Source organism: Staurois parvus, unplaced genomic scaffold (genome assembly GCF_062004578.1).
Source record: "Staurois parvus isolate SC_StPar_1 unplaced genomic scaffold, SC_StPar_1.0 ptg000639l, whole genome shotgun sequence".
Taxonomy (NCBI): Eukaryota; Metazoa; Chordata; class Amphibia; order Anura; family Ranidae; genus Staurois; species Staurois parvus.
The window spans coordinates 1,870,131-2,014,309 of NW_028318435.1; the positions used below are offsets into that span (position 1 = coordinate 1,870,131).

General features: G+C 42.8%; 1 protein-coding gene across 5 annotated transcripts; it reads right to left on the reverse strand.

Annotated features, from left to right (window-relative positions):
• Window positions 1-29,684: 29,684 nt before the first annotated feature.
• On the reverse strand, window positions 29,685-105,468 carry IL15 (interleukin 15). Of its 5 annotated transcripts, XM_089693877.1 has the most exons (9): window positions 105,206-105,468; window positions 101,633-101,688; window positions 81,861-82,028; window positions 79,867-79,945; window positions 77,412-77,441; window positions 73,125-73,166; window positions 60,537-60,689; window positions 55,258-55,378; window positions 29,685-30,826 (listed from the first exon to the last, which is right to left on the reverse strand). In XM_089693877.1, exons 3-8 carry the CDS (start codon window positions 81,905-81,907, stop codon window positions 55,280-55,282), a joined length of 450 nt encoding a protein of 149 aa, XP_089550003.1. In that variant the 5' UTR covers window positions 81,908-82,028; window positions 101,633-101,688; window positions 105,206-105,468; the 3' UTR covers window positions 29,685-30,826; window positions 55,258-55,279. The 5 variants fall into 5 exon arrangements, with proteins under 5 accessions (XP_089550003.1, XP_089550002.1, XP_089550001.1 ...); XM_089693876.1 differs by lacking the exon at window positions 29,685-30,826 and having other exon boundaries at window positions 48,631-55,378; window positions 101,638-101,688; window positions 105,206-105,463; XM_089693875.1 differs by lacking the exon at window positions 29,685-30,826 and having other exon boundaries at window positions 48,631-55,378; window positions 105,206-105,463.
• Between the last annotated feature and the right edge of the window lie 38,711 nt (window positions 105,469-144,179).

The following is a 144,179-nucleotide window of genomic DNA, read 5'->3' on the forward strand; positions in this document are numbered from 1 at the left end:
GTATATATCCACCAAAAACAACAATAATAAATTCACATGAATATAAAACAATTAGAAATACTGTGCAAAATTCAGCAAAGTGCCTTCTGGTAATGTCCTGAGTGTGACAAAACGCAGATGGAATGTGACTTCTGGTACCACATCAGTTCATCTAATTGGAGCACACACTGGCTCTGTAGTGGATCAGAGCATCCCCTCTTCCTTCCTTTGTATTGGCAGGTCATTCCAGGTATCAGGAAAGGCACAATATTTGTGAGTGGATATATTTAAGTATTTTTTAGGATTTCATAAATATTGGTGATACACTATGATGTTTTCCAAGGTTCCTTTCTCCTGAGTTTCCTGTGGGTGTGTGGATTTATAGTCCCTGGATGGTGACACCATACATGAGAGCAACAGTTTAAAGCTTTGATGACCCACCGTAGTGTACACTCAGGGGGTCAACTTTGGCAGGTGAGTGAAAATCCTGGTGGGGGCACAAATGGTGAATTGCTGTAGAGGAGTTTCATATGCACAAAATAACTTTCATTTAAAGGCATTATCACTTACACTATATTGCCAAAAGTATTGGGACACCTGCCTTCACACGCACATGAACCTTAATGGCATCCCAGTCTTAGTCCTTAAGGTTCAATATTGAGTTGGCCCACCCCCTGCAGCTACAACAGCTTCAACTCTGGGAAGGCTGTCAACAAGGTTTAGGAGTGTGTCTATGGGAATGCTTGTCCTTTCTTCCAGAAGCGCATTTGTGAGGTCAGTCAGTGATGTCGGATGAGAAGGTCTGGCTCGCAGTCTCCGCTATAATTCATCCCAACTGTGTTCTGTCGGGTTGAGGTCAGAACTCTGTGCAGGTCAGTCAAGTTCCTCCACCCCAAAGTTGTTCATCCATGTCTTTATGGACCTTGCTTTGTACACTGATGTGCCGTCATATTGGAACAGGAAGGGGCCATCCTCAAACTCTTCCCACAAAGTTGGGAGTATGAAATTGTCCAAAATGTCTTGGTATGCTGATGCTTTAAGAGTTCCCTTTACTGGAACTAAGGGGCCAAGCCCAACCCCTGAACAACAACCCCCCACCATAATCCCCCCTCCACCAAACTTTACACTTGGCACGATGCAGTCAGGCAAGTAGTGTTCCCCTGGCAACTGCCTAACCCAGACACATCCATTGGATTGTCAGACAGAGAAGCGTGATTCGTCACTCCAGAGAGCATGTCTCCACTGCTCTAGAGTCCAGTGGTGGCATGCTTTACACCACTGCATCTGATGCTTTGCACAGCACTTGGTGATGTAAGGCTTGGATGTAGCGGCCATTGAAATGCATTCCATGAAGCTCTCTACACACTGTTGTAGTGCTAATCTGAAGGCCACATGAAGTGTGTAGGTCTTTAGTTATTGGCTTTGCAGACAGTTCGCAACTTCTGCGCACTGTGCGCTTCAGCATGCGCTGACCCTGCTCTGTCATTTTATGTGGCCTTCCATTTCGTGGCTGAGTTGCTGTTGTTCCCAGTTGCTTCCACTTTGTTATAATACCAGTAACAGTTGACCGTGGAATTTTAGTAGTAAGGAAATTTGACGGAGGGACTTTTTGCACAGGAGGCAACCTATCACCCTACCGCACTTGAATTCACTGAGCTCCTGAGAGCAACCCATTCTTTCACAAATGTTTGTAGAAGCAGTCTGCATGTCTAAGTGCTTGAGTTTATACACCTGTGGCCATGGAGGTGATTCGAACACCTGAATCCAATGATTTGGGGGGGGAGTCCCAATGCCTTTGGCAATATAGTTTATGTAGCTGAAGCACGCAGGCACCTTTGCACATTCTCACTTTTTGGCTGAACTATTTATACACTTTAATGTTTTTTGTATGCACTTTGCTGATTACTACATGGTATTTATAATTGTTTTATAGTCATGAGATTTATGATTGTTGTTTTTGGTGGATATAAAAAATGTTTTCAGTCTATTTATTCTTTTTCATTATAGCTTTTTTCACTATAATTTTGATAGGCTAAGCACAGCTCTCACACATAATAATTCACTTACTATAAAGGTATATGGGATCATAAACCTTTTAAGAGCAGCAACGACCCGGAAAAATATTACTCACCTTTGCGCGAGTGACATTCACTATTTTTGGATTAATTAGCCGCTAGGGTTGCTTTTACTGTGTAGAGCTTTGCTGGCAGGAAAAAACCTATACTGGGGTTATGGCTGATAGCTGCAGCCATAACCCCGATATAACTGCTTGAAGTCAATCAAGTACATGTACGTGATTTGGCGGCAAGTGGTTAAAGCAGACCCTCACTTTAAAATTAAACTTTGCTGCAGTCTAATCCTCCCCCATCCACAATCAAAAATGTTTTTCATGGCTGACCCACCGCCTGCCTCATCCCTGCCTAGGCAAGAATGCCATAAGTTCTCCTGTAAACTGTATTTGAGCATTCACCAGATATGATGATAGCAGGTCAGTACTGGTCTTCTGCATAATGCTATGTGTAGGCAGCATTAGCATTTGGCAAATAACATAAGTTAAATAAGTGTATATACAGTATTATTATTATTATTATACAGGACTTATATTGCACCGACAGTTTGCTCAGTGCTTTACATTAGTACAGTGTAAGCATCTGCTTCAATTTGGTATGAAAGCAATAACTGTGTTGCAGTATCAGTTATTGCTTTAGAATGACACAGTCCTGTATTGTAGACTGCGTTTGTCCTAGAGATTGGAGAGCTCACAGGCCCTTTAATTTGTTACTACAGCAAAATGTGATGCACAGCATGTCAGGTCTTAGAGGAGTTGATTGCTATTTGTACTGTTACATTTTAAAATATACTTCGGACTGGAATAGGTGTCCTGTAGACACTTCTCTTCCAGTCTGAAACATTCAAGTGGCAGTTATAATTGTAGACTGATGATATACGAGGAGTATTTAAACATATCTTTGACTGCAGCACAAAATCTGGTAAATTATGGACCCATTTCTAATGATAAAATAAAGGTAGCTTCAATTGTCAAGGGAAATACATTAATCCTGGGTGTGCACACTAATCATTTTTATTTCCAGTTATGTTGAAGGGGATTCAATCATCTGAACATAAACACAACAGCAAAGCCTGAAAGTATTATCTATCAGCTTTCTTGCTGCAGGTTTATTGGTTAAGATTTCACTCTTTTACAAGTTTTAATTACTCAGGAGGGTAAATGCAATTTGCAGATTTTCCCTGATGAGTCTCATAATGAAATCATAATATATTTAGCAAGTGAATAATAAATATAAATGATCAATTATAGCAGTGAGTTTGTCTTTACTTACTTTACTTTATGCTGATTACAGTTCATGTATTATTTCAGGACTTGTGGACACTAGGGATGAGTAAACGGAGCAAAGTTCAGTTAAGTGGACATTTGGCAAACCTGACGGGAAGTCAGGTCTGAACATTTTTTAATTTGTAACCTTTTGTTAAAATAGTGAATGGGTAGCTGGCCACTGCCATGGGGGACATTTATCGATGCCTAAACAAAAATTCCATTCAGATGGAAGAGGGTCTTTTATTGCTGCCTATAGGGCAACATGGGAAATATACAAATCTTTTAAAGAACATGACTGGGGATGCCTTAAATCTGCACATGAAGTTACAAAATAGTTTGAGTTAACCCTTTAAAATTTAAATAAAAAATTAAAAATATAGTATGGAGTTCCCCTTAAAATTTATTCCAGACCTTCATCGAATCATGCAGCCTACACATCTATTAAAGGGAGGGCCAGAAGTATGCTCTCTCATGCCAAACCATACCAGGCCACGTTTCTTTCAATGTTGGAAGGCTAACTTGCAAGGGGGGCAGCAAAACCCCCCATCCCCATCATATGTCCATGTTGATGTGACATGGGGCTCATCCCCAAAACCTGTCCCAAAGAATGTGAGAGTTTATGGGGGAAGCATAAGTAGATTAGGTGGTGTAGTGCTAATACCATGTGATACTTGACATAAAAAAATCAATAAAGGACTTAATATTAAATGGGTGAATACATAAATTATGTGAATAAATATATAGGTGTACAGTGGTGCACCTAATGTGTAGCCCAAAAACATGCCATCAAGAATGTGACTAAGTATAAGTGATAGTGAAACAAATATTAACCAAATATAAATACATGTGATCATAAATGAACAATATTCATAAATCATATAGCAGAAAGTCCCAAACGTATAACTGTGATGAATCAATCTTTGACCGTGAAAATTAATATGTGCTCAAGTGCGTCAGACCATCTGTCACCATCTAGCGTGCACGCTTACCTCCAATCGTTGACCCTCAAGGAATCCTAAGGCATAACAAATAACCAGTTAGTCCCAGGTGGGATGAATTTCACTCTCTGGATGGACACAGGATCAGCTTCCACACAGCCCATGGTTAGTCAACCATTACAATGGTAAGGCACCTTTACAAAACTCCTCCACTCTCCCAATGGCTCATAAATCAGAGAAAAAGCCACCATAGTGTAATAAAGTAAAGTTACCATACACAAATGCCAAAGACCTACTCACACATTAAAATTGGGTCATAGACCCACCAGGCATGCATTGTATAACCCTCAGTTAGGGTGCTTGCATAGGGAGTCCAAAGATGGCTGTCATCCATGCGTAATTGTGTCACCACGTTCTTGTCTAATATGTTGCGTCACGATAACACGTGACTTCTCCAGTCTGGGGGGGGGGGGCTTATCAGAATCTGGAAGCCCCCTTTAGACTAAGGGGCTCTCGTATAAAAAATAAACAATGTCCTGTGATGCATGCTGACTGGATAGCCTGCAAAGGAGGACAGCAAGCACATGGTCCCCCCATCCTGAACTATACCAAGGCATTTGCCTGTCAACACTGGGAGACTACCTTACAAGAAGGAAAGTGGCAAAAGCTTCTTCCTCGTAAGGCACCTTGTCCCCATGTTGAGGGACTTATTGAACTGAGGGTGTCAAAATTTGTCACCCAGTGTCATCAGAAGAAACAACAGCAGTATAGCAAGGAAATGTTTTATTTCAGTGTGATACATGTTTAGTTGATTAAAGCTGGCCATACTATAGTAGACTTTTGTTCAAAAATGTTCATTTTTGGAACGCTCATTGGATTTTTGTATTGGTGTATAACAGTGAATGTGGTTTTCATTATGGAAAAATCATATACAGTATATTGTAATGTGCACGTTGTAGGCACAAAGGAAACCTGTGATTCCATCCAAGTAGCATGTCTTGACAAAATTTTAAGGAACTTCAAATTAAATTAGTTGATGGCAAGATTTAATGTTCTTACAAAGGTTTTGTCAGAAACTCTGTATGTATGTTCTACTGGTGTATGTCCAGCTTAACACTGTATAAAGAATTTATTGGAATGTATTTGGTTATTGTGATTTCTCCTAGGTTTTCCATCTCTGAGCATGCATTTAAAATTTTTAATTCACAGCATGGAATATGCTGAAATGTAATATTACAGGTATCACCTTTCAGGAATCATAAATATATCAGAAAACAGTATGTTAAAAAGGACATAGAGAAATGAAAAATCCTTCCTTTTCTTTTTATATAGCATCTAAGTAACCATCCCAATCAGTTAACACGCCCTGAACATTTCTCCCAGGCCTTCTTGAGCTACACATGATCTTTCTATTGGGGACGACTGGGGTTATACATCACCTGGTGGTTTCTAACCTCTCCAATTTTAGCTTTTCCACACTCTAAACAAAACTAATAACAAATCAACTAGGTAGGCTTTAACTTTACAATTTACATATCTGGGTTATTGCTCATAAAATATGTGTTACAAAATTATTTGCAAAAAAAAACTTGCAATATATTTGTATTATTTTATATACATGATTGAAAAATGCAGGCTTGTTTGCAGATAAGGCCCACATGCTGGCTGGGTCCACTGCTAATGGGATAGTTGTTGCTTTGGCCCAAGGCAGAAATTCTGCGCCCTCGCCTCCCACTGCATTAAGTAGCTGTTTGTCCACAGAGAAGCAGAAATTCCTGTACCAAAGGTTATTGAACACCAACTAGCGTGCTAAAGACATACAGTTAGCAGCACTTACAAATATGGCAGGCTCCTATATAGACCATTGTTTCACCTAGAAACAAGGTCTGTACTGTAAGTATGAACAAATCAGAATATTATTCTCTTTTTTTCATAGTTTAATATGATTTTCAGGATGTCGTCTTTAATCTTCACCAAGTCATTTAATGGCTGGTGTAGTGATATTGGTATCAAGGTATTACTTGGCAGCTGGAGGGTTTGGCTGGGTTATGTTCTCTCCTCCCCTTCCCTTCTGCCAATTTGTGGAGCAGGCCTAGTGTGGATACATAGGGGTTGATTTATTAAAACTGGAGAGTGCAAAAGCTGGTGCAGCTGTGCATGGTAGCCAATCAGCTTCTAGCTTCAGCCTGTTCAATTAAGCTTTGACAAAAAAAAAACAGGAAGCTGATTGGTTTCTATGCAGAGCTGCCCCAGATTTTGCCCTCTCTGGTTTTAATAAAACATGATGTGTCATGAAAAAGTGAGGATAGATGCTCAGCCAGGAATCTACCACTGCACATTTTACTTGGAGACAGTGAAGAGCTAAAGGCTCTCCCATGACTCACCTTAATGCTGCTATGTATTTTTATGTTAATGACAGGAAATATACCAGTTGAAACTGACGTAGTGCTGCTAATGGCATGTAAAATTCTTTTTTTTGTTTTTGATTGTGAAAGGAATTCAGTTTTTTTCTATCTGTGTCCATCTGGGAAATTTCCCTTTACACCCTGTCCCAGAGACACAGCAGCCGTAAGAGGAGATCTTTTAAAAGAAAGGGGATATCCCTTCCCAGACAGCTGTCACCACAACATGGCTCCCTGTAATGCCTATGAAACGTGTTGGCCTTGGACCCTTTGTTTCTTGGGTAATTTTTACAATAAAGCACTGTTGTGCAAATGCCAGGGGCATGAGAAGTGACTGATGTAATTTCTTTAGCCAAAGGAACAGAGTCACAAGTTATTCTGCTGGGAGCAAGATAAAAACTTATTTATGGAATGGATCATGTTTATGACATCTAATAACCTCACATTAGGAGATAAAAACCTGTTTAAGGACAAGTTAGAAATCCTTAAGTCTGGGGGAGATGAAAAGAGGTTTTGGGGTAGATAAGAAGCAAATGTGTGACTTTTCAGATAACAAATATGGTGGTTGAACATGACTGTTATCCTCGCAGAACCCTTCTGCTAGCCCCTCCTGTAGTGGGTGTGGCACCGCCCACTATTGGACAGCTTCCAGAAAAAGGGTTTATAAGGCGGAGGTCCAGACAAGACCAGTAGAAGCTCCCCTAGTGGCCAGAGGACGCTCTGATGCTGGGATTTTTACCAAGGCTATATGGGCTCATCAACTGGTCACGCCTATGGCTTCTTCGTGACCCCCTGGGCAGTTTGGTTCCGATGGGATTTGTTCCTCCCAGCTTCCACATATCTTGTAATGTATTAATTCTATGCTGTGACGCTGTCAAATTATGTGTTTATTTCATGCTGTAAGGCTGACATTATTATTGGTGTGTGTTATTATGCAGATTGTCATGAATTATTATTATTATTATTATTATTATTATACAGGATTTATATAGCGCCAACAGTTTGCTCAGCGCTTTACATTATAACGGGAGACAATACAGCAACAATACAGTTCAATACAAGAGGGATAGGAGGATGAATATAAGATATATCCTCCTGTGTGCCGTGTGATAATAAAAGTGGAGGTTTTGACAGTGCAAGAATATTGCAGTTGGATTCATTATTTCTTGGAGTGCCGGGTGAATGCTATGATGTGCCAGGGCAGGTATTCATTGGGTAGTTGGTCTTTCACAATGCGTAGAATATGTAATGGTTTAAATGCTGATTAAAAGTACCTGCACGACTGCATGTTGATTGTGTGCATGTACAGTGGGGCAAAAAAGTATTTAGTCACCCACCAATTGTGCACGTTCTCCCACTTAAAAAGATGAGAGAGGCCTGTAATTGGCATCATAGGTAGCCCCAAAACATCACTGCTCTAGAGGAGATCTGCATGGAGGAATGGGCCAACATACCAGCAACAGTGTGTGCCAAACTTGTGAAGACTTACAGGAAAAGTTTGACCTCCTGTCATTGCCAACAAAGGATATATAACAAAGTATTGAGATGAACTTTTGATATTGACCAAATACTTATTTTCCACCATAAATTGCAAATAAATTCTTTCCAAATCAGCCAATGTGATTGTCTGGATGTTTTTTCTCATTTTGTCTCTCATAGTTGAGGTCTACCTATGATGCCAATTACAGGCCTCTGTCATCTTTTTAAGTGGAGAACTTGCACAATTGGTGGCTGACTAAATACTTTTTTGCCCCACTGTATTTGACTTGTTTTTAGTAATTGCACCCAGCATCACTATTACACTCCCCATTAGAGAAATTCTACTTTCCTCCTGTTCATTTTATCTGACACACCATTATCTGTACCTAAGATAATAATTTTGAAGAAGTGGCCTCCTGAGGGAAAAAATCTGCACACTCAAACTGCTTGTAATCTACAGACACATTTATAGGAGTAGTGGTTAAAAGTCCAAATTACGAATGTGCTCAGTCCGTTCAACTCTACTGAACTCTAAGAATGGTTTGGCTCACAATTTTCAAACATAGAACAGTTGAGTTAATAATTTATCTGTTAGTAGAGTATCCTGTTGGTTTTTCTAGCTGTGAATCTTCAGTATAAATAGAATATGTTTGGAGCTGTATCTGGACAGCAAAAATTACTGTTTCCATACTTAATTGTGCAGGGCAAATTAAACGACATTGTTTTGTTCTTATATTTTTTCTTAGTTTTTCCTAAATGTTTTTAAATGTTTTTTTTTGCATGCTAGTCTCATATAGAAAACCAATAGGTTATTAAAGTTACAAAAATTCTCGTACGGCGGAATACAACTTCAGAAGTGATGTAATGTATTCTATTGTATTGTAATGTATTCTTTTGTTTCTGAACATGCATGGTCTTGGTCTTCTGATTTTTTTGGGATGAATACTGTAAACGAAAATCTTTCATTCTGGCTATGTATGAGAAAAATGTTTGTGTTTGTCCCTTTGGATAAATTTGCATGAACTGTCGTGATCGGCTCTCAAAAGCTGTGTACCAATGATCATATTATCGTCCGATCACTTGGAAAGCAGTATTTTTCATCCAATTTTTGTGATGCAGTTTATTGCGGTGTGGTGTTTATATGAAAGACATTGACCTATAGTGTACCACAAAGCACAGGTGTGAGCCATCTGCATGTTGTGATGCACTGGAAAATAGGTCCAGGTGTGTTAAATAGTACACTGTGGTGCATTGGTAGCCCAGTTATGGGCAGATCTACTGTAATGCAATTCAACATTCAGCAAAACACACGATAATGTGCCCATGAAAATGCTTAAGCCTGAATTTGGCTAAAGCATTGACATGATGTCATGGATGACATGATCTAGAAAAACAGTGCAGCGCTAAGAAATTACATATAAATTAAAAAGGAAAAATGAATGTGTAATATAATCAATAATAATAATAGATCAATTCATCAAATTAAATAAAATAAATTAAATAGTGATATATCTTATAAGTGAATAAAGCGCTATGTTAGGCGCCAAAAAATAAACGTGATATTGTGTACAGTCTTTTAACGAAAAAAGAAAAAAGAGTGTTCATAAATTAGTGGAGGCTTGACATGATCAGGTCAGCATATAGTGCTCCAGAAAGTCCTAATGCACTTGTGACATCCAATAGTGTGACATAATCCATGCGAAAGACTGTAAGAAATGCGCACTCACCAGATGCACATAATTAATGCGCAATATGCTGAATAAGAATCTGTAGGAAACCCCCTTTATATGGATCTGCCAGACAGCATGGAACCAGGATCCCTCCTCTGGACACAAGCTTCCTCTGCTGCCATGATGTTGCAAGATGTCATGGTAAAATGATTGCCATAAAAACTAATCCTGAGCTGGCATGTTTTACAAGGCTGCATCCCCCAAATCTGCAGTTCTCTTTTCTCAAACACAAAACCTAATTTGAGACTACTGAGGGGAATCTATCAAAATCGAAGCAACTAGAATCTGGAGCAGCTGTTTATGGCCACCAACCAGCTTCCAGCTTTCATTTTCAAACCTTAACTGACCAAGCGCGAAGATAGGAGATGATTGGTTGCCCTGCACGGCTGCTCCAGATTCCATCTGCTCCATTTTTGATAAATTCTCCTGACTATGTTTAGATGATTGATCGGAGCTTTCCCCTCCACTTGTACATGAAAGACTTTGCCCCCACAGCTGCAAATTGGTATGCCCAATTACCAATTTTCCCCAATAAATGTTCTGGGAAGTTGGAAAGTTCAAGGATTTATCACTCAGAATCTCTCTTACTGGGGTAGTACAGGAGAGTAAATGAGCGATTTGTTGATAGGAGCAACAAATCCGTTCATCCCATTCCTTGACAGATGTGGTCCACCAGTAAGCTGGCATCCATGACAAGCTTTTTTGGGCTTTTACTGTTCAGAAACTTGGGTGGCACCTATAGCAAGACTTTTTATTCCACACTGTGCATTATAAAATAAAACCAGTATAGTATATTTATGCCTCATATTGAAATGTGTGTGTTTTGTTTAATATTCTCTTTTAAAACATACATGCACATATTTTCAATATTTTTTCTCAAGCTATAATTATATTTGCCATTATCAGACACAAAAGTCTGTAAGCATGTTGTGTTCAATTTTACTCACAGCAGCTCTTTCTGTATACCACTGTTCATACAACTGTTCTGTAGATAAGACACAGTCACCCCCTATGTGAAATGGTAAACATATTAAGTATCCACAACACCCCACCACAAATGACTTACCCTTTTTGGCTTATTAGAAAGAGAATCTTTTAACAGGAAATCCAAATCTGTTTGCGGCAGATGGCGATAATGTGAAGAAAAATTAACTAATGGATTAAGAAAATAATAATGGTTTTATTTACATCTTGTCTCCTGCTGAAAAGACAAGTATAATTAAAAACAAATACAGTTTCCATTATTGCTAAGTCACCCATTCATCAGCAAAGACAAACAGCTGTGCATATTACAAAATACATTATTTTTGTTTTTACTTATTGCCAGCTCTAAAGGTAAATGAGCCATTAACAAACCTTGGAACACTATGAGCATTTATCGAAATAGTAATAATTATTATAGCAAACTGTTAAAATGGAAATAAGAACATATCTATAACAATAAAAAAAACTATAACAGATTAGGTGCAATACAATAAAAAGTAAAACTTTTAAAGTAGTATTTATATAGGTATGTAAATAAAAACAAAATCGTAATAGTAGGCACATGAGGGTTAGCGTCATAACTTTGATATAATGCTGACTTTTCAGTTGGACGCATGAACACATTCAGCAACATAGCAAGACATAGATGGTGTAATGTGTCCATTGATCCTAGATCTTTGATTACAAACAGACAAAATTGAGGGTAATGTGGATGCTGAGGGTCATCCAAAAACAAAGCCATCAATCTGATTTGTCTGTTAAATCTTTACAAGTCTTAACACAAAGTAAAAGCATTCATTTTTTTATTTAGGGTAAAAGTTCAGTCCCTTGTTAAACACAGATTTTTTGCATATAGTCATACTTACAGAGTAAATGGCGGTGGCCACCCATTTTTGGTAAACCTGGCATGCTGTGTTCCACAGCTTTAAAAAGAAGGAATTATGTATCATGCCTACAGTGCACAAGAACCCCTGCCAGGACCATTTATGAGGGGATAGACTCTGTAAGCTCTGAACACACTTTATTTTATATCAGAGACATCTTTGACTTTATGGAGAAAAGTAAGACCCTTTCAGTGCCCACAGTGCCACATGGGATATGGGGAGTCTATATATCTCTATAGATCATACTATAGGTATTTATACATGTCAACAATTGCTAAGGGAATCTACATAACTTACTTTACCACAAATTTATTTTTGACTGCTCTTTTACACCTTACATTACATTAAGGAATACTTTTTTTTATCTTCAAAGACAAATATTTTCTTCAGCACAGAGAGATGGCAATGGACTCCTATATCTCTTCCCATACACCAGTGCATAATGAATTTTGCATGTGAATTAATTGTTTAAGGAATGTTGCATGTGTTGATACCACTATATTGATGATATCTTTTCCGTATGGAAGAGTCAACATAGAGTCACTATACAGTTTTCATTGATACCTAAATGAAATGGTCCTTGGTCTAAAATTCAATATGACCAACAGTGTAGATTTGCTCAGAGTAGCTGCAGACTCTTATTGTGTGTTGCTAATTTATAACTAGTAGGTGAACATGGGTGGGGCAATTAACATCTAATGAGCAAAGTTGAAAATTCTCCAGTACTCCACAGTTTTGATATTCAGTTTGGCAAGAACCTAGTGGTGCCAGCACATAACCACATATTTCTTCCCAATTGCCAGAAACAGTGCTTATATATGCAAAACACGGCCCATAAAGTCAGTGCTTTGGTCAGTGAGGATGCACATCACATTAAATAGTAAAGTGTGTGTGAGGGAAAAGGGACACATGGTCAGAAATATACAAGTGGGGGTACTTCTGCCTTCATTAATTTGCCACCAATTTAGATCATTTCTGACAATGACAAGCAACCTTCTTAGGAGGGCCAGTGCCTCAATGGTTACTATATTTACAGAGTTAGTCAGTGCCCCCTGTGTTTGTGTATGCTTCCAAACACATTTATGGAATACAATCCAGAGTTACACTAGTATGTTAATTAGGGTCTAAAGGAGCCATATAGTGTGGCACAAATTGATATGTAGGTTGTGCTGTCAAGGGCAATATAAAGTACCACACCTCCTATATATAGCCAGGTGCCAGCTATATCATTAAGCCATTCCAGGATATTTACAGATGGGGCTATGATTAATCCTGTTCCTCTTAGTGCCCAGTGTGACGGACGCGGCGTCAGACCCCCAGCCCTTCTCACCAACTCGCGACCGAAGGACTAGCCAACCTAAAATCGCGCTGTCACATGCGTAACAATACCACGCTCAGCTGCACAAAGATTTTCCAGCTCACTGGACCACAATCTATGTGCCGCAGCCTGAGAGTGATTGTTACTGGGTCAGGTTCATTACGCAATTAACCCTTCACACTGCCACCACCGCCTTTTTGTACAGAGAAGGAGGAAACTCGCCAATCTTAGCATTAACACTATGATGTTTGAATGAGCATCTGTATACACATTGTCACCGCAGGCAAATGTATGCAGAAGTTTAAAACACACAGTAGCGCTCTTCAGAGACAGGGATTTTTAGTTTGCATTAAAGAGCTTTAGAAACAGTTCAACACTTTTCAGAAAATAGGATTTATTACTAAAAAGGTCAAAATGGTGCAATAAAAATATTTACAGAAAAAGATGTTGCCAATATATATATATAAATTCATAGAGCAATACCACAACAGAGAGATAACAGAAAGAAGTTTAGAGAGGTAGAATACTTGCCATCAGCCTTGGTTTAAGCAGATGACGGTCCTGAACAAAAGGGTACCGTTCTCCCAAGTTGGTTCCTGATGTTAAAAAGGGAGAATTCTTCAACTTACTTCTCCAAGTCTGACAACCTCTTTTCTAGGAACTCAGCAGGGTGTCTCCTTAAAGCAGAGAACCAATCGCCACATTTGGGGAGGGAACTCAGGCTATGACCAAATCCCTCACAAGTTATACCATGGTCAATAACCTTCCCTAGTACATGTAGCAGCCTAGCCACTAGTAGATTAATATGCAGAATGATATCCTGAACGTCCAGACATCAAATATGCCATATCTTACTATTTCAGCTAGAACTATATGGCTTTCTACTCTCTTGTAGACTTTAACTAGGGGTGTAAGGTATCAGGTGACTTGTATTAAAGTGACCTCTCAGAATATATGCTTTGTTTCATTGTAAGTATTTCCTATCTTAAGATATGAAATTGTATGGAAAAGTGGTTTTAAATGGGATGTATGTTTTACTGCTATCTCGGAATGTCTTTCAAGTCCAGTGAAGGACTGGTTTATAGCTTTACGATCATCTCCAAGCAAGAGTCTCACAGATATACTGGGCCCAGGCTAATTGGGGTTTATAACCATGAAGCTATCCAGCTGTGCCTGATGGCTTGTGAACTCAGCATACACACAGACCACATTCCTGAGGGAGGGGGATTGGAGGGAGAGAGAATGTTACAAGATGGAGGATTTTTCGCAAGATGGATGACTGCATCCATCTCTGTACGTACAATTGCTACACCCAGTACTGGGACCTCTATATTACTTCCTTTTAGCAGAGTGGATTCAGTTCTTCTGACAGCAGAGAATCCCAGTATCTGTAGTCCTATAGCCAATGCATCTTGTATTCCTGAATGCTGATTGAACTACAACTACCAGAAAGCTGACAAATGAGAACAGAGACAGATTTCTTGCCTACTGCTGCGGGACTCTGCACATCAGTTTAGGACAGTGGTGGTGCCGATCGCCACACCAGGATCACATCAGCGTCTCTGCATCGGGACTGTTACTGTCCAGTCTTCACACAGATCTATGCTTGCTGTGCTGACAGGCCATCAGGTGGCAACTCTGCACATCCATGCAAACAGCCAAGAGCCTGTGCAAGAACTCTTGTTCTTAGGAGGCCATGTTATCCATGGGATTGGTGAATGGGCGGATTCCCAACCTCTTTCTGTCTTCACTCTAGAGACACTGCATGCAGACACCTTTACACCTAAGTTACCAGGAGGCCTTTGCTTTGAGCAGTGCTACAGCTTATCTGTTTAAGTTCATTGAATTGCCAGTATTTACTAATACTTATGGGATGCACCATTGCTAGCAGAAGACAGCAGATATCACCATATCAGGAACTTTAAACATCGCAGGACTCAAGTTCTAATCTCTAGTTAAAGAGAGCTCTTCTCTTATAAGGCTATCGTAATCCTGCCGCCATCTTGCTAGCAGAGTGTCTTGTATCTGGTATCCCAGAGGGCCTTTCTCTCCCTTCCTTCCTATATGCAAACATTAAGGCGATATGAGGTGCATCTTGAACCATATATTCAACAATTGTTTTGGACATTTTGGTACTGATAATTTTCCTATTCTTTTCCTGATGAAGCTTGAGAAGTGAAACGCATTGAGACTTCTGTGAAAATTAAACAAATGTAACCCCCGTATTAAGTGATACACACTTTGTATAAAGAAAGGGGGGGGGGGGGAGTAACCACCTCTTTGGCAGTCTCCTGAAAGAAGGTGATTATTGGTAGCATGTTTGTAATTTACCTTGATAGATCTGTACATTTTTTAAGTTTATATGATTAAATGTAATATTTTATCTCTTAGACTTTGTGAAAGTAGTTATAAGTATCTTTAAAGCCCCACCAAACCTTTCTTCTGGGTATTTGTAGTTGCATACTGTGTGACAGTTGTATTACAATAGAAAGTAATATACTTTGGAGCAGGGGCTAATATGAATTGCTCTATTAATTCTCAATCTCTAATGTTCTGTGAAATATGTTGGTGTTGCACAAATGAATTAAATTACTAAATGTATGCACAGCTCAGTGTTTTTGTATCTCCCACTTGCTTTCACCCATAGTTTGTATCAGCTGTATACACTTTTTTTCAATAAATTATGCAGCACTGGATGACCAAATATCTCTACATGGAAGATAATTTTACTGTAGCAGTTTCTTATTCTAAGAGCATTCCTTTAGGTTTGTTGCTTTTCACACTTTGAATATACTGTAGTTCCACAGAATCATGTTTAAATGCACATTTGAAACCTGACCCTGGAGATTCTGCTTTTTCAAAGTAACAATAAGTTATTTTTAATTTAGCAATCAAATTCATATAAATACTTCAGAGAAACGTATTGATGTTCCCAATGTAGCAAACACAGATGGTAAGCAAGCTGATCTTATGGTGTAAGTCAAACAATCAGAAAACAAACAAGTCAAGCCGATTGTCAGAGGATTGTGCTGGAATAATCAAGCTGTCAAAATATCTTTCACACAAGTTTGGTTACTTGCTTTGCACAAAAAAGTTCTGAAAAGTGCGGCATGGCTAGTAAAATAAGCTTTCAGAGGACTGCTGCAGACACTGTTAAAGTTTAGGAGTTAGAAGAGAATACAGCCCACATACAGGCAGATTGTTCTGTCCTCACTACGTTTCCCCGTTTGTAACTCGACCTGCAGCTAAGCCACACTGGATGTATTCTTGAAGCCTTATTAACAAAACAGGATGGGTGAAACTATTAGGAAAAACAGATGAGAAATACTTACAACCAATGTAAGAACATACAGATAACACAATGGATAGTTAGGCTACAGATGGCAGAAAGTTCAAGCCTACCAGCGATGCTCCTTTAGAGGATGCAAAAAGATGAAAGTCTTATTTCAACGTGTGCTTTAATAGCTGGTTCCTTCTCTGAGTGTCTAAAATAGAGTCTGAGCTTCCAAGAAGCATCTCCTTCCTTTCTCTAAGAATTATGGGAAGTTTATTAACTCTTAAATCTTTATCTGATCATTCTCTAGTTTCTGTAAAACGGTAAATTTATTACCGACTGTATCTAGTGGCTGAATATTGCAGGTTGAATTTTTTCTTGCTGGTGTCAGAACACAGATCATTTAAAAATGATTAAAAATCAATTTAAAACATGCAAAAAATGTTGTAGTCTTTAAAAAGGGGCATCCTGTAAGGATCACTGCCAGGGCACCTTGTACTATCCTCAAACAGGTAGCAAAGAATCCTGCAGGAATGTTTTTTGCTGCATAATATCTGTGTTCATAAACACACCAGAGCACCCTAAACTTGTGAAGCATGTAAAGTAGTGAATTTAATAGCTGAAAACACTGTCAATTGTAAGTTAAAGTAAAGGCTTACCTGTTGCCAAAATCATAATTCCTGAGAATGTGGGCAAAGTAGGGGTGGAGTGGTTGACAAGGCCAATAGCGGGTGTGGCAAAATTGTGCTAGCAGTGGCGTTACCTGTATACAGATTGCAGATGTCTAAAGTATGTACATAGTTCAGGGGGCTGGGGTGGGGAACATACATAGTGCAGGCTTTAGGTGTGTTACCTACAGAATGTGGGGTCAGGAGTGACTAATGCACAAAGTGCAAGGGCCAGTTGTATGTAACGTACATGCAACATACTGTAGGTATGCATTGCATACACATACATGCGACATGCTATTTAACCACTTGCTAACCGTGCTATAGCCAAATGATGACTACAGCGCGGTTGTTCAGTTCTGGGAGAGCGTCATATGACGTCTTCTCAGAACGCATGCACACATCACTCCCATACTTAAAAAGCCTTCGCTGGACCCCACCAACCTGAACAACTTAAGACCCATCTTCCTGCTCCCGTTAACCACTAAACTCTAAGAATGCTTAGTCTTAAAAGGAACTGTACTAATGATGTCCAATATAAAGCTGAATCTATTCAACTTTATAATAGATTTAGAGAAAGGGGATATTCACATAGGACTCTGAGAAGAGCAAGACGTAGAGCTTCATATAAAACAAGAAATGAATTAATCTCTAATTCTAAAATTAAAATGAATGACAATCCTCAAAACCAACCAGTAAGATTTATAACTAAATTTGGACAGCAATGGAATGAGGTTAGAAAGACCCTGGACTCCCACTGGCATTTATTAACTCAAAATCTGGGAATAGCACAAATAGTGGGAGATAATCCACATATGGTAGCAAAAAGAGCTCAAAATTTGAATGATATTCTGGTGCAATCATAATTTCAAAGAATTCCTCAAACAAACTGGCTAAACAAACAAACTCGTATAACCGGGATGTTTCCCTCTGGACATTGTCAAGTTTGCCCGTTTGTACATAAGACCAACCAATTTTGCAATACAGATGAATCCCAGAAATTTAAAATAAAGAATTTTATCAACTGTTCTAGCAATAAGATAATCTATATGATAGAATGCCCTTGTAAAAAGAAATATATAGGGAAAACGAAGAGGACCCTGAGAACTAGAATTGGTGAACATCTGAGAGATATTAGGAATGAAAATAAATATAGAAATAATAAAGAGAGAGAAAATCCACTTGCCCAACACTTTAAAGAAGTACATGGGGGAAAAATTGAGGGCCTAAAGGTCAAAGGAATTTTCCAACTAAATATTTCAGCTAGACGAGGAGACTTTGATAAAGTTCTCCTCCAAAAGGAAAAATATTGGATATATTCTCTTAATACACTAGTCCCCTATGGACTAAATACTGAACTCAACTTTAAAGTATTCTTGAACTGAGTTGGAGAGCCACTTTAATATTGAATGTATATCCACATTGCCATTGGGGTTAGAAAATCGTTGATATAAGTATGTTTTTGTAAAAGTGATCCTCTTTTCTGATAAATAAAGGCCCCTCCATAATGTCACCATAGAGTATACATTTTTTGCATAAGTTTTTATTTTAGATGTAATGATGCTTTTTCAACACAAGAGGGCGACATATACAACGTTATATGTAGTTGGGGCACTATATAAGGCAATGGAATAACAGTCCCCTCCCAGTTCTGACGAAGTCTGCGGTGATTGGCGGACGAAGCGCGTCAACGTGATGACATCATTACGCTCGGCGTCTCCATAGGACGCGGTGCCCACGAGGAAGGAAGAAGCGGTTTGCTTCAGCTCCACATTTGAAAGGCAGGAGACATTGAAATCACGATGAATACACCATCATAAGCAGCCCGCACATGATGATCTTGAGACACAGCATACTTCCACCGGTGGCAAGTTATTAGCCGTATAGTATATTGAGGCTTGAACCCTAACCTGTATATGAGGTATACCTTTACACCTCTAAAAAACCTGTGTTTATTTTTACCTCAGAATTGGGGGAATTTTTTGAACTCATTGCAGTAATACGTATTTAATACGCTACATATGTCCTGTTGCATGTGAAAATAGTCTCACATATCCATTAGGATTACATTGCCTCCTCATCATTTGAGCAATTTTTGGAAACCCAGTTTTGGGTATATATTTCACAGTATATTTAGACTGAGCTATATCAGTCTGGACTATATACATTTACCACCTGGCTTCCCACCCCTGCATTCACTTTTTTCATCAAGACCTGATCGTACTTCAAGTGGATTAAGTCCTCTTGATCTTCCATATGGTAATATTTAGTTTTTTTACCTTTATTTATTTTTATTCAGGTATATGCTTTTTGTCATTGATGTTTCACATTTATACACCTCTTTAGAGTCATCTATTAATATGGATACACTTTCATTTGGGGTGGTTACCCAGGAAGGCCATATATCCATCCTTCAATGATGGTCAAGCTTTTGAGAAGGTATTGATTTAAATATACACCAGTTTTGTGTTTGCTGGGCTGATCCATTCGCCCAGTATATTTACCCTATTGTAGTTCCACCTACTATGATCTCTCTTTTTGGTTTTTCCATTTTAGGAAGTCATTCTACTTATTGTGATTATTACCATAATGGTTTTTGAAGAATGATCTCCCTATGCTGATTTTCTATGGAAAATATGGAAAATTCTTTGATCTAGTGGTTAGGAACACCATTGCCTTATGTGGATCCTCAAACTGCCGAACAACTACTTTATTTGGAGACGCCGAATGTTTTTAAGTGATTTTATTATTACTTGTTTACCAAATCCATGTCTAACCTCTATATGATCCATGTGATCGAATAAAGTTTTTTGAATAACAATATTACTCCGCTTGGATTTTGAAGTAACCACTTTTGTTTAAGCAGCACTGCATCTGTCATACTGCTCTTATTTGTTAGTCTACAATCGCCTGAGCTCCTACCTCACTGACAACAACCTTCTTGACCCTCTACAGTCTGGCTTTCGCTCACTACACTCCACTGAAACTGTCCTACTAAAACTCACTAATGATCTACTAACTGCTAAAACCAATGGCCACTACTCCATACTGTTACTACTTGACCTCTCTGCAGCTTTTGATACGGTTGACCATCCCCTCCTCCTCAAAAAACTCCATTCTCTTGGCCTCCGAGACTCTGCTCTCTCCTGGTTCTCCTCCTACCTATCGCAGCGCTCCTTCAGTGGTACCTATAACTCTGGCTCCTCCACTCCCTGTTTCTGTAGGGATCCCTGAAGGGTCTGTCCTTGGACCCCTATTCTTCTCCATCTACACCTCCTCCCTTGGTCACTTGATAAACTCCCATGTCTTTAAGTACCATCTCTATGCTGATGACACACAAATCTATCTTTCTACTCCTCACCTCACCCCTTCAGTCTCCTCTCGCATTACTAACCTACTAAGTGACATATCAGCATGGATGTCACTGCACTTCCTCAAACTTAGCCTTTCCAAAACTGAGCTCTTAGTATTCCCTCCAGCCCGTGCCCCCTCCTCTCACTTCTCCATCAAGATCAATAACACAACCATCAGTCCCTCCCCTCATGCCAGGGTACAAGGTGTAATCCTAGACTCCCATCTGTCCTTTAAGCCCCAAATCCAATCACTGTCCAAATCTTGTAGACTTCACCTCTGCAACATCTCCAAGATACGCCCATTCCTAACCTCGGAAACCACTAAGCAACTTATTCTCTCGCCTTGACTATTGTAACTCCCTCCTCATTGGCCTACCTCATCGCAGGCTATTCCCTCTTCAGTCTATCATGAATGCTGCTGCCAGACTTATCCACCTTACTAACCGTTCTGTATCTGCCACCCCTCTCTGCCAATCCCTCCACTGGCTTCCAATTGCCCAATGGATAAAATTCGAAACATTAACAATAACATATAAAGCCATTTATAACTCTGCCCCAAATTACATCACCAATCTTGTTTCCAAATATCACCCAAATCGTACTCTCCACTCCTCGCAGGACCTCTTGCTCTCTAGCTCCCTTGTCTCCTCTTCCCATGCTCGTCTCCAGGACTTCTCCAGAGCTTCCCCCATCCTTTTGGAACTCTCTACCCCAATTTATCAGACTATCGCCTACTCTGCTCACTTTTAGGCGATCTCTGAAAACCTCTCTCTTCAGGGAAGCCTATCCTGCCCTCAGCTAATAATAGAATCTTCTAGTCCTCCTACCAGTCCATCCCCCACAGTTACTACCTTTTGTACCACTAGCCCCTCCCTCTTACATTGTAAGCTCCAAGGAGCAGGGCCCTCCTATCCCTCTTGTATTGAACTGTATTGTTGCTGTATTGTCTCCCATTAGATTGTAAAGCGCTGAGCAAACTGTTGGCGCTATATAAATCCTGTATAATAATAATAATAAAAATAATAAGTGGTGCACACCCGGCGATCTTCATGATCACTGTGTCCTATGGACACAGCTGATCATGTGATGAGTTAAAAGGCCAATCACAGCGGCCTTTTACCAGAATGACACAGCAAATGACGGAGTAAATACAGTTGCCGGTTATCGGCAGCACTTTCCTCACGATGTGACAGCATGTGGAAAGTACTACCGATAACCGGCAAATGTGACAGAACAAATCAGCACTGATCAGTGCCCAGTAGTGCCACCCAGCAGTGCCACCCACCAGTGCCCAGCAGTGTCACCCACTAGTGCCCATCAGTGCCACCCATCAGTGCTGTACAAGCAGTTGCGCCCATCAGTAACGCTAGTTAGTGCTGTCAGTCAATGCCGCCTGTCAGTGTAGCCCAACAGTGCCGCCTATGAGTGACCATCATTGCTGCATATTAGTGCAGCATCATCAGTGCCTCCTCATCAATGCCCACCAGTGCCACCTCATCAGTGCCACCTCATCAGTGCCACCTCATTAGTGCAGCCTATCAGTGCCTATCAGTGCTGCCTATCCGTGCCACGCATCAATGCCCATCAATGCTGCCTATCAGTGAAGCCTCATCAATGCACATCAGTGAAGGAGAAAAATTACCTATTATCTATTTTATAATAAAAACAAATTGTTTTTATTTTTTGCTCTTGTTTTGTTTATAGTGGAAAAAATAAAACACCCAGTGGCAATTAAATACCACCAAAATAAAGCTCTATGCGTGTGAAAAAAATGATAAAAATTTCATATGGGTACAGTGTTGCATGACTTCACAATTGTCATTCAAAGTGCGACAGCGCTGAAAGCTGAAAATTGGCCTGGGCAGGAAGGGGGTAAAGGTGCCCGATAGGCAAGTGGTTAAATCCTGCCTAGCAGTGCTGACACAATAAACAGTATCAATCACATTCTTTTCCTCTTCTCTCCAGTGAAGGGCAGCTGCACGAAGAGAGGAGGTTGGATTATGCCCTGATTGGGTGTTGCTACCAGCTCCTAGCAGTGGAGGAGGAGAACTTCTGATTGGCTGCTTAGGCCAGACTGGCTCCTGGCCAGCCTCTAGGGACCCAGGGGTAGAGCTGGCAGCTGGGGAAGTTTGGAGAAGTAACCTCTATGCTTCAGGAATAGCTGTTTGTGTCTGAGTGAGTGTGGCCAGAGACTGGGGCACTTTACTGGAAGCTTCTACTGCCTTGAACCAATTGCTGGGTGAAACCTGGGCTGAAAGCATCAGGATCTCAGTTTATGCCATGTTGCGAGTCCTGTGAAGCAATGTGCAAAAGCCCTGCACAGGGGAGGAGAGAGCTTCTGTGATACAGAGAACCACAGAGACCAGGAGGTGTGCTTTTCCAGGACCACATGTGGAGTGAGCCTGTTAAGAGCCCTGGACTGCTAGACTGTTTTCTGAGAGAGCTGCTTCTGCAAGCTACCTTGGCAAAGACTGTGTGCTTATCTGGAGAAAAATGTAACAAATTATTCTGCTGTGGTTTGTGAGTAGTACTACTGTTCCACAGACTGCGTTCCTGTTTCAGAGACTGTACTACTGTTTCAGTACTCCTGCTGTTCCAGTGTGTCTGCTGTCAAGAGCAGCCTTTCTCAACCAGGTTGCCCAGGCACCCTGGGGTGCCTTGAGGTTTCTTCAGGGGTGCCTTGCAAAATGTCTATAAATTGCCCAAAACTTGTATATAAGCCAGCGGGTGGGACAAGTCTGTTAGTTACACAAAGCCACAGGTTTTCATTTTGCACCATTATGACCTTCTAGCCACCAGCTTACTGACAACCAATGACATCATCGGTTGATAAGGAGGATGTCACCCTCCCCTTCCCTGCTCCATCAGTGATGGGGTCACATTAGCTCAGTGATGGTGAAAAACTGAGGGAGAAGAGAAACATTGGAACACTAGTCAGTACCAGTGTGCAAGAGTGTATTTGCTTTAAAAGAATAAATCACCTCTAATGTTGGATGTCCTACATGTGGATGTTGCTGCATTATGTAAAACTTTTAGAATAGTTTTTCACATTTTAGAATGGGGTGCCTCAGGACTGTCCATAATTTGAAAGGGTGCCTTGACTGAAAAAAGGTTGAGAACCACTAGTCTAGAGTGTTCCATTGTTCCTGTCTTCTGTTTCTTTGAGGTGCCACAGAATTTGCACAGGTTGGAGAGGTAGGCCTAGGGCTGCAGACTCATTTTCACCTGACTTCACCACTCAGGGGTTGCGATCCTATCCTATTCCATGGCAACCCTGATTGGGACACAATCCTAGACTGGATGGTGACCAGAACACTACCATAATTCCAGATTAGTGAGAGACCACTTGGCCACTTTGTGTGCAATGCAACTTTTATTGTTGAATTATGCTGCCAGAATGGACTGGAGCTCTTAACTACCCTGGGATTACAAACACTCCCACTGGGGAGTAAGCATGTCACTGCAAGGGCCCCAACATTAGCAGGACTGTACTTAGTATCCCACTGGCCAGCGGTAGACAGGGTCTGTGATTTAGTAGTTAGAATACACTTTTGTTGATACTGTCACTAATTCTGTAGTTACTGCAGAACCAGCCTCAGTCCTTTACTTGACCTGGTGTTTTCTGGCCAGAGGGAAAGTTGCTTAATCAGTCTTTCCTTCTCAGGACTGTCATTTGTTAGCCACTCGCCCTCCAGAGGATTTATCCGCTTCCTGACCAGGCCACTTTTTGCGATACAGTGCTGCAATACTTTAACTGAAAATTGCACAGTCATGCAACATTGTACATAAATTCATTTTATGTAATTTTTTTTCCCACAAATAGAGCTTTATTTCAGTGGTATTTGATCACCTCTAAGTTTTTTATTTTTTGTGCTATAAACAAAAAAAGACTGACAATTTTGAAAAAAACACAATTTTTTTTACTTTTTGCTATAAAACATATCTAATAAAAAAATTAAAAAATCAAATTTCTTCATAAATGTAGGCCAAAATGTATTCTGCTACATGTCTTTGCTAGAAAAAATCCCAGTAATTGTATATTAAGTAGTTTATGTGAAGGTTATAATGTCTACAAATGATGGTATATATACTGCAACTTTTACATTTATTTTTTTAATGCTAGTAATAATGGCGATCAGCAACTTATGGTGGGATTGCAGTGGGAATTCTGACACTGGGTGGGAACTGACTAGCTGGCCAGCAGAGTCCTGACCTCAACCCAATAGAATATATTACTGATGAATTATAGCTGAGACTGCGAGCCAGGTCTTCTCCTCCAACATTAGTGCCTGACCTCACAAATGCGCTTCTGGAAGAATGGTCAACCATTCTCATAGACTCCTAAACCTTGTGGACAGACTTTCCAGAGGAGATGAAGCTCTTATAGCTGCAAAGGGTTGGCCAACTCAATATTGAACCTTATGGACTAATAGGGGGATGCCATTCATGTGTGTGTAGAGGCAGGTGTTCCAATACTATTGGCAATATAGTGTACATGTACATTGCATTCAACATACACACATACATAACATACATGTACATTGCATACACATACATACAACATACACACTGCACACGTATTGCTCAGGCTAAAGAAAAGTACTGTACAGCTTTTGCTGTAATGTTCACCTTTGATCATGCAATGTTCTACTCAAACCCTTTGTTCCAACCACTCCTCACCCAGGCTGAATAACAAACAGCATCATTCAAGCCCTTCTGGTGAGCCCAGCCCACCTTTGAAACCCCACGGAACTGCATCATCACACAGCCTGGGATCACAGTGTACTGCTGGATAGAAAGGCTCTCAGACATCACTGTTTTTGTATTTTTTTTTTTAAATTTCTGTTCATTCAGCAAAGACATGTCTGCTAGGACAAGACACCAGATATTTCTCTGCTGTGGTTAAGTAACATATACAGGCCTCCTACTCACCCTCTGCATGTGACTGGACAATGAACAGAAGAGCAGTAGACTGTAGAGCTCATCTCTTTGTTCTCTCCTCCTATCTGCATGCCTCATGTTAGCACATGAGCACCGCAGAACAGTTGATTGGTTTCTTGTGCTACTTCTCTCCTTCCATGTTTAAACTCTATTGTACAATAAAATGCAAGAGACTGATACAAATTACTTATACTGCTTGCATTTAAAAATACATTTTGAGATGTATTCATTAATACAGAGCTGCATTTATTTGTGTTTTTGTATTTGTCTGGAGCATAGTGTTAAAATGTATTTAGTATCAGATACTGTATAAACACTGCTCAAAAAAACTAAAGGAACACTTTGAAAACACATCAGATCTCAATGGGGAAAAATATCATGCTGGATATCTATACTGATATAGACTGGGTAATGTGTTGGGATTGTAAGGATGCCCCATCGTTTGATGGAAATGAAAATGATCAACCTACAGGGGACTGAACTCAAAGACACCCCAAAAATCAAAGCAAAAAAATAATGCAGCAGGCTAGTCCATTTTGCTGAAATTTCATTGCAGCAACTCAAAATGGTACTTATTCGTTTGTATGGCCCCCACATGCTTGTATGCATGCCTTACAACATCAGGGCATGCTCCTAATGAGACGATGAATGGTGTCCTGGGGTATTTCCTCCCAGACCTGGACCAGGGCATCACTGAGCTCCTGGACAGTCTGAGGTGCAACATGGCGGTGTAGGATGGACCGAAATATGATATCCCAGAGGTGTTCTATTAGATTTAGGTCAAGCAAGCGTAGGGGCCATTCAATGGTATCAATTCCTTCATCCTCCAGGAACTGCCTGCATACTCTTACCACATAAGGGCGGACATTGTTGTGCACCAGGAGGAACCCAGGACCCACTGCACCACCGTAGCATCTGACAATGGGTCCAAGGATTTCATCCTGATACCTAATGGCAGTCAGGGTGCCATTGTTTAGCCTGTAGAAGTCTGTGCATCCCTCTATGGATATGCCTCCCCAGACCATCACTGACCCACCACCAAAACGGTCATGCTGAACAATGTTACAGGCAGCATAATGTTCTCCACGGCTTCTCCAGACCTTTTCACGTCTGTCACATGTGCTCAGGATGAACCTGCTCTCATCTGTGAAAAGCACAGGGCACCAGTGACAGACCTGCCAATTCTGGTGTTCAATGGCAAATGCAAATCAAGCTCTATGGTGCCGGGCAGTGAGTGCAGGGCCCATTAGAGGACGTCGGGCCCTCAGGCCACCCTCATGAAGTCTGTTTCTGATTGTTTGGTCAGAGACTTTCATACCAGTGGCCTGCTGGATGTAATGTTCCTCCTTGCACAATGGAGCAGATATCGGGTCTGCTGATGAGTTAAGGACCTTCTACGGCCCTGTCCAGCTCTCCTAGAGTAACTGCTTGTCTCCTGGAATGTCCTCCATGCTCTAGAGACTGCGCTGGGAGACACAGCAAACCTTCTAGCAATGGCACATATTGAAGTGCTATCCTGGAGGAGTTGGACTGCCTGTGCAACCTCTGTAGGGTCCAGGTATTGCCTCATGCTACCAGTAGTGACACTGACCCTAGCCAAATGCAAAACTAGTGAAAAACAGTCAGAAAAGATGAGTAGGGAAAATAATGTCAGTGGCCTGCACCTGTAAAGCCATGTTTTGGGGATCATCTCATTGTTGCCCATCTAGTGCACCTGTTGTTAATTTCATTAACATCAAAGCAGCTGAAACTGATTAACAACCCCCTCCTTTACTTAACTACCTGCCGACCGCAGATAGCCGAATGACGGCTTCACTGCGGCCGGCCAGTTCTGGGTGGATGTCATATGACGTCCTCCCAGAACGCGCTCTCCTGCGCACCCCAGGGGGCGCGCACCCGGCGATCTTCGTGATCGCTGTGTCCTACGGACACAGCTGATCATGTGATGTGGTAAAAGGCCAATCACAGCGGCCTTTTACCACGTGATCAGCGGTGTCCAATGACACGCTGATCAGAGGGAAATGCAAGTGCCGGTTCTCGGCTGCACTTTCCTCACGCTGTCAGATCGTGAGGAAAGAGCGGGGATTGGCACCGATTATCGGGGCACTGATGATCAGTGCCCTGATGATCGGTGTCCAGCAGTGCCACCCGCAAGTTCCGCCCACCTGTGCCCAGCAGTGCGCCCACTAGCTCCGCCCACCCGTGCCCAGCAGTGCACCTACCTGTGCCCAGCAGTGCACCCACCTGTGCCACTCTGCAGTGCCACCTACCTGTGCCCAGAAGTGCCACCTACATGTGCCCAGCAGTGCCACCCACCTGTGCCCACCCACCTGTGCCCACCAGTGCCACCCACCTGTGCCCACCCACCAGTGCTGCCCACCAGTGCCACCCACCAGTGCAGCCCAGCAGTGCTGCCAGTCAGTGCCACCAGTCAGTGCCCAGGGGTTGTGCCAGTCAGTGCCGCCAGTCAGTGCCCAGCAGTGATGCCAGTCAGTGCCGTCTATCAGTACCCATCATCAGTGTCACCTATCAGTGCCGCCTATCAGTGCTGCATATTAGTGCCGCCTATCCGTGACACCTCATTAGTGCTGTCTATCAGTGCCGCCTATCCGTGCCACCTCATTAGTACTGCCTATCAGTGCCCTTCAGTGCTGCCTATCAGTGCCCATCAGTGCCGCCTATCAGTGCCCATCAGTGCTGCCTCATCAACGCACATCAGTGAAGGAGAAAAAATACCTGTTTGAAAAATTTTATAAAAGAAACAAATAAACTTTTTTTTTTTTTCACATTTTTTGCAATTTTTTTATTTATAGCACAAAAAGTAAAGCGCCCAGTGGCGATTATATACCACCAAAAGAAAGCTCTATTTGTGAGAAAAAAATGATCAAAATTTCATATGGGTACAATGTTGCATGACCGCGCAATTGTCAATCAAAGTGCGGCAGCGCTGTAAGCTGAAAATTGGCCTGGTAAAGAAGGGGGTATAAGTGCCTGGTAGGCAAGTGGTTAATTGACCAGATCAATATCCAAGGAGTTTAACTGACTTGATGCTATACTCTGATTAAAAAGTGTTCCTTTAATTTTTTAAGCAGTGTAGTATACTTCCATGTTAAGTGCACACATGTAAAGTAATGTTAGAGATCACAGTATTCACCTTGACAATGTTTTTGTTTTTCTTAGATTGTCTCTCTAAAGAGGTACCACCACCTTTGTTTAGGTAATATCCAGGGTTGGCATCCCGTTACTGGACTGAGATGCTAGCTCACAGATGATATCTGGAAATCCTAATGTATTTGCAGTTTTTTTTCTCTTATATTTTCTCTCTAGAGAGATGGCATCATCTTTGTTTAGGCAATATTCAGGGTCACCATCCAGTTATTGGACCAAGTTGACAAGATCTGTAAACCCTAATGTCTATACAGTTCTTGGCTGCTTCATGTTTGAAATAGATCAGTCCTATGTTGAAGCTCTCACCTTGTGATTTGCTTGCAACAAAGTTACAATGTTGCAGTGAGATCACTGGGAGAAAAGAAATACTTCCTCCTATCTTCAGCAGATTACAGTGGTATTAAAACCAAAACTATAATATCAAGGACATGCCCAAATCCATAGCTCCCCTTAACATTCATTCCTCTTATCATACCCAGGTGCTAGAGCCCATCTCCGCTCTCCATGAAAGATACAAAAAATATTTGCCACACTCCAAACTTAGCTCCTCTTCCTGTATTTATTGATTGTCGAAAAAGACTGCATACAATCATGGCTCCACCCGAAAACCAACATTCCTTGACACATTTTACCAACTCCTGGTGAAAAGATGAAGTTCTCTCTTATCATTACCAGCAGGACAGGAGTGAGTGGTGAAACATGTCAAGGAAGGTGGGTTTTTCATAACAAAAATGTAATATATTGCAGCTTACCTATCATTAGATATGGCAGTTGCTGTAGTTTTCTTTTTTAGGCTTTTTTCCTCTCCCCCTGTTTTATCACCTGATAATCTGGCCAGTAAAACACCTCCTTTTATTAGCATGCCCCCAATCTGGATGAAGAAGCACAGTGGCACCTTTGGACAGCAGCATTGTTGATCTGGGTGGAGGGAAGTGTTAGATGTACTAGTAGATTTTAATACACCAAAGCTGTCCATACACGGTTCCATTCTTTTCGTTCAGCCAGTGGGCTGAATTAAAAATAAAATGAACCAATTTCCCCAACCACACATTCGAGGTGGATGAGGTAATCCTCCCCGCGGCACTGTTGCATTCTGAGAAAATGAAAGCACAGCTACAATTGATTGTGGTTTTGGACAGTGACACACTGTACTGCACTGAACACTTCACAGACTTATGTTATCAATTTGGACATTTTTTTAAGAAGTTTATGCATGAATGTATTACTCGTTTATGATTTTTTTTCCATAAATTGTTTATTAATAACAAATTGTATCAGTAACATTTGTATTCCAGAATTATATAAATGAAATCACAACAGCAAGAAAAGAAATTTAGAAAAGGAAAAGAAAACACGGATATTTGGTATACAGCATAATACAATCAAATATGACCTATATCTTTTACAATAGAGGATAAATGTGCAAGCTTTATGCTGCACCAAAGTGCATAAATCTGAATAGTGGGTCTGTCATGCTACTAGTATAGGTAAAAAGTGCAACCAATTATTCAGCTCTTTTATTAGCTTATTTTGCTGAACATACAAATATAATGGAACTTTAGAAAGATAGAGAAGAGAAAGAGAAAAAAATGGTGGGTGGGGGGAGGGGGGAGAACGTAAAGGGAAAAAAAGAGGGTGTGTGTCAGTCAGTCCTCCTCACCCATAAACAAGAGTCTCCTTGCTTAAGCTAAATCTCCACTTACTGACAGTGTCCGGGGAGAATATCTAGGGCAAAGCTCCCCAAAGGGTCTATCCAGGGACAGGCTGACCATTTGGAAACTTGGGCACTGCCTGAGGGCCGGGGTCAGTAGGGGGCCCCATGAGATGCCCCTGGTACCTTTTTCATAGGCTTTTTTGAGTTTGGGCAAGGACACAGGGGCCCCATGATCCCCTATTGCCCGGGGGCCCCATGAGTTGTCAGTCTGCCCCTGGGTCTATCTAAACAGCAGAAATTTGGAAGAATTCTTCCCAGCCAATTTGTTTAAGTAGATCTCAGGTAGTCCACAGTATACTTGAAGTGAATACAGTCAGACCAGATAGTGTGAAATTTCTGTATGTTTTCATGGGAAACATGAATAAGCTCTTCCATTTCCTCAGTTTTATTCATTCTCAAAAACCATTCTCTAATCGTTGGGATAGTCTGTGAGCGCCAGTGAGTTGGAATGCACATAATAGCCTCATTCACCATGTGCATAGCAAGGGATTTTAAATATTCCCTTCGAGGGAGAGTGGAATGATGTAATAGACAAGGCAAAATCCATGGGCAATGCTGTAATCTGACAAAAATATTTTTTGGACAGATGACCAAAAATGTGTCAAAAGGTCACAACTGCACCAGATGTGAAGCATGGATCCCTCCTGTCTGCCACACCTACAACAGAGGATAGATATTATTTGTTTTTAAATATTTGGCACTTTATTGTTGTATATATTTTGCATATGAATTTTATGTGCATATTTTGTTTTTATGTATTTATATATTGGTGAAGTACACATTTTCATTGTTCTAGCACAGTCACAAATTTTAGTATGGATTGATATTCATCCGATCTCTGCTGAACCAGACAAATTTCGATCCATGTATGGCCAGCTTAACGAACTGAAAGCAAACTCCAAACTTTATGAGCAGCTACAGCAAAGGTGTTACATAAATAAACACTGACCATTGCAAGCCACTCTGTCAGTGAAAAATGGTTTGTCTCATTCTTGTACCTGCTACATCTGCAGGAGAGTTTGTTCTTTTAAAAAAAGAACAGACTTACTAGCTGGATCACCAAGATAAATAAAAGAAAGAAAACCTAAAAAAGAAAACTAACTAATTCAGCCATCACATCTAAGATTTGGTAAGCTGCCAGACCTCAAGGACTACTTTTAAGGATAAAAGATTCAGGTTTGTTGAAAAATTATTTTGATGTATATTGTACGTTTAGATTCACCTTTCCCTTTCATTACTCTTTAATCTTTAATCTTCAGGCTACTGTAATAATTTACTGCTGGCTCAGCCAAGCAAACCAGGATACTCACAATATACACCTTATGATTACATTAATTCACTTAATACTGTATGTTGCATGTATAAGCAAAAGGTGCAACCTTTAATTAGATTTCAACAGGTTTATTCACAGCTATTAAAGAACACCTTCCCTTCAGAGGAAATGATCGCTTAATTAAAAACAAAAACAGAGTGTTTCTATTTATTATCAAAGCATGTAGAATCAGTCACATGACTGGATTCTGGCTTCTCCATCAGGGTAATGGCTGCAACAGTGGCTGGGGACTAGTGGTGCCTGTGGGCCATCTCCATATCTTCAGAAAACTTCAACTTACATCACCCCTTAGTTTGCAATGAAAACTGAGAAGGTGTAGTTCTGGGTGTGATAAAACCAGGCTGAGATGTGCTAAGCATTTCATCCACAGTGAAAACAATGAAGCAAATTTATAAAACACATCCGTCTATAAGTACATGTGGTCACCATAACCCAACAACAACAGACTTTCCCACAAATTTCCACAGAACAGGGTTTTCAAGGTGTCATCTCACTCTATGTAAACAATTCATACAGCATGTACTGTATAAAAGGATGCAATTTTTCTTATTTACAATCCAATAAAACTATTCCAGAACATGCCTTAAAATACATAAAAAAAATAATAGTGGGATATTGCAATCATTAGTACTACCACAGATATGTCATATTACGCATTACCATCACCCTGAAGGTTACAAACGAAATTGAACGCAAACTTTCTTTTTACTAATTATTGCAGAATTTTGATTGTAAGATGGTGGTTACATGTTTCACAGAATACATCTGTTTCTTCAGACTGCATAAAAAATTTAAAGATATCTATATTTATAATGGTCATAACTAGAGATGAGCGAATCGAAGCATCCGAAGTGGAATTCGAGTCGAATATCGGAAAAATTTCGATTCGTGCCGAATCCGAAAAACAGCCTAATTCGGACGCGCGAATCGAAATTTTTCCGAAAATGGCGGCTGACATGTGCGGCGACGGAGCGGGGATGTCGGGGAAGGCGCGCAGACAAGGCGCGCTGCCCCATAATGCATTCCTCAACGACATGTGATCGCATCAGCCAATCAGCAGCCAGCCAGCCAGCACTGTGTAATGGTCGAGGTATATATAGCGGCCATTTTGGAAATCTTCATTTGCCTGCAGTCATTGAACAGAGGCAGACCGCTCTGTACTAGGGACAGGGACAGAGTTAGGGCCACAGAAACGAGAATTGGGGACAGAGAGAAGTTACTTAGGGACAGAGAACCATTACTCAGGGACACAGACTTGTTAATGAGGGCCACAGAATCGTTATTTAGGGACAAAGAAACGCTAGTTAGGGCCACAGAATTCATACTCAGGGACAGACAGAATTGTTACTCAGTGCCAGAGAATTGTTACTTAGGGCCACAGAAACGTTATTAGGGCCACAGAATTTTTACTCAGGGACAGACAGAATTGTTACTGAGTGCCAGAGAATTGTTACTCAGGGACAGACAGAATTGTTACTGAGTGCCAGAGAATTCTTACTCAGGGCCACAGAATTCATTCTCAGGGACAGACAGAATTGTTACTCAGGGACAGACAGAATTGTTACTGAGTGCCAGAGAATTGTTACTCAGGGACAGACAGAATTGTTACTGAGTGCCAGAGAATTGTTACTCAGGGACAGACAGAATTGTTACTGAGTGCCAGAGAATTGTTACTCAGGGACAGACAGAATTGTTACTGAGTGCCAGAGAATTGTTACTCAGGGACAGACAGAATTGTTACTGAGTGCCAGAGAATTGTTACTCAGGGACAGACAGAATTGTTACTGAGTGCCAGAGAATTGTTACTCAGGGACAGACAGAATTGTTACTGAGTGCCAGAGAATTGTTACTCAGGGACAGACAGAATTGTTACTGAGTGCCAGAGAATTGTTACTCGCACAGACACAAAATTGTTACTTGCACAGACACAGAATTGTTACTCGCACAGACACAGAATTGTTACTCAGGGCCACAGAATTCATACTCAGGGACAGACAGAATTGTTACTGAGTGCCAGAGAATTGTTACTCAGGGACAGACAGAATTGTTACTGAGTGCCAGAGAATTGTTACTCAGGGACAGACAGAATTGTTACTGAGTGCCAGAGAATTGTTACTCGCACAGACACAAAATTGTTACTTGCACAGACACAGAATTGTTACTCGCACAGACACAGAATTGTTACTCAGGGCCACAGAATTCATACTCAGGGACAGACAGAATTGTTACTGAGTGCCAGAGAATTGTTACTCAGGGACAGACAGAATTGTTACTGAGTGCCAGAGAATTGTTACTCAGGGACAGACAGAATTGTTACTGAGTGCCAGAGAATTGTTACTCGCACAGACACAAAATTGTTACTTGCACAGACACAGAATTGTTACTCGCACAGACACAGAATTGTTACTCAGGGCCACAGAATTCATACTCAGGGACAGACAGAATTGTTACTGAGTGCCAGAGAATTGTTACTCAGGGACAGACAGAATTGTTACTGAGTGCCAGAGAATTGTTACTCAGGGACAGACAGAATTGTTACTGAGTGCCAGAGAATTGTTACTCGCACAGACACAAAATTGTTACTTGCACAGACACAGAATTGTTACTCGCACAGACACAGAATTGTTACTCAGGGCCACAGAATTCATACTCAGGGACAGACAGAATTGTTACTGAGTGCCAGAGAATTGTTACTCAGGGACAGACAGAATTGTTACTGAGTGCCAGAGAATTGTTACTCAGGGACAGACAGAATTGTTACTGAGTGCCAGAGAATTGTTACTCGCACAGACACAAAATTGTTACTTGCACAGACACAGAATTGTTACTCGCACAGACACAGAATTGTTACTCAGGGCCACAGAATTCATACTCAGGGATAGACAGAATTGTTACTGAGTGCCAGAGAATTGTTACTCAGGGACAGACAGAATTGTTACTGAGTGCCAGAGAATTGTTACTCAGGGACAGACAGAATTGTTACTGAGTGCCAGAGAATTGTTACTCGCACAGACACAAAATTGTTACTTGCACAGACACAGAATTGTTACTCGCACAGACACAGAATTGTTACTCAGGGCCACAGAATTCATACTCAGGGATAGACAGAATTGTTACTGAGTGCCAGAGAATTGTTACTCAGGGACAGACAGAATTGTTACTGAGTGCCAGAGAATTGTTACTCAGGGACAGACAGAATTGTTACTGAGTGCCAGAGAATTGTTACTCGCACAGACACAAAATTGTTACTTGCACAGACACAGAATTGTTACTCGCACAGACACAGAATTGTTACTCAGGGCCACAGAATTCATACTCAGGGACAGACAGAATTGTTACTGAGTGCCAGAGAATTGTTACTCAGGGACAGACAGAATTGTTACTGAGTGCCAGAGAATTGTTACTCAGGGACAGACAGAATTGTTACTGAGTGCCAGAGAATTGTTACTCGCACAGACACAAAATTGTTACTTGCACAGACACAGAATTGTTACTCGCACAGACACAGAATTGTTACTCAGGGCCACAGAATTCATACTCAGGGATAGACAGAATTGTTACTGAGTGCCAGAGAATTGTTACTCAGGGACAGACAGAATTGTTACTGAGTGCCAGAGAATTGTTACTCAGGGACAGACAGAATTGTTACTGAGTGCCAGAGAATTGTTACTCGCACAGACACAAAATTGTTACTTGCACAGACACAGAATTGTTACTCGCACAGACACAGAATTGTTACTCAGGGCCACAGAATTCATACTCAGGGACAGACAGAATTGTTACTGAGTGCCAGAGAATTGTTACTCAGGGACAGACAGAATTGTTACTGAGTGCCAGAGAATTGTTACTCGCACAGACACAAAATTGTTACTTGCACAGACACAGAATTGTTACTCGCACAGACACAGAATTGTTACTCAGGGCCACAGAATTCATACTCAGGGACAGACAGAATTGTTACTGAGTGCCAGAGAATTGTTACTCAGGGACAGACAGAATTGTTACTGAGTGCCAGAGAATTGTTACTCGCACAGACACAAAATTGTTACTTGCACAGACACAGAATTGTTACTCGCACAGACACAGAATTGTTACTCGCACAGACACATAATTGTTACTCAGGGCCACAGAATTCATACTCAGGGACAGACAGAATTGTTACTGAGTGCCAGAGAATTGTTACTCAGGGACACCTAATCGTTGAATTAAATAGTATGTCAGACAACATGCAGAGGAGTGGCAGAGGAGGCAATGTTTTAGGAGCGAGCAGACGTGGCAGCAGAGGAAGGGGTCGAGGCAGCAGTATTCGCAGCCAGAGGCCAGTGCTCCCGGTGTCATCCAGCGGTCGTGTCTCCACCGACAACCCTGCCGTCATTGATTGGTTGGCTCGGTCGTCTTCCTCTTCCCAGGTCACCTCTGACACCTACAGCCAACGGTCGGTGGGTACGTCAGACACAACCGTTAGTTGGCATGGCCCGGGACCAAGCCCACTGAAATCACGTGTCCTCTACCTGCCCCTGTCCTTTGCTGTTCCCTCACCAAGCGAAGTATCGCATGCTGTGGGCTCAGCCCCACTGTACAGTGAGGAAGAGCTAACAGAGGGCGGTCAGGAACGGGGGGAGACATCGGCCTTTTCAGCAGCCAAGCGAACAAGTACTGGCGAGGAGAGTGGCTCGGTAGCCGGTCTAGAGACAGGTCTGTCTCCTGACCCAGACGCAGCCGAGGGGGCTAGTAGTGAGGCGGAGACCCTACTTGATGATGAGGAGGTTGATCGCACTTGGCAGCCTCGTCGTCATCAGGCAATTTCTTCCGCATCATCAGGAGAAGAGGGTGGCAGCTTGGCAGCGAGCAAAACAGTCGGTGGGTTGCCCAGGAGACAGCAGCAGGGTCGCATCAGTGTCAGTGGAGCCAAACGTCCACGGAGTAGAGCACCAGCTCCACTGCAGCCTACCACCACGGCCAGTAGTGGTGCCGTTGCGCACGGAGGAAGTAGCAGTCAGCCAGTGAAGAGTAGCGGGGGCAAAGTTTCCTACTCGGTGGTGTGGCAATTTTTCCTCAAGCCGCCCGAGGAAGTAAACGTAGCCGTATGTCGACTATGTGGCCAGAAATGCAAGCGTGGCCAGGGGGCCCATGTTGGGACTACAGCGTTGCGTCAGCATATGCAGCGTCACCATTCGGTGGCCTGGGAAAACCGTGATAAACATACGGCGGTTCTGCCTGCCCCAGCCCCCGCTCCATCACCCGCTCCGTTACTTGCTCCATCACCCGACGTCGTCAATCGCCCTCTATCAGCCAGTCAAGGCTCCAACACCTCTGCTGAGGGGAGTTGTCGCTCATTGGCATCTTCCGCTCGTTCAGATGCTCCTTCTCCTGCTACTCCTCTTCTCGGATTCCGTCAACAGTCTTTCTTGGAATCCGTATCCAAGAGACAACAGTTTGCGAGCACGCACCCGACGGTGCAAAAGCTGAACGTCCTCCTGTCCAAGTTGCTGGTGCTGCAGTCCCTCCCTTTCCAACTGGTGGACTCAGCACCTTTCCGAGAAATGATGGCTTGTGCCGCGCCGCGGTGGAGAGTGCCAAGCCGTCATTTCTTTGCCCAAAAGGCAGTGCCAGCCCTGCATTCACATGTAGAAGAGATGGTGGGCCAGTCTTTGAGCATGTCGGTCTCTGCCAAAGTGCACGGCAGCGCCGACGTGTGGAGCTGTAACTACGGTCAGGGACAGTACATGTCATTTACGGCCCACTGGGTGAACGTGGTGCCGGCACAGCCGCACCAGCAACTTGGACAGGTCACGACGCTTTTGCCTCCACGTTTGCACGTCCTTGGTCCAGCAAGCATGTCCGCCTCTACCACCTCTTTTTCCGCCGTGTCCTCAGCCGCCACCCCCGTGCCAAGTCCCATTACCCGACCGGCATATCACATGTGCAGGGCGCAACGGTGTCACGCTGTGCTGCACCTGGTATGCCTTGGCGAACGTAGTCACACAGGGGAGGAACTGCTGAGTGTAATGAACAGAGAAATCGACAGATGGCTGTCTCCGCGCAAACTAAAAATCGGAACCATGTTGACTGACAACGGAAAGAACATGGTGTCTGCTCTGCGTCAAGGAAGGTTGTGCCATGCGCCATGCATGGCTCACGTGTTCAATCTGGTTGTCAAGCGGTTCCTAAAATCCACCATCCCACTGCAAGACATCCTTAAAATGTCACGTAAACTGTGCATGCATTTCAGCCATTCCTACACCGCAAAGAACACCCTCATTGAGCTGCAGCGGCAGAACGGAATTCCACAGCATCGCCTGATCTGCGACGTTGCAACAAGGTGGAATTCAACCCTACACATGTTAGACCGCCTTTACGAGCAGCGAAAGGCCATCACCGATTTCCTGATGTTACAAGCGGATAAAGGTACTCCCCTGTGTAACTTAGATGTCAGCCATTGGCAGCTCATGCGTGACACCTGCCGCTTGCTCAGGCCCTTTGAGGAGGCCACGCTATTCGTGAGTCGGCAGGACTATGGGATGAACGACGTCATTCCTCTGTTGCACGTCCTGGAACAAATGCTGTTAACAATGGCTGGTCAGGGTGCGGTAGACGTGGCGCACAGATCTCAACGCCACATGACCCCTGTGGGGGCAGGACAGGAAGAAGAGGAGGAGGTAGAGGAGGACATTTGTGCTCAGGAATTATTGAGTGAAATGGGTGGTTTTTCCACTCAGCGGACAGGAGTGGAGGAGCAGGAGCATCTGGTAGAGGAGGAGGAGGAGGAGACAGAGGACCCAGACGCACCGTGGCAGTATGCTGTGGAGATGGAGGCAGGGAGTCCCTCGCATTCCTTGGCACAAATGGCCCATAGCATGCTCGGTTGCTTGCGTAGCGACAGCCGAATAATAACCATCAGACAGAGGGATGACTTTTGGCTGTCCACCTTGTTGGACCCTCGCTACCGGTCCAAAATGGTGGCCTTTTTCACACCTGCTGAGAGGGAGGCCAAAATTACGTACTATAAAAACCACCTATGTAGTCAGTTGGTCTCTGCCTTTGTGCGCCAACGTCCATCCTCAGACACTGTGGGCCCTGTGCGCTCGCGTTCCGCTGGCATGGCAGCAGGGGAGGGGTGGGGTGGTAGGAGCAGTGGCAGCTCCACCAGCAGCGGCTGCCTCAGTCTGCAGTCGATGATGAGTAGCTTTCTTCACCAGCGCAGTGAGGAAACTACTAACCAGCCGCAGCAGCAGCAGCAGCATCAGGTGGACCTGGAGCAGGAGCTCAAACAACAGGCTTGGGCCTACTTGGACAGCACCCTGCCAACCGAGGTAGACAATCCCCTTGACTACTGGGCAACGAAACTTGACCTTTGGCCCCAACTAGCTGAATTTGCCCTTGAAAGGCTGTCATGCCCGGCCAGTAGCGTGGCATCGGAGCGCGTGTTTAGTGCGGCAGGAGGTATTGTAACTCCGCGGAGGACACGACTGTCCACCCAAAGTGTGGAGAGACTCACGTTTGTGAAAATGAATCAGGCGTGGATTAGTCTGGATTTCAAACCACCAGTTCCTGACACAACTGACTAAATCCGCCATGAATCATGCCTCAAACATGTGCCACTTTCAGGTCTCCTCACACTGCTGGTGTGTTTAATTTTTTGACATAGGGTGCTGGCAGATTACGGGCCTCCTATAGCTGCTGCCAGGCCCCTAATCTGCCATAGGCCCCTATATACCGCCTCCTCATGCTGCTGCCAAGTCCAGAGTCTCTCATGGGTCCCTGTACGGCCTCCCATTGCTGCTGTCTCCATCGCCACACTCTGCTGCCATGTGCCACTTTCAGGTCTCTTCACACTGCTGGTGTGTTAAATTTTTTGACATAGGGTGCAGGCAGATTACGGGCCTCACATAGCTGCTGCCAGGCCCCTAATCTGCCATGGGCCCCTATATACCGCCTCCTCATGCTGCTGCCAAGTCTAGAGTCTCTCATGGGTCCCTGTACGGCCTCCCATTGCTGCTGTCTCCATCGCCACACTCTGCTGCCATGTGCCACTTTCAGGTCTCTTCACACTGCTGGTGTGTTAAATTTTTTGACATAGGGTGCAGGCAGATTACGGGCCTCACATAGCTGCTGCCAGGCCCCTAATCTGCCATGGGCCCCTATATACCGCCTCCTCATGCTGCTGCCAAGTCCAGAGTCTGTCATGGGTCCCTGTACGGCCTCCCATTGCTGCTGTCTCCATCGCCACACTCTGCTGCCATGTGCCACTTTCAGGTCTCTTCACACTGCTGGTGTGTTTAATTTTTTGACATAGGGTGCAGGCAGATTACGGGCCTCACATAGCTGCTGCCAGGCCCCTAATCTGCCATGGGCCCCTATATACCGCCTCCTCATGCTGCTGCCAAGTCTAGAGTCTCTCATGGGTCCCTGTACGGCCTCCCATTGCTGCTGTCTCCATCGCCACACTCTGCTGCCATGTGCCACTTTCAGGTCTCTTCACACTGCTGGTGTGTTAAATTTTTTGACATAGGGTGCAGGCAGATTACGGGCCTCACATAGCTGCTGCCAGGCCCCTAATCTGCCATGGGCCCCTATATACCGCCTCCTCATGCTGCTGCCAAGTCCAGAGTCTCTCATGGGTCCCTGTACGGCCTCCCATTGCTGCTGTCTCCATCGCCACACTCTGCTGCCATGTGCCACTTTCAGGTCTCTTCACACTGCTGGTGTGTTAAATTTTTTGACATAGGGTGCAGGCAGATTACGGGCCTCACATAGCTGCTGCCAGGCCCCTAATCTGCCATGGGCCCCTATATACCGCCTCCTCATGCTGCTGCCAAGTCTAGAGTCTCTCATGGGTCCCTGTACGGCCTCCCATTGCTGCTGTCTCCATCGCCACACTCTGCTGCCATGTGCCACTTTCAGGTCTCTTCACACTGCTGGTGTGTTAAATTTTTTGACATAGGGTGCAGGCAGATTACGGGCCTCACATAGCTGCTGCCAGGCCCCTAATCTGCCATGGGCCCCTATATACCGCCTCCTCATGCTGCTGCCAAGTCTAGAGTCTGTCATGGGTCCCTGTACGGCCTCCCATTGCTGCTGTCTCCATCGCCACACTCTGCTGCCATGTGCCACTTTCAGGTCTCTTCACACTGCTGGTGTGTTTAATTTTTTGACATAGGGTGCAGGCAGATTACGGGCCTCACATAGCTGCTGCCAGGCCCCTAATCTGCCATGGGCCCCTATATACCGCCTCCTCATGCTGCTGCCAAGTCTAGAGTCTCTCATGGGTCCCTGTACGGCCTCCCATTGCTGCTGTCTCCATCGCCACACTCTGCTGCCATGTGCCACTTTCAGGTCTCTTCACACTGCTGGTGTGTTAAATTTTTTGACATAGGGTGCAGGCAGATTACGGGCCTCACATAGCTGCTGCCAGGCCCCTAATCTGCCATGGGCCCCTATATACCGCCTCCTCATGCTGCTGCCAAGTCCAGAGTCTCTCATGGGTCCCTGTACGGCCTCCCATTGCTGCTGTCTCCATCGCCACACTCTGCTGCCATGTGCCACTTTCAGGTCTCTTCACACTGCTGGTGTGTTAAATTTTTTGACATAGGGTGCAGGCAGATTACGGGCCTCACATAGCTGCTGCCAGGCCCCTAATCTGCCATGGGCCCCTATATACCGCCTCCTCATGCTGCTGCCAAGTCCAGAGTCTGTCATGGGTCCCTGTACGGCCTCCCATTGCTGCTGTCTCCATCGCCACACTCTGCTGCCATGTGCCACTTTCAGGTCTCTTCACACTGCTGGTGTGTTTAATTTTTTGACATAGGGTGCAGGCAGATTACGGGCCTCACATAGCTGCTGCCAGGCCCCTAATCTGCCATGGGCCCCTATATACCGCCTCCTCATGCTGCTGCCAAGTCTAGAGTCTCTCATGGGTCCCTGTACGGCCTCCCATTGCTGCTGTCTCCATCGCCACACTCTGCTGCCATGTGCCACTTTCAGGTCTCTTCACACTGCTGGTGTGTTAAATTTTTTGACATAGGGTGCAGGCAGATTACGGGCCTCACATAGCTGCTGCCAGGCCCCTAATCTGCCATGGGCCCCTATATACCGCCTCCTCATGCTGCTGCCAAGTCCAGAGTCTGTCATGGGTCCCTGTACGGCCTCCCATTGCTGCTGTCTCCATCGCCACACTCTGCTGCCATGTGCCACTTTCAGGTCTCTTCACACTGCTGGTGTGTTTAATTTTTTGACATAGGGTGCAGGCAGATTACGGGCCTCACATAGCTGCTGCCAGGCCCCTAATCTGCCATGGGCCCCTATATACCGCCTCCTCATGCTGCTGCCAAGTCTAGAGTCTCTCATGGGTCCCTGTACGGCCTCCCATTGCTGCTGTCTCCATCGCCACACTCTGCTGCCATGTGCCACTTTCAGGTCTCTTCACACTGCTGGTGTGTTAAATTTTTTGACATAGGGTGCAGGCAGATTACGGGCCTCACATAGCTGCTGCCAGGCCCCTAATCTGCCATGGGCCCCTATATACCGCCTCCTCATGCTGCTGCCAAGTCCAGAGTCTCTCATGGGTCCCTGTACGGCCTCCCATTGCTGCTGTCTCCATCGCCACACTCTGCTGCCATGTGCCACTTTCAGGTCTCTTCACACTGCTGGTGTGTTAAATTTTTTGACATAGGGTGCAGGCAGATTACGGGCCTCACATAGCTGCTGCCAGGCCCCTAATCTGCCATGGGCCCCTATATACCGCCTCCTCATGCTGCTGCCAAGTCCAGAGTCTGTCATGGGTCCCTGTACGGCCTCCCATTGCTGCTGTCTCCATCGCCACACTCTGCTGCCATGTGCCACTTTCAGGTCTCTTCACACTGCTGGTGTGTTTAATTTTTTGACATAGGGTGCAGGCAGATTACGGGCCTCACATAGCTGCTGCCAGGCCCCTAATCTGCCATGGGCCCCTATATACCGCCTCCTCATGCTGCTGCCAAGTCTAGAGTCTCTCATGGGTCCCTGTACGGCCTCCCATTGCTGCTGTCTCCATCGCCACACTCTGCTGCCATGTGCCACTTTCAGGTCTCTTCACACTGCTGGTGTGTTAAATTTTTTGACATAGGGTGCAGGCAGATTACGGGCCTCACATAGCTGCTGCCAGGCCCCTAATCTGCCATGGGCCCCTATATACCGCCTCCTCATGCTGCTGCCAAGTCCATAGTCTCTCATGGGTCCCTGTACGGCCTCCCATTGCTGCTGTCTCCATCGCCACACTCTGCTGCCATGTGCCACTTTCAGGTCTCTTCACACTGCTGGTGTGTTAAATTTTTTGACATAGGGTGCAGGCAGATTACGGGCCTCACATAGCTGCTGCCAGGCCCCTAATCTGCCATGGGCCCCTATATACCGCCTCCTCATGCTGCTGCCAAGTCCAGAGTCTCTCATGGGTCCCTGTACGGCCTCCCATTGCTGCTGTCTCCATCGCCACACTCTGCTGCCATGTGCCACTTTCAGGTCTCTTCACACTGCTGGTGTGTTAAATTTTTTGACATAGGGTGCAGGCAGATTACGGGCCTCACATAGCTGCTGCCAGGCCCCTAATCTGCCATGGGCCCCTATATACCGCCTCCTCATGCTGCTGCCAAGTCCAGAGTCTGTCATGGGTCCCTGTACGGCCTCCCATTGCTGCTGTCTCCATCGCCACACTCTGCTGCCATGTGCCACTTTCAGGTCTCTTCACACTGCTGGTGTGTTTAATTTTTTGACATAGGGTGCAGGCAGATTACGGGCCTCACATAGCTGCTGCCAGGCCCCTAATCTGCCATGGGCCCCTATATACCGCCTCCTCATGCTGCTGCCAAGTCTAGAGTCTCTCATGGGTCCCTGTACGGCCTCCCATTGCTGCTGTCTCCATCGCCACACTCTGCTGCCATGTGCCACTTTCAGGTCTCTTCACACTGCTGGTGTGTTAAATTTTTTGACATAGGGTGCAGGCAGATTACGGGCCTCACATAGCTGCTGCCAGGCCCCTAATCTGCCATGGGCCCCTATATACCGCCTCCTCATGCTGCTGCCAAGTCCAGAGTCTGTCATGGGTCCCTGTACGGCCTCCCATTGCTGCTGTCTCCATCGCCACACTCTGCTGCCATGTGCCACTTTCAGGTCTCTTCACACTGCTGGTGTGTTTAATTTTTTGACATAGGGTGCAGGCAGATTACGGGCCTCACATAGCTGCTGCCAGGCCCCTAATCTGCCATGGGCCCCTATATACCGCCTCCTCATGCTGCTGCCAAGTCTAGAGTCTCTCATGGGTCCCTGTACGGCCTCCCATTGCTGCTGTCTCCATCGCCACACTCTGCTGCCATGTGCCACTTTCAGGTCTCTTCACACTGCTGGTGTGTTAAATTTTTTGACATAGGGTGCAGGCAGATTACGGGCCTCACATAGCTGCTGCCAGGCCCCTAATCTGCCATGGGCCCCTATATACCGCCTCCTCATGCTGCTGCCAAGTCCAGAGTCTCTCATGGGTCCCTGTACGGCCTCCCATTGCTGCTGTCTCCATCGCCACACTCTGCTGCCATGTGCCACTTTCAGGTCTCTTCACACTGCTGGTGTGTTAAATTTTTTGACATAGGGTGCAGGCAGATTACGGGCCTCACATAGCTGCTGCCAGGCCCCTAATCTGCCATGGGCCCCTATATACCGCCTCCTCATGCTGCTGCCAAGTCCAGAGTCTGTCATGGGTCCCTGTACGGCCTCCCATTGCTGCTGTCTCCATCGCCACACTCTGCTGCCATGTGCCACTTTCAGGTCTCTTCACACTGCTGGTGTGTTTAATTTTTTGACATAGGGTGCAGGCAGATTACGGGCCTCACATAGCTGCTGCCAGGCCCCTAATCTGCCATGGGCCCCTATATACCGCCTCCTCATGCTGCTGCCAAGTCTAGAGTCTCTCATGGGTCCCTGTACGGCCTCCCATTGCTGCTGTCTCCATCGCCACACTCTGCTGCCATGTGCCACTTTCAGGTCTCTTCACACTGCTGGTGTGTTAAATTTTTTGACATAGGGTGCAGGCAGATTACGGGCCTCACATAGCTGCTGCCAGGCCCCTAATCTGCCATGGGCCCCTATATACCGCCTCCTCATGCTGCTGCCAAGTCCAGAGTCTCTCATGGGTCCCTGTACGGCCTCCCATTGCTGCTGTCTCCATCGCCACACTCTGCTGCCATGTGCCACTTTCAGGTCTCTTCACACTGCTGGTGTGTTAAATTTTTTGACATAGGGTGCAGGCAGATTACGGGCCTCACATAGCTGCTGCCAGGCCCCTAATCTGCCATGGGCCCCTATATACCGCCTCCTCATGCTGCTGCCAAGTCCAGAGTCTCTCATGGGTCCCTGTACGGCCTCCCATTGCTGCTGTCTCCATCGCCACACTCTGCTGCCATGTGCCACTTTCAGGTCTCTTCACACTGCTGGTGTGTTAAATTTTTTGACATAGGGTGCAGGCAGATTACGGGCCTCACATAGCTGCTGCCAGGCCCCTAATCTGCCATGGGCCCCTATATACCGCCTCCTCATGCTGCTGCCAAGTCCAGAGTCTGTCATGGGTCCCTGTACGGCCTCCCATTGCTGCTGTCTCCATCGCCACACTCTGCTGCCATGTGCCACTTTCAGGTCTCTTCACACTGCTGGTGTGTTTAATTTTTTGACATAGGGTGCAGGCAGATTACGGGCCTCACATAGCTGCTGCCAGGCCCCTAATCTGCCATGGGCCCCTATATACCGCCTCCTCATGCTGCTGCCAAGTCTAGAGTCTCTCATGGGTCCCTGTACGGCCTCCCATTGCTGCTGTCTCCATCGCCACACTCTGCTGCCATGTGCCACTTTCAGGTCTCTTCACACTGCTGGTGTGTTAAATTTTTTGACATAGGGTGCAGGCAGATTACGGGCCTCACATAGCTGCTGCCAGGCCCCTAATCTGCCATGGGCCCCTATATACCGCCTCCTCATGCTGCTGCCAAGTCCAGAGTCTGTCATGGGTCCCTGTACGGCCTCCCATTGCTGCTGTCTCCATCGCCACACTCTGCTGCCATGTGCCACTTTCAGGTCTCTTCACACTGCTGGTGTGTTTAATTTTTTGACATAGGGTGCAGGCAGATTACGGGCCTCACATAGCTGCTGCCAGGCCCCTAATCTGCCATGGGCCCCTATATACCGCCTCCTCATGCTGCTGCCAAGTCTAGAGTCTCTCATGGGTCCCTGTACGGCCTCCCATTGCTGCTGTCTCCATCGCCACACTCTGCTGCCATGTGCCACTTTCAGGTCTCTTCACACTGCTGGTGTGTTAAATTTTTTGACATAGGGTGCAGGCAGATTACGGGCCTCACATAGCTGCTGCCAGGCCCCTAATCTGCCATGGGCCCCTATATACCGCCTCCTCATGCTGCTGCCAAGTCCAGAGTCTCTCATGGGTCCCTGTACGGCCTCCCATTGCTGCTGTCTCCATCGCCACACTCTGCTGCCATGTGCCACTTTCAGGTCTCTTCACACTGCTGGTGTGTTAAATTTTTTGACATAGGGTGCAGGCAGATTACGGGCCTCACATAGCTGCTGCCAGGCCCCTAATCTGCCATGGGCCCCTATATACCGCCTCCTCATGCTGCTGCCAAGTCCAGAGTCTGTCATGGGTCCCTGTACGGCCTCCCATTGCTGCTGTCTCCATCGCCACACTCTGCTGCCATGTGCCACTTTCAGGTCTCTTCACACTGCTGGTGTGTTTAATTTTTTGACATAGGGTGCAGGCAGATTACGGGCCTCACATAGCTGCTGCCAGGCCCCTAATCTGCCATGGGCCCCTATATACCGCCTCCTCATGCTGCTGCCAAGTCTAGAGTCTCTCATGGGTCCCTGTACGGCCTCCCATTGCTGCTGTCTCCATCGCCACACTCTGCTGCCATGTGCCACTTTCAGGTCTCTTCACACTGCTGGTGTGTTAAATTTTTTGACATAGGGTGCAGGCAGATTACGGGCCTCACATAGCTGCTGCCAGGCCCCTAATCTGCCATGGGCCCCTATATACCGCCTCCTCATGCTGCTGCCAAGTCCAGAGTCTCTCATGGGTCCCTGTACGGCCTCCCATTGCTGCTGTCTCCATCGCCACACTCTGCTGCCATGTGCCACTTTCAGGTCTCTTCACACTGCTGGTGTGTTAAATTTTTTGACATAGGGTGCAGGCAGATTACGGGCCTCACATAGCTGCTGCCAGGCCCCTAATCTGCCATGGGCCCCTATATACCGCCTCCTCATGCTGCTGCCAAGTCTAGAGTCTCTCATGGGTCCCTGTACGGCCTCCCATTGCTGCTGTCTCCATCGCCACACTCTGCTGCCATGTGCCACTTTCAGGTCTCTTCACACTGCTGGTGTGTTAAATTTTTTGACATAGGGTGCAGGCAGATTACGGGCCTCACATAGCTGCTGCCAGACATGTAATCTGCCATGGGCCCCCGTACCGACTCCTCATGCTGTGACGTTGCAACAAGGTGGAATTCAACCCTACATATGTTAGACCGCCTTTACGAACAGCTAAAGGCCATCACAGATTTCCTGATGTTAAAAGCGGATAAAGGTACTCCCTGTGTAACTTAGATGTCAGCCATTGGCAGCTCATGTGTGACACCTGCGCTTGCTCAGGCCCTTTGAGGAGGCCACGCTATTCGTGAGTCGGCAGGACTATGGGATGAATGAGGTCAAATCGGCCATGGGCCCCCGTACCGCCTGTTCACGCTGATGCTGGTCCCACAGTGTGACCTGGGTCCCTGTACGGCCTCCCATTGCTTCCACTCTGCCATGTGCCACTTTGAAATCTCCTCACACTCCTGCGGTTGTCCATTTTGTCATAGGTTGCTGGCAGATTACAGGCCTTCCATAGGTGCCACCAAGCCCCATATCGGCCATGGGCCCCCGTACCGCCTGGTCACGCTGCTGCTGGGCCCATAGTGTGACCTGGGTCCCTGTACCGCCTCCCATTGCTCCCACTCTGCCATGTGCCACTTTCAGGTCTCCTCACGCTCCTGCTGGTTTCCATTTTGTCATAGGTTGCTGTATGGCCTCCCATTGCTGCTGCCTCCACCGCCACACTGTGGCTCCAAACGCTGGTTTTGGCCCCGTGACTGGCCAAAGGAGTGAAGTGTGCAGTGATTCTAAGATCGACGGCACTCATCTGCATGTCATACTGACAGACAGTATTATTTCTCTTCCCCAGCAGACTCCAAGGGCATTTAAATTAAAGGTACAGTGTTCTGCACTAATATTAAGTCTCTCTGAAGCCTAGAAACACCCTTTTTTAAGTTAAATTCACAGCGAATTTATTCGACTCGAATCGAATATTGTCCACGAATTCGCCGAATCAGTCGAATCGAATTTTTCATTTCTTCGCTCATCTCTAGTCATAACCATCACAATCATCATCATAATAATAATGTTGCATAAGTTGTACAATGATAAAAACGTGATATTATTATATACTTAAAATGATTATATCATTTGGTATGCATGTGTGGCAGATCTATGGAACACTACTCAGGTGCAAAACCGCCGGGAGTATAAGTAGACTGGGTAAATTGTGCCCCTTGCAAAGGAACAAGAGGAACATGTGCAGTATGACCATAATGAGATGAAGAACATGCTACATACCTTCTAATAGTATATCAGTCCTAACAGGCATCTAGAACTCGTATCATCAAACTTCATAGTAGGTTGAAGATTGAACAGGCTCATAACCTTCTGTGAAGTTTGTGGGTACAAGTTATTCCTTGTTTACTAAAGCTGGTTCACTCAGAATCCTGTGCACTTTTGCATGGAAACTAATCAGCTTCCAGGTTTTATTGCTAAAGCTTAAGTGAACAAACCTAGGTTAGAAGCTGATTGGCTACCATGCACAGGCGCATGAGATTCTGAGTGAACCAGCTTTAGCAAATCTCCCCCACTGTGTCTTCAGGCCCCGTCTGATAATCTGTTATCATTTGAACCCTCAGGGTGATGGAAAACCTATGGAAATATTATGCCACATATCTATGGTAGTATTAATGATTATAATATCCCAGTATTATGGACTGTATGTAATAAAAATGGCGTACACGTATATATATGCAGTTGTAAGAAATGTTTATACAGAGTGAGATGACACCCTATACATTCTGTTCTGTAGAAATTTGTGGGGCAACAATGAAAAAACCTGCATCCTGACAAAGTCTTTCTTGAAGGTTGAGGAATACAAGAATATAGTAATTTGTGGACAATTGGGTTACACTGCTGCCTTCAAGAGATTTAGAAACTGGCAAAAAAAATATATGTTAAGTTACCCCCCATGTAATTCTGCCTTCAATCATCAGGCCTCAGTTCTTCAAGCAAGCAATACATACAGGTGAAACTCGAAAAATTAGAATATCGTGCAAAAGTTAATTTATTTCAGTAATGCAGCTTAAAAGGTGAAACTAATATATGAGATAGACTCATTACATGCAAAGCAAGATAGTTCAAGCCGTGATTTGTCATAATTGTGATGATTATGGCTTACAGCTCATGAAAACCCCAAATCCACAATCTCAGATAATTAGAATATTACATGCAATCAATAAAACAAGGATTGCACATAGAACAATATCAGACCTCTGAAAAGTATAAGCATGCATATGTACTCAGTACTTGGTTTGGGCCCCTTTTGCAGCAATTACTGCCTCAATGCGGTGTGGCATGGAAGCTATCAGCCTGTGGCACTGCTGAGGTGTTATGGAAGACCAGGATGCTTCAATAGCGGCCTTCAGCTCTTCTGCATTGTTCGGTCTCATGTCTCTCATCTTTCTCTTAGCAATGCCCCATAGATTCTCTATGGGGTTCAGGTCAGGCGAGTTTGCTGGCCAATCAAGCACAGTAATCCAACGGTCATTGAACCAGGTTTTGGTGCTTTTGGCAGTGTGGGCAGGTGCCAACTCCTGCTCGAAAATGAAGTTAGCATCCCCATAAAGCTCATCTGCGGTAGGAATCATGAAGTGCTCCAAAATCTCCTGGTAGATGGCTGCGTTGACCCTGGACTTAATGAAGCACAGTGGACCAACACCAGCAGATGACATGGCTCCCCAAATCAACACAGACTGTGGAAACTTCACAGTGGACTTCAAGCATCTTGCAGTGTGTGCCTCTCCATTCTTCCTCCATACTCTGGGTCTTTGGTTTCCAAATGAGATGCAAAAGTTGCTCTCATCAGAAAAGAGGACATTGGACCACTGAGCAACAGACCAGGTCTGTTTTTCTTTAGCCCAGGTAAGACGCTTCTGACGTTGTTTGTTGTTCAGGAGCGGCTTGACAAGAGGAATACGACATTTGAAGCCCATGTCCAGGATTCGTCTGTGTGTGCTGGCTCTTGATACACTGAATCCAGCCTCAGTCCACTCCTTGTGAAAGTCCCCAACACTTTTGAATGGCCTTTTCCTGACAATCCTCTCCAGGCTGCGGTCATCCCTGCTGCTTGTGCACCTTTTTCTTCCATACTTTTCCCTTCCACATAACTTTCTATTAATGTGCTTTGATACAGCACTTTGGGAACATCCAACTTCTTTTGCAATTACCTTTTGAGGCTTTCCCTCCTTATGGAGGGTGTCAATGATGGTTTTCTGCACAACTGTCAGGTCAGCAGTCTTTCCCATGATTGTGATTCCTACTAAACCAGACTGAGAGACCATTTAAAGGCTCAGGAACCCTTTGCAGGTGTTATGGCTTAATTAGCTGATTAGAGTGGGACACTTTGAGCCTAGAATATTGCACCTTTTCACAATATTCTAATTTTCTGAGATTGTGGATTTGTGGTTTTCATGAGCTGTAACCATATTCATCACAATTATGACAAATCACGGCTTGAACTATCTTGCTTTGCATGTAGTGCCGCTGAAGGTGCTCTGCTGGTAAAAAAAAATCTGGTGTCACAGCAGAGTAAGGGGGCAGGTTGTCTAAAGCTTGATCCAGAAAGCAGTGAAACATTGGGCATGAGAGACACCGCACACCACTAGCTCAACAGGTCTAGAGGAATGTGACCTCTATGACTAAGCGCTGGTAGGTGGGATGAAATGCATCAAAGACATGGCTTGGACGGAGTTCAAGGCTGAGGCTGTTCACATACCTCTCCACATGTAGAGCTAGTGAAGTGTGGTGCCTCTCATCCTCTCATTATGGAAATGAGGTGTGGGCAATAGCCACAGAGAAACCTTACTGAGAATAAATCCAAAGGTAATCAATGCCTGAACAAGGGCTGTAGAAAATAGCAGAGGTAAAATGGAGTTGTTACAAGCAACAAGGCACAGAGAATCAAACTAGTGCTCCTAACCAGAAAAAGTAGCATCAGAAGAAACTGCTATCAGTAGAATGATAGTGCACTGTCAGAAGTGTAATTTTCCTGTTCTCATTCACCCCTTAGTGGGATGACCCTGAAGGCCATAACCTGGTACCAGCATGCAGCAAAACCCATCTCCACCATCAGGAGCTCTGGTGAAATCAAGCTGGTGTTTTGACTTCACATCTTATGTGAGCCCATGTTACCTGGCTGGGGGTGCCATAACAAACATGCAGTGATTCATTAAAAAGAGTTGCCTCCTGCATGGGAATAGTGTAGGCACTATGAGACCACCCAAAACAGGGGCGGACTGATCATTTGGAAACTCGGGCACTGCCCAAGGGCCCGGGGTCAGTAGGGGGCCCCATGAGATGCCCCTGGTACCTTTTTCATAGGCTTTTTTGAGTTTGGGCAAGGACACAGGGGCCCCATGATCCCCTATTGCCCGGGGGCCCCATGAGTTTTCAGTCCGCCCCTGACCCACATTATATAGAATTGGAAACAGACAGCCTTCAATGTCATGTGGAGTATTCAATTACTTCCAAGAAAGAGGTTATTGCATAACTGTTAAGTGCAGTAAGCAGATTTGATTGCTTGGAAGATTGTACAGCTGTTATAACAGAAGACTGGGACTCTTCTGCTTTGCCAACAGATCCCGTACATAGAAATGTGTGCCCAGAATGAGAATCAGGAGGTAGAGGCATGCCACCTTTAAAATTTTGACCAAAGTGATGCCTTCCCGTAAACAGTAAATTAATATGTTCTTAAAACATAGCCTCTATGCTCCAGGCATGTAGCCAAAGTGTCCTATCCACATTAACAGGCATAACTGTCATAGGAGACCCTAACTTAGATGCTTCTAAGAGGCCAGCACAGTTAAAATGGAGGGTTTCATGCAGGCCTGGACTGGCCATAGGGCACACTGGGCATTTGCCCGGTGGGCCGGCGCCACTTGGATAGGAGGGGCGCAACATGGAGGAACCTGACCATGCATTTCTCACCTGCCGCCACTGAATGCCTGCTTCTCCTCTCCCTCCTGCGGGCATTCAGTGGTAGCAGGTGAGAAATGCACGGTCCGGTTCCTCTATTTGCCACCTGGCCGCCCCTCCTATCTATTTCCTGCTGCTGTGGGCTCCTGTATACTCCCCCGTGGCCACTCACCCTTCATCTCTTGCAGCACTGCCGTTGGGATCTGTCAGGATAGAGTGTCCTCAGTGCTGACAGTTGCCCCATTGCCCACCACAAACGGGAGAGAGAAAGCTGGTTCTGCCCCTCCTCCTCCTGTCCTCTCTTCCTGTGTCTGCCCTGTCTACACTCTCCAGCAGTCTTGTGTCTTCTCTCTGCCCTTTTTCTCTAATTCTCTCTCTGTGTTTTCTCTTTCTTTCTCACTTCTTTCCTTCCTTCCTTTCTTTTCTCTTCATTCCTTAATTCCTTCCTTCCTTTCTTTTCTCTTCCTTCCTTTCTTTCATTCTTTCTTTCATTCTTTTTCTTTTCATTTGCTCTCTTTCTTTATTCCTCTCTTTCTTTCTTTCTCTCTCTTTCTTTCTTTATTTCTCTCTCTTTCTCTGCCTTCTCTTTCTTTCTCTCTTCATTTCCTTCCTTTTTCTGTCTGACCTTCCTTCCTTCATTTCTTTCCCTCTCACCAAAGCCCCCCAATAGAGCTCCTACAAAAAAAAAATAATAATAAAGTCTAGAATGTAAAAAAATAAAATACAAATAAAAATTATTGACACCAGTGGCAAGCGGAACTACCACGGTTGCAAAGGTCACTCTTACGTCCGGTCCCTGGCATTCGACTATGGGACTCCAAGGAAAGGGTCCCCCGGGCTTGGGGCTGCTCAGTCCAAAATTCCCGTTTTTTTTTTGTCCCAGTTCGGGCCTGGTTTCATGGAATTTCCAAAGGAGTTATAAAACTTGAGGTTCATGATCTGTGTCAGAGGGTTACCTTAAAAAAAGATGAGATCAAATGAGACAGGGTTTCACAATTTAAAGTCCCAACCAAAAGAGGGCAGAGAATTATTCCAGTTAATCCAAGCTGGGACATGAGGAAATATTAACTGAGCATCAGTCCCTAAATGTAAAGACATTATTCACTAAAGTGAGAAGATGTCCACTGCGGTGAAGTACTAGACAGTCCACATAAGGGCCATTTGTCAAGGAATTCCTTCTGAAAGGGAAAAATAAACTTTCACATGTTCAAGAGGAGACCATGAAAGTATTGGAAGTCACTAGTCTTCACATAGAAGGTTTTCCAGAAAAGAGGGTACAGGGAAATTATTTACATTATCACAAGCATTAGAGTCCCTACATCTAGTTTAGCAGATAGGTCCTTTAGACACATACCAGAGTGAACTAGTGAACTGCATCATTTAAATTGGAAACGGCAGTGAGGATATCAGATTTGTATGACCCAATGAAATACAATCTCTATTGGAATAGACCAGTGTCAGTAGCTAAGGAGTGTGCTGAATGTCTGTGAGCAGACTGTTCCAATAGTCATGCACAGACTTATATAAACTTACTCACAAAAAGAGTCTTCAGAGACTGTGTGACAGCAGAGGATGTGCCACAGCTCTGGACATGGAGAGCACACTGTGACTAACACAGAACACATAGGTCTGGATAGCTCTGAAAGCAGAGCCCTGTACCTGTAAGTCACCTACCAGAGAGACCCCATGATTTTCAGTCCAGCAGGGTCTGAATGCTGCCTTCAAGACATTACCAAGGAAACACCAATCTGGATAGGTAAAGTGTAGAGACTAGTTCAAACTGCTTGTAGATTGAAGTGATTGAAGTTATTGAAGAATAGCTATCTACAGTGAAGTAAAAAAAAAACTTCAATAGAAAAAAAATTACAGTAAAAATATAGTAAAAGTTTTCCACTGCAGAGCCTAGAAAAAAGTGTCAATAGAAAAAAGCAATGACAGCAATGAGTAATGATAGTCATAGGTGGGGTTATATGGGGCTAGTTTAATGATTTTTTTGTTTACAAGTGTCCAGACCTCCTGAAGGCAGCAGTATAACTTGATTGTCCAAGAGTTATTTTATTCCTGTGTCCATGAATGAATGATAAAAAATACAATTATTTGTAGGTTTGCGATATAGAGTGGGTATTTGCCAAATAAATACATACAAATATCATACATATTAGGTATTAAATTGTGTCACATGTAACTTTACATCACTGTGTCAGAGCATGTTTATTATTATTATGTCAGAACACCTTCCTATGCTAGAACATGTCATTTATCACTATAGGGTAGTTTTGGATAGGTGGGGGTTGCAAGTGGTCATATTCATTTGTGCCTGCTTTCTGGGATGCATTTTCTGCTGACAATTGCCAGGATTAAGCGGACTGCTAAATGCAGTAGGTCTACGTCTATATCCTTTGCTCCCCATTTCCTTGGTCTAGTTATCATGACCAGGGGCGGACTGACAACGCATGGGGCCCCCGGGCAATAGGGGATCATGGGGCCCCTGTGTCCTTGCCCAAACTCAAAAAAGCCTATGAAAAAGGTACCAGGGGCATCTCATGGGGCCCACTACTGACAGTGCCCGAGTTTCCAAATGGTCAGTCCACCCCTGATCATGACGTGGCTGCTACTATCTGGACCGTAGCAAGAGAATGGAAGTCAACACAGGGGCCGAAGGGCTAATGCACAATCTGCATGCAAAAGAAAAATGGTAAAGGAATCTAAAGAAACTCTTTACCAGATCACCGATAATTGGTTTTTCTAAGTGGATATCCACAGGGAAGTTTTGATCTCTGCAGATCAGCCACATTAATAAAACCTAGGTCAGGGTAAATTGGTTCTCTTATCACAAGCCAGAGGTCTAGGACAGCAACCTTAAACTGTTTATTAGTTAGGTAGCAGTTAAAGAAAATAAAAACAGCCAGAGGTTCTAACCATGCTATACTCGTTATAATATAATTAATAGAACCTTTTCCTTTTATAGATCATAGTGTAAGGGGAACTTTCAGTTATTTCCCAGGGCTCTTTATGATCATTTACTCTTCTCAGATGTACTTTACATGTAGTTTGCCTCAATTATTATACCACTTTTAATATCATATTTGTAGTATTATCAGATTCGTTTTTATATGATATTACCACTTGTCTGTTATCACATGAACGAGACCAGGCCATTACTGATGGGTTTTTAATGATTCGATTTGTTATCTGTGATGTAATAGGGTGGGGTTGTTTACTTGTCCTTTTCACACTGTTGTAAGTATTTAAACAATACAAAGGCTTGGTTTTTAAGCAATTAAACATGTATATGATTTTCATAGTATGGCCATCAAAATCTGAAAAAATTCATTCTCAGATTTGCAGGACAAGAAAAGCTTGTATCAACAGGTTCAGAAGAGCAGCTAGCACCAGATACAACCTCCTATATCCCATTTAGTTTCTTATAGGGTTTGCATTTGTTGAGCAAGTGCTGTAAAGCCTTCTATAAACTTTTCCAAATCCTTTTCTTCATACTCTTCACAATCCTTACAGTTATCTTCCTGTAAGACAAGAATAATATTTCTCAGGTTAAAAATGTATTGAGTTCATAGTGAACATGAGACGCAACTGATTCTTTAATATAAATGAACCAAAATATTACTAGGGTAAATGATCATGATCATTTTAGAGAACTAAATCACATTTTTCACCAGCATCTTTGAGATGATCCAGCACTGATCACTTTTCATAGGGGCAGCAGTGACAGCCACTTAGTGTAAGAGTTACTGGAGTTGTGGCTTACACAGCACTATGGGCTCTCAGTGTGAACGTGGTGAATGGCCCAGCATTCTAACATGGAGTGAGTCACATACTGCATACCTGGTGGTACCAAGTATTTATTTTTTGCTTCTGGTACTGAACTGTGCCGCAGGGGAACAAAGGAAATGTAAGTGTATACTGTCGGGGATGGAGAGATTAAAGAAAACTTGTTGCCTAGCTCTGAATAGGAAAACACATGGGTTTCAGGAAGCTAAACTCCAACCTATCAAATATAAATCATCACACCGATTCCATAGTATTTTACCTTTTCTGATAATATTTATACCTAAAATGGAACTGTAGCCCACCAGTAACCATAAAAGCCTGTTGCCGAAATATACATAAAACCCCAAATAAATACTCATTGCGCTCCATACTCCCACCAAACAGCAGTGACTTCTTACCCCCTTTGCTAGTGCCAGCACCTTCTGTAGTTTAGGTAGATTTTGTTTCCAATCTTTGGTCAGCTTAAGCCCATACATGTGCACATAGCACAAGTGGGAAATGTGAAATAGTTGGGGGGAATGTCAGCCAGAAGGAACAGCAAAATACAGCTTATAGCTCAAAGATTTGACAGGAAAGCCACTGAGCAGCAAAATATTAATATAAATGTGGTTAATTTATGCAAAGATGAGACTTTTTCTGGTTTATTGAGACTGTCATTTTGCTAATTTGGGGCAAAGTACTAATGTTTGCATAAAGCTTCCCCTCCCCTGATCCAATGATACCAATGTAACACACTGTTACTGTTTTCAGAATGTTGATTGACCACAAGATGATGGTGTTTTGCAGTTTAGTTATTACAGACTTGAGTATAGCAAAGCATTGCTGAGCATATCTGCTGAAGGAAGGACTGCTGTACCCAGACATGCTGAAAGCAGACTACATTTCCCAGAAGAGCTGGTGAAAGGGGCTGGAGCCTATATAATCTGGAGCCCAGGAACCTCCAGGGGAGGAAAAGAGACTGTGTGAGGGTGAGTACTTGTGCAAGACTCTAGTGCAAAACTCAGAAGGCCCAGGCCGGATCGGGTCACACCGGAGAGCAGAAAAGAAGGATTACAGATCGCTGGTATTGTTGACAGGCATGAGAGTCGATCCTGCAGGCAGGGCCGTGACATCACTTCTTCCAAAGAGGGACCAAGAGAACAAGGGGGCCCCCCAACTGAGAAACCATTCTCCACTCTACTAAGACTACAGATAGTGTGAGAGGGTCCCACAACCTAAACTGTCACCAGTTACAAGAGACTCTGCTGTTTTAGTAGTTTCAGTTCAGTACACCTTGCATCACAGTTTGCCTCTTTGAAATACAAACTTCCTAGCCCATTTCAGTACTGCAGCCTACTGTTTTAGTGACTCCTCCCCATTGCTCTGCACTCAGGACTTTTGCTGCTGCACGTGTGTCCTTGCAGGCAGGAATACTGTTGATATCCCATCTCAAACCTATTCCAGCAGTAAAGGAATTTGTTTAATCAGGATAATTTCCCAAGGATTTACTTCCACTGGAGTCTACTCTCGCCCCTTTCTCAAGTTTAACAATGTTTGTCTTCATCTTCCCCAACAAAGGGACCCTCCCCAGTTCCCTTACCATCAGTCCCTTACCAGGAGGTCCTGTTTCCACCCAAAAGAACTCCAACTCTAATGTGCACCAACAAGGGCCCCATCGAGAGCGCAGAAGAATATGTTCCTATGTTTAAGAGTAATACTAAAGAAGGTGTCATTACATGTGTAGCACTACCCCCTTAGGAGTCGCTCAGTTATTTTCAGGCTTCCTGTCATTCTGGACCCCTCTCTGAAAGCCCAACCCCTGCTGACACCACAGTACTCTTCTGGCTAAAGTAAATTATCACCAGAAAATAGATTCACACACAGATTGGAGTGAACTGATACGATGTTTATATTAAACTTGATTGTAAGCTCGGTCAAACAGCATAAAGTGGTATATTTGTATGTAATGGCAATTATCACTCTTAGCAACTCTAAGCAAAGAAATAACACATACAGCAAGGTTTCAATTAGTGTTAGCAGGCCTGCTATTCAGATGTTGACTCAAATCCTCCAACCTGCATTGTTTCTAGTCCCCAGCAAGCAAGGAATACAAGCTCACTTTGGGCCCTCAAAATCTAATGGCAAGATTTAAATCTGAGATAGGAAACAGCTCTAACTTGGATAGTCAACATCCCTTTAAATGCAGTGAGGAATCTTCTGCATGCTCATTGGGGCCCAGTTGGTGCACTACAATGATCCAAACCTTTTATGTGGAAAGAGATGAAGGTGACAGTCCTTCAAAGGATTAATGCAAGGAAAAGAAGGAGGGACAAGTACTATACCTTTAAGTGGCACTTGACTTGTGTAGAGTCTCTTTATTGCACTGAGCAAGTTGGAAATGTTAGGCAAAAATATGTCAGAAGTTGACAGAAGCACTTGCTGGCAAAGAGCAACTCCTTTCTGGGCTGCAGTAACTAATGACAATGGTGGTAGATGTTCCTTTAAGAGGGTAGGTAGCGTAGGGAACAATGATGTGGTTTGTCCTGCAGAAGGCATGGCCCACAGAATGCTTGCACTGCAGTCAGCTCTGATGTTTGAACTGTGCTGCAAATGTGTTCAATAGTAGCAGACAGGGGAACAAGGCTGCAACACGTGTTAACTATATGCAATGTCAGCAACTGTGTGCAGGAAAGTGGCTGATTTGAAGGAGATGTCAGTGTTCACTTGTTTAGCTGGTCTATGGGATTGTCTCACCCAATCAGTGGCTTCCAGCAGGTCCTGATGGTCTCTGTCTCTCTGCGGATGGGGGCCTCCACAGGTTCTCCGATCTCACTTGCAGCGCTCCGTCCAGACACTGCGCTTTATGTCATCTGCTGGAAGAATGTCTCGCTGAACAGGGCAGCAAGGCTGGCGGTCAGCAACTCCTCCTTGCCTCTCTCCTTTCTAACTCTGCAGCCTGGTCTGGTATTCTGGCAGTCAGCACAGCAATGTCCCTCTCACTTCCTGTCCAGTCTCCCGGGCTTCTGTATATAAATGCCCGTGCCCACACACCAACTCCTCTGGGAAATGTACTCCTCTGGTTCACTGCTCCGCAGAAAAGTCCTGCAATTCAGCATACAAGGACCATGGGGCTGTTCTACAAAGTGTGAGTGCCACTAAATTGCAGGACACTGCCATCTTGTGTTTCTCTTAACATCCTGCAACTTGCATTATAGCAGGGTGTTACACATGTAAATCCATTTTAAGAGTTAAACCCTCTTTTAGTCATTGAGAACCGATAACTGAGTTAGCCTGACTTCTCTGTATTCTCTTTTTCAGCTCACTTGGGGAAGAAACAGTTCAGAGCTGGAACTAATGTTTAAACTCTGGTCCTGCAGGACAGTTGGGTAGATTTAAAGTAGTACTGTGTATGTTCCTTTTGACTAAGTTTTCCAGTGCACATCTACCAGTGTCTCTGTTTAGCTTGCATTACTTTTACTCTAACTTCAATACAATCAGAATATTGATTCACTTTAAACTGTGTGATTATTTTGTGTTTCACAGCCAGGTTGTCCCCTGGTCAAGGGTATATGATGATGTCAGCAAGGGTTGTGCTCTAAAACAGACTCAGAGTGAACAGGGGACCCAAAATACAAAGCGGCTCTGAAGGGGGCAGCGCTATACTAACCTCTCCAGCAATCCTCCGCAGATCTTTCTTTGATTATGACTTCCACAGTTTACCATCCACTATGCAAATTTTGTCCAGTTTATGGTTAACTAGCTGAAATTTGCTACATGGATGACCCACCTAAGTGGGTGAAGGAGCTGGCAAGAAAATGTTTGGCCCGTTAGCAGCTGAATCGAGCCTGTGGCAGCAGTCCAAATACAATAAGCACAGTGAGAGATTCATCCATCCGTGCTGTATAGATCGGATGAAGAAATCTGTTATTTTTTTGTTCAGCCCACAGGATAAAGAGAAGAAAATCTAACAGTGTATTGCCAGCCTTAGTGTCAGCATTTAAACAATAGTGTTGACCCCCTCTGTCATGTGACAGTGCTCAGACCTAATAATTGGCTAGTAGGGCTGGCTACTACATCATGTGCTTCTAACACTGGTTTTTTTTTTTGCTGGCTGCAACATGGATATAAGATTCAGTGTTTTGGACTAAAGAAAAACAAAAGACTAAACTTTTTCCTTAATATTTAATGGAGTAAGGGAGGATATAACTGTTTTTTTTTTTTGCCCATTTTTTTTTTGATGATCTGTGTCCCATTGGGAGATTGCCCTTTATTTCTTGTTCCATAGCCAAAGCAAAAAGTGAGAGGAAATCCCTCCAAAATGAGGGAGTATGCTGTTGTCACCAGAGTCACCAGAACTAGCATTCCCATTGGAAGACTTCCTCTCTATTACTTCTCTGGTGGCAACCCAAAATTTGGGATAGTCTTTCACTTTTACTCTTGGTGATAAATGTAAACAGAAAAAATACTATAGAGAAGGTGAATCTCCTAACAGGGACACAGACAGCTATTAAAGCCTGTAATATAAAAAAAAAAGACAGAAGCGCCACACAATTGCTGAAAGGTTCAGATACACCTTTATTCCAATAAAGGGCACGAGGACAATCAACCCTTTATCTGAGTCCTTCTGGTGTGATTGCTAGCACAGGTCTTGTCAGCAGCTTCAATTTTTGTTACATTACACTAAAAGTCCAGTAGACTGTGGTGCTCCTCTGGGGTGTGGAAGTCACCTTCCTGGAAGCCACCTACTGCACATCAACATATTACATAAATTTTATTTATTTATTTGTCTACCTTTTATCACTGCAAATTTGTGCCCACAGTCAAAGTGCATCAATTGAAAACAAAGGTTGTCTCTGGTTCCAGCAAAACTTGTATTATACAGTAAACAAACAGTCTTAGCAATACTGTACATACCTGCAAAGAAGAAAGATTCCCATTGGTTTCTATATTATGAATTAGAAAAGTTATGTCATTGGCTGCATCCTTATCTCCTATTAGAGTAATTTCTTCTACAATGGTTTGAAGTTCCTGAACATAGCAATGCAGAATTGAATTTCTACATGTATCCTGTAAACAGCACAATATAAACCTTCAATAATCAAAAAGGATTCCTACACCAATATATAGCACTAAAACTGTAATGAGACACTAAAACCATAAGTACCATATTATTTACATTTTGATTTGATCAATACTACAAATTGTTAACAATGTAAATAAATTAATACAAATGATCTAGTATACCAAAAGTATATTTTATTTAAATTCTTAAAATTAAACAGCTACTGTTCAAGTGATATTTCCTGGTTGACTTTGATTTATAGACTTGGAGGGCTCATTCACACCTCTGCAGTGCCTTTCAATTTATATAGCACTCCAAAGCACCACCAGAAAACAGCTGCACTGCAACACACAGTGGCACAATACAAGGCATGATGTGTGTTGTGCTGCAAAAAATGCAGCATACCCTATCTTTTGTGCAATTTGTAGCAGTCCATTGCATGATGCTACGTGTTTCAATGCACACAAATGTGTGCACTGCAGCACACTGGGAACGGGAGTGACTGGGCTCCTAATGTTCTTCTGAAAATTTTACAACTTTTCTTTTATTTATTTCTGTGGAAATTTAAGAAATGTTTATCCATTGATCCACTGCATGCCTGTAAATGGGCAAGTATCCCACCAAAGAAGTCAAACTGTGCATATTGCAGTTTGGCTGGAGTTACATTTTAGGGTTCATTCACACAAGTTCTAGTTCATTGTGGTAACGTACATTAAAATGCATTGCATTAAGGCTGCCTAATCATTGAATGGGCTGCCTACACATCATCACGAACAAAAAATTGAATTGTACCATTTTTAGCAATGCATTGTAGTAATGTAGTGCATTACCATGCATGGTTGTGTGCAGAAAAGCATGTGCACTGTGGAGATGCCCATAGAATGGGCCCTTAGGAAGGCCCATACAGAAAACAATATTTGTGAGTAACATAATTGATTAATTGATTGATTGATTGATTAATTAGGCAGTATGTGGGGTTACTGAGCAATCTTGAGTATGCATAAATGCTAAAAGGTGCTTACCGGCTTTTACTTTATTGGGGTTAAAATAAATCTGCAAATGATGATGTTCCTTTGAATCTGAGTGCCCCCATCTAAACAGTTCCCAAATCAGGAAGAAATATCATGGACTGAAATTTGTACTACCACAGGCAGATATATTAAGGATACTGAATATTCAAAATTAAATCCAGGGATGCCCACATTTAACCACACCCACAGAATCCCACCCTCAACATCATACCCCCATTTTTAGCAAGCCCTGAAACAACTGCTAACAGATTTTTGGGACAAGAGCCAGATATTCAAATGTATAAAGACAAAATACCTTTGGCACCATGAAAAAGGGAAGGATGTGATGCATGTAGTGCACCATGGTGAGTTGTGGCTGTGGACAAATTGTGGCGACAGCGGGCATGGTTTATTGGAGTACTGTTAAAAAAACCTAAACGTATGCTGTTATGGATTAGGAGAACATAAAGCACATGTAGTCAGGCTTAAAAAATGCATAAAGTGCAGGGATCAGAAGTAAATAGCACAGAGTGTTCAGAGGACAGGATTAAGAAACACAGTGCGAGAATCAGGAGTAAATCAGTGTCACAGAATTCAGGGTCAGGATTAAGTAATTTGCAGAGTTCAGGGGTCAGGATTAAGTAATGTACACCATACAGGGATCAGTAGTACAGTTGCAAGAAAATGTATGTGAACCCCTTGGGAGTACGTGGAGTTTTGCATGAATTGGGCATAAAATGTGCTGTGAACGTCATCTAAGTCACAACAATAGAAGAACACAGTCTGCTGAACATAATACTACACAAACATTAGATGTTGCCATGGTTTAATTGCACATAACATGTAAACATTCACAGTGCAGGGAGGAAAAAGTATGTGAACCTTTGGACTTAATAACTGGTTGACTCTCCTTTGGCAGCAATAACCTCAACCAAACGTTTCCTGTAGTTGCAGATCAGACCTGCACGATGATCTGGAGTAATTTTGGACCACTCCTCTTCACAAAACTGTTTCAGTGTAGCAATATTCTTGGGATGTCTGGTGTGAATCGCTCTCTTAAGGTCATGCCACAGCATTTCATTCAGGTTGAGTTCAGGACTCTGACTGGGCCACTCCAGAAGGCGTATTCTGTGCTGTTGCAGCCATTGTTTTGTTGAATTACTTGTATGCTTTGGGTCATTGTCCTGTTGCATCACCCATCCTCTGCGGAGCTTCAGTTGGCGGACAGATGGTCGTACGTTTTCCTGCAAAATGTCTTGATAAACTCTGGAATTCATTTTCCCATCAATGACAACAATCCGTCCAGGCCCTGAGGCAGCAAAGCAGCCCCAAACCATGATGCTCCCTCCGCCATGTTTTACAGTGGGGATGAGGTTTTGATGTTGGTGTGCTGTGCCTTTTTTTCTCCACACATAGTGTTGTGTGTTCTTCCCAAACAACTCAATCTTGGTTTCATCTGTCCACAGTATATTTTGCCAGTAGTGCTGTGGAACATCCAGGTGCTCTTTTGCAAACTTCAAACGTGCTGCAATATTCTTTTGGACAGCAATGGCTTCCTCCGTGGTGTCCTCCCATATACTCCATTCTTGTTTAATGTTTTCCTTATTGTAGATATGTCAACAAAAATGTTAGCATGTGCCAGAGATTTCTGTAGGTCTTTAGCTGACACTCTGGGATTCTTCTTTACCTCATGCAGCATTCTGCGCTGTGCTCTTGCAGTCATTTTTACAGGACGACCCCGCCTAGGGAGAGTAGCAACAGTGCTAAACTTTCTCCATTTGTAGACAGTCTGTCTTACCGTGGACACATGAACATCAAGGCTTTTGGAGATACTTTTGTAACCCTTTCCAGCTTCATGCAAGTCAACAATTCTTGATCGTAGGTCTTCTGAGAGCTCTTTTCTGTGAAACATGGTTCACATCAAACAGTGCTTCTTGAAACCAGTAAACCCAAAACAGGTGTGTGTTTTTTAAGGACAGGACAGCTGTCAGCAACACATCCAATATCATCACACTGATTGGAGTCAAGGTTGGCTCACTCCTGGCTCCAATTAGCTCTGGGAGAAGTCATTAGGCTAGGGCCTCACATACTTTTTCCTCCCTGCACTGTGAATGTTTACATGTTATGTGCTATTAAACCATGGCAACATCTAATGTTTGTGTAGTATTATGTTCAGCAGACTGTGTTCTTCTTTTGTTGTGACTTAGATGACGTTCAGAGCACATTTTATGCCCAATTCATGCAAAACTCCACGTAATCCCAAGGGGTTCACATACTTTTTCTTGCAACTGTAAGTACCACACAGAGTCACAGATTTCAGGAATGAGGATTAGGTAATGCACACAGTTCTGAGATCAGGAGAAAGTAACTAACAGATTGTTGAGTAAAAAGTGCAGCTGCCATATGTTTAAAATAGATTATACCTTTGGCTTAATCATAGCTCCTGCTTTCCCCCAAGTCCAAGACTCCTCTATTGTGGGGAAATGGTCATCCCCAGCATCGTACCCATGAGCTGGGCACCATAGAGTAAATTTTGCAGTGCAGAGGCTTCAACTCAAGAAAGAAGAATAAAGAACCAAATACCTGTACTCCTGTGCTGGACAGTGGACTCCACAATGTCAAAATCCGCACATGAGTATGAAAGGAATGCAAGCCTTGCTGCCCTCAATGGACCAGGGAAATGCAAAGAGAACTGTATATAAGAAACAGAGAGGGCGCATGGGCCTAGTGCATTACAACCTCGAAACACATCAGCCACCAGACGACTTCGGGGGGTTTTGGACCACATTGCATCCTTTGTGACATGCTTTCCATTTGATATTATTTCTCTTCTGAATATTTTACTATTTATAATAAATCTAATTTTTAAAGGTAATGTACTAGGCCCTTGCGCCCTCTCTTTGTTTCTTATATACGCTTCAACTCAAGTCACACTGCAGGGACTGCATCCAGGAAATGGGGACAACAGCAACCCTTAAAATAACTTCAAGATATTGTATATCACTGTGCATTGTCCTCCCATATACAGTATACATAGGCTACACTTTCCAATGTGTACTGTGCTCCTGACACAAAATAAGACAAGCTTGGTGGTGTATCTTAAAGCGGAGTTCCACCTAAACAAAATAAAATAAAAGTCAGCAGCTACAAAAACTGTAGCTGCTGACTTTTAAAATACAGGCACTTACCTGTCCCTCGGTCAAGCGGTGTCCTCACCACCGCTGGTTTCACCAGCCATCTTCTCTCCCTGGCGCCGGCATCTTCGGTTTGGGCATCCGGCTGTGACAGCTTGCGGCTTCACAGCCGGGTGCCCACTGCACATGCGCGAGAAGCGCTGCACTTTGTGAATGGTCCCGTAGTCTTCTGGGACCTGTCACATGCCCCAGAAGACTACGGGGAGGGAGGGGGGAGGACAACTTCCGATCGCCTAGGCGATCGCAGTGGAAGTGGGAGCAGGTACCTGTCAAATTCGGGTACCCAATCCACAAAGGTGCCAATCCTTAATGGGGAGCAGGGGACAAAGGCTTAAAGTGGATCTTCCCCTTTTGGGTGGAACTCCGCTTTAAGACAACAAACTTCTTTCGTATGTGCATAATTGAAACACATGAAGGAGTAAGGAATAGAGAGAAATAATGAAGCATGTTTGTTCATCTTGTCAGAGCCTCTCAGAATTGAAAATGATGATATATGATTTTTTCTCATTTTAAACCAAAAACCAGTGTTGTCAGATAGGCCAAAATACAGGGTCACGTGAAATGTTTTCCCAGAACTGGAATAATTGTTTGTCAAGATAATGAAATACTGCTGAGCGCAATATCCCAAAACAATGGAGTGCATTTAAAAAGTAAATAACCCTATAGTCCTGGGTACACTGAGATGGTTTCAGGCTGATGAACATTCATTTTTTTTTCTTTGCTACGAACAAAACAAAAGTTAAAGGAGAAGTACAGCCAAAGCTTTTTTGGCTGCACTTCTGTGGATCACAGGAGTGCAGTTAATTCTGCACTCCTATGACCAGTTTTCAGCTGACAGTAGGCTGAAGTCTGCTGTCGGCTGATGTTACTCAGATGGTCCAGGCAGGGGAAAGATCCCAACTTCAAAGTCGAGATCCACCCCAGAGTCTGGAGCGGTACCTGGCTCAGCCTCTCAGCCCAGGGCTCCAGTGAGCACTGGAGGAGCTGAGCAGGCACTGGTAATTGACAGTCCCGCTCTCTGCTCAGAGCGGAGAGGAGAACTCAGCAGGCGGGGGACCGATGCAGCATCGGACCAATGCTGCATCCACCTTCAGAACTTACAAGTGGTGTTGTTGGGAGAGATATAGTTTATTATTTCTATTTGAGCTTATCAAAAGCAAACTTGAATCATGTCTGTTCACAGTTGACCAAGAGACAACAATCCTTAATTCAATGATAGTGTCCACTACTGTATTGTTCAAATTACTAATAACTAACCAACAATTGAAGGCACTCTGTGATAACTTTAACCGGAAAGTCAACATTCTAGAAGCTTTCTGAAACAATCTTAAAGCCAGGAAAAGAAAAAAAAAATATATATATATTTTTCTTTTCTTTTTTCAGTAGTTTATAAAATAAAACTCAATACCTTTGGAACATTTTAGAAAAAGACTGGAAAAAGTAGAGTATCAAGAACCCTTGTTAATTTACATATCTAAACAAGATATCATCTTATCTAAAAAGGACTCAGCCATAATATTATCATATTTTTTGTTGTAATCATTGTCCTAAGAAATGTGTATTAGAATTTAGATAGACTTGGCAGTGAAAAAACAGTGGTTTAAAGTGTCCACAAATATTTTAGGAAATGTAGTTAATATTAAATGTGGATCACTATGTATAGATAAATACCATCCCTGTAGCAAGAAGTTCATGTTTAGTTATGAAGTCCAAAAATTGCAAATTGCCAAACCCTCAAAGATATTTTCTACCCTCTGAACAAAATAACATATTCTAATCTTTATACAGTTATCACATTAAAAATGGATACAGTAAATTCAGTCTCTCCCAGAAAACCTAACATAGAGATTTCTAGTCTCAGAGTGCCACCTGGTGGCCAAGTTGAGCTAATGCTTGTACAAACAAATAGTCAATAATTCACCAATGATAAGTAAGTAAATAATACCAACTACACCATATGGGCGCGATTTTAAATGGTATTGTTTATGATAAAAAAATAGCAAGCTCAGGAAGATGGGCATGAGGGTCACTCATCATCTACAGGAAAAGACACAACACACATCATCAGACACAGACAGCTTCCATCTTGAAGACATAACATAGATCATCATCCACACATTCTCCACCCACTGTATGCCATTTTGAAGGTTTGGTCAGCAGCCATCTTAACCGCTTGTCCGCCATACCTGCACCATTATTGGTGGCTAGGGATGTCAATCATCGGGTCCTCGCTGGAGATTCCCAGCTGGCATTTGAGGATCACCATGTAAAGCTGACAGGGGAGAGACCTGTGTGTAAACAACACAGGTCTCTCCCCTGTCAGCATGGACATGATGTTTTTTTATTTCTCTGCATAGCAGAGATACAAAACATCATGCCTCCCTAGTAAAACACAACACAGAACACATAGTAAAACACAGAGAGCACACAGTTAACCCTTTGATTGCCCCAGATGTTAACCCCTTCCTGCCCAGTGTCATTGGTACAGTGTCAGTACTTTTTATTAGCACTGATCACTGTGTTAGTGTCACTGGGGATGTCAGTGGCAGTTAGTCAGTTCCCACCCAGTGTCAGAATGCCTGCGCAGTCCAGCTATAAGTCACTGATTGTCGTAATGGGTAGGAGAATAAATGATGTGGAAATGTCACTTCATATGATGAGATATCAATGGGTGATTGAACCTGGGAGTGGATAATCAGCCAGGGAGTGAGAAAACATCCGGTGGTGTGCGAAAGATAGCGAGATTGCAAACTCCCCAGAAGCGCTATTTAAATGCGTGTCAGATGATAAAATCCGGCTTAGGGGACTCCCATCTAATGGAGTCTGGTCTGGATGTTGTCCACCTCTGGTAGTGTATCCAAGGTCCCTCTCCAGGATCATAAGAAAGGCCTGGTCATACAACTATAGTTGTAATGGCCGCCTTTTTGAGGCATCACCCCTTCTGAAGATATATGTGTATATGAAACGCATTAAGGAGGAGCCCCACCACCCAGAGATGCCAAGCCGCCGGATCACGGAGGTCCGGTGGCCATTACAACTATAGTACTGGTTAGTAACATTGCCAGCACAGGTCTTTTGCTTTTTAACATTTTATCCGAATGTGACCACCCTTCACCACATGTACGTGCTTATTTTTTATGCATTCACTTTTTGGCTTTAATAAAATCTTCCATCATACAACACTATGAGACCCCCCCTTTTTTCTGGCTCTACTATGAGCACCTAACCCCCAGGATCCAGGTTTCATTCAGCACGGAGGATGGAACATACTCTGACCAGACCTTTCTTATGATCCTGGAGAGGGACCTTGGATACACTACCAGAGGTGGACAACATCCAGACCAGGTTCCATTAGATGGGAGTCCCCTAAGCCGGATTTTATCATCTGACACGCATTTAAATAGCGCTTCTGGGGAGTTTGCAATCTCGCTATCTTTTGCACACCACCGGATGTTTTCTCACTCCCTGGCTGATTATCCACTTCCAGGTTCAATCACCCATTGATATCTCATCATTTGAAGTGACATTTCTACATCATTTATTCTCCTACCCATTAGGACATTTTTTGGATCATACGATAATATTAACCTATCCTTATGATATTCATTTATTTTCCATTTATGAGCTGCACTACTGTTATGTTTATATGATTTTCCAGAGAGGATTTGTAGTTCCTTTTTGTGCATTTGCTGCTATTTTAGTTGGTGCTCGCTGTTGTCTTGTGTTTATATTTTATAAGTCACTGATTACTGCCATTACTAGTATATGAAAAAAAAATTCCAGTATATATACTGCCATTTGAAGGCATTATAACTTTCACGTAAACCAATTAATTTACACATACTGGGAATGTTTTTTTTAGCAAAAGACATGTAGCAGAATACATTTTGGCCTAAATTTATGATGAAATTTGATTTTTTTAATTTTTTTATTGGATATGTTTTATAGCAAACATTCTAAAATATTGTTTTTTTATCAAAATTTTCGGTCTATTTAGGTTATTGCACAAAAAAAAATGCAGGGGTGATCAAATACCACCGAAAGAAAGCTATATTTGTGGGAAAAAAGGACATAAATTTCATTTAGGCACAGTGTTGCATGACCACGCAACTGTAAGTTAAAGTACCACAGCGCCATATAGTAAAAAATGGCCTGGCCAGGAAGGGGGTTAAATCCTCTGAAGGGCAAGTGGTTAAGGCCCCTGTCCTTTCAACCATGCAATCCCTTTCATCTACTTGAAGGGTAACTCTAGTTTCTTATTTTCTTGCTGACCTTGTCTGTTTTCGATTGCAGTTTTGCTGGGTTATTTGAAATCTCCACCACTACATCCTAACACCTCATGGTTAGGTTATTACATTTTAGCTGTATTGGCATAATTTACACACAGACTCTACTCTAATTCGACTGCAGTGGGTTAACGGGCCTAGTCTGTAAAATACAGATTACTGACTGCCAAATTTAGTACAATTAGTAAGGGAATCTACGAAGGGGAACAAATAGTTTGATTTAATATACATAAGTGGAAGCAGATACGTTTAGGAAGTCTGTGTCACAATCTCAATTTCACTGTTTATTAATGGTGTTTGTAAAGTGACTTCTAGTAAAATAAATCTTAATTTATTTCTCTAGTTTCGTAGTCCGTACTTTCATGCAATTTTATTGTGTTTAAAGAATATCTGCATGGGGTGAAGAATCTCAGGAATAATTAATTAGTCAGCTTAATTTATTTTTAGTAAATTCTTTTTGTATTGGAGGTACTATTATCCATCCAGTGATTAACAATATAGTTGACTCAATTACCCATTCAAACATCCTAGCAATCTGGAGTTTGTCTTCTCCCTGATGTTTTCCCACATTCCTAGCAGCTGCTTTACTGCCTAATAGGATTGTGTAGGAGACAAGGAGGGGCAGGTAAGCACCAACAGCAGGACACCAGGTAAGTGTGAGCAAAAATACAAAGACTTTATTCAAAGTTCACTTACATGTAGGAAAATCTGTATACAGCTCCATTGGTCAGTGCGGAATACAGTGACAGCTCTTCCCAGTCTGGTGAAGCCGATAGCAGACCCGCTGTGTGGTGGAGGTCGGCGGCATCTCTCCTCTCGCTCCCACCAACTGACAGGGATTCATAACAGGTACTGTGACAGATGAGTGGGCCGCAATGTGTTTCCAAGACACCGCCTCCTTTATCAAGTGGCCCGCCCAGTGGGAGAGAGTGTATTTAAGAACTGTCAGGCAGAATGGGACATGGGCAGAGCAGACATGCAGTAAAGAGAGACACTGACCAGGACAGGGAAAAGACTATGTGTAAATAACACAGTATTAGCGAACAATCGGGTGATTAGTGTGTGGAGAACGGACCATGCAGCTGGTATCATCAGCTCAACTGACACCAATTAAAACACATGTAATGGGAACAGAGATCACGGTACTATACAAAGTAAAAGAATAAAAATAACAATAATAACAACAATGATAAAAATAAGAATATAAAGATGAGAATAAACAATAATAAGTCATTAATAAAACTATGCATTAAAAATGCTGAATCAAAACCAATGATAAAACATCCAAAACAACAGAATTGTGACAAAATAAGCCGTGATTTCTATTGAATAGCCATAACTCTAAATACCCACATTAAGTGACATATCGATTAACATATAGATATATTGGAAAAAATTCCTGGACATGTGTAAAAAAATGTAAACATGTATACATATAAGTATATGGAAAATTGATAAATAATGAGTAAAAAAAATAGATGAATAATCATAATAGGACAATTACATATAATATGTGGGGTTTATAATCTACACAAGTAGATATAATGATAGTATCGTTCTAAAATCATACGCTACATCTAAGTGTAAAAGTAACTGAAAATACAGAATATATGCAAGCCCGCTTTGAGGAACAGAAGAGACTTATTGAGGGTGCCTGTGAAGACCACATTGTCCCCAGACATTTTCTCACACTACCAGGGGCAGACTGACAACTCATGGGGCCCCCAGGCAATAGGGGATCATGGGGCCCCTGTGTCCTTGCCCAAACTCAAAAAAGCCTATGAAAAAGGTACCAGGGGCATCTCATGGGGCCCCCTACTGACCCCGGGCCCTCGGGCGGTGCCCGAGTTTCCAAATGGTCAGTCCACCTCTGCACACTACACAACAAATCCACAGAGGGCCTGAGAGTTTAGGGGGGATTCCATTCCTCCCTGTTTTTAATGCAAACTGTTAGACAGGACAATTAGGTTGGTTGCAGGCTGGACGGTAAGTTGAGCTGGGAATTTTTGTCTTTTATTGTTTGACGTGCATCACTCTTCCATGTGCTCTTTGCTGTGAAGGCCAGTTAAAGATTTTGAGCAGTGGCCATTTATTTGTTTCCCCTGTGATTCTTTACCAAAAAGGTTCCAAAGGCTCTGCAGTAGAGACCTTTTGGATATTCACTCACAATACCCTGGTACCTAAAGGACTGAAAGAAGAACTAGAAATCAACACCATTAAATATGAATTTGAGTACATTCTGTATTTTCAGTGTATCAGGTGAGCTGATGATACCGGCTGCATGGTCCGTTCTCCACACACTAATCAGCTAATTGTTCACTAATACTGTGTTATTTACACAGTCTTTTCCCTGTCCTGGTCAGAGTCTCCCTTCACTGTGCGGCTGGCTCCACCCATGTCCTATACTGATTGGTCCCCATCAGCTGGGATGACAGTTCCTAAATGCCCTCTCTCTCACTGGGCGGGCCAGCTTGATAAAGGAGGTGGGGCTTTGGAAAAACTCATTGTGGCCCGTCCATCTGTCACTCATGGTACCTGTCATAAATCTCTGTCAGTTGGTAAGAGTGAGAGAAGAAATGGCGCTGATGTCAACCACACGATGGGTCTCCACTTATGCCTTGCAGCTGCTATCGGGTTCACAAGACCCAGGAGAGCTGTCATTGTACACCGGTTTTCCTACATGTAAGTGAGCGTTGAATAAAATCTTTGTGTTTTACTCATACTTACCTGGCACCCTGCTGTGTGCCTTTTTTCATGCTCTCTGAGGGATTTCCCAGAACCTTGGTAAGGAGCTTCCGGAGTGTGTGTGTTGTAGCCATCCACATATCCCATACGTCCATCCATCCAGTGTTATACTTCTCATGGACTGATTACAAATGATCGTTATCCATTGTTGTTTTGAGCACTGACATTACTTGTTACTATATAGTTGTCAGGTAAGCTCCAACGCTACAAAGAGGTCTCAGAGCTTTGCCTGTCAGAATGGCTTAGAATTCTGGTAAAGCAGGAAAGGTTCTGAAATTGCTGGATGTATGAGCACCTTTGGCTCCCTGCACGTCATAACGCAATGTGAGATTTTATTTTTTTAACCAGTGGTGGAGTACTTTGAAAGGTTCTCCAATAACATGGTACCCCCTGCCAAAGCACTAGTACCTTTGATGCCCAAAAAAAATGTAGAGGGTAATTTCCTAAAGTGTGAAGAAAGGTGAAGGACATCTGTGTTCACTTCATATATCCACTCTGCACGAAGAAGTTGATTAAAAAAAAAGTCACTGTACAAGCTCAGGTGGGTAAATGTAAGCTCAAGCTCACTTCACCTCACATTATACTTTATTTAATCAAGCCCATTTATAGAGAAATAAAGAAGACCAAGGAGTAATCAACATTTCATTCAAAAGGCAAATCTAGCTAGTACATGAGAAAAATATTCTGGGTAATCAACAGAAACAGAGCATTCCTCATACAGAAACATGCAGAATTAGGCCTCATGCACACTGGGCAGTTTAAACTCTGCAGCATCTTACAATTTTTCTTTTTTTTTTTTTGCCTCTAAACACCCATAAATGTTAGCCTATGTGTCCCTGCACACATAGGCATTTACAGGTGTTTAAAGCAGGAGCATTTAGAGGCAGATAACAAAAACTCACTGCCAGCGCATTCAGGAGCAGCAGCATTTTGGCAGAAAAAACACCCGACGTTTCTAAACATGCTTAAGCGCTAGGTGTTCGCATGGGCATTCATTGCCAATGAAATGAATAAATGCCCAAGTGTTTGATACGCTTAAACGTCACTAAATGCATTTGCAAAAATGCAGCTTTAGACACATTTTTAGGTACATTTTTGACACTGCTTTTCTCATGCCAGGAGAAAGGCATTTAGAAGAGCTGGGCAAATGCCCAGTGTGCATGAGGCCTAAGGGTATAAGGGGCTGTAGACAGTAGTGTACTTACAACATGGCTTGGACTAGCAGTGTAAAGTGTTAATTCTTTATGCTGCAGTTGAAATAAAAATATGCAAAATGTAAAACATAAATAACTTGAAGGAGAAAAATAAAAAAAACACAATGCAATAATACTATGCATGATAAACCATACGGTTGAGAATTACATTTTTAACCTTGTTAACAACAAAGTACTTTGTATTTTTAAGAAAAAAATATATATATTAATATAATATAATCAGTGGTGTGGAACTTTTTGAAAAAAAATACTTGTCCAGGGACTAAATCGGTGTCCCAATCTACTTGTCCTGCATGACCATCTACTTGTCCTGATTAAAAAACATACATTTGAACCAAAACCGTATTTAAATTTTCTTTAAGTAATGTCTGGGGCTTTTAAAAACAAAAGGGGCTTTATGGTGACTTAAACGTGCCAGCACCGCACTCGGGGACTAGCAGGGAGGGGGGAGACCTTGCAGTGTAAAGAACACCGATTGGGTGCTCCTCGGGAAAGGGGAGTATCTGGCTTATCCTTTACCCCTTTCGCTGCCAGAGCTGTTTTTGCGTTTTTTGCACACGTTTAAAATATCGTTTAAGGCCTGCAGATGACACAAAACCCCCAAACATTATATATTTTCTGAAATCAGGGATCCTACAGAATAAAATAGTGGTAGTTCCAATTTTTTATGTCACACGATATTATCACAAAGGTCTAGGAAACGCAAAATTTCTGTAATTTTTGTAAAATTTAAAATATAAGGTTGCATCAAGTAAATGATTATCCAACATGTCAAACCTTAAATTTGCACGCAGGTGTGAAATAGCAACAAATGTTAGTACCCTATATTTTCTATAGGTGGCACTTATAGGTCATCAGTATAGTGTTATGTCTGGTGCTAATGCTCTCATTCTGGCGTGCGCGGCAATATGTGACATGTATATCGCAATCAACGTTTTCATGTGTAGGTACCCGATCATGTGCTTTTACGTTTGTGCGTGCGTACATATGTGGGGGTAGGCCTTGAAAAATTTGGAGGGGGGGGGTTATATGCTTGGATGTAACTTACATTTTAAAAAAAACTAAAATTGTTTTCACTTAACTTTTTTTTTTCTTTTTAAATCACATAGGGGACAAAAAGTCCCCTATGTGATGATTTTTTTGGTAACAGGTTTTCTCTTTTGAGACATCCAGGGTCTAAAAGACTCTGCATGTCTCCCCTGTGCTCCATTGAATGTAATGCAGTGCACATCGCACCGCATTATATTTCTTTCCTGGCCAATGACCGGGAATGTGTCAAACGGGGACCCGGAAGTGGTGCCACCGTCACACACTGAGCCAGTCCCAGGCCTGCAGATGGGCAAGTGGAGCCCGGGACATATAGCGGGCAGGGGGAGAGGCTGACACTGTGGGTTGTGTGGAAGCAATCGGGCAGTACCGCTGCTGCCCGAATGCTTCCACCTGACAGATGAGCACTGCTGTTTGCCCGCAGCAGGGCTAAAGGCAAAAAAAAACTACAGGCCCCGCGCCCGGAACTGCATGTATCGGGTGTTGGGCGATAGGAATTGCACATCCCTGCTATGTATATTAATATACTGTGATATTTTCAGTTTGTGGATCACTGAAGGGCAAACAAAACAGCTTATCCTCAGCATAAACAAACAAAACAACCCGTACACTTTGGCACAACACAAAGTGTTGGCTCACTATCAGCATAAACTTGTCCCACCACAGGGTTCTGAAGTTCCTGCCTGCTCCAGAGGTCCAGAAAGGGTCACTGAAGTCAAGGAGCATGTCAGCAAACAAGCAGCCCTCTCATACTGGGGTTTAATTACTAAAGCTGGAGAGTGAACAATCAGGCTCACTTCTGCATAGAAACCAATCAACATCCATGTTTTATTGCCAAAGCTTAACTGAACAAGCTGGCTTCTATGCAGAAGTGATCCTGATTTTGCACTCTTTAGCTTTAGTAAATAAACTCCACTGTGTCCTGCTCCACACAACACCTCATCGACCTGCTGGCTTCTTCCTGCCCTTTTCAGGCCTGTCTTGCAGATGGGTTGAATCTTGGGTACTTAAAAACTGCTCTTTATCATCTCCCTTAAAGGGATCACAACCTAAAATATGGTGACACATATTCACCATTTAGGACCCATCCTTGGCATTCTGTACAATACATAGATTTACATAGATTTACATTCATTCAGTAGATTTACATTATATTCAATCTGTGCACAAAATGTGTCCTCCAGATTTTTTTCAGTGGTAAAAACCCTAAAATTGCCATCTGGTGTCAGTATGGAACCATCAAGCGTTGTGATGTCAAAGCCCCTCCCCTATTCGTTACGCCACCGGTCACGTGGCTTCATCAGGGGGAATTATTGCCATCAATGTGTGCACAAAGTGGTTTATATACAGAGTATATGTGAGTGCATTACTTTTATTAATAAAACGGTTTTAAAAGGATGATACACTATGATTTGATTAATTCCTCTATATCAACCACCGTGGAAGGGGAGCCCATTGATTGAGTGGAGGAGGACCCCAAACAGCAAGATACCATTCCATCCATACTTTGGCCCATTTAAAGGGACACAAGATGTATGACCTTACTTAACGGTTTGGTGAGAGCACAGCCAGTGGGGAAGCACACAAATGCAAGTTTTTTCACACAAAAAATCAATTAAGAGGCACGGGATATTTTATTCTACAGTGAACTTTGCACATTTGAATAAGTTTCTATATGGACCTTTTTTTTTTTGCCTGTTTTTGACAATTATATGGACACTGTTTATGGAAATTGATACTGGCTGATTCACTTATTTGATCTTTATTTATTTTGATATACATAGTAGCTGTTGGATGCACACATTTATTTTGAGCATTTTTAGGTGAAGCGCGGCACATTTTGGTATATAGAGCTATATGTACTGGACTCCTCAGATCTTACTGGGGGCAGGACTACTGGAATGTGAGATACTGGATACTAGAATGATAGTTCACTAGTGTCATGGAAAATTGTAAGTGAGCTGTATGTACTGGAATGCAGATCTCACCTATGGCATGGATAATGGAAAATGAGCTATATGTATCGTTGTGCAGTTCTCACTGGTGATTTAATGAAGAATAAAAAAAACTGACAACATTTGGAACCCTTTTGAACCCTTCCCTGCTTTAAAAAAACAAGTGCTACGCTTGCCCTCTTTATCTCAGTTGATGGTTCCATTTTTTAATTTCTCATTTTCTGGTGACTGCGCAGAAAGTAGGGAAACATTTACCCAGTGAGATACTAACAATAAAATCTAACCAAGGCATTAAGCGTTACCTATTCAATCTGTTGGAAAAAGAACGTCTTGGATATAGTTAGACTTAAAGGTAAAATAATCTTTTGATGCCTGCTTTTTTAGTTCCAGTGCTGCAGTGAGTTTTGAAAAATACAACATGTCCTTCTTTCTGTGTCTTAGTGTGTTGGGAGGCCTTTAGATGTCAATTGCAGCACCTTAAAAAGCATATAATATGAATTTTGATGCATTGGTATCAGGCATTAACAAGCCTTGGTCAAAGCCTATCCACTGCAAATTAAAAAAAAAAGCACTGAAAATGTGTGTCAAAATGCATGTCAGGGCACAAAAGAAGTGCATATTGACCCATGACAAGGACAAGATAGGTTTGCTTTCGCTGTATTATTTATTTTCAGGACATCCATTTTTGATACCAAGCTAAAGCTCCTCCTCCTTACCCACAGGCCACAGGCATAGTAATGACTACTAGACCCTTTTCACCTGTTCCCATATGGGGAGAGGTGGTCTAAAATGGTGTCTGGTTACCTTTTCTTGCCAAAAAAGCATGCAGTAACAGCCTAAATAACTGCATAGCATGTTAATTTAATCTGTCTAGCCAGAAAGGCACATGCATTTTTACTTTAATTCGGTTGTGTCTCTAAATAAAGTGTCACTCCACCTAAACCTGGCTTTCTTATCAGTCATGACCCACAACAGGGAGATATCTGTGTGCTCTCACTTCTGTGACATAGTCTCACCTCTTCCATAATGTAAAAGAATAGAAAATGAATGATGATTGTGAAAATGATCATGGAAGGTACGTAGACTTAGTAAACCTGCCACTTATATCTCACTGCTGGAATACCTCCAGATTTAAATGTTGGATGTTTCAAATATCAGCTTCTAACGGAAATGGAAAAATAATTTGTGGGTTGCAACAATACTGCATTAATATTAAACAAATCATTGCAAAATAAAGAATATAGACTAGAGCATTTTACATACATGTATTACTTACATAGTTCCAGTATTTACTTTTCTGAAGAATCTAAAAAAGTACAGACAAAGACATCAGCATGAAAACGTGCCTGTAGTTTGCAAAGGATAAAAAAATACACAACTACAGTATCTACTATTTCCCTTACGCTAAAATCTATGACTATCTACAACTATTTCCCTCATACATTTTATTACAAATAAAATGGATATTTATGTAAATATTAACAATACATTATTAAAGCAGGATATAATAAAGAACTCCCACAAGTCTTTTGGAAATGCAAGGTAAGGTCATTTTTTTGGACATTTTGTTCATACTTTACACTGACCTTACATGGCACCACCAATGCCAAATCATCCTTAATGTTCCAACTGATGGTATTGTGGATAGATCAAGCAAAGATGCTCTGATGTGTGGGTGTTGTGTAGCAGGGGATTCCCTTAATCCGGCTTGCAGCATGGGGCCCTATGGTTTCCCACACTGGTCACTTAAGAAACACCTGCAGGGTGACCAGGCCTGGCCTAACCAGCACTCCCCAGGAAACCGACACCCATCCTAGGCTCTGCCGGCAATGGACTCCACTGTGACACTAATGCGAAGGGCTGTTTCCAGGTGATATTCCCTTTTTGGAGGAAGGAGCAGTCCACATTAGGAGGTATCTTTCAAGTGTTTACAACATTTCAGCCTCCCAAGAGGGGTGACCACATACAGCTTCAAGGTTACTAATGGAAGAAGTATTGTCAATGCAGTTCCCCTGGTTCCCCACTGGTTAATAGTGTAAAACACCTGTAATTTTGATGGAGCAGCCCAAGACCAGGCAATTCTGACACCTTTTGTTTACATGTAAAAATCAATATGTTTTTGAAGGAAAGTTACTTAGAACCCCCACACATTATATATTTGTTTAAGCAGAGGCCCTACGAGATAAAATGGTAGGTTTCGCCATTTTTTATGTCAACCGGTTACGCGCAGTGGTTTTTCAAACGCAATTTAAAAACAAATACACTTTAATAAATGTAACTGTACAAAAATACAATATAATACCTAATTGTTCGGTAACTGATGATGTTATGCCAAGTAAATGGATACCTAAGCTTTAAAATCGCATGCTCGTGGAATGGCACTAAATTACAGTACTCAGAAAACTCCATAGGTGACTATTTAAGAGCCTTTACAGGTAACTATTTTGGAGTTACATAGGGGTCTTGTGCTAGAATTATTGCTCTCGATCTGACGTTCGTGGTGATACCTAACATGTGTGGTGCGATCGCCATTTACGTATGCATGAGGGATTGACATGTGCGTTTGCCTTTGCACGAGAGCACAGTGGGGGAGGGGCACTTTAAAATAATTCTTTTTACATTTTTTTTTTTAATGTCAGATGTCTCTCTGCCTTTAAAAGCAACAAATCAGACTAAAAGATATTTAATCTCCAGATACTGCACAGGCTTTTGCAGCGCTATAAAAATGTGAGGGGATGGACGCTGCTCAACCGACCCCAAGGAGCTTATTTACTAAAGCTGGAGAGTGCAAAATCAGACTCACTTCTGCATAGAAACCAATCAGCTTCCAGGTTTCATTGCCAAAGCTTCATTGAACAAGCTGAGGTTAGAAGCTGATTGGTTTCTATGCAGAAGGGAGTCTGATTTTGGACTCTCCAGCTTTAGTAAATAAACCCCCAAGAGTCCAATGTTGAGGAATAGCCCCAGCCGCCGTACTGGCAACGGTTTATGATGCATTTTGCCCCGCCCACCAGGGCTTTATCACAGAAGTCAGGCCTCAATGGGCGGGGTGAAACGCATCAGAGGCCGTGGCCAGTTACTGTAGCTGAGGCCATTCCTCAACACTGGACTCCTGGAGTCAGTTGAGCAGTGTCCACCCCTTTACTTGTATTGGCTGACACTGGAATCACTCGGACTCATGCTCCCTTCTCACTTGCCGGTGGGGTGATCCTTTTCCTTCCATCCATAGCTTGGAGTAGCACCATCAGGTATACTTTTCACTAGCTATAAAAATGTAGAATAAACTCCCTCAAGAGCTAGTTCTGGCTTGCTCAGTGGAAAAAAAAGGCTGGATGCATTCCGAAATGCACAATATATAACTGGATATTGACATTTATACATAATAACATCAGAGATTGTTGATCCAGGGTATCAGGAAGGAATCTATTTTTCCCTGCTGGAGCAAATTGGACTATAATTTATAAAGGTTATTTGCCTTCTTCTGGATCAACTGTGGGTATAGGTTTCTGTGTATGGAAGTTTTCAGTTTGTTGTATGTATTTATTTATTTATTGACTTTTTTCAACTTAACTAACCTGCACCCATGAAATAACTTCAAATTGATCTCAAAACTAAGCTGAATGCACCCTATAGCAAGCTGCATTTGCTCATTTACACACGTTCTTAAGGTGTTCATGAACAAATAATAAATAAGTGTATAAAATCTAATTAAACAAGAAAATTATACTTGCCTTCTTGACAGTTGTTAGATCAACACCTATTTGCCTCCATTGGCATTGGAATCTGTTACACCATCCAGGAATAGCATAGCTAAAAAAATAAATACAAAACTTTAAAGATTGAACAGTAAATATTTATGACCTCCTCTGAAGATAATTCCCATAATCCGGTTTCAGCAAGTTTTATGTTTTATATTCAGATCTGAGTTTGTATCAAAATTTGGTATTTGTTCCATTAGACATCATGCTACGCCAGGCACGCCTGAATGTTCATTTCCTTCTGTACAAGCTCCTCGTCTCCTATGATTATTTTCGTATACTGTATAACTTAATGCTAATGTGTGATACTGATAGATACATGCAGACTCCTTTAAATTTACAGTTACTTTTCAGCTGTATGACCTTACAAACAAGAAACACAGACATGGTTTCGAGTTTTTTAAACTTTTATGAGTTCTATGACCAGGGGCGGACTGACAACTCATGGGACCCCCATGCAAATGGAGATCATGGGCCCCTGTGTCCTTGCCCACACTCAAAACACACCCAAAAAAGCCTATAAAAAGGTACCAGGGGCATTTTATGGGGCCCCCTACTGACCCCGGGCCCTCGGGCAATGCCCGAGTGCTCGAATGGTCAGTCCGCCCCTGCCTATGACCCCTGTACCACCGTATCCCTATAACTCATTTGATGAATTTAATCACATATATCACAAATTTAATCACCCAGAAGAGGATACCAAAATAAAGGAAAAAAATAGTTTTAAGTTTTTAAACTTGGTCCCGATACCACCCACCAAATCCTTTCTCCTTACCCTGCTGCCACAGAGACTGCCTAAACACGTGACACGGGTTGATTTACACTGCTCAAAAAAAATTAAAGGAACACTTTGAAAACACATTGGATCTCAATGGGGAAAAATATCATTCTGGATATCTATACTGATATGGACTGGGTAATGTGTTAGGAACATAAGGATGGCCCATCGTTTGATGGAAATGAAAATTATCAACCTACAGAGGACTGAATTCATAGGCACCCTGAAAATCAAGTGAAAAATGATGCAGTAGGCTAGACCTGGATGGACTTAAATTATATGTAAAGTATCATAATTGTATGCAAAATGTTCTCTGATTGGGTGAGGTGGATGTCACTATCCCACTTCTCCGCCTCTTCCAATCAGAGAACGGTTTGCATTCATTCAGTAAATGCAAAGCATTCTCTGAATGTTATCCAAAAAAATTAATGAAACCAGCGCTCAAATCTTCATGCTGACTAGGGGTACTGTAACTGTCATTCATTGAGGTGCAGCCCTTAGAAAATCGGGAAATCTTGGTACTGGTAAACAAAAGAAAAACAGGGCGCACTCTCTTCGTGCATTACCGTGGTGAAACATGAGTTTATTTAAAAGCATAAAAATGCATACTCGCAAACCACAGGGAGATAAAAACAGAGATAAAGAGTCAGTGGTGAAGCTTCAAAGTGACTGTAGACCCTCATTGAGGCAGGCTAACGTGTTTTGGGAGACATACTCCCTTCTTCAGAGCTCTCCCGAAACTCGTTAGCCTACCTCAATGAGGGTCTACCATCACTTTGGACTGTCACCACTGACTCTTTATCTTTGGTTTGTGAGTATGCATTTTTATGCTTTTAAATAAACTTGTGTTTCACCACAGTAATGTATGAAGAGTGCGTCCTGTTTTGCTTTTCTTTACCATTCTCTGAATGTTCCCTGTGTTGAGCAGCTGACCTGTTTGCACAATGCAGAAGGACAGCCGCTCGGCACAGAACCAAAAAACAAGTGAAGATCAATAGAGTAGCGGTGCTAGATGTCATATGTAAGAGCTGTACCAAAGAACAGCTTATCTCTCTCTCAATTTAGGTTCGCAGTAAGGTTAGATGCAAAGTTAGAACAATATATGCGCATAAAATGATAGCTTTAGACTCCAACATTGAGAACCAGTGACCAAATTAAGTCTAAACTAATTATTAATGGTGACACTTACCTGAAAATTAAAATGACACTGATTATAGGCACAGTCCAGTGATACATTTATTGACACGAAGCTAGAGTAAAATTAGGCCATGATCCAAGTTATTCATCATGAAGAAGGTGACAGAAGAGCTCTCGCAGACTTTCATCCAGTAAGGAAATGTTTATTCATGCCAACAGGCTGAGTAAAAAAAGGTAAAATCATGACTTAGTAAACAAGCTAATATGATTATAAAGATTAATAATTTCACAATGAATTGGAATCTGCCAACATGTCATTGCCTTTCATACATTTTTAGAAATGAATGTAAACTCTGCGTAACTTTTTTATCTAATCTTTATCATCATTCAAGCAACCTGTTACTTGCAATGGTTTTCTTTGGAAGGAAAAGTAAATTTACTTTGGCAGAGCAATGCTAGCGACTATTGCCTATCAGTTCCTACAGTAAAAAATGCTCTACAAATAAAGAAGGTGGACCTTTCATTCATCTGCCCATTGTTCATTGATAGAGTGCTTTTCATTGTGAGAACCAATATTACGGCTTTTATGCAGAGGTGTCGCTAGGGTTGGTGTCACCCGGTGCGGTAACATGTGGTGTCACACCAGTCCTGGGCTCCTGTGCAGAGACTGGCCAGTAATGTGTGATGCAGAAGGGTGGGCTCTGGGTGGGGTCACTACCATTCATAGACTGACATGTTGAGTAGGATCCGTCCAATCAGAGAGCGGGGGCAGGCTCCGTTCTGGAGTATGGGGGACAGGCTGGGTGTGAATTGGCCTGCAGCAGCCGCTGTGATCCCGGGGATCGGACACCCCCACCGGGACCCAACATCTCACCCCCCTGCATGGCATGGCTATTCCTGGGGCTGCAGGAGGGATGAAGAGCCCCAGTACCCGGGGAGAGGACGGAAGACACTCTGCTTGGATGGATGACAGCCACTGACAGCTCTTCTTTTCATTTTGGTGTCACCCCCTGTGATGGTGTCACCTGGTGTGGCCCACACCCCCTGTGATGGTGTCACCTGGTGCGGCCCACACCCCCCCCTAGTCAAGCCACTGCTTTTATGAATGGAGCAGGGGGATGGAAAGGGCGGGGATTGTCGTCACATGACGAGTGCCTGTCACAGCTGCAGTTGCTCATATCAACTCTCACAGCAAAATGACAGCTGCGAGGGTATCCTGGGGCTGATTTCAACTTAACACAGCAACCACCAGCACACGGGACATGTTCATTCATGGTTAGTACTATCCCTGGTGCTGTTTTTTTTTTTTGTTTAAAAGAAGTACATTTCCATAAATTTAAGCTATAAGTAAAAATAGTTTTTGAAACATATTTAGGACCATCTTGATGCTGGGTTTATTTTTAATGTTATCCAGGAAGCTGACTGAATATAAGAATAAGGCCCTTCCATATGGGAGCAGAGATGTCAATTTTGTGACATTCATGTCCTTTTAATTTTGCTGTTGGAGCTTTCTGGACCTATATCAGATTTATGGGTAGTCAGTTGGACTTGCACCCGTTTTCATCAGACAACCTCCTATCTGTCATGTTTAGGGCGAGCAAAAATGGAAAAGGGTGCAGATATTTTCTTTTTTTTTTCTATCTGGACCTGGATTAACATGGAGGTAATTGTATGTCAACAGTCACACATCTTTTTACATCCACCTGCCCATAGATGCAGCTTCTGTTCAGATCCACCTGAGAAACTGACAGGTGGACCAGATTGGACCGTCTTTGTAAATAGGGCCTTTTGGTGGAATGTTTGCATTATTCGCTTTAGTAAATCCACTCATAAGACTGCATAACTATCCCAAATGTGTAGAGGATGTTCACTTATTACATGCTCAGTTAAAGGGTTAGTTCACCTTTACCAAAAACTGCCTATAAAGGTATGGGGCACCTGTAGATATAAACAAACTGTGCAACATCCAACAAAGTTAAATAATGATTCAAATCCCCCTCCCCCACCCAGTCGATTAAACCCCCTCACATGTGCTGTTTCTCCCCTGTTGCAGTCATTGCCGGATTTAGACCTTGGGCGGCCAAGGGCAGTTGGGGGGCACCTCAACATAGAAATTAAAGAATAAGTTTACTTTTAAAAAGACTATAAATGCATTTTTTGCAAGAAAAAAAAAGTGAATTTATTTTTTTTTCTTCAGAGCCTGCAGAGGATTGCACTCCTGATCAGCAGATCACGGGTGCAATGCCAGGCTTCTGCAGACTCTCAGTATAGCTGTCTGCCCAAACCTCCTGTACAGGTAGAAGAGTCAATTAACTACAAGGACGCTTACCAGCACTCTCACAGTTCATTGAGAACTACGAGGTGGGTCTGTTGCAATGACAGACAGTACTTGTAGTTCATCCATTCACAGAACTGTGTGAATTAATGACGCAGCCATGTAGGTGGAGCCCCACATAGCTGTTCTCTTTTCAAATTTTGGCAGCGGATGCAGGGGGAGGATCCCCTACCAGTTGTCACAGTGAGGGGGGAGATCGCCAGTGCAGGGGGAGGTTGCTGAACATGTTACATGTTACACTATTAATACGGGTGTAACATGTTCAGAAAGGTGAACTTATCCTTTTAATTATATGACAAATAAAAAAGTGAACGGAAATGAATGATAAACCTCATTTGTTCCAAAAAATATATATGTTTGGTTCCCGGAGAAGACATCTGATTATTTTTCTCAATTTTATTGACTGTAAGAATACACATTACACAGGTAATTGGAACTAGCAAGTCATACATCACAGTTATGCATCACACAATATATCATATATACAATATTTGTAAAAAGTCTTTCTTCCTGCACTTAGCATCTGCAAAATCTTTGGCTAACTCATCAAACTGTATCATCTTGAGCAGAGCTCACCAACCCCTGGGCCATGGATTAGTGCTAGTTCATGGCCTGCTGGGGACCAGGCTGGATAGGGGTGGGCAGCAGTCAATTGAGCCAGCACAACCTGCACTGCCACCCTTCAATTACCAGAGGGCGCCCACTCCACTTCCCCCAGCACGACTACTCCCTTCCCTCCCTGTGGTGATATACAGGAAGAAGAGGAAGAGAGATGAAGAAAAGAGGGGGCGGAGAGCCAAGCCGGGGACAGTATCATCATGGAGCACTAGTGAGACCCGTATACTGCAACGGTCTATAGGAGATGGAGATCACCATGTCCTGGGGGCCCTAATACTGAGGCTGCACCCCCCCCCCCACTCGTGACAGGCTGCACCTCCATCACCCACCCCAATCGGGAAACCGGGGACCACTGATCTAGAGGACACTGCTCTCAACAGGCAGTAGGCAAAGTAAACTTAGCCTTCAATGGGTCAGCATGATTCTCAGATATTTCTTTATCAGTGTCAATTTTCTGAAAGACCTCTCTCCCTCACAACTAGTGACCATCATGATCAAATATATTCTAACAGCTACATTAACTTGGAAAGGTATTAGCAAGCCCTTCATCATAATAAAATCATCGTAATAAAACAAGACCAGAGCTTGGCAAAGGCTGCAAACTGGACAATTTCCTCAACAGACTCACTAATGAAGTCTCAAGGGAAAAAAAGTATCTTTTTTTTATAAAGGGAGTCTGGGGCTCCCTCTGGCAGGAGAGTCATGGGCAATTGCCACTTGTGCCCCCTTATAAATCCAGAAATGGGCACAGTAGCTTTCAGCGATGCTGCGACAGAGGAGATAGAGAACCATGTATGTGCTGGGGTGTGAGAGCTCACTCCTGGGATGGTGGGGGTGACTAGTAAAAATTGGGAATGTCTTAGCAGCAAGGCAAGGTGGGATGATGCCAGCTCTGGGAGTTTTTTGGCCAGGCTTCAGGAGATACATAAATGGCCTGCATCTTTAGCAAGGGTATTATTTAATTTTTGTCAAAGCTGCACCATTTGTTTTTATGTACAGGCACCCCATATCGGCATAGGCTGTTTTTATGGTAAAGATGAACCAACACTTTAAGGGATATTCAGAAAAAAAATTTGAATATGTTACAGCAGTTCTTAAAGAGATACTAAAGGCTCTTTTTTTTTAAAATAAAATAACAAACATGTTATATTTACCTGCTGTGTGGAGTGGTTTTGCAGCCTCAATCCTCCTCTTCTTGGGCCCACTGTCGGTGCTCCTGGCTCCTCTAATCTGTTGGGTGACCCCATAGGAAGCAGCTTGCTATGGGGGCACCCGCTGTTACATGTGTCCATTTACACACGGAGCCGTGGCTTGGCCCTGCCCCCTCTCTCTCCTCATTGGCTTACTGGCTGTGATTGACAGCAGCGGGTGCCAATGGCTCCCGCTTGATGTCTCTGCCAACGAGGAGGCAGAGACCCGGGATAGCTAAGGCTGTCATGCACATCGCTGGATCGCGTTGGGGCTCAGGTAAGTATTGAGGGGGCTGGAGGCACTGCTGCATACAGAAGATTTTATAGGTAAAAAACCTTGAGCCTTTACAACCACAGTAAATGTGGTGGCTGCATTAGTTTTCTTAATTATATACAGTATCTTAATGTATCAGTTTTTCAGGCTACATTTTCTCTCGAGAATATCATACGATTTCCCCATGGAGCAATCTCCACTTTCGGCTATTGTATTGACCAATGGCTGGCTTTACACAATAAACAAGTGATCACATTTCTCACTGGCAATTTTTATGTTTATTTGCTCAGGGGCCCACCAAGAACCAATTTTAAGGCTAGGTTCACATCTATGCAGGTTGCATTTGAGCCGTTTCTGCATTGCATCTTGCTTTGCATTTTTGCACCTGCGTTTTTGCCACATTTTGCAATGTTTCTTGTTACTAAGCAGATTTAAAATGCAAAACATAAAATCAAAGACGTAGCAAAAATGCAGTACACACTTTTCTGCAACGTTTCCATTGAGTTTATAGAACCAAAAATGCAACTTTTTTATGTTAAAAAAAGTCCCTGACCCTTTCCAAAAAACATACCAAGTGAAAACGCCGAGATGTGATCATGTCCCATAGGAAATCATGTTAAATGGACTGTACTGTGTTTCTGCAAAGCGCAAAACTGTGCGGAAAACACATAGGTGTGAACCTAGCAGTGCACCAAATGAACTTAGAGTGGTTCTAAAGACATTTTATGCATTAAGATAACAAACCTGAGTGCAACTCCTCCCCCCAGCCCCCCTTATACTTACCTGAGCCCCATCTTGATCCATTGATGTGCATGAGAACCACGGCTCTTCTGAGTCTTGATCTCTTTATTGTCTCACACAGCAGAGGGAGCCATTGGCTCCTGCTGCTGTCAATCACAGCCAGTGAGCCAATGAAGAGAAAGCAGGGGCGGGGGCTGGGTTGAGCCACGCTCTGTGTGTGAATTGACAATGTAGCCAGCCTGCTCAAGTGCCCCCATAGCAAGAGGTTTGTTAATGGAGGAACTCAGCAAAGGGGAGGAGCCAGGACCGCAGCCAGGGGACCCAAAAAGAAAAGAAGTGGGGCTGCTCTGTGCAAAACCATTGCACAGAGCAGGTATGTTAGTGTAATATATTTGTTATTATAAAGAAAAATTACAACCTTTAGAATCACTTTAATGTTGAATAAAATGTAGATAAACAAATATGCAGATTATTACAAAATGTGTTTGAATTGTATACTGCAGTTTACAGATTACAACTGTAACAATAAATTCAATGTCTTATACTAGTTGTCAGTTTAGAAAGTACTTTTAAAATGATCATAATCAATAAATTAGGATCCGGTAATATTGTAATCAAACCATTGTTCACTAATTATAATACTGAGAAGTCACTGTATTTTTACCGTTTAGCTGTATAAAGAACAGTGTCCCCAGATAACCATCTTGTTGCTATGGTTTTCGTATGCGGCTTGTGTTCAGTTTACACTTGTTTTTAATCATAGTCTGAATGCTTATCTATTGCGCTCAGGAGACTCTGATGACTTAGGAAGAAATAGCAGCAAATAGCTTGAAGAGCCACTACCCACCAAAGGCAAAAAAAGCATTTTGTTTTAAAGTGGTACCAAACCCAGTGATTTAACTATTTCCAAAAACAAAAAAAAATTAACTGTTTCTAGAAAACAGCAAGGACCACTGTAGTAACAGTTCTTTGCTTCCACAGCAGTCTCATAGGCATGGCATATGGATACTTACATCACTCCAAGCTGGACCAATGTAATTATGTAATAAAATCCATACCTTCAGTTCAGCTTTAAAATCTGCATTACATGGCTCTAATTTTAGCAGGAATTGAACAAAATGAAAGCCATGGGTGTCCTGTCACCACCACCCAGGTCAACAAAAGTTGACTTTTCAATTGATGTTTGACCAAGATAACACTTGGAAAAGCCGAGCAGTGCCTGCATCCAATCAGATGCAGTCACTGTCCAGGAATTCTGACAGTTGTGAGTTCCGCTGTCAGATTACAATATCTGGCAGGGAAGATTCCACCATCCATACTGTTTAGAATCTTTTAGGTTTGTTTTGTTCAACCTGCAGGCTGAACAAGAGAAATCTTGAAGTGTATGGCCAGCTTAAAGTATATCCAAATCCAAAAACAAAAATAGATAGTATTACAATTTACGAGTCCCTATATTACTTTCCTTTTCAAAATGTTTTTACTCTATTTTCACCAGGTAATCCTGTCATTAACACAGTTCCTGCCCTAGGGTGCCAACCATACTGATCAGCATTATCAGCTTAGGACAGGGAGTATGTTAGGACTACATAGTGCTGTGTTAGGACTACATAACACCTCTTCTCCATAACAGGGTTATGTTCTGTAGGCCACAGAAATAGCAGAGAACAATGCTAACTGATAACAGTGTAGAGGAAGGGAGCACAGGATGTTATCAGCTCACAAGATTTCTGACTGAATAAACAGCTAGTTGTTTTGCACTTGTTGAACAGGTTAAATAAAACACCTTCAATGGTATATTTAACAGACCAAAATCGAGCAAATAAGAGACATTTATTGTTAGAGTTTATAACAGAGCCGGATCTAGACTATTTGATCTGGGGGTGTAGTAAAAAAAAAGTCAGGGAACATGACGTCTACTCTGGGAGAGTCATTGACAGTCTTTCACACAGTATCACATCTTGGGAAACACTAGTACGTATTAGGCTGTTTTGGATTAGGGTGATTAAAAAAGAACCTGTGCCCTCTTATATCAGGAGTCCTCATCAGAGACCCCCTTTGCAACAGGAGTCCTCATCAGAGTCCCCCTTTATATCAGAAGTTCTCATCAGAGCCCCCCTTTACATCAGGTGTCTCCACCAGAATGCCTCTTACATCAGGTGTCCCCATCGTGGTCCCCCTTACATCATTGTCCCCCATCAAGGTCCCCCATACATCAGAGTCCATCTTAGGAGTCCCTCTTCACATCTGGGTCCCCATCTGAACCCACCTTACATTCAGGTCCCCATCAGAGACCCCACCAAAGCCCCCCTTACTTCACTCCATCAGAGTGCCCCCTTACATCAGGTGCTTCCATCAGAGTGCCCCCTTACATCAGGTGTCTCCATCAGAGTGCCCCTTACATCAGGTGTCTCCATCAGAGTGCCCCATTACATCAGGTGTCTCCATCAGAGTGCCCCCTTACATCAGGCGTTTCCATCAGAGTGCCCCCTTACATCAGGTGTCTCCATCAGAGTGCCCCCTTACATCAGGCGTCTCCATCAGAGTGCCCCCTTACATCAGGTGTCCTCCTTACATGGATTGTTACCATCAGAGTGCCTCCTTACATGAACTGTCTGCATCAGACTGGCTCATGGATTACTGGATGCACTCTGAGACCTGGGGGGGGCACAGCTAAAATCTGGGGGCACAGCCCACCCCAGTACCCCCCTAGCTCCTGTCCTGGTTTATATACACTATAACATTCAAGGCATGCCTCAGGTGATAACTGTCACATTTGCCACTGTGCTTATTGCCACTGTGCTTTCAGCCCTGGTTCACACACATGCATTTTGTGATGCATTTTGAGCTTGTGGATTCGAATGACAGGTGAAATTTAATCTGTTCCTATGAAAGGTGTTCAGATAGATGCATCGGAGCCACAGTACGGTTTGAAAAAAGGGTCCTGTGCAAGTTTGGAACTGTGCGATCCGAATTCGCAGTCTACACAATTGAGTGGGAACTATCAGAATACAATGTGTTTTTCAGTTCATTTCCCTGGCAGCTGGTGAGAGAGAGTGAGAGAGAGAAAAAAAAGACTCACTCTGAAAAACCTATGGACAAGGCAGCTGTAAATTGCATTAAAAATGCATTGCTATTGTAACAGAAATGCATGTGATTCACACATTAATTAATTCACATTTTTGAAAAGCATATGTGTGAACCTAGGCTCAAGATCTAAAAGGGTTGGTGTCAAAGCTGATCAAATGTGCAGTGCCATGGCAACTGCAAATCTAAACAGAGGCTAAGGGTCACCATACACATTACAATGTGACCATACAATTTTTGTACAATTCCCACTCTGGATCTATAAGCACTCAATGTCTTTATTCAAGTGCTAAAATATCATATGGAATCCATCAGGCCAGTTATTGCTTATCTCCATTTGGGATATTTGCTGACCTCTGTGGACATCAAGAAAGCTTACTTGCATGACTGTTTCCAATGCATCAACACTTTCTGCATTTTGTTGTGGGTGCACAACACTACTGCTTCATTGTTCTTCCCTTTGGTCTGTCCACTGGATCATGAGTATACTCAGTAAGATGCTAACCCCTGTGCTTGCTATGTTGTGTTTACAGGGCATTCCCATCTTGAAATATCCTCCTGCTGAGATGGATCCTGGCACATCAGAAGTCAACACTGCAAACAACTCATTTGATGTTTCCAGGTATCTTTCTAGATACTGCTCAGTCCAGGGGTTTCTCCACAGGATAAGGCATCATGTATACTAGCAGCTCCTAAACTCACGTTTAGAAGCTTTTGGTGTTTTTTTTGCCAAAGCTCCTAAACTAAACTCCATAAAAGCTTATCTGTCCATGTACACATAGGCTTTTAGCAGAGTTTAGGAGCTGTCGGATTTAGGTGAGGTTAAATCTCCCTCTCCTGAATGCGGAAGAATCGTGTAAAGGATAGGAACGTTTTGACCGCCGGACGCGGGAACATGCAAAACGTGACAAAAATGCATACGGCATTTAAACGTGTTTTTGTTGCATTTTGTGTTTTCCTGCAGCCAAGGTTACTCTCTGCTTTCAACTTCAGGATCTGCAGTGCAGGAATCGTCCAACTCTCCACTTTTGCATCAGAGGTCTGAGTTTGATTGTGGCCTCCTTTGATGCAGTCCCAAGTGCCCAATTCCACTTCAGAACATTACAATTCAACATTCCGGCTGTGTTTGATTGTGGCCTCCTTTGATGCAGTCCCAAGTGCCCAATTCCACTTCAGAACATTACAATTCAACATTCCGGCTGTGGGAGGCAGGAAGATACAGTCTCTGGATTCACTATTTCAAATGACACTCAGGACCAGGTTGTGCCCAGCTGGGTGGCTTACTAATCCAGCCCTAAAGTCCGAGAAATCCTTCTTTCCACTGGTCCAGAAGAGCCTTACAATAGGAGTCCTTGACTCCATCTCAAAGCAAGGAACCTGGTCACCAGAGGGGGTTTATCTGCGAATCAAGATATGGAAGCTCTGAACAAATCGGCTGTCTCTTCAACATGATCTCCCAACTGCATGGTCATCTGATCAGGATTCAATGATGGCATACATCATTAAGGAACCGGAAGTCTTGATGTGGAAAAAGGTGACACAGATTCTGGCTTGGGCAGAACTTTATGCTCAAGCCATGTTTGTAGTGCACATCCTAGGCATAGGCAGTTGACCAATGGACCTCAGTCATCAGCACATGACAGCCCATGGGATCTTCCAAATCATTCAGGACATCAGTCCCAAAGTATACCATCCAGCTTCACAGTTGCTTGCTTTGACAAAATGGTCCTTCTAATTCAGTCATGCCTTTTATTTTAAAAGCTGGAAAATATTGTCACCACAATCAGGGTCTACTATCATATATGGAAAGCAAACTTTACGTAGTGTGGGCAAGACACTTTCATCCCAGCAAATACTAAACATTTGGTCTTGAGTATCTTGTTTTAAAAACTGCTTGCTTCTTGTTCAGAGTCAGTGAGCCGTTTGTGTTTATCTCTCAGTTACATATGCTTTCAGATGGTCTTACTCTCATTCCTGTAGGTCCCTGTAAAGGGCAACCTGCCTCTCATTCAAGCCTACAGGCTTAAGCAGGAACACTAGATCAAGAAAACTGGATCATTGATGCCCCTTGGGCTTTTCGGCCTCTGTTTTCCAAATTTGCCAAGAAGCCACCTGGTCTGTTCTGAGTTTTACCATGTGCATGCTCAGGCCTCACCTGATGTCAGCTTTAGAAATAATGTCCTTCAGGAAGTTCTTTGAGAATCAGTTTTCCCCCAGTTTTTATTTCCTGTTTTTTGGGCTTATTAGCATTGTGTTTGTAGTTTTACACACCCCTTAGTTGTACTGCTTTGGGAAGTCCCAGTCATCTCAGAATTCTTTCTGGCCCATAATAAAAGTTTAAGAATACATTTTTTTTTTTTTTTGCTCACCACAACATTTTTTTTTTGGAGTTTGTTAAGGGACACTGGTCCTACCACTCTGTTATTATGGTCCACTCCTATTGCTGCTTTTCCATAAAAACTTAAGCATGCTGGAAATGCAACGGTTTATACCAGGCTTACAGCTTTCTATTCACCAGTGTCCTGTAAGTAGTGGTACAATCCAGTTGTTTCAGAGGTCCTTCTGACCCTGTGTCCCTTAATGAACTCCAAGAAAAGGATTTTACAGTAAGTCATTTGCTTTTTTTATCTTACCAAGCAGTAAATTCATTTTGTTAAGTCTTCACTAACCTCTGTAACTGCAGGCATAGTTCATACAAAGGATGAACACCGTATAATTTTATCAGCTAGGGATCCTGCCATGTCGTCAGCAAATGAGGGCCTATTCTCAATATAGACTACATGTTTGCTGACATTATTCAGATGTGTGCATCTCACACCACTTACAGTATATGCTTAAGATTACATTATGAACACAAACGTCTAGAGCACTTAGCAGTACAGAGGATATAACAGGATTTTTTCTGGGATTGTAATTAATACTGTTACATTTTTTCTATTACATGATATATAGTTATACTCCTATTGCTTGCTAAAATTCTAGTACTTTAGTCTCACAGAATTGTGATTGTTGTTATACAGGATTTATATAGCACCAACAGTGAGCAGAGCTTTACAAAATAAGAGTAACAGTACAGTTACAATACAATTAAATGTTGATGGGTTAGGAGGGCCCTGTTCATGAAAACTTGCAATGAAAGTTCATAATATTTCCTGCCCCTTCCACTGACTTCTCTGTTAAAATCATTGGCTCAACAATCAACCCGTCCCCACATGCCAGGAAGCTCGGTGTAATCCTGGAGTTTGAACTATCCTTTCGGCCTCACATCCAATTGCTGTCTAAAGCTTGCCGTCTCAATCTCCGCGACATCTCCAAGATACATCCTTTGCTAACCAAGGACACCACAAAGCTTCTAACTCACTTCCTGGTCATCTCCCGCCTTGACTACTGCAACTCCCTCCTTACTAGCTTGGCTTTGCATGGACTATCCCCCCTCCAGTCCATCATAAATGCTGCTGCCAGACTCATCCACCTTACCAACTGTTCAGTGTCTGCCACCCCTGTTTGCCAAATCCTCCACTGTCTCCTGCTCACACAACAAATAAAATTCAAGATACTTACAACTTATAAACTCGTCCACAACTCAGCCTCTAGTTACATCACTTACCTGGTCTCGAAATACCAACCAAATCGTTATCTTCCTTCCTCCCAAGACCTACTGCTCTCTAGCTCCCTTGTCACCTTCTCCCATGCTTGCCTCCAGGATTTCTCCCAAGCCGCTCCCATCCTTTGGAACTCCCTGTCCCAATGTGTCCGGCGATCTCCATCTCTGTCCACTTTGAGATGATCCATGAAAACTCATCTCTTCATAAAGGCCTATCCTGCCCCACCTAACAACTCTACATGTATTTTGTCCATAAGCCCATCCCCCACAGTTACTACCTTTTGTATCTCTCGACCCTCCCTCTTAGATTGTAAGTTCTAATGAGCAGGGCCCTCTGGATCCTCCTGTATTAATTTGTATTGTAATTGTACTGACTCAGTGAGGAGGTGTAGATAGAGAACAGAAGGGGTCCATGGGCAGAGTCTTGGAGGACCCCTCTGTAAAGAAGAAGAGTTGAGGGGAAGATAGAGTTTAACTAGTTTCAGACTTTGGGCATGCTAGACATGCCCCCAGAATGTCATTGTTGTACACAGGACCAGCGTAGCAAGTCCAGTGTCTCTGCCCTGCTGCTTGGACTCCCCCTCCTAGTATACAGCAATTATTGGCTTTTAATTAATCAAAGCAGGGATCACTTTATACTCAGAGGTGTAGGCAGCTGCAGTTGTCAAAAAAGCAGTGTTTATAAACAACACTGCTCCATATGTGAATAAATAAAAAGATACAAAGTAAAATAATGTTACTTTTGTATCGTTTTCTTCATTCATCTACAGATCAAAGGGATGAACTTCTCTGCAGATGATGTCAGTTAAAGTAATTTAACAAGTAAAAAGTTGTGGGTTTTTTTTAAATAAAATGATCCTCTGTTTAACTCCTTATTAACCCTTAGATTACGCTCATCAACCATAATTAACTCCTTATTATCCTTCTTCATTTAATTAGTATTTTTCTGCTGTTTTTTTCCCTCTCATTTATTAACCAATATTTACATTTCTTTTTGTTTTTGGTAATTTTACACATTTACTATATATTTACACATTTCTCATAAAAAAAAATATAGCACAAAATTGAAAAAAAAAAACAATTTATTTCATTTGTAAATAACTTTGCAATGCTTTGTAGCAGAATTAAAATTTTATTGGCATTGTAAACAGGGCAAATTATAGAATAAAGTGTGCACTTTCTATCTGCAGTAACACTATTTATTTTTAAACCATCACTGCTCCAAAAAAAAAGAAAATGTGGGTTTCTTTTAGTTTTTTTTTTTATTTTATTGCCTAGGGATTGCGAGGAAAAAAAATGACTGTTGCAAGACAATATCATGAAACGAAAGCATTGTTTGTCCTTAAAAAAACAATACATATATGTATCACCTTGTCATGTTTAGTAATGACAAAGATATTGCTGAATAAACAGGTCCATAGAAGAATCTTAAATATTGCTCTGGTCCATTGTGGGTGAACAGGTGTGTGAAGCGAAGTGGTTATAGAGAAAAATTAAAGATTTGATTTAGAGAGCTTAGAATAGAGCAAGAGGATGACCAGAGTAGTTGCGAAAGAATGGAGTCCAGGGAGCAGGTGGTTAAGTGAGTTTCAAATAAAAGTTAAGCAACTTTATCTGTGGTAGAAGGGTCAAAGGATGAAAGCATTGAGCATAGTGTTCCACATGATATAATAGGTGAGACAGATATCTGGACATCTCTCCTGTGGAAATATGCAAGTTCAATATCAGTAACTATGAAGTATCAAAGGTATTATTCCTCTGGAAGGCTGCCAAAAATGTGCACATATAAATATTGCAGCTGAAGGGTGTTCCCGACAGGACATTCCTTGGACCTGTTGGAAAAACTGACTGCGTTACATAATATCCACTTAGTTTTGTTGGAAGAAAGTATTTGTCTCAGTGCTGGTGAGGCTTGAATAAACTCATATAATATGCCTACAATTTGTACTGATCCTGTACATTCTTTCTGGCTACATCAGACATTTTGACAATATTGGATATTAAAGTAGAATGCAGGGGCAGACTGACCATTTGGAAACTCGGGCACTGCCCGAGGGCCTGGGGTCAGTAGGGGGCCCCATGAGATGCCCCTGGTACCTTTTTCATAGGCTTTTTTGAGTTTGGGCAAGGACACAGAGGCCCCATGATCCCCTATTGCCCGGGGGCCTCATGAGTTGTCAGTCCACCCCTGGTAGAATGTACCAGCCAGCTTGCAATTCATTAGCTGACATTATCACTCTACTCAGGTAACACTGGCACAGGGAAAATGCAGTGACATGCAAACCCTCTTTGAGCTTTGATTGAAATTTTTCTACTGTTTTTTTCATAGAAAATATAAAATGCTGCATAAAAATATTTGTATTGTTTTACATTTTCTCCTTACCTTCCGCAGTAAGAATCCTGTTTGTAGAGCTCAATAGTGTGGCTGCTATCAGCAAAGCATGAAGAATGGGTAAATGTATTGAAATCTCCAAAATGTAGAAAAAAACACCTCTTTCCCTGTTGGATATTTACAGAGTACCAATGTACTTCGGCAGAATCCAGTTTTTATTCATACTCCCTTCTACCCGACAAGGGGCCTCCAATTAATGTAGTTCCATAACTGTGGAGCTAAATGCATTCAAGTCCACTGCCACTACCCAGCAAGCAGGATGAAGCCAACTATCCCAAAGTCAAATGAATCTGCATTTATGTAGCTGGGATTATATAGCCCATGAAGGATTGGGCTTCACTAGAAACACTAAGATAATGTGCATGCCACACAAAAAGTAGATAGAGATACAGTACATATGGCTTTGAAATCTTATTAATAAGTCCCCAAGATATACAAAATGACTGTGGGTCATTATGCCAACTTATAATTAACCACTTTACCGTCGCCCTATAGCAGAAATACTGCTACAGGGCGGTAGGAGTATGAAGAGTCACGTATATTTATTTCAGGTACTTATATAGCGCTGTCAGTTTACACAGCACTTTACACATATATATTGAACATTCACATCAGTCCCTAACCCTCAAGGGGTGTACAATCTAAGGTCCCTAACTCACATTCATACATACACATATTATGGCCAATTTAGACAGGATCCAATTAACCTACCAGCATGTCTTTGGAGTGTGGGAGGAAACTGGAGCACCCAGAGGAAACCCATGCAAGCACAGGGAGAACATGCAAACTCCATGCAGGAGGCGCCATGGTCGGGAATCGAACCCATAACCCATTTACTGCAAGGCAGATGTGCTAACCACTAAGCCACAGTGCCACCGTGGAGAGCAGGGCCCTTGAACCCCCGTGTATTGTTTTGTTACTGTACTGTCTCATGTACTGTCCCCCACTACAATGTACAGCGCTGAGCAAACCTTTTGGCGCTATATAAATACTGCATAATAATAATAATAATTTAGCATTTTTGTGTAGGGGGCGCATGCGACTCACGCACACCCCCTACCCGCACTGCCATTCGCGGCCTTGGCTGTCAATCACCGGCTGGTGATTACTCACACAGTAAAAGTAATGCAGCGCCATAACGCAAAAAATGGACTGGTCATAAAGGGGATAAATCCTCTGGAGGGCAAGCGGTTAAAAAAGAAGTTTGGGGTTTATTTTTTTTCTGAAATCATACTTGCCTAGGTGGATGCAGCATCGGTTCAAAGCTGCATCTGTCCCCCGCCGGCACTAATTGTGAGAACTCAGCAATCACATGACCACTAATCGCTGAGTTCTCACTCCGCCCCTCCCCCTTTCCCTGTGCTCACTGGAGCGCTGGGCTGTGGAGGGGAAGGGAGAAGCTGGCTTAGGTTCTCAGCAGATCGCTGAGAGACTGAGCCAGGTGCCGCTCCAGACTCTGGGGGAAAGCCGGACTTTAAAGTTGGGATCTTTCCCTAGCCTGGACTAGCCTGGGGACGTCAGCCCGCTATCAGCTGAAAACGGGTCACAGGAGTGCAGAAAGAGCTGCACTCCTGTGATCCACAAGAGAAGTACAGATAAAAGAGCTGTGGATGTACTTCTCCTTTAAGATGTTATGTTTGGGTAGACTAACCCTTTGATACTTTAGAGGAATTATTCCCTTCTATGCAGCAGCTGAAAGCAGCAGGAGGGAGAGGAGGAGAATCTGGCTTTCAGCTGCCACATACATGGCATTGGTTCCTCTAATTGCCCCCCAGTGAGAGGGAGGCCACACAAGCCCCCCCCCCCCCCGGGTGGAATTGTGGCCCGTGCAATTCCTGAAGGTACGCCTGTGACTTGAACTGTAACTTGCCCATGCCTTTGTCCAGATGTGCCTGCTGGTGGTAGTAATATGTTACCATTATATAACTAAAGAATAATAATGACATTCTAATATTTATAGCATAACCTTTATCCTTGGGTAATGATTCCAGGCTCATATCATATCACCCAATCTGTACTGAGGAAGAGTACAGACACTTCCTAGAATGAACTTTGCATAAATGGCTTGTACGATGTTACAAGAGTCCACAAAGCAGGCTTAGCCAGTCAGTCCACCCTACAGGCACTTGTACAGATCTGACATTTCTTAATTCACAGTTTGTAGCATATAACCAGTTTTAAACAGCGTTTTTGGAAGGCCTTTACAGCACTCTTCCACTCTAGTCTTGGTGTGCTAAATACAGATCCAGGAAGTACTGGCTGTAGCTATAAAGGATAGGTGCATTTCAAAATAAAAGCAGCTTTACAACCTTTACCTTCTTTGTCATAACCTCAGATGCAATCACAAAGAGATCTCATTGTTGTGACCTGCATTAGACCAAGCAATGTTTACAGTTGCTGCTACTGGAGATACAGGACATGTGCTAATGCCAGCCAGACTATCCACCTATAAACCAGAATAAAAGCAACAGTTTTTACCCGCACTTTCATTGGTATCAGGGCCAGATCTAGCCTGTCTGATGTGGGGGTGCAGAAAAAATGTCAGGAGGGTAGAGGATGCATGGTCAGTAGGGTAGTATACAGGGGGTCAGTAGGACAGAGGCTAGGGTCCGCAGTATGAAGGGCAGTGTACAGGGGTTAGTAGAGCAGTATACAGGGGTCAGCAGGGGAGTGTACAAGAGTCAGTAGGGCAGTGTACAGGGAGTCAGCAGGGCAGAGGACAGGGGTCATCGGAGCAGATGACGGGTCAGTCACGTGAAGAACAGGGGTTATCAGGTCAGGAGGGCAGAGGACAGGTGTCAGCAGGATGGAGGACAGGGGTCAGGAGGGTAGAGGACAAGTGTCAGCAGGATGGAGGACAGGGGTCAGTAGTACAGAGGACAGGGGTCAGCAGGATGGAGAACAGGGGTCAGCAGTGCAGAGGACAGGGGTCAGCAAGGTAGTGTGTAGGGATCAGCAGAGCAGAAGACAGGGATCAGCAGGGCAGAAGATAGGGGTCAGCAGGAGGCAGGACAGGGGTCAGCAGGGCAGAGGAGGGGGTCAGCAGGGCAGGGTACAGAGGGTCAGTCAGGTAGAGGACAGGGGTCAGTAGGGCAGGGTACAGGGGTTGATGTTCCTCCACCTGTAAGTTCCACTCCCCCACCTCCCGAAACTTACAGGTGGGAAATTGCTACAAAGCCCATGGAGGTGAGGGCTGCGCTATGCTCTGCCACTCCTGTCATAATAGTGATCCTCCATACCGCAGATGACACACGATTGCTAGATTTAACTGTACACATACAGTTTGATTATCTGCCCCCTATGTCCTATTTTAGAACAGACTAAACATTTTGGGAAAAAACAATATTTTCTACTTTCTGTTTATAAAACATATCCAATAAAAAAATAAAAAATTGATTTTTTTTTTCATGAATTTAGGCCAAAATGTATTCTGCTGCATGTCTTTGAGGAAAAAAAAAATCTCAATAAGTGTAAATGAATTGCTTTGTGCAAAATCTATAGCGTCTACAAACTATGGTATATACTGTATACTGTAATTTATGCTATACTGGTAATATTGGTGATCAGCGAGTTATAGTGTGACTGTGATAGTGTGGTGGAAATCTGGCGCTAGCTGACATTGGCTGGGAGGTACACAAACTGACACTGCCATCAATAGTGACACTAGTACAGTGATCAGAGCCAGGGGCGGACTGACAACTCATGGGGCCCCCGGGCAATAGGGGATCATGGGGCCCCTGTGTCCTTACCAAACTCAAAAAAGCCTATGAAAAAGGTACCAGGGGCATCTCGTGGGGCCCCCTACTTACCCCGGGCCCTTGGGCAGTGCCCGAGTTTCCAAATGGTCAGTCCGCCCCTGATCAGAGCTAATATTGTACACTGTCACTGTAGTACTGACACTGGCTTTGAAGGGGATAACATCTAATGGCAATCAAAAGTGGTTAATTGTGTGCCAAACAATGTGTAATGTGTTCTGTTTTTACTTTACTTTATGGCTCATTATTCTCCCTTGCTTTGCAGGGAGAATAAACAGCCAAATCGCTGTTCATTGGCTGACATCAGCTGCCAAACTGCCAATCAAACCCAGAAGTTCAGCCGCGATGTACCAGTACATCACCTTGCCTGCCTATGCACATGTACTGCAAGAGAGCAGGAAGCAGTTAATGTCTCCCTGGAAGTTTAAAAAAAAAATTTTCTCAGTTGTCTAGGTTTAATAATATCCAGTGCCAGTAAGCTCTAACGAGCTGAATCCTCCTGTATTCATTTGTATCGTAATTGTACTGTCTGCCCTTACATTGTAAAGCGCTGCGTAAACTGTTGGCGCTAAATAAATCCTGTATAATAATAACCCACAAGACTGAGGAAAGCGTGTATAGTGTCATGGAAACCTGAACACTTATAGTTTATTAATGCATGATGTCATCACATGAGGAAAACAACCTAGTGGGTCACGTGACCGGCCAAAATACATAAAAAATGTAAAAAAAAACCCCCAAAACTTATAGATAGCAAGGGCTTCAAAGGGCAAGAGGTCCTCAAAGTAAGGCTTTAAAAACACCTACACTTTGATATGTAGGTTGCCACTAGTAACTTTTTCTAAAAAAAAAATGCCAGTTATCTGGCTGTCTAAGGCTTCAACACTTTACGTTACTGACCTGAAACTTGTATATGACAGGTTAGTTCACCTTCTCAGAACAAATGAAAAGGTGATCTAATACTCTACACCGTCTCCACCCTTCCCCTAGTCTCCAATTGCATTTACCTCTATGGGTGATACAGTTTCACCATCCACACAGCCTGGTGCAGTGGTTATGGGGTTTGAAAACTGCACTGTTGCTCCAGGTCACCGGTATAAAATGCACTGAAGCCCCTGGTTCAGCATCCAGACAACTAGAATTTTTTTGAAAAAAAAGGTCCACCATTACTTTTCCTCTGTACAGGAATCTGTTATGAATGTGAAGAAAGCTGCCCAAAGTCTGGTAAATGCTTTGCCCTCAGGTGTCCTTCTTTTTTATCTGATATATAGACCTGTATAAACAATGGGTACTGTTTAAAGTGTTATTTTACACTAATCATTTCATCCACTCTTAAAATGAATGCACTTTTTTGAAAGGCTAGAATAAAGAAGTGGTAAAAAGAGTAAGAATTATTATTATACAGTATTTATAAAGCGCCAATAGTTCGCTCAGCGCTGTACATTACAAAGGGGGACAAGAATGGAAGAATCATTTTTTTTGAGTATTAATGCTTCATGGACCATGTAATTGGGGGCATTGTAAGAGTGTATCCTTTGCCTTCATAAATTAGAGTAAAGTCACATAGTTAACACACCAGGACAACTTTCAGAAAAGTAATAGTTATTTGTAGCGGAGACCAATGAGATTTAAAAATTACAGTTGCGTGGCTCCAATAAAAATCCTTTGTGAAGCGCCTGAAAAGGTGCCCACTTTGTCAGAAAATTGTGAGGGATGATATTGACACCAGGCTCTTAGATTGCAGGCCACAAATATTTTCATGTAATGTGGTTAACAGTAAATCCAAAAACAAAAAACTTATACTAACTAACAAAAAAATATACCAGCTTACCAGACCTTGGATGTGGTGACTGCATCAGTTTTCTTTTTTCATGCTAAGTACATTTACTGCAAATACAGAAACATATTTGGTGATGAAACAAATTTTGACATCTGTGCATTGCCCTTAAATCTCAAACAATGTTGTCAACTTTCCCGCCATCTGTACCTGGCCATATATGGAATGGAATTGAAGACTGACCAAATTTCTATCCATGTTTAGGCAGCCTGGTTGTACAGAACTCAATCTATCAATGGACTTGTGTACAACCAGCCTTTTTCCCGGCCAATCGGTGCCGCTGACTATACCCTGATCCATGTATTCTGACACAGATAGAATACAATACCAAAACAGAATCACATACCATCTGTACCATGTGATTAGCTGTGGCCAATCACAGCTAAGCACACTAGTAAACATTGAACGAATTCATTTCTTTCAGTAAAAATGGTTGCTTATAAGAGCAAAATTCACTGGAAAAAGCAATGATAGTATGTAAAAAAAAAATCCTGATTACTTCCCCAGAGTAGTACAGTGTTATTTTGGTAACACTGTATTGCTCTGGTCACGGTATTTAAACAAAAAAAGTAAAAAAAAAAGAAAGAAAAAAGTAATATAAAGAATTTAAAAAAATGTTACATTTTATTTATTTTACATACTGTCGCCAGTCAGTGTCCCTGATCACCGACCGTTACACTAGTTATATGATGATGTTGTACTGCACTTGTGACAATATGTAGAGAAATTTGTGAACAAAAAAAACAATTTTTTTAATTTCTTCATTTTCAAAAAAATTGTGAGAAAAAATTATAATTTCAAAAAACTCATCATGCCCCTTGTTAAATACTTCAGACTGTCTACTTTCCAAAAAGGGGTCATTTGGAGGATATTTGTAGTGTCTTGGCATTTTTGGGCCTTAAGGAATGAGATGAGAGGCTGTCAGTACATCAGGACTGATCAATTTTCAGATATATATAACATAGTTTGTGGACTCAACCAAGAAATGTAGCAGCATACATTTTGGCTTAATTTACTAAGAAAGATTATTTATTTTCAACATGTTATAACAGAACCAAATAAGGCATCATGTACACCAGACTACTCTGACTGCCAGCCTCTGGGAAACGCAAATTGCAGCAAAAATGTGGCATCACGGTTTGCCGCGGTTTGCTTTTTCCCATGGTCATCGGTCAAAATGTTCGTATCCTGAATGCGATTCTTTCGCGTTCAGGAAAGGGAAGTTTAACCTCACCCAAACATGGCAGCTCTTAGGCTCCATTCACACCAATGCAATTTTTTGTGCTTTTTGCAGAAACGCACTACAGTCCATTTAACATGGTTTCCTATGGAACATCATTAACCCCATCGTTGATCACCCCACATGTTAACCCCTTCCTGCCCAGTGCCATTAGTACAGTGTCAGTGCTTTTTATTAGCACTAATCACTGTATTGGTGTCACTGGGGGTATCAGTGACACCAAGTCAGTTCCCCCCAGTGTCAGAGTGCCTGCCGCAGTCCCGCTATAAGTTGCTGATTGCTGCCATTAGTAAAAATGACAAAAAAAGTCAGTATATATACTGCCAATTGTAAACGCTATAACTTTCACGTAAACCAATTAATTTACTTGTATTGGGATTTTTTTTTAGCAAAGACATGTAGCAGAATACATTTTGTCCTAAATTTATGATGAAATTTTATTTTTATTTTTTTTTACTGGACATGTTTAATTGCAAAGAGTAAAAAATAGAGTTTTTTTCTCAAAAGTGTCTTTTTTTCTTATAGCGTAAAATTAAAAACGCACAGGCGATAAAATACCAAAAGAAAGCTCAATTCGTGGGGAAAAAAGGGCGTAAATTTCATTTGAGTGCAGTGTTGCATGACCACGCAATTGTCAGTTAAAGTAACACAGCGCCGTAACGCAAAAAATGGCCTGGTCAGGAAAGGGGGTAAATCCTTTGGAGGCAAGTGGTTAACAGAGAACTGTTAAAGTTTTTATATTCAGGTAATATGTGCAATGGCATTACATTCAATAGCATTTACAATTTACAGTTTTTTGTTTTTTTTATATTTTCAAACACTAAAAGAAAGCTCAATTCGTGTGAAAAAAGGACAAAATTTAATTTGGGTGCAGCGTTGCATGACTGCGCAATTGTCAGTTAAAGTAACACAGCACCATAACGCAAAAAATGGCCTGGTCAGGAAGGGGTGGAAATCCTCTGGAGGGCAAGTGGTTAACAGAGAACTGTTACAGTTTTTATAATCAGGTAATATGTGCAATAGCATTACCATCAATAGAGTTTACAATTTACAGTTTTTTGTTTTTTTATATTTTCAAATACCAAAAGAAAGCTAAATTCCTGGGAAAAAAGGACGTAAATTTAATTTGGGTATAGCGTTGCATGACTGCACAGTTGTCAGTTGAAGTAATGCAGTGCCGTATCGCTAAAAATGGCCTGGTCAGGAAGGGGTGGAAATTCTTTGGAGGTCAAGTGGTTAACAGAGAACTGTTAAAATTGTTATATTCAGGTAATATGTGCAATGGCATGACATTCAATAGAGTTTACAGTTTGCACTTTTTTTTTATATTTTCAAATACCAAAAGAAAGCTCAATTTTTGGGGAAAAAAAAAGGATGTAAATTTCATTTGGGTGCAGCGTTGCATGACCGTGCAATTGTCAGTTAATGCAGCGCCGTAACGCAAAAAATGGCCTGGTCAGGAAGGGGGGGGGGGTAAATCCTCAGGAAAGCGAGTGGTTAAGGCCCCTGTCCTTTCAACCAAGCAATGCCTTTCATCTATTTGAAAGGTAAATCCTCTGGAGGGCAAGTGGTTAAGGCCCCTGTCCTTTCAACCAAGCAATCCCTTTCATCTATTTGAAGTGTAAATCCTCTGGAGGGCAAGTGGTTAAGGCCCCTGTCCTTTCAACCAAGCAATCCCTTTCATCTATTTGAAGTGTAAATCCTCTGGAGGGCAAGTGGTTAATTTGGGTACAGTGTTGCATGACTGCACAATTGTCATTCAAAGTGCGACAGTGCTGAAAGCTGAAAATTAGCCTGGGCAGGAAGGGGGTGAAAATGCCTGGGACTGACGTGGTTAAAAAACTTTAGTGATAATGGTAATTGAACGTCAACTAATGAGGCTCATTTTTTTAATTGGATTCCTTAAAGCCTGTGTCTTGTCCAGCAGTAGCTGACCACGTTCTCCTATTCTTTCCAGAGCTGTCTACTTCCAGTACAGGTTTGCCCTGGTTACTATACAGCTACTCATTTCATTTACACTGCTAACTAACACCCAGCTCTGTTTATGTATTTTGCAATGTGACACTTTGACGTTGATGTTTTGCAAGTTATGAATCACATAAGCACAAACCAAAAAAAAAAAAAACATTCAAGGGAAATCAGTTTTAAGCGTCATTGAGTGACAAAGTAAGAAATGTAAAACCGCGAAGATATCTAAGTTATGGACAATTTTAGAAATATTCTCCCTTGTGCCCTTTCCTATACAAACAGCACATTTAGTTGCTCGCTGCAGTGAGCATGCTGCTAGACAGTACAGACGATAGTGTGAAAGCTATGGAGTAACTTACATCTCTGCACGTTCCATCTGAGCCGTAACATCGAGATCAGGAATGTATTCAAGATCAGGAACTGTAATCCAACATCAGGATATCAAGCGAAAGCCATTGTCTTCGCTTCCTGCTTCTGTCACTTGAGCTTGCCTGCGAACATGGAAAATCACTGGATATGCATATGCACGTTTACATTAAAATAAACCGAACTTGCAAGCAGTCTCTTCTCCTTGTGTGCTGTCAAGGGAAGCTGTTTCGTCGCCCCGCCTTTTACATACTTCTTTGTGACTTGCCCTCATGTAACGCAGAGCTGCATATCAGCACACTAAAGCTGTTGCATTTCCTTATTGCTGATAAAGTCCTAATAGTGAGAGTATAAAATAAAAGGTTAGAAATTGTGCTGTGTGGTTTGCATCCTATCAGCAGTATTCTTCATCTGTACAGAAATAGGATCACTGGATGTAATGACGACTGGAATTTAACATACAAACTCAGATTTTAGGGAAGAGTTTATTATACTCCATACAGCAATGAGGTTTTGGGTTTCGTGACGGATGTACTGTGAGTTGGTGCAAATTACATCTTGTCTTGAGACCCTTCTTGTCTTTCTGAGGACCTTGGAAAATTACCTTTGTAGAGAGAATGGAGGATTTCTGATCCATAGTATTGATAAGCTGATTAATACCTACAGAGGGTAATAGTATTTAGCACTATTGGGTGCTGGTTCATGGTGTGTACACAGGGTTGCAGTGATCACAGAGTGTTCACAATTTATAACTTGTGTTACATGTGCACTATAAGGAATTACTTTTATTATTATTTATCATTTTTTTTTTTTTACACAATTTTTGGAGTGGTTTGTGATTTGCACTGAGTGATTATTCTTTTGTATAAAGGTAATGCACTAGAGTATTTATTTCTTTAATTTGAGGTTTCTGCTGGATGAAATAGGAGTCAATCCTTCTTATTGGATGAAAATGTTTGAATATTTGGGACTTTTGGACACTTTTGGGACATTTGGACATTTTTTGGGGATTTTTGAGATTTTTATTGGACACTTTATGGTTTAATTTTTTTAATTTTGAATTTTTAATATTTTAGTACACCACAAAAAGGTTATATTATTAGCAATGAGACCCAGCTACTGCTGCCTGAGAAAGAGATCCTCGAAACATTGCTGCTTTACGTTGGTGACATTAACCACTTGCCCTCCAGAGGATTTACCCCTCCTTCCTGACTAGGCCATTTTTTGTGATACGGCGCTGCGTTACTTTAACTGACAATTGCGCGATCATGCAACGCTGTACATAAATGAAATGTATGTCCTTTTTTCCCACAAATAGCTGTCTTTTGGTGGTGTTTGATCACCTGTGCTGTTTTTTATTTTTTGCACTAAAATAGAAACAAAAATTGACCAAGAATTTTGAACAAAAAAAGTATTTTTGACTTTTTTCTATAAAACATGTCCAGTAAAAAAAAAAAGTAAAACAATTATGAGAAAAAAACAATATTTCGGACTTTTTGCTATAAAACATATCCAGTAAAAAAAAATTTAAAAAATCAAATTTCTTCAGAAATTTAGGGCAAAATGTATTCTGCTTAGGGGCGGACTGACAACTTATGGGGCCCCCGCGCAATAGGGGATCATGGGGCCCCTGTGTCCTTGCCAAAACTCAAAAAAGCCTATGAAAAAGGTACCATCTCATGGGGCACCCTACTGACCCCGGGCCCTCGGGCAGTGCCCGAGTTTCCAAATGGTCAGTCCGCCCCTGATTCTGCTGCATGTCTTTGCTAAAATAAAATCCCAATATATGTAAGTTAACCTCCCCAGCGGTCTGATTATGTCAATATTTCTGTGCTCAAAGCAGTTTTTGCATGGAAATATGTCATTTTTTTATTGTAGGCCTGTAATTTTAGGAATCTCACTGAAATCTGTCCGAACAAGAGTCTAGTAAACATCCCGGATATGAAAAAATTTTAAACCCGAAATCATAAATTATAATATAATAAATAACCATAAAAAATAATAATATAATAATAAATTTCATTCAATAATATAATCAAACCAAAAACACTGATATTTGAAATCTAGCGCCAAGTTCGCACATCACTCAGCAAAGTCGCAAAATCATTTTCAGTGTCTGATGACGAATTTCCCCACAAATCATTATCACCCAATTCTGCAAGTGGTTCTAATTTACTATCGTTGTTCTCTAGCTGGTCTAAAACCGCTTTTGACATAAAGGGACGCTTTTTGGACGCCATGGACTTTTCTCAGTTTCCAGGCAGAAAGAACAGTAAAAATGCAGGCAGGGCACAGGACAAAGCAGTAGGGACAAAATGTATGTGAAATGGTTTGATACAGTATGTGATTTTAGTGTATTTAGTGAATGTCCCTTTTTAAAATTTTTAAATTTCCCGCCGGTTCCGGCCCCCGTACATCCCGACGCTCACAGGGAACAGAACCCGGAAGACGGATGCTGGCATCGGCCGGAGGAGATGGCTGGGGACGCTGCAGGGGACACATCGTGGGAGTGCAGGACAAGGTAAGTGATTGAGGGAATCCCAGAGCAACGCTGCAGGGTAATCCAGAGTGTAGCTCGGGGTTACCGCTTTTGGCACTGATAAATAACCCCGAGCTACACTTGGGATACCACCAGGGGGGTTAATTGGTTTACGTGAAAGTTAAAGCGTCTACAAATGGCGGTATATATACTGGAATTTTTATTTATTTATTTTATACTAGTAATGGTGGCGATCAGCAACTTATAGCGGGACTGCGGTGGGCATTCTGACACTGGGGGGGAACTGACTAACTGCCACTGACATCTCAATGACACTAATACCATTAGGCAGGAAGGGGTTAACAACTGTGGCAATCAAAGGGTTAACTGTGTGATGTGTGTGTTTTACTAGGGAAACATGCTGCTGTGTATTTCTCTGCTGTGCAGAGAAATACACAGCAGCATTTCCTTGCTGGCAGGAGAGAGACCTGTGTTGCTGGTCTCTCCCCTCTCAGTTTTTCTCAGCAATCGCCGGGGAATCTCCTGCCAGGACCCAGTGATTGACATCCGTAGCCACCCAGAAATGCAAATCATGTATATATTGTGGGCAGCCCTGCCGCCCTGTAGCAGTAGTTCTACTATGGGGTGGTGGGCAAGCAGCTGTCTATTTATTTACTACAGATACTTATATAGTGCTGTCAATTTACACAGCACTTTACATATATATTGTACATTCACATCAGTCCCTAACCCTCAAGGAGCGTACAATCTAAAGTCCCTAACTCAAATTCATACATACACATACTAGGGACAATTTAGACAGGAACCAATTAACCTACCAGCATGTCTTTGAAGTGTGGGAGGAAACCGGAGTATCCAGAAGAAACCCACGCAGGCACAAGGAGAACAAACAAACTCCAGGCAGGAGGTGCCATGGTTGGGATTTGAACCAACGACCCTAGTACTGCCAGGCGGAAGTGCTAACCATTTAGCCACTGTGCTGTTTATCTGAACTTGGTGTGCTTGTGATACCTGGAACTGGAGTAAAGCCAGCCATTGATGGATTGAAATTCCGCCAGTTCTTCAGGGAGCGGCCAAACTACAATCTACGTATGGGCAGGCTGGTTGTACTGAAGGCAAAGCGACTGTGCACTCTGCAAGTGCAGTTTCTCCAGATCTTATTAGATGAGGTAAAGCTTCACTTTACAAAGAATGCCCAATTACGTGCAAAGAAAATAAAAAAACAGCAGTTTTGCTTGCACATGTTTGGATGATGGAAGTCAGCAGAGCTTCTGCTCATTTACTAAGTTCTGGAGCAACTGCACTTGCAGAGTGCAATTGCATTTTGCAAAGTGCACAGTCTATTTGCCTTTAGTATGTAGGGTTACTTTCTCTAATCTTCAGGATAAGTAGTAGTAGATGCTCGTGACTGCGCACCATTGGTATGCCTGTGTCCCTTGGAAACAATGCAACACCGCTCGGCAGAAGGGCCCTCTGATTGGCCCTTCTGATCACATGACGGCTGTGTCTAATCACAGCCGTCATGTGATAGCAACAAATCCGCCTGTCATGGTGAACGGTTCTGCCTCTCCTCACACAGAGCCCGCGAGTGAGAAGTAGAGCTGACCTGTCACATCACCCTGTCACAGTGCCAGTGATCCACATCTGTCACAGAGCCAGTGATCCACAACTGTCACAGTGCCAGTGATCCACATCTGTCACAGTGCCAGTGATCCACATCTGTCACAGTACCCGTGATTCACAACTGTCATAGTACCCATGATCCACATCTGTCACATGCCAGTGATCCACAACTGTCACAGTGCCAGTGATCCACATCTGTCACAGTACCAGTGACCCACATCTGTGATCCACATCTCTCACAGTGCCAGTGATCTACATCTGTCACAGTACCCGTGATCCACATCTGTCACAGTACCCACGAGTAACGTCTGTCACAGTGCCAGTGATCTACATCTGTCACCGTACCCGTGATCCACAACTGTCACAGTACCCATGATCCACATCTATGATTCACATCTGTTACAATACCAGTGATCTACATCTGTCACAGTACCCGTGAGCCACATCTGTCACGTTACCCATGATCCACATCTGTCACAGTGCCAGTGATCCACATCTGTCATAGTTCCCGTGATCCACATCTGTCACATGCCAGTGATCCACAACTGTCACAGTACCAGTGATCCACATCTGTGATCCACATCTCTCACAGTGCCAGTGATCTACATCTGTCACAGTACCCGTGATCCACATCTGTCACAGTACCCATGAGCAACGTCTGTCACAGTGCCAGTGATCCACATCTGTCACAGTACCCGTGATCCACATCTGTCACATGCCAGTGATCCACAACTGTCACAGTGCCAGTGATCCACATCTGTCACAGTACCAGTGATCCACATCTGTGATCCACATCTCTCACAGTGCCAGTGATCTACATCTGTCACAGTACCCGTGATCCACATCTGTCACAGTACCCATGAGCAACGTCTGTCACAGTGCAAGTGATCTACATCTGTCACCGTACCCGTGATCCACAACTGTCACAGTACCAGTGATCCACATCTGTGATCCACATTTGTTACAATGCCAGTGATCTACATCTGTCACAGTACCCATGATCCACAGCTGTTACAATGCCAGTTATCTACATCTGTCACAGTAACCGTGAGCCACATTTGTCACGTTACCTGTGAGCCACATCTGTCACAGTACTCATGATCCACATCTGTCACAGTGCCAGTGATCTACATCTGTCATGGTTCCCGTGATCCCCATCTGTCACAGTACCCGTGATCCACATCTGTGATCCACATCTGTCACAGTGCCAGTGGTCTACATCTGTCACCGTACCCGTGATCCACAACTGTCACCATACCCGTGATCTACATCTGTCACAGTACCTGTGATCCGCATCTGTGATTGACATCTGTTACAGTGCCAGTGACCTACATCTGTCACCATACTCGTGATGCACATCTGTCACGTTACCCGTGATCCACATCTCTGATCCACATCTGTTACAGTGCCAGTGATCCACATCTGTCACCATACCCATGATCCATATTTGTGATCCACATCTGTCACGTTACCCGTGATCCACATCTGTCACAGTGCCAGCGATCCACATCTGTCACACAGTGACAGTAATCCACATCCATCACGGTGTACCAGTCGTCATCCTCATCTGCACCAGTGATCCACATCTGTCACACAGTGACAGTAATCCACATCCATCACCGTGTACCAGTCGTCATCCACATCTGCATCAGTGATCCACATCTGTCACAGTGTACCTATGCTCATCCACTTCTGTACCAGTGATTCACATCTGTCACGGCCTACCAGGGTCAAATCTACATCTGTCACAGTTTACCAGTGTTCAATATCTGTCACAGTGTACCAGTGTCAAATCAACATCTGTACCAGTGATTAACATCTGTACCAGTGAACATCAAAATGTCTAAAAAAATATACACCAGTGAGGAGGCTTTCCAGATACTGAGTATGACGGACAAGAGTAGCAGGGAATTCTCTTTGTCAAACTCAGATTCTGAGTATGAGCCAGTTGAAAGCAGTGGGACAGCAACAGATTCTGAGGAGAAGAGAGTCCAAACAAAGAGGTTCAGGAGATCTGAGGAGGATTCACCAGTAGTGCAGTGGTGAGTACAAGGAGCGCAGCACTCCCAGAAGATAGGCAGGCATCCACCACTATAAATCCTGGTGCCGTGGCGAGTACAAGCAGGGCAGCATTCCCAGATGATAGGCCAGGCACTAGTAGCAGGGTTTCCGGTCCACAACGAGGTAGAGCCCATACTAGCCTCCCAGATCTACTTTTATATCCCACGTGGCTGTCTGCTAATTGGGCAGAACCTACATTTCCCCCTTTTACAGCACAGCCAGGCCCTCAGATACAAGCAGAAAATAATACTCCAATTAGTTTTTTTCAATTACTTTTTACTAATGATCTACTAAATTACATGGTGAAGCAGTATAACCTGTTTGCCAGCCAATATATAGCCAGCAATCCCAATTCATCATATGCCCACCCATTTGTGTGGAAACCCCTCACCATGAAGGAAAATTTTTCTTGGGCTTACTTTGAACATGGGACTGACAAAAAAAAAATGAAGTCCATGCCTACTGGTCTACCCAACCTATATATCATATGCCAGTCTATTCATCTTGTATGCCCATGTAAGCCGTGTACCGAGGTGGGCTCCTCAGGATACAGTGAAGTCACGAACGAGGAAAGCAACCCCAACACCAGCTTTTGCCACAACAAAATTTTACTTAGATGTGGCAAATAAACACAACCACAAATGCTGGAAACATACAATAAATTTACATACACCCAGCCCAAAGGCTGAGACCCTTGTGCTGCACAGCATGGCGCCTTCTGATGGATGAAGGTAGAAAGTGAAGTAATTTATCTACTGGCGGGCACAACTAAGCTGCCACACCTTACCTGTTATTACCCCAAAAGAGCAGGAATCAGTGTATGGGTGTATGGTTTGGGCTAGCCTGCGGTGCAGCACAACAGCTTACAATCTTACACAAATCTACAGTATTCCCCCTCCCATAACTGGTCCTGTAGCACGTGCCTGAGTATTCCTTCTGAGCAAAACGCCAGTCTGGCTTGAGTTTGTAGGACTTTATTAGCTCTCCAATGTGAAATGTCACTCTAAGTTGTGGAGTCCTTCCAATAATCAGTAACAACACTTGTGGCCTGACACAAACAGAGACCCTAACTAACTAACTATAGGACTGACCTCAGTCTCAAGGCGCCAACATTGGAATGAGGTGCCGACCCGACCCGGGTCTGCTTTGCATCCGCTGGTGACTCTGAACAGAACAACCGTCTCTCCAACAAGCTTGCGATATTGCAGTGTATGCTGCGTTGTTCCTCTGCTCTCATCAGCATTACTGGCAGCAATCTTCCTTTCTCTGAACAGGATCAGGGTCTTGGACACGATCAGCTTCACCCAGCTTCAGTTCTGGCTACGGAGGGAAGCTTCCACACCGGGATGTCATCGGATTCTCAGCTCACACGGGCCCCTCATTCAGCATCATCCACAAACATGGCTGCAGTCTCCTCTTCCTGTTTTCTCTAAACCCTGTGTGAAAACCCCACCTCTTCAGGAATATACAAATATCTATGCAGTCTGAGCCTGTGTTAGAAAAACAGTGACATCTTGTGGCTAAACAGCAGAATGTCAGTCAAAACATCAATTACTCCACACAATAATTTACTGCACACAAACAGTGTTCAAACAATGAGAGCTGTTTCCCCATCTCACACCCAGAACACACTATGAAATAATAATGAGGTTTTTGCATTTCAATAATAATACCCAGTGCCCTCCTCGAAATAATCCTGATTATGATAAGATATACAAAATTCAGCCACTAATCAACTTTTTCTGCTGTACCTTCAAGGAAAGGTTTACCCCCGACAAAAATATTTGTGTGGATGAATCCCCAGTCCACTTTACTGGAAGGCTTGGCATCAAACGGTACATGCCCAGTAAATGGGCCAAATATAGAGTAAAATTCTACAAGGCATGGGACAGGGCCACGGGATATACCTACAACTTCAAGATTTATGAGGGAAAGGACAGCCAGCTAGACCCCCCTGGATGCCCTACCTATATGGGGACAAGTGGCAAAATTGTTTGGCAGCTTATAGAACCGCTGTTCGAGAAGGGTTACCATTTGTATGTAGATAATTTCTACACAAGTCTCCCATTATTCTGCCATCTCTATTTGAAGAAAACTGTGGCCTGTGGGACAGCATAGGCCAACCACAAGGGCTTCCCACAGTGATTGATCACTACAAAATTAAAACGGGGTGAAACAGCCAGTCTGTAGAATGAAGAAATCCTAGTTCTAAAGTGGAAAGATAAAAGCGATGTCTATATCCTTTCCTCAATTCATGACACCTTGGTGAAACTTCAGACAAGACAAGGTCCCGTCCAGAAACCAAGATTCATACATGACTATAACCAGTTCATGGGGGGGATATGAATGACCAGATGTTACAGCCCTACCTAGCCACCAGGAGATCACTCTATTGGTATAAAAAGGTTGCCATCTACTTGTTTCAGTTAGTCCTGTACAATTCATATGTCATCTTTTCTGTGCACACAAAGTTCCCTAACCTGCCTGAAGTATCAAGAGGATATTGTTACAGCCCTTCTTTATCCGCATGGCTATGCCCCTGAACAAATTTGCTCTGATTCATTGATCAGACTCCATGAGAGGCATTTCCCCGATATCCTCCCTCTTACCCAAAGAGGCCGCAAACCCCCCCAAAAATGTTGTGTATGTTACAGTAACCAAACTCACTGTGACACCCGATACTACTGTCCCCAATGTCCTTCGCAGCCAGGACTCTGTATTGGAGAGTGCTTTTGGATCTATCACACATCTTTACACTATTAGTCAATTTATTGTTCCAGTGTCCACTATCGCCTATTTCCCTGTATGACCTTGACTTTTTATCAACAATGCCTTTGCTTGCCGTCTGAACTGTCCTTGGACTGTTTATTGATGATGCCATTGCCTGCTGCTTGAACTACCAATCACGTTTCTCCCTTCCACGTGAATTGACTTCAGCCTGTTAATCGACCATGCTTTTTGCCTGCCTCCTGAACTGATCTTATGCCCTGCAACTCTATTAGTTGGATTCAAGACAACACAGGGGTCTCATGTATGTGAGGGGCTCCTGAATATATTTTCCAAGTGGAGAAAACAAAGTTTTCAGTTTCTTCCGAGTTTTTTAATTCCTGGAAAAGGGTATGTTAGTCCGGAGACTTTGAAGAGATTGGGTGGGATGAAGCCTCTACCCCTGTGCCCAGGTCTTACCTGACCTAGGCCCTAAGCCTGATATTTCTGCCTGCTGCTGACTTACTGCCATTATGCCTGTGCCTGCCGCATGAACTGACCACACCTCTGCCTGCTATGGCCCATGTTTCTGCCTACTACCAAGACTGATATTTTGACCATGTGTCTGCCTGGACAACTCATTTGGCTGTTGCTGACCACTTGTCTTCCTGCTTCCTGCCTCCTGGACCAATTGCTTTGGCTGTGCTGGCAATATCTCTGCCTGCTCCCTGTAGTGACTATGGACCGTATTCCTTCCTGCTGCCTGGGCGACTCCTTTCTCTGTCGCTGACCATGTCCCTGCTTGCTGCCTGGACCAATGCTTTCCTCTGTGGACAACTTCACTGCTAAAACCACAGGTAATTTTTTTGTTTACCCTTTGCTCAGCAGAAGGTATTTTTGAGGTGTAATTCTTGGTATGTACATGCTATGTGTTAGAAGGTGCTACTTGGATGTTGCCCTTTGGATGTGGCAAGGCTGTGGAAAAGTCTTACACATGTGGTATTGCCATACTCAAGTGGAGTAGCAGAATGTATTTTGGGGTGTAATTCTTGGTACGTACATGCTATGTGTTAGAAATATCTTATAATTGGACAACTTTGTATAAAAATAAATATATTTTCATTTTCTTTCCACATTTTCTGAAAATGTGTGGAAAAAAACTACATGTTCAAAAGACTTGTTATGCCTCATAGAATATAAACTGGGGTGTGGGCTTTCCAAAATGGATTCGTTTTGTGGGTAATTCCATTGTCCTGGTGCTCCAGGGCCTTAACAAATGTGATAGTCAGGAAATGAGATTTGTAATTTATGCCTCTAGAATGCCTGTAGGTGCTACTTGGATGTTGGGCCTATGTATGTGGCCAGGCTGTTGAAAAGCCTTACACATGTGGTATCCCCATACTCAAGAGGAGCAGCAGAATGTATTTTGGGGTGTAATTTTTGGTATGTATATAATATGTGTTAGAAATATCTTATAAATGGACAACTTTGTATAAAAAAAAATACATTTTCATTTTCTTTCCACATTTTCTGAAAACTTGTGGAAAAAAAAATAACATGTTCAAAAGACTTATTATGCCTTGTAGTATATACATAGGGGTATTTACTTCTCAAAATGGAGTCATTTTGTGGGTAATTCCATTGTCCTGGTGCTCCAGCGGCTTTAAAATTGTGATAGGTAGTCAGGAATTGAGATGTGTAATTTATGCCTGCTGAACGCCTGTAGGCCCTACTTGGATGTTTGTCCTCTGTATGTGGCCAGGCTGTGGAAAAGTCTTACACGTGTGGCATCCACATACTCAGGAGGAGTAGCAGAATGTATTTTGGGGTGTAATTTTTGGTATGTACATGCTTTGTGTTATCAATATCTTATAAATGGACAACTTTGTGTAAAAAAAAAAAAAACATTTTCATTTTCTTTCCACATTTTCTGAAAACTTGTGGAAAAAAATGACATAATCAAAAGACTCATTATGCCTCATAGAATATACATTGGAGTATTCACTTTCCAAAATGGGGTCGTTTTGTTGGTAATTCCATTGTCCTGGTGCTCCAGGGCCTTACAAAATGTGATAGGTAGTCAGAAAATGAGATGTGTAATTTATGCCTCCAGAATGCCTGTAGATCCTACTTGGATGTTTGGCCTCTGTATGTGGCCAGGCTGTGGAAAAGTCTTACACATGTGGTATCCCCATACTCAGGAGCAGCAGCAGAATGTGTTTTGGGGTGAAGCTGCAAGTATGCATATGCTGTGTGAGAGAAATAACCTGTTAATGTAACAGTTGTGTGAAAAAAAAACCAAATGTTATTTACTTTCTTCATTTTCCAAAGAATTGTGGGAAAAAATGACAGGTTCAAAAAACTCACCATGCATCTTACTAAATGCCTTGGAATGTCTACTTTCCAAAAAGGGGTAATTTGGGAGGTATTTGTACTGTCCTGGCTTGTTAGTGTCTCAAGAAATGAGAGTACATCAGGTTTGATCAGGTGTGTTAAATTTTCAATGATTGGTACTAGAGATGAGCGAAGTATTGAAAAATTCGATTCGGCTGATTCGGCGAATTCCAGTATGAAATTTGATTCGATGCGAATTTCTCCGCTACGAAGATGACTTATAAAAAGGGTTTCTAGGCTTCAGAGAGCCTTTAAATTAGTGCAGAACACTGTACCTTTAATTTAAATGCCCTTGGAGATGAGGAAGGAGAAGGAGAAGGAGAAGGAGAAGGATGAGAAGGAGAAGGATGAGAAGAAGGAGAAGGAGAAGGATGAGAAGAAGGAGAAGGAGAAGGATGAGAAGAAGGAGAAGGATGAGAAGAAGGAGAAGGAGAAGGAGAAGGATGAGAAGAAGGAGAAGGAGAAGGATGAGAAGAAGGAGAAGGAGAAGGATGAGAAGAAGGAGAAGGAGAAGGATGAGAAGAAGGAGAAGGAGAAGGATGTCATAGAACTGTCAGAAATAGACTATTTCTAACAGTTCTGGGACATTCCTTCCATACAGCGGTTGAAACATTGTATCTATTTGTTTCCATAAATGGATCCATTTATGGAAACAAATAGATACAATGTTTCAACCGCTGTATGGAAGGAATGTCCCAGAACTGTCATAAATAGTCTATTTCTGACAGTTCTATAACATTCCCTCCATACAGCGGTTGAAACATTGTATCTATTTTTTTCCATAAATGACATTCTGCAGATACACTTAGAGGAGCGCTGCAGATACACTTTTTGCCGGCTTGGAATTATTCTTATTTTCATCCTACTTCTTCTTCTTCTTCTTCTTCATCCTCATCCTCTTCTTCTTCTTATAAGGATGAGGATGAAGAAGAAGAAGAAGAAGTAGGATGAAAATAAGATTAATTCCAAGCCGGCAAAATGTGTATCTGCAGCGCTCCTCTAAGTGTATTTGCAGAATGTCATTTATGGAAAAAAATAGATACAATGTTTCAACCGCTGTATGGAAGGAATGTCCCAGAACTGTCAGAAATAGTCTATTTCTGACAGTTCTGGGACATTCCCTCCATACAGCGGTTTCCGGCAAAAAGTGTATGTGCAGAGTTCCTCTATTCTGCAGATACACTTAGAGGAGCTCTGCAGATACACTTAGAGGAGCTCTGCACATACACTTTTTGCCAGCTTGGAATTATTCTTATTTTCATCCTACTTCTTCTTCTTCTTCTTCTTCTTCATCCTCATCCTCTTCTTCTTCTTCTGAGGATGAGGATGAGGATGAAGAAGAAGAAGAAGAAGAAGTAGGATGAAAATAAGATTAATTCCAAGCCGGCAAAAAGTGTATGTGCAGAGCTCCTCTAAGTGTATGTGCAGAGCTCCTCTAAGTGTATCTGCAGAATAGAGGAACTCTGCACATACACTTTTTGCCGGCTTGGAATTATTCTTATTTTCATCCTACTTCTTCTTCTTCTTCTTCTTCTTCATCCTCATCCTCATCCTCTTCTTCTGAGGATGAGGATGAGGATGAAGAAGAAGAAGAAGTAGGATGAAAATAAGAATAATTCCAAGCCGGCAAAAAGTGTATGTGCAGAGTTCCTCTATTTCTGACAGTTCTCTGACAGCTTCTTCACATGTACAGCGGTTGAAACATCTGTATCCTAAATGTAAACTAATAGATACAATGTTTCAACCGCTAAACATGTGTTCCTTCTGTCAGAGAACTGTCAGAAATAGCGGAGCTCACTGCAGGGACACTTTTGCCGGCTGATCGGGAAATATTCGATTCGCGCACCCGAAGTAGGCAAAATTTCGGATTCAACGCGAATCGAATATTTCCTGAAATTCGACTCGAATTCCGGTTCGCCTGGTTCGATTCGCTCATCTCTAATTGGTACCATAGCTTGTAGACTCTATAACTTCCACACAGACCAAATAATACACACCGATTGGGATTATTTTTACCAAAGCAATGTAGCAGTATACATTTTGGCTCAAATTTATGAAGACAAATTACTTATTTGCAAAATTTTATTTATTTTTTTAAATTTTTCGGTCTTTGTTAATTTACAGCGCAAAAAAATAAAAAACCCAGCTTTTTATATACCACCAAAAAAAAGCTCTATTTGTGTGAAAAAAGGACAAAAATTTAATTTCGGTACAGTGTTGCATGACTGAGTAATTATCATTCAAAGTGTGAGAGCGCTGAAAGCTGAAAATTAGTCTGGGCAGGAAGGGGGTAAAAGTGCCCGATATTGAAGTGGTTAAGAAGTAAAGATGGACAAAGGTCTTGGAACACCAGCCCGAGTTCCCTTTGCTAGACCCACAGCTGACTTCCTAGCACCAGAGGGGGTTAAACAGCACAAAGTCTCTAAGATCCTTAAGAATGTCTGTACTCACTAGGCCCATGAGCAGCTGGACGCCTTCTGTTGTGATACTAGACAAGATCATCAGTAGACAGCCCCTCGGTCAACATAGCAGAATCTGGGTTTCAGCATTCAGGCCCTCAGGTAGCCCACCTGAGGCTGCATGGCAGTAGCTGCATGGGCTGTAACATTCCTATACAAGAAAGACCAAGAGCTCACTGAGTATATACAGTTACCCAGCATGCCATAGAGCCCCTCTCTCTGGGATAGGCTGGCGCTTTGTCAAAATCCTGGTGATCCTTATCATTGAGACAGAAAGTGATGGGAAAAACAAAGTTTCCCTCATTTTGTAGAGAATACTTCCTGCTTACTATGGCATCTCCAGGACAGGAAGTCTACCTCAACTGTTCTGCATGCAATAAGATACATTCAGGTCAGACCTAGAGGTATTAGAAAAGGATAGGTCAAAAAGTCATTTGAACAACAATTGGAGTCAGATTATTCTAACTCTGTGATCTCTGTACAATTCTCTTAGGCTTGGTTTATATCTGCTAGTGAACATGCATTTCCATGCGTCACATGTAGGGCAACCCATTTGTTTCAATGAACTGCCCTATGAAATGCAGGAAATAAGTCCCTGACTCTTTTCCAAAAATGCCCTGCATTGAATGCATGCAAAAAGCATGTGAGGATGCCTTTAACAATTCATTGGAGTGGGTTTGCCCTTAACAATTAATGGCACCGCCACTTGTCTGCTAAAGGACAGCAAGTTTCTTTGATTGTCAGGAAAGCACGCAATTGCCAACACACATAGATGTGAACCTACTTTTAGATTTACCAAAACTATGGATTGTAAGAGCCCATATAAATATGGAATTGCATGCCCCACTGCAACAGTAATGAAGCTAACAAAATAAAACAAAAACAAACAAAATTAAAAAAGGACACAAACACTAGAGGATCTATATATAAGAAATTTGTTGAATGAATGTCACAAGCAATTATCAAAGCTGCATGATTTTTCCCCACATTTATTCTAATTCTATGGCTTCCATTGATCATCAATTCCATCTAGTAGCCAAAATGAAGATTGATTTCTGATTACAGTACAGTGCATCCAGAAAGTACTCACAGCGCTTAACTTTTGTCACATTTTGTTATGTTACAGCCTTATTCCAAAATGGATCACATTAATCTTTTTCCTCAACATTCTACAAACAATACCCCATAATAACAACATTAAAGAAGTTTGTTTTGAAATCTTTGTAATTTATTAAAAATTATTTTTAAAAAAACATATGTACATAAGTATTCACAGCCTTTGCTCAATACTTTGTTGAAGCACCTTTAGCAGCAATTACAGCCTCAAGTCATTTTGAGTATGATGCTACAAGCTTGGCACACCTATTTTTGGGCAATTTCTCCAATTCTTCTTTGCAGCACCTCTCAAGGTCCATCAGGTTGGATGGGAAGCATCGGTGCACAGCCATTTTCAGATCTCTCCAGAGATGTTCAATCGGGTTCAAGTCTGGGCTCTGGCTGGGCCACTCCAGGACATTCACAGAGTTGGCCCGTAGCCACTCCTTTGTTATGTGGGCTGTGTGCTTAGGGTAGTTGTCCTGTTTAAAGATGAACCGTTGCCCTAGTCTAAGGTCCAGAGTGCTCTGTAACAGGTTTTCATCAAGGATGTCTCTGTACATTGTTGCATTCATCTTTCCTTCAATCCCGAGTAGTCTCCCAGTTCTTGCCACTGAAAAACATCCCCACAGCATGATGCTGCCACCACCATGCTTCACTGTAGGGATGGTATTAGTCAGGTGGTGAGTAGTGCCTGGTTTCCTCCAGACATGACGCTTGGCATTCAGGCCAAAGAGTTCAATCATTGTTTCTCATGGTCTGAGAGTCCCTCAGGTGCCTTTTGGTAAACTCCAGGCGGGCTACCATTTGCCTTTTACTGAGGAGTGGCTATTGTCTGGCCACTCTACATACAGGCCTGATTTCTGGAGTGTTGCAGAGATGGTTGTTCTTCTGGAAGGTTCTCCTCTCTCAACAGAGATCCGCTAGAGCTCTTTCAGAGTGACCATCGGGGGCTTGGTTACCTCCCTGGGTAAGGCCCTTCTCCCTCTATCGCTCATTTTGGCTGATTCCTGGTGGTTCCAAACTTCTTCCATTTATGGATGATGGAGGCCACTGTTCTTATTGGGACCTTCAATGCTGCAGAATATTTTCTGTACCCTTCCCAAGATCTGTGCCTTGATACAATCCTGTCTCAGAGGTCTACGGACAATTCCTTGGCTTGGTTTGTGCTCTGACATGCACTGTTAACTGTAGGACCTTAAATAGAAAGGTTTATGCCTTTCCTAATCATGTCCAATCAACTGAATTTCCCACAGGTGGACTCCAATCAAATTGCGGAAACATCTCAAGGATGATCAATGGAAACAGGATGCACAAGAGCTCAATTTTGAGTGTCATGGCAAAGGCTGTGAATACTTATGTATATGTGGTTTTTTATTTTTATTAAATTGCAAAGATTTCAAAACGAACTTCACGTTGTCATTATGGGGTATTGTTTGTAGAATGTTGAGGGAAAAAATGAATTTAATCCATTTTGGAATAAGGCTGTAACATAACAAAATGTGGCAAAAGTTAAGAGCTGTGAATACTTTCTGGATGCACTGTATTTTAGAAAAATATTCAGCATGGAACTAATGATCATTGGAAGTCATAGTATTAGAGACCATTTGTGCAGCTTGGATGAACGCTTGTGACATTCTTTCAACAAATATTTTATAAATCAATCCGTAACTGTGAAAAAAGAAGGCTATGGTAAGTGATACCTACCTTTACCAGGTTTGAGCGAATCTGGATTAGTTACTTACAGACTACATTTTAATAACGAATCCCTTTTTTTGCTGGGATGGACAGGCCTGTCACCTGGGTGGATTATGTATCTCTCCCTCTTTGCTCTTCCTCTCTTCTTCCCTTTTCCTCCCTTTTATTCTTCCCTCCTCATTTTGCACTTTGATGGATCAGCCCTGGTTCACACGAGGGACTTCAGGTATGACATGCAATTTAAAAATTGCATCTAAAATCGCATCTATAATATTTCTATGGCACTGTCTTAATTGTGACTTGCATTGACTTCTGTTAAATGATGTTGCAAGCCACAGTGAAATTGGAGGTACAAATCACACTGATCTGCGGCTTTGAATTCACACTACTTCTAGTGAAGTAGCATGATTTCAAAGTCACATTCAGTGTGAACCTGGGTTTAATGTCCCATTATCACTTAAAAACAAATTGTGTAGAACCCTGTTCTTCTTGTGCCTGTTATCTACTGATACAAAACTGAGCAGATATAAGGCTCTGGCCCACTTGAGCTGCTCCATTAGAATAATCATATGCATCCCCTGTTCCTATTCTTGATTTTCTTTGGTATCTCCCTTTTGAGGGTAAATTTCGATATTTGGGTTTGCTGAATCTACCAGACACATTGTTAACGTTAATGTTTTTTTCTTTTTCCTTTGTGTATTGCCTACATTGCTAGCTCCATACTCTGTTACCATCAAGGGCTTATGGCTGTGTTGCATGTTAATGAAATACCTATTTGCATTTTAGCTTTCAATAAAAACATTGAAACAGAAAAAAGAAGGCTATGGCCATTTATTGGAGGTAAATAAAAGGTAAATAAGCTTTTATCCAGCTGCCATCACTCACTTCCACAACCTGTGGTAGGTGCCACCCCTGCCATCTGCTCTCACCTGCCCTTCATAGGTGCCTAGGACCTCCATGGCAGTGTCAGGATGGAGAGCCCAGGGAGATGGGCAAGCATCCATTCACCGATCTCCCCTTTCAAAAATTAACCCAGAAGCAATCACTACTGATCACTTCCAGGTTCAGAGCTGTGAATCTCCAGCTTCCCTGGCCGGGGAAGATGCTGACTGAGATTTTAACCACAGCCTGCTCACACAACTAGTCCAAGCAATCAAACACTTGTTAACCAGCTTGTCCACCCATAAAGTGGAGGACATTACCCTCTACATAAAAGCAATGGTGGGTCATGCATTTCACACCTAGGCCTTTTGTGATGTGATACCTGAATTAATCCAGCAATTTTGGGCTGTAACCTTAAAAATTCAGCTTGGAGATACCAGTGACATGGAAAAAACAGGGCTTGGATTAGCCAGGGTTGACTATATTAAAAATATGTAAATAAAATGCATTATACCCACCAAAGCAACTAATTATTTGTGCACAGAATCCATCCTCCTTTCTTTCCTCAAGAAGGAATATACACCTGCTAGATGGCCCCAGTGTTGCAACTCAAAATCTGATTGGTTAAAGCCACGGTTTCATTGCCATTTACTGTAAGCTACAGTTGATTCTGAAGAACTCATGGCAGATTTCTTTGACCCTGGCAACACATGATGGCTAACAGGACTGAAATATGATTGAATAAAAGCTCTAACACTACTGGAAGCAGCAAAACCAAGAGGAAAACTGTGAAATGCAGAGAACAGACTATATTGGAAATAACACATTCATGGAAAAACTATATTAAAACGTAAGTCAGTGATTCTGGGTTTAGATAACTCCCCACTGCAAAAAAGTAGGGTGGAGACTAAACTAAAAGGATGGGCAGGTTGGATGCTCACCAGTTACCAATCCAGATAAAAAGACAGAAAACTCTGGTGACAACCTGAAGAGATAAAAGATCCTGATGATTGGCCAAATAAATTCACTCCAAAACGACAAACACCAGTGCAAGATCATTGACACACTTTTTCCACAGAAACTGTAGATATCTATTTGTGACTGGTAAGCGGGGTCAGACAATCACACCTGAGAGAGGATATGAGAGCCACAACAGCAGTTTAACCTTGCAGGCCCCATATTACTTGTACAACCTTTACCTGGAATTTAGATAAATTATATATATTAGTTGAGATACATAAAGAAATATTATTAGCAATAAAATAAGAAGGAAAGACAATGATAGGAGGAAGTGCAGGGGAGGAAAGGGATGTGCAGCAATACTATGTGGCCATGTTTTAATTAACAGGGTCTGTGCAATGTATTTAGTGTGTATCCAGTCATAAAGGTTTATAGCTGTGCAGGAGAATGAACAGTCAGATTGTAATCCTTATCATTAGTTTTAGGCTGTCAAATTCAGGAGATAAGGATAATCCAAGTACATCACATGTATATGACAGAGTTGCCAACAGTTAAAAAAAAAAAAAAAACCTTTCCATGGAAATATTTTCTGGTGTGAGTCCAGCAAGCCTGTTGGGTAGGTGCAGCATGTAGAAAGCACACACAGTCCCTATTTCCTAGAAATGGTATATTGCAGAAATAGTAAAAAAAAACAGCACAAACAAGCCTGGTGAGGATGTTTGACCGACCGAGGCACTCACAACAGTTCAGTGCAAAGATATTGGGATGTAGGTTCTGAGCTGCAGACAGCATCTGTCAAGAGAAGCAGGGTGCCGCCTGGCCAGTCCAACCCAAGGGGGATGTAGTCCCTACTCTTTCCCTAAACAACAGGAACCTTTCCCTACTGTCCCTAACAGAGAGGTGACCGGTGATACTATCCACTTGCATAAAGCACACCAAAAAGCCAAGGTCAGTCTTACATATACTCTGCCTGATGGCCTCCAGAGTAACATGGAGTCAGATTATCCAACCCAATCACTGCCTTATGTGAAGCCCAGTTTCCCTCCATTTCCTCTACCCATTGCCTTGCTGCTGCAGTCCCGCATCACATACAGTGGAGACAACAGACTGCGCTTGCCTACACTCCCTTACCTTTGACAGATGCTGCCCTCAGTATTAAACAAAACAAAGAATTTGACAAAAACAGCAATAGAAGAATTATGGTTATGCAAGAAAATTTCAAACAACATAATCGGAATATGTTGCAGGAAGTTGCCCAGGGTTAGACCTAATTGGGTGGTGAATCCCACTGTCTATAGGGAGGGTCACTGCCAGAGTCTTCATCTTCCCCCGGGGACTCCAAAGCCCTAGGTGACTGGACATCAACAGCGTCCGCAACTTCCCCTTCACCCAAGCTGAGAGCTGAGTCCTCAGAAGAGTCCAGGGAATCAGCAGAGCTGGCAGTCTCTAGAGAGGGGCTTCTGGAATGTCCACAGGCATGGGACTAGGGCTCATGTCTTCGCAATCCATTGCGGACAGAGGTTCCAGTTCAAGGGGAGGAAAAGGGGACTTCTTACACTGGTGGAATATTCAGGGAGCCCTGGTCCTCTCTGCAGGCTTGGTGAAACAGTCCCCATTCAGCATGCAGGGCCTCAACAGTTTGTGGTGGAGACCAAATCATATACAATAGTCATGGGAAAAGATTGCTTCTTCACCAGGTAGAGGGTGCACTCCCACTTGAGCTTCAGCTGGCTGCCTCTTTTGTATTTTGGGTTTTTTACCAACACCTGGTCCAGGTGTTGGATATGACCCTTGAATGACTTGGAGAAGATTATGATGTCTTAAGATGGACTAACAGTCTTCAAGCTGAAGTCTCCTAAACACCTTTCCAACAGCCACATGGAACCTCCTGGGAGCTTTACTCAGTCTGAAGGGCATACGATTGAGATCAAATAGGCCCAGTGGTGTGATAGAGGCAGTCTTTTCACAGTCTTGTTCCCTTACTGGTACTTGGCACTAGCCTCTTGCCAGGTCAAGCGTTTAGTAGAATTTAGCCCAATGTCATAAGTGATTCCTACACCCTGGGCAGCTGGTAGGCATCCCCGTGGGTGCAGGCGTCTAACTTGCGATAGTCCACACAGAATCACAGGCTCTCATCTTTTTTACACACCAAAACAACTGGCACAGCCCATAGCCCCCGTAGAGGATTCTAATCTTTGGAGAGGTGTGCCAACTCTTGCTTGAATGTGGACATCCCTTGCTTTGAGGATGTCAAATTCTGGATGAGTACTTGGAGGGTGGTCTACATGGTTGAAAGGGAAAATAGGGCCAAGGCTTCCTCCCTCAAGGGCAGTGGTTCAAGCCTCTTGATCACTGCTACCTTTGCTTTCGCATCCTCCTGTTCTTGTGCCACTGCCTCCACTACTGCATCAGTGAAAGAGAGTGTGGTATGTGCTTTCAATCATTCCTGCAGGGCTCATATAACAGGCCTGGCCTTCATTCCCACCACAAACTGATCCATCAGGTTCTGGAGGGCTATTGCAAAGTGGGTGAGGCTTTCGTCTTCTATATATCTCAGGTGTCTAGACATTTTAAACATGTACTGTACATGCAGGCGATTTGCAATCCTTTTCCTTCTGTGGGATAGAAAGGGTTAAAATAATCTCTTTGTGGTGGTGATTTCCACCGCAAGTTGTTAGATAGAAAGATTTGGCGGATTTTCACCCTAGGTACTAGAAGTTCAGTCGGTATGAATTTAAGGTGGGATGTGGATCTCTTTTTAAAATAGATAGATATAAAAGACACCCTATGGTCTCATTTATCCTTTTCCCATATTCTTTTTTCGATCTCTATACAGTGAAGGAAATAAGTATTTGCTTCCCTGCTGATTTTGAATGTTTGCCCACTCACAAAGAAATGATCAGTCTAAAAATTGAATGGTAGGTGTATTGTAACACTGAGAGACAGAATAGTAACAAAAAATTCAAAAGAAATGCGTGTCTAACAAATTATGCACGGATTTGCATGTTCATGAGGGAAATAAGTATTGGTCCCCTATCATTCAGCAGGATTTCTGGCTACCAGGTGTCTTTCATACAGGTAACAAGCTGAGATTAGAAGCAGTCTCTTAAAAGGAGTGCTGCTAATCTCATTTTGTTACCTGTATAAAAGACACCTGTCCACAGGAGCAATCAAACAATCAGATTCCAAACTCTCCACCGTGGTAAAGACCAAAGAGCTGTCCAAGGATGTCAGGGACAAGATTGTAGACCTACACAAGGCTGGACTGGGCTACCAAACTATCGCCAAGCAGCTTGGTGAGAAGGTGACAACAGTTGGTGCAGTCATTCGCAAATGGAAGAAACACAAAACAACTGTCAATCTCCCTAGGTCTGGTGCACCATGCAAGATCTCACCTTGTGGACTGTCAATGCAATGATCGGGAGAACAGTGAGGAATCATCCCAGAACTACACGTGAGGAACTTGTCAAGGATCTCCAGGCAGCTGGGACCACAGTCACCAAGAAAACAATTGGTAACGCACTACGCCGACAAGGATTGATATCCTGCAGTGCCCGCGAGGTCCCACTGCTCAAGAAAGCACATGTCCAGGCATGTCTGATGCAGAGGAGGACTGGTTGCATGTGTTGTGGTCGGATGAGACCAAAATTGAGCTCTTTGGCATGAACTCACCTCGCCGACTTTGGAGGAGGAAAAATGCTGCCTATGACCCCCAAGAACACCATCCCAACTGTCAAACATGGTGGTGGAAACATTCTACTTTGGGGGTGTTTTTCTGCTAAGGGGACAGGACAACTGCACCGCATCAAATGGACGATGGATGGGGCAATGTACCATCAAATCTTGGGTGAGAACCTTCTTCCCTCAGCTAGGACATTGAAAATGGGTCATGGATGGGTGTTATAGCATGACAATGACCCAAAAGACATGGCCAAGGCAACAAAGGAGTGGCTCAAGAAGAAGCACATTAAGGTCCAGGAGTGGCCTAACCAGTCTCCAGATCCCTTAGTCCGATTGAAAATCTGTGGAGGGAGCTGAAAGTTTGAGATGCCAACGTCAGCCACCAAACCTTAATGACTTAGAGAGGATCTGCCAAGAGGAGTGGGCCAAAATCCCTCCTGAGATGTGTGCAAACCTGGTGGTCAACTATGGGAAATGTCTGACCTCTATGATTGCCAACAAGGGATTTGCCACCAAGTACTAAGTCATGTTTTGTGAAAGGGCTCAAATACTTATTTCCCTCATGAACATGCCAATCAGTGCATAATTTGTTAGACACGCATTTCTTTTGAATTTTTTGTTGCTATTCTGTCTCTCGGTGTTACAATACTTTATATATTTTTAGACTGATCATTACTTTGTGAGTGGGCAAACATTCAAAATAAGCAGGGGATCAAATACTTATTTCTTTAACTGTCGGTATCGGTTTATTGTGAGGATTTGAGTTTTGGATCTGCCATTTATATTACCAAACCTGTGAAATCCTTTTCACATTGATGAGGCACCGACTGCACTTTCTTCTCAGAGTGATAATAGTATGGAAGATACAAATAATACATAAAATTTTTAGGACCTGGTTGCCAGGTCAGCTCTGGAGAACTTACAGTTGGAATCTGATGGTGGCTTGTTTGGCTCTGAGTTGGATATTTCATAAGGTGAACAAATATTTTTATCGTATACAGGCCAGAAGCACTGCTGTGGATACATTCCAGAGCCTTGTTGAGAGAGAACTCTTTGATCTGAAGGAGAGATCATTTACTGATTCTGCCTAAACCAGAGATAATTTAAACAAAGCAGAGGGGGGAGCTCTTAATAAGCTGAAGTCTCATCAATTCATAGCGAGCTGCTGATGAGGGTGGAGAAGTAATGATTCTCTCTTCAGAGGACTATAAATCAGAGGCTTTGTGCCAACTAAATAAATCTCTACCTACAAGACTGGAGAGGACAACATGGATGGTACTCTTTCCTCCTTTGTTTCTTACATCAATGACAATAACTTAAACTTACAGTTTAGCTTTGGCAGTGGTTCTACTGGTATTGATTTTTTGGACATCACCCTACTAAGTGACCCCACCACAGGCATTGTAAACACCCAGCTTTTCGTAAAGCATGCTCTGCTGATTCCCTACTCCTAGCATCTAGCTGTCATCCAGCACATACCATTAATACTGTTCCTGTTGGGGAATTCACCAGAACCAAATGAAATTGCTCTACTGAGGTGAATTTCACACAAGAGTGAAGGAATGCTTTCAACAGACTAAGGGAACAGGGTTACAGACAATGGTATATCAACAGGGCGGTATAAATATTGTGTCCAAAAAAAAAACAGATCAGCTCTGTTGAAAAAAAACTACCAAAGAAGAAGAGGGCACCCTATCAGTATGGCAACCCTGTCACATTTGTAACATTTTGCAAGAGAATAAACATATTAACAATATTATTTATAAATATTAAGCAGACCTCTCAGCAAATAAAGATCTTATGCTAATCATATCTGATGGATGTAGATTTTCCAGCAGACGTGCAAACTCTTTGGGTGATATATTATCCCCAAGCCTCTTCAGTTCCTCTCCCTTAAACAATACTTGGCTCAGCACTGTTGGGTCTTTCTGCTGTGGCCTTCAGCAATTTATTAATTGCAGGACCAAAAATGTCATTTATCTTACTGAGTGCACTGCATGATACAATATGTTGGATGCACAACCAGGTCTCTCCGCATTAGGATTGGGGAGCATTATAAGGGGGTAAATTATATGGAGGAAAGAAATATATCTCAGGTCTCTAGACATTTTAAACATGCACATGCAGATGATTTGCAATCCTTTTCCTTCTGTGGGATAGAAAGGGTTAAAAAAATCTCTTCATGGTGACGATTTCCACCGCAAGTTTTTAGTGAGAGAGGTTTGGTGAATTTTCACCCTAGGTACTAGAAGTCCTGACAGTATGAATTGTGGATGTTTTATTACAATAGATGGATATATTAGACATCCTAATAAAGACCCATTCTCTTTCCAGTGAAGTTTTGTGTATATGTGTGTGTGTGTGTATATATATATATATGTATATATATAATTTATTTTATTAAGCACTATGCTGTGATCAAGGCTACTTGCCATAACATGTCAGTGTGCTTTTATGTTAGTTCTGTATCACTACTAAAGCTTGAGGTGATACAGATTTTGGAGTTGCCGACTCTTCTTTCTTTTTGCTTCATCTTCTTATTGCCTGAGGATGAAGAACTTCCACTCCTTAGCTCCCCATTTTCCCCAAACAGGCCCTCCAGGCATGCCACGATCTGTTCAAGGCTGGAGCAGGAGTCCTCCAGCAGCACCATCACTGAGTGGTGGACGTCAGCCTCTAGGGAGTTGATGGCCAGCTCTGTGATTAGCCAGGTGGGAACCTGATACAGCACTCTCCAGTTTCTCCTCCCATTGAGACAGGGAGATGTTGGTCCCGATTTTCCAGAAACCATGTATTGCTGATCTAGTCAAAAAAATAGTACAAATAAGCCTGGGAGGTTCACCCAACTGAGGCACTAACAACAGTGCGAAGATAGCTGGTTTCAGGTTCTAAGCTGCAGACAGCATCTCTTGTGAGGAGCAGGGTGTGGCCTGGCTGGTCCAACTAAATGGGGAGCTTCTTGAGAAAGTAGATGTAGTTCTAATCTTTCCCTACTTCACCAGAAACTTTTCTTGCCTCTAATACTGTTCTTGACAGATGGGTGACCTGTCCCTACACTATCCACTCACAAAACCCAGGGTCAGTTTCTTATATAGACTCTGACTCATCCAATATGGCTAACAGGGTCAAATAGGGCCACAGTATCCAAAAGGATCAATGCACTATGTGGTCAAGAAATGCCAATGCCTTGCCACTGCAGTCCAGCGCCACCTACAGTGGAGACAACAGAATGCAACTGCCTACAAGCAATTGTAGGCAGAGAATGTACTTTAATTAGGGGAAGGGCATTCATTTCAGATGGCATGTACTGCAAGAGGAATATAAACTTACTATACAATTTAATTTTATTGCCATAACAAGTACAGAATCACAGCCGAGAAGGTATTGTTCATTAGTAAAATTATATACCTATTTGTTTAGCTAGCTGTGATTTTTAGTCTATTTAACCACTTCAGCTCACATTGCAAGGGTTATCTGCTTGTTTAGGTCTAAGGGAGAGTAAAGGCATTTTACTTCTTAGCTGATCCTCCGATCCACTAGTAAATGGTGCTCCTCCGTGCTTCGGTGGTGGACTGTCCATCAGTCTCCTCATGTCCATTGCAGGACTACAAATCTGCATCGGTCTTAATGATGTCAGGTTCTTAGACTGTTGGAGCATAGGGGAGAAGAGGCTGTAGGGACCAATCTAACAGCATGGAGAAGGGGAGGATCATTTTCCAATAGCCTGCTTATGGTTGTGATTTGTGATTGGCTACAGCTAATTCTAGTAGCACATTAGAGGGTGCTACACTAGTGTCCTAGAAGGATGGTCTATTTTCCTGTTTTCTAGTCTTTTTTTTTCTCAGAATATTTTTGCTTTGAAACTCTTCACAAATATTTTGGCGCTGAGATTGCTCACTTACTTAACCAGAGCCATGTATAATAGGCACGGGAGTGCCCCCTGAACTTACCCCACCCAATCCTGCATGGATCAGTACTTGCGGCCGGCAGCACCTGGCCTCGATCCCGCTGCACAATCCATGAGGGACAGCTCTCCCCCTCCTGCAGCCAAGATGGCCGCCGACCACGCTGCTGGCAGCAGCAGCAGCAGCAACCCAGATCACAGCACTGCCAGCATGGACATAGAGCCAGAGCCAGACCCAGGAACAGGTAGGAGAGAAGCACAACCACCCCACACTCCCCCAGTAGGGCATGCTGACGCTAGTAGTCCCACGGACCAGTATGAAAAGATTGCACAGGCTGCAGCTTCTCTGTTACTACCTACCATTACTCAGGCAGTGGACAGAGCAGTAACACAGGGCATAGAGCATCTCAGAAGAGACCTGGGTGAAACCGCCAAACGTATAATAGAAGTTGAACATCACCTCTCTGACATAGAGGATGAGTTTCACGCTATGCAGGCGGGTGCTACACAATCCAAACATGTGCAACAGAATATATTGGATAAGCTAGATGATGTAGAAAACCGCTCACCCAGGAACTACGTGCGTGTCGTCGGCCTCCCAGAATCCTACAACTCAGGTTTATTATCTGATATCTGTTCTAAACGCATTCCTGCAGCACTGGGCATTACGACACCTTGCCAGGTCGAAAGGGCACATCGCCTAGGCGCACCCTCAAATGATAGACGCACGCTGCGCTCAACAATCTTCAAATATCTCAACTACGCTGACCGGGTAGCTATACTTAATTCATTTCGCAATTCATGTTCCATACAGCTAGACGGTCATAAGCTATTACTGTTTGCTGACTACTCGCAAGAAGTCTCCCGCAAAAGAAAAGCGTTCCAACAAATTTGCGCTACACTATTTCAAAAAGGGGTCAAATTCACCCTTGCATACCCTGCTTCACTACACCTACAGGGGAACCAAAATCATTTACACACCCAGAGGAAGCCCTTTTGTACTTTCAAAATAATCTATCTGACGTCATGGGCCCTCAACAACCACAGCATTCACCACGAGACCCCGGCCCGAGATACCAGCGTAGTCCACGAAAAGAACCACCAAAGCGCCAATGCGTCAACTTCACATCGGCAAAGCACAGACGACCCTGAAGGCCGATGCTCACCTCATCTGTATACCTACTTACTGGTATTTAATGCCTCATGTTAAAGTATTTTATTGTCTTAGAATGTTCTTAACCAGCTGCGTTGTTCAGATACTTCTCAGATTTTCTGGTTCTCTTTCTTTCTCTTTCAAATTGGTGTATGTGTAATGCTTTATTATATTCTTTGTCTGCTGTGCTGCTGTTGATCCTAGGGTGCGCTGACATCTACTTTATTGGTGGTCCATGCTACTATCAGGGGCCCTCCTCTCCCTGTACTTGGATATGCAGCCCCTCAGTGCAGGATTTACACCCTATCATTTCCGGTAACGCAGGCCAAAGATGGGAGATAACATGAGGAATAATGTGAAGTTCATGATGCCTATGCAGTTTATTGTTAAATTTATTTTTGCAATAGACCCCTGTTGGGTCGCCCCTGATATCTGTATTTCTCCCCCCTCCCCTTTCTCTCTTTTCTCCTCTTTCTATTCTTCTCTTACCCGGAGACCCCACAACGCCCCATTCTCTTACAATACACCGAGAGAACATGGATCACATTGCTGAGTCCGTGGAGCTGTTACCACATAGGGAAGCTTCTAATTCTTTTCTGAACACCCTCATACTCACATTTTCATGACTCGTGTAGTATCATGGAATATTAAGAGTTTGAGATCACCCCATAAACGTATGGCCATCCTTCGTCATCTCAAACGTCTGAAAACAGACATTGCGTTTCTTCAAGAAACTCACTTAAATCAATTGGACTTTACGCACATGAAAAAACTATGGGTGGGACAGGTGCTGGGATCGCCCTCACCCAGTGGCAAAGCGTAATTATCCTCATACATAAACATCTTACCCCAGACATTATAACGTTAGCTACAGACAAAGAGGGGCGTTATGTTGCTGCACACATTAAAATAGACTCCTCCCCTCCAGTATTGGTTAACATATATGCCCCGAATTCCTCACCCAAGCCATTCTTCCAAGATCTGTCCTCGAAATTATCAAACTTTATGCACCTCCCACTTGTGTTGGGAGGAGACTTTAACCAGTGTATGAATGCACAGCAAGATAAATTAAAACCTTTTATCCCAAATTACCCATTTCCCTCCACTCCCTCTCTAACACACACGCTATTGAACAACTGTACAGAGGCATTACAACTCATGGACGTATGGCTCATCCAGAAAGAAAAGAATTTACTTATCCCTACTGAACCTCAATGCAAAACTCCTGTCAAAAATTATTGCCTCTCGTCTAGCAACTATACTACCCACTCTCATTCATCCTTCGCAAGCAGGTTTTGTGCAGGGTCGTTCGGCAGCATCGAATATCCGTAAGGTGATTGCGGTCCTGAGTCAGGCCTCTAGCAGCACGCCCCAAGATGCAGCAATCATCTCATTAGATGCCGAAAAAAGGCATTTAACAATGTCAACTTCGAATGGCTTTTCTTAGCACTGCGGAAGTTTAGATTTGAGGGCCCTTTTATGCACCTGATCCAAGCCATGTATTCATCCCCAACAGCCCAAGTCATAGCAGCAGGCCACATATCTAATCCCAATCAGCTTCACAAGGGCACTAGACAGGGATGCCCTCTATCCCCTTTACTTTTCAACTTGGCCCTGGAACCATTAGCCCGATTTCTATTATTTCACTCTGACCTTCATGGTATCACAATAGGGCAGCAAGAGTTGAGACTCGCCTTATTTGCAGATGACATTTTAATTTTTACCTCGCACCCTTCCCTCGACCTGACATACATTCATCATATTTTCTCATCCTTCCGCCTTTGCTCAGGACTCCGTATAAATTTTTCTAAAAGTGAGGTGCTTCCACTATTTCAATCTTGCCTCCCGGGGTGAACACAAAACTCGATCTTTAAAATTGCTACCAAACATATCAATTATCTGGGCATAAAGATAGGGAAATTACCTTCATCTCTATACACGTTTAATTATACGCCCACAATTGCTAAAATTATTGGGGAACTGGAAATGTGGAAGGATCTATCGCTATCACTCCTGGGCAGATCACATCTTTTTAAGATGGCAAGTTTTCCGAAACTTTTCTATCCGCTCCAGACCATAACTCTTTGTCAACTTCGGTTGCACCTATTAAATCTATCAGATTTCGTACGACATTCACTGATGTCTTGGCAAACTCTCGAAAGTATAAAATATCAAACATATACAGACCTCTGAATCCTCTGTATGCCAAACCTTTCGAGATATTCCATGCTGTGAAATCCTGGGTCAAAGATTTCAATTATGCATTTACAGCTAACCAATTACTATCAGGCTTCAACTCCACACGTGCCTTCAACCATAATGAATTCTGGCATGAACAACAACTTAAGATTCTTCACCGTGCCTACATGCCCTGTCTGTGGAAGTCAAAAACCTTCACTACAACACAGACTCTGGCTCTGCTCCACTATTTCTACATTCTGGAAGCAAGTGGTCAACTTCATAACCGTTATCACTACCTTCCAACTACCCATTGAGCCACTACTGCTTCTCTTTGGTTACATGGAGCAGCCAGTCATTGGTCTCTTCTCCTCTCAAGTTTCATCTTTCAGAAATAATAAACCCTGGATATCCACAAGCCTCCTAATAGCAAGACGGGTTATTCTCCAGAAATGGGTCTCCAACTGTCCTCCAACCCTGACGGACATCAAACAAGAGCTCAACTCTTTACTACACCTTGATAGACTCAATCTAATCACCTCCTCGACCTCCTCAAAAGAGACCCACTATTTCCGTAAATGGGAATCCTATATCACAGGATCCCTATCCGCACAGGAGCAGGCATTAAGTCGACCACTGAAACCTCCCATGAGTTCTGTAGCATTGGAGCTATTGCCTATATGACTAGTTGACTTTGGTATCAATTGCTAAGCTGTTATATGCATTGTTCTGTCTCTACTGGCTTTCTCCTCTTCCTCCTTTCTCTTCCTCTCTACCCTCATCTTAAACTGTATCTTGACCCTTTTTTTTAACCTTCCAAATTAAGCCCATATGTCCATTAGGCACTATCAATATACCATAGGCTTAAATTAGGCAACTGGAGTGTGACATCTCCTCTACATTACTTATGACGGAACCCAAAACCACCGGCTTCCCTCTTTCCTCTCCTTTCCCCCTTTTTCCATTTCTCTCTAATCTACCTAGGTCCCCGGGCAATACCTCCCTCTTCTTCTATATTCCCTTTCTCCAGCTCCCACATAGTTCTCACCATCATTCATCAACAACCTTAACTACTCCGACTATTTCATCTGCTCTTAATTCCCCTCCCTCACACTCCTTGCCCTCTTTCTCTACCTCTCCCTTACCCTCTTATCTAATCCCAGCTCTCAAGCCTATGGATATTTCCTCTCTCATTACCCCCTCTTGATATGTTATTGGTGGATAACAGATGACATTTATGTACATCCCAAACATCTAACTTTAATCTACTACTGGCAAAGCACAACCTCATTTTACGTCCTGAATGCACAATCTCTACTGGCTATTATTCCCCCTTTCTTCACACTCACGCTACTTGCCCTTCACTTTCATATACAGCTCTTCTTCATTACTTGCTTATGCAAACCTTAGAACTTATCTAAATGCTTCCTTGCAACTGCTTTTCTTATGCCAAGTGTACATTATTTGCCGCACCATTATCTCACTGACTAGGTATGATGTTGCATTTGTGTCAAAATTGTCTCGCCACTCTGATTTGTTTTACCTTGTTAAAAGCTGACAATTGGCCTGGGCAGGAGGGGGTGGGTAGGGGGGGAGTGCTCAGTAGGCAAGTGGTTAAGGGCCTCAAGGAATGAGATAGGCCATCAGTACATAAGGAATGATCAATTTTCAGATATATACTTTATATTCCATAGTTTGTAGATGCTATAAATTTCACACAAACCATTTAATATACACTTACTGGGATTTTTTTTTTACCAAAGACATGTAGCAGAATACATTTTTCCCTAAATTTATGAAGAAATTTGATTTTATTGGATATGTTTTATAACAGTAAAAGATATATTTTTTCTCTTAGAAGGCTTGGAGATTTGAAATATGTGGATGGACGCAGGGGCGGACTGACAACTCATGGGGCCCCCGGGCAATAGGGGATCATGGGGCCCCTGTGTCCTTGCCCAAACTCAAAAAAGCCTATGAAAAAGGTACCAGGGGCATCTCATGGGCCCCCCTACTGACCCCGGGCCCTCGGGCAGTGCCCGAGTTTCCAAATGGTCAGTCCGCCCCTGGATGGACGTTAGTATAGCATCCTACTGTTCTAATAAAGTAATCCTGTGATAGGATTTGAGGATGTATGGAATATGCTGTTCACCCAATGACCCAATAGCAGTTTGAAGTGGAAGTTAAATGATATCCTAGGACTTTTACTTGCTTTCACCCATACTTCTGAGCACAACATCATTGGACAGCTTACAGTGATATAAGGCATCTGAGGGTGAACGTTATATCCAGGGGCGGACTGACCATTTGGAAACTCGGGCACTGCCTGAGGGCCCGGGGTCAGTAGGGGGCTCCATGAGATGCCCCTGGTACCTTTTTCATAGGCTTTTTTGATATTGGGCAAGGACACAGGGGCCCCATGATCCCCTATTGCCCGGGGGCCCCATGAGTTGTCAGTCCACCCTTGGTTATACCGGCATAAGACATTTGAAACTGGAGGCAAATGAAAGGCAGCTTTGATTGCTTTGTTTACCTGGAGTCATCTGAATGCTGTCTGCGATACGTCTCTGAGCTTGTTTTCTCGCTGGTATTGCTTTTGGCCTCCCTACAATTCTGGAGTCCATAATGCTGTTTCTCTGCCACCTTTGAATGTTTGTATGAAATTCACCAGTATATGGCATTTTATTCTATGAAGAAATCTGATGTCCTGAAGAAGCAGCATAAGACTGCGAAACACATTGACAGACATTTTCTAGCATATTCTTGCCATTATAACTTCCAATTTTTATATTGATATGTAATGTTTTTAAATAATGTCATTGTTAATAAAAAAATTTATTTTTTATATATAATGTATCCTTTATGGTTTCTAGTATAATACTACCGAGTCATCCTCAAACACCCTGTTCATTTTTATATATTGATTCTATGCTTTTGTTGCAGTAGCAGTACAACATTAAAGGGTTGTTACCCTTTTACCTGCACACGCTCATATGTATATACATTTCTTTCAAACATATATCCATGTATGATTGCTTAGGACATTCACAATGCATACCTCCCAACACCCCTGACATGCCCTCATTTATTCAGAACATTAGAAATTAAGAGTTTGGATGAAGGTTTACTATAGAGTAATACTTTCAGTAGTTGAATAGTACATTTTCATAGATACAGTGTTTGTACATCAGACCAAAACGAGGGATAACTGAAGAGGAAAGAGGAACTAAGGGATTTGGTTGCAAAAGAGGGGCAGTCTCCTCCAAATGAGGAACAGTTGGGAAGTATGGGGATGTAGCTGTTGGTCATCTAAAAGTCAATATTTACTGAAGATCATTACCAGTAATGATATGCTTCCTTTTATAAATTTGTGTTAGTAAAATAAGAGCTGAAACCTAAATGGTTCTTGAACAAATAGGCTAGTTTTATGTATCCCACTCTTAAACATGGCTACCTGTTGAGATTGGGTCATATAAGGCCATTATAGTTCTTTTTTTGTATTTAGCAACGTTGCACAGTATGAACTGCATTGATAATTCTGCCATAGACTCTCCTTTGGGAAAGATATCGACCAGAGAATATGCAGGTGTCCAATTAGTTCAGTTTTTAAGTCTTTAATATATTATTGCTGGTCATTAGCGCAGTGGTTTCACAGTAGGGATTTATACTGAAGTAACAAAGCTAAAAACTCAGTTGTTTCAAGGAAAAGAACATACAGGCAATTAAGTGCTGCAATGCAGATATTCACAATGCAGAAAATAGCTACAATATTCTTTGTAAGAATATAAGTTCAGGTGGTATAATTAATATATATAATTTGGTTCAAAATGAGACTTCTTTGAGATAACTAAGTTACAATTCACAGCAACATGAGTGGATGCTCCTTCCCCCAATCCACCTCATTCACTATTAATGCCTTTTTTAAATTATATTGATGTTAGTTATATGTTTGGTAATTTAATATATTTATTGTTATCTTGTTGATATGGCAGATACTTGCTGGTTTGATTGAGTGGTAATCCATTATTGGAAGCCCATTATACACTGCTCTAAATTGGCCCTAGTATGTGTATGTATCAATGTAAGTTAAGGACTTTTGATTGTACACCCCTTGAGGGTTAGGGACTGATGTGAATGTACAATATACACTGCTCAAAAACATTAGAGGAACACTTTTTAATCAGAGTATAGTATCAAGTCAATTAAACTCCTGGGATATTGATCTGGTCAGTTAAATAGCAGAGGGGGTTGCTAATCAGTTTCAGCTGCTTTGGTGTTAATGAAATTAACAACAGGTGCACTAGATGGGCAACAATGAGATGATCCACAAAACAGAAATGGTTTTACAGGTAGAGGCCACTGACATTTTTTCCCTACTCATCTTTTCTGACAGTTTTTCACTAGTTTTGCATTTGGCTAGCGTCAGTGTCACTACTGGTAGCATGAGGCGATACCTGGACCCTACAGATGTTGCACAGGAAGACCAACTCTTCCAGGATGGCATATCAATACATGCCATTGCCAGAAGGTTTGCTGTGTCTCCCAGTACAGTCTCAAGAGCATAGAGGAGATTCCAGGAGACATGCAGTTACTCTAGGAGAGATGGACAGGCCATAGAAGGTCTGGAGAAGCTGTGGAGAATGCTATGCTGCCTGTAACATCATTCAGCATGACCATTTTGGTGGTGGGTCACTGATGGTCTGGGGAGGCATATCCATGGAGGGATGCACAGACCTCTACAGGCTAGACAATGGCACCCTGACTGTCATTAGGTATCAAGATGAAATCCTTAGACCCATTGTCAGACCCTACACTGGCGCAGGGGGTCCTGGGTTCTCCTGGTGCACGACAATGCCTGGCCTCATGTAGTGAGAAAATGCAGACAGTTCATGGAGGATGAAGGAATTGATACCATTGAATGGCCCCCACGCTTGCTTGCCTGACCTAAATCCAATAGAACACCTCTGGGATATCATGGGATATCATCCAACACCGCCAGGTTGCACCTCAGACTATCCAGGAGCTCGGTGATGCCCTGGTCCAGATCTGGGAGGAAATACCCTAGGACACCATCCGTCTTCTCATTAGGAGCATGCCCCGACGTTGTCAGGCATGCATACAAGCACGAGGGGACCATACAAACTACTGAGTGCTATTCTGAGTTGCTGCAATGAAATTTTAGCAAAGTGGACTAGCGTGCTGCATTATTTTTTCACTTTGATTTTCGGGGTGTCTTTGAATTCAGTAGGTTGATAATTTTCATTTGATGTGTTTTCAAAGTGTTCCTTTAATTGTTTTCAGCAGTGTATTAGAGATTATCAGGAGTCAACCTAGTCCAGGTTTAGCTTTTTTTGCATAGTTACATTGGTCATTGGCATACCTAGACTATCTGGCTCTTTGGGACAATATTTTTTTGTCAGCCCCACCACCCAAGATAAATTTATATTTTTGCATGGCATGATTTTATTATATACTCAGGCTATAATAAAAACACACATACACACACACATACACTCAAACTAATGAAAAAACACATTAGTAAATTAAACAATATATGAATGTACCTTTGTATGAATCTGTTGAAGTTAAGCTTAATGGAAAAGACGGGAGAGAAGGAGACTCAACTGAGGGGTATAACCAATGCGTGTAACAGTCTCTAACCATAGACGCTTGAGAGAAACCAAGAAGCTTGAATGAAAAGCTTGCAAAGAAGGAAACTCAAGCAAGGGTTTAAAAAAGTCTGTAATCATAAAAGCTTGAAGGAAAAGCTTATAGAGAAGGAGACACAACTGAGGGGTATAACCGAGGGTTGTAACAATCTGTGACCACAGATTCTTGGGGGAATCCAGGAAGCTTAAGGGAATCCAAGAAGCTTAGAGGAAAAGTAATAGAAAAGGAGAATCAATCGAAGGGTAATAACCAAAGCTTGTATCACTCTGTATCCATAGGAGCTTTACAGAAAGACTTGGAGAGAAGGAGACTCAATAGAGGGGTGTAACTAAGGCTTGTATCACTCTGTAACTATAGAAGCTTGAGGGAATCCAAGAAGCTTAAGCGAAAGGCTTGAAGAGAAAGAGACTCGACAGACCGGTATAACCAAGACTTGTAACAGTGTGTGACCATAGATGCGTGAAGGAATCCAAGAAGCCTGAAGGAAAGACTGATAATGCTCTGACGAGGTAACATTGAAAATGTACTGTTAATTGATGGGAAGCACCACTTTATGAGATAATAACATTACGCTGGGTCTTTGAGCCTTCTGCAAACAATATGGGAAGTGAAAATAAGGCTTGTAACATTCTATGACCTTAAAAGCTTGTGGGCTATGTTAGTGATGCAAGATAACGTGATGAAGATGAGGGGAAAGTTCAGAAAAAAAAACAAAAAGCACCACAGAATATCACTGTGGAGGGAAAGCTTGTATAGAAGGAGGCCAATACTGCTAGCTGAAAAGAAACCATGAAGAATTTACTGCTTCTAGAAATAAACAGCCACTTTTTCATCTCAGAAATACATGCAAATAAAATTACAGTTTTTTTCTTCAAGCCTTAACCTCAGCAAACTTATCAATAAGTTTGTCAAAACTGATCTTTTTGGCATATTCATGTTTGACAGACAATAGAGCAAGATTTGCCAATCTATCTTTGCTCATAGCTGATCAATGAACAGTTGTGATTAATTTTAATTTTGAAAAGTTTCTCTCACATGAAGCAACAGAAATCCACATAGTTAGGAAAAGCCGGAATCACAAGGATAACTGTGGCAGAATTTAATAAAAATCAAATTTAACAATAAATTTCAGAAATTGCAACACAGTCCTGCCTTCATCTCTTCAGTATCCATTCCAGCAGCTTTCAAATGTCTCCACAGACGCAGTGGCCCTGATTCACTATTGGGCGTGGGCGCATATTTATGGGCTTAAGCCCAATTTTCATGGGCGTCCGTCCATTTTTTACCCTGCAACCTAATTCACTATTGAGCAGAGCCCATAAGCAGATGCCCAATCTAATTCACAAAAAGACACACGCCCGAAATCAGACTCACAAAACAGACTTGCTAAGAAGCAAGTCTAAAACCATGAAAAATCACTGCAGAGACATGTTCACTTAGAAATTTGCTTTGCCAAATATCAGGACTTCACTTTAAACAATATCTGCTATTTCCAAAAAAATTAAAAATGTGTTAAAAATCGTTTTTTTCAAGGAAATCGACACAGTAAAAATCTAGAAGCCCGTGCAGTGTCTTTGGCAGATACAACTGAGCATGGGCAGGACACATTTTAGACTTCTGCCATGGGCGTTTGCTTTTTAGCCACTGACTAATAGTGAATCTTATTGTGGATTCCTCTGACAGCCGGCACTCGCTCGCGTCTATTGTGTTTAATAAACAGCACTCGGCATATCTTCATGTAATCTAACTAGATTTCCTTAGTTCTAGTGATTCTATTTTTGTTTCTTATCCTTTATAATTATTTCTGTAATGATTTTACTTATTTCAAAGGTCTAGATAATATTTATTTTGACAGCTGAATGTAAAAATAAAGGTCCACAATAAAAAAAAAAAAAAAAAAAAACAGCGTGGGTCCCCCCTCTCATCCATACCAAGCCCTTCAGGTCTGGTATGGATATTAAGGGGGAACTCCACGCTGAAATTTAAAAAAAAAAACAGCGTGGGTCCCCCTCAATATCCATACCAGACCCTTATCCAAGCATGCAGCCCGGCAGGTCAGGAAAGGGGGGGGACGAGCGAGCGCCCCCCCCCCTCCTGAACCATACCAGGCCACATGCCCTCAACATGGGGGGGTGCTTTGAGGCAGGGGGGGCTCCCCCCCCCAAAGCACCTTGTCCCCATGTTGATGAGGACAAGGGCCTCTTCCCCACAACCCTGGCCGGTGGTTGTGGGGGTCTGCGGGCGGGGGGCTTATCAGAATCTGGAAGCCCCCTTTAACAAGGGGGCCCCCAGATCCCGGCCCCCCCCCTACGTGAAGGAGTCTGCGGTAGATGCTCCCGCAGACTCCTTCACAAAAAAAAAAAGTGTGGTGTAAAAAAAACACAGTACAGGGTCTTTGACAAGTCCTTTATTAAAACAATGTCCCCCGAAGTAGATCCAACGTCAATCACGGCGGCGGTGGCAGGGACCCGAAAAAAGAAAAAAAAAAAAAGTTCCGCTCCAGTCCGAGGCTTCCAGCCTTGTGAAGAAGAGGCTAGCTGACAGTTCTTATATAGGTATGGGGCGGGGCCAGCCGGGCACATCATCCCCGCCCCTTACCTATTTGAGAAATGTCACCCTGTCTCTCCGCTGAGGCTAACTAGCTGAATGCAGGAGACAGTCTGACATTTCTTATATAGCTATGGGGCGGGGCCAGCCGGGAACATCATCCGAGTGACCCGCCCCATGTCACATGCTTGCTGTTCCCGGCTGGCCCCGCCCCATAGCTATATAAGAAATGTCAGACTGTCTCCTGCATTCAGCTAGTTAGCCTCAGTGGAGAGACAGGGTGACATTTCTCAAATAGGTAAGGGGCGGGGATGATGTGCCCGGCTGGCCCCGCCCCATACCTATATAAGAACTGTCAGCTAGCCTCTTCTTCACAAGGCTGGAAGCCTCCGACGGGAGCGGAACCTTTTTTTTTTTTTCTTTTTTCGGGTCCCTGCCGCCGCCGCCGTGATTGACGTTGGATCTACTTCGGGGGACATTGTTTTAATAAAGGACTTGTCAAAGACCCTGTACTGTGTTTTTTTTACACCACACTTAGTTTTTTTGTGAAGGAGTCTGCGGGACCATGTACCGCAGACTCATTCACGTAGGGGGGGGGGGCCGGGATCTGGGGGCCCCCTTGTTAAAGGGGGCTTCCAGATTCTGATAAGCCCCCCGCCTGCAGACCCCCACAACCACCGGCCAGGGTTGTGGGGAAGAGGCCCTTGTCCTCATCAACATGGGGACAAGGTGCTTTGGGGGGGGGAGCCCCCCCTGCCTCAAAGCACCCCCCCATGTTGAGGGCATGTGGCCTGGTATGGTTCAGGAGGGGGGGGCGCTCGCTCGTCCCCCCCCTTTCCTGACCTGCCGGGCTGCATGCTCGGATAAGGGTCTGGTATGGATATTGAGGGGGACCCACGCTGTTTTTTTTTTAAATTTCAGTGTGGAGTTCCCCCTTAATATCCATACCAGACCTGAAGGGCTTGGTATGGATGAGAGGGGGGACCCACGCTGTTTTTTTTATTATTTATTTAATTCACGGAAATAATTTAAAATTCAGCTGTCAGTGGGAAACCCCGATGACAGCTGAAACATTCCTTCTGTCCCTGCAGAGAGCTCCGCTATTATATTTGACATTAAAAAGTATAGAGACTGCAACATTGTATTCATTTGTATCCATTCCGGATATAGATGTTTTTATTCAGATACAAATAGATACAATGTTGCAACCTTTATACTTTTTAATGTCAAATATAATAGTGCAGCTCTCTGCAGGGACAGAAGTAATTACTTCGCTATTATATTTGCAGGCCGTAGATGGGGCGAAAATCGAACAATTTTTTTACCATTGGTGGTAACGTCGGCCCATTGAACAACCGATTTTTTTTTTTTAAAACGGTCAGTTTTCGCCCCATCTAAGGCCTGCATTTTTCTTTTTCTTATTCTTTTTTTTTATTCTTTTTCTTGCAGGTCATGG

Excerpts from the sequence above, each read along its gene's own strand:
- IL15 (XM_089693873.1), bottom strand. The coding sequence starts at position 50,221 with ATGGTCTCTCAGTCTGGTTTAGTAGGAATCACAATCATGGGAAAGACT.